At 41.4% G+C, this 118,542-nt stretch overlaps 6 protein-coding genes across 7 annotated transcripts; 2 read left to right on the plus strand and 4 right to left on the minus strand.

Moving 5' to 3' along the window:
- Nucleotides 1-2,775: 2,775 nt before the first annotated feature.
- On the plus strand, nt 2,776-52,450 carry LOC106563108 (corticotropin-releasing factor-binding protein). The gene is made up of 7 exons (XM_014128333.3): nt 2,776-2,985; nt 3,303-3,396; nt 4,010-4,167; nt 6,364-6,574; nt 8,122-8,270; nt 8,662-8,779; nt 51,704-52,450. Exons 1-7 carry the CDS (start codon nt 2,905-2,907, stop codon nt 51,856-51,858), a joined length of 966 nt encoding a protein of 321 aa, XP_013983808.2. The 5' UTR covers nt 2,776-2,904; the 3' UTR covers nt 51,859-52,450.
- Nucleotides 52,451-78,005: 25,555 nt separating this feature from the next.
- LOC106563094 (protein S100-Z-like) lies at nt 78,006-83,311 on the minus strand. The gene is made up of 4 exons (XM_045688883.1): nt 83,249-83,311; nt 83,063-83,093; nt 81,192-81,346; nt 78,006-78,164 (listed from the first exon to the last, which is right to left on the minus strand). Exons 1-4 carry the CDS (start codon nt 83,309-83,311, stop codon nt 78,006-78,008), a joined length of 408 nt encoding a protein of 135 aa, XP_045544839.1.
- A 1,151-nt stretch (nt 83,312-84,462) lies between these two features.
- LOC106563107 (cholesterol 25-hydroxylase-like protein 2) lies at nt 84,463-85,636 on the plus strand. The gene has a single exon (XM_014128331.3). It carries the CDS (start codon nt 84,580-84,582, stop codon nt 85,537-85,539), a length of 960 nt encoding a protein of 319 aa, XP_013983806.2. The 5' UTR covers nt 84,463-84,579; the 3' UTR covers nt 85,540-85,636.
- Nucleotides 85,637-94,680: 9,044 nt separating this feature from the next.
- Nucleotides 94,681-97,301, minus strand: par2 (Proteinase-activated receptor 2). The gene is given in 2 exon segments (NM_001140517.1): nt 94,681-96,740; nt 97,200-97,301. Coding segments are annotated over 2 exon segments (1,155 nt in total). The 5' UTR covers nt 97,270-97,301; the 3' UTR covers nt 94,681-95,655.
- A 2,937-nt stretch (nt 97,302-100,238) lies between these two features.
- On the minus strand, nt 100,239-103,566 carry par-2 (proteinase-activated receptor-2a). Its single transcript, NM_001142721.1, is given in 2 exon segments — nt 100,239-101,940; nt 103,386-103,566. Coding segments are annotated over 2 exon segments (1,155 nt in total). The 5' UTR covers nt 103,462-103,566; the 3' UTR covers nt 100,239-100,861.
- A 1,343-nt stretch (nt 103,567-104,909) lies between these two features.
- On the minus strand, nt 104,910-110,156 carry LOC106563034 (proteinase-activated receptor 1). 2 transcript variants are annotated; one of them, XM_014128241.3, is made up of 3 exons: nt 109,877-110,156; nt 108,246-109,139; nt 104,910-108,030 (listed from the first exon to the last, which is right to left on the minus strand). In XM_014128241.3, exons 1-3 carry the CDS (start codon nt 109,965-109,967, stop codon nt 107,639-107,641), a joined length of 1,377 nt encoding a protein of 458 aa, XP_013983716.1. In that variant the 5' UTR covers nt 109,968-110,156; the 3' UTR covers nt 104,910-107,638. The 2 variants fall into 2 exon arrangements, with proteins under 2 accessions (XP_013983716.1, XP_045545867.1); XM_045689911.2 differs by having other exon boundaries at nt 108,246-109,304; nt 109,877-110,132.
- Nucleotides 110,157-118,542: the final 8,386 nt, after the last annotated feature.

Genomic DNA, 118,542 nt, shown 5'->3' on the forward strand with positions numbered 1-118,542 from the left:
GATTACTGCTGTAAATAAATGGGACAAATTACTGTCAAAGAAGAGTGATTTACTCCAAATGCTCCAAAGAGGTTCATTACCTTTTCAGTTGAAAAGGCCTAATATTCAATGGAAATAGACCTTGGTCCCTTTGACCCTTAATGTTTCATATTCAGAAATGTTATATATAGAATGCAGATTATTCAAAATCCCATATTTATTTTACGGGGCTGTGAATGTACAGAACAAGAAGGCCCGCACACTGTTAAAGCTCCCAATTCATAGCTTTATTGACGACGTTTCCGAAAAGGATCTTCGTCAGGTCAAACACGTGGAGTGTTCACATCCCAAAATACACAAGGAGTTGTGTAAGTCCACCGTCGAACACATGACCTCATAAGCAATTACAGTATTTTACCTCTCTGTGGACATGCTAGGCAGACAGAGAGGAAACAATTATGGCTAATAGATCCTAACAACATCATTTACCTTGAAATGGCCATTCAGTGACTATGGAGAGCAATTGTTTACTCTACCATCAACTCCCCTTAGGCCCCACTTGACATTTCTCAATGAAAGGCCACCAAGGACCATGCCTGTTATGTCGTGTAGGCCAGTGCCAGAGCACCATATTTTTTGAGATAGAGAGAGGCGGTGGATGCAGTGTTTACATGGGACTAGATGTAATCAGCTCGATTGCATTTTGGCAGGGGTGGCGGGTTTTAAAGAGCACTAGTGTGAGCGCACACACACGGACACACGCATTTGTGTACCTTTTTAAAAAGAAATTCCATTTCATCATCGGGAAACCAACTCCACTTGGGATTAATCCTTTTGTTTTCCCAAGTGTGTCCACTTACGCTCAGCAAACACCAAATCAAAGCCAACCAAACCAAACCAAACTGAGCCTGTGTTGCAATTAAACGACAAACCCAACAAGACATAGCACTCTTTCCATTTTCAAAGCTCCATAAGGATTACATTTACATTTGGACCGAGGCCAGTCTTTGTTTACAGAGCATCCCAATCCAATACTCTGCCTGACACTCCCGCTGTATGGCAGAGAGACAGGAGACCACAGGGAGCGGAGTGATTTATGCTAAGACAACACCCAGGACCCGCAAAGTGCGTCAGTGCTCCAAGAAATCTGCTTAAACAACAATAGAGGGAAGAATTAAACCAGCCAGACATCAGCTAGAATGATTTACCACGGCAACGGTGTGTTGGAACCCGGTGAGGTTCAAGCTTCTCGAAAATCAGTCACTATGAGTCACAGAGGTCAACTCATGGTGCAAGGCTAAGCTAGCTGATGTAGGCTAAGGCCTCCAGCCATTGTTAACCCCCTGGCACTGTTTTGATGGAGAGTGACAAAGGACAGGAGGACAGGAGGGACAGGTACAGAAAGGTCTAAATGCCATGCTGGGATGGAGCTGACCTTTCTTAACGTCTGGAGGACCTGGTGGCTTGAGGGTCGGGAAGGAAGGAGGGAGGGAGGGAGGTGATGAGAGGGAGAACTGTGAAGGAGGTGAATGGTATGGCAAAATATACATCTGTGGAGGTTTCCGGTAAAAGTGGAAAGGCTAAGTTGCAAAATTTGACTCAATCGTTCACTTTGTGAAAAGATTTTGATTGTGGAGACACCCTAGACATGGGCCTTAGGGGCCGTAGTGGCCATCTTACAAAATGACTGCCAACTGTAACACTATTTTACAGTTCAGAAGGACTATTTTTAGATAAACACTGGTATTGAACTGGTATTGTTCTGTACCTTACACCTTGTGATGACAGCTTAAAACACAGGACAGTTGAGCTAAAGGATGGGCAAAGTGCTCTCTCTTTCTTTCTCTCTGAATTCAATTTAATTTAAAGGGATTTATTGGCATGGAACCCTTTGTTCACATTGCCAAAGCAAGTGAAATAGATAATAAACACAAGTGAAATAAACAATCAGAAATTGTAAGCACTACACACACCATTTTTTTAATAATAGAGACATTTGAAATGTACAGTGTTGTAACAATGTGCAAATTGTGTAGTATAAAAGGGAAAATAAATAAAACAGATAAATATAGGTTGTATTTACAATGGTGTTTGTGCTTCACTGGTTGCCCTTTTCTTGTGGCTGTAACGATCTCGTAAGGAGTAGACCAAGGTGCAGCGTGTTCAGTGCTCATGAAAAAATATTTAATTCAACTCAGAACACTAAAGCAAACAATAAACAAAGAAACCACGACCGTCACGTTCTGCAGGCTTTACAGAGCTGTGCAAAAACAAGATCCCACACAGAAGGAGGGAAAAGGGCTGCCTAAGTATGATTCCCAATCAGAGACAACGATAGACAGCTGCCTCTGATTAGGAACCATACTCGGCTCAACACAAAGAAATAGAACACATAGACTGGCATAGAATGCCCACCCTACATCACACCCTGACCTAACCCCCAAAAAAGGGAAAATAAACAGCAATCTAAGGTCAGGGCGTGACAGTGGCAACAGGTCACACATCTTGCTGTTGTGATGACACACTGGTATTTAACCTAATAGATAGGAGAGTTTATCAAAATTGGATCTCAAATTCTTTGTTGGTCGTGTAATCTGAGAGAATATGTGTCTCTAGCAGGAGGTTAGGAAGTGAAGCCCCCCCCCCCTCTCTCCCTCTGCTCATCTCTCTCTCTCTGCTCATCTGACACAGAGTCACAGGCACACGGTGATTCCTGATTTGCTCTCGTCACAAACACGCAGTCTGGTTGGTAGAGCCTATATGAGGGACAGTGTATCCATTGATCTTTACCGGGTACGTTTTTATTGAGACGCGCGCGGTGTGTCGACCTATAAAAGAGGAGTGCGGCTTGGAGCGCGGGACCAGACTTTCCCCTGTTCTGTTCTTGAGGTGCGATAGAGACTCAATACAAAGATACTGAGCAATATGGAGGGGACTTTCCGAGAGCAGCTTTTCTTCCTTGTGTTATGTCTGTCGTTTCTGAAGGGAGACACCAGATACATCGAGGTAAGCCTCTGAAGTCACTTTGCCCATTAATTTACCTTTTTCGTTCCCATGTGTTTAATGTACTAGACTTTGTCATACGAGCTTACTTAATGCAATAATGTTTTCTGTATGAGAAAAGTTGTTACAACTTTTTGTACTCAAGTCAAATAATGTTATCATTGTAATAACTGTCATTGTGCACTTGATTTATGCATTATGTGAGCTACTAACTTTACTAAAACACTTGAGTTATCTTGCTTGACGGTATATTGTTGTCCACATTAAATCTTGACTTAAATTTTTTTTTTTTATCTAAATGTCGTTGTTTTTGTGCGCAGGAAAATGACATTACACCAGAGGGATTATTTGCACTTCTTAATTCAGAGCTCAAAAGAGAAATACCCGAGACATTCATTTACAGGCGACCCCTCCGTAAGTAACTAACTTAAATAATTTTTTAAAAACCGTAACTGACTGAAGTACTTTCTTAAAAGCCTTTATTATGCATACGGTCGATCTGTGAAGCAATCATTCTTTTTTGCCGACATGATCAAATCTTCAAAAATGCTTTTATTTAGCATGAAAGGTAAATAAAAATGTAAATCTGAATTTCAGTCACAATTGTGTATGGATTTGTGTGAATACTATATAATCGAAAATAATAAATGTGTGATTTAGGCCTCTTGTAATTTATATAATTATAATCTGTATATAACTTTATTGACTAAATTTACAAATTGATGTATACTACTTGAGGAATTGGAAATGTATATTAGATTGCATTTTTGTCAGAAAAAAATGATTAACAGCCAATGTGCACACAATTTAATGTTAACCCTGTCTCTGTCTCCATTTCTCTCTCCCTCTCCATGTCATCTCTCTTTCTGTCTCTATCTCCCACTCTCCCCCTCTCTGTTACTCCCACACCCATCTCCCTCCTTCTTCCCCTCTTCCCTATCTCTCCCCTCTATCTCTCCTCCTTCTCCCTATCCTTCTCTACCACCTTCCCTTTCTTCCTCCCGTCCTCATCCTCTCCCGCTCTCAGGTTGTCTGGACATGGTGGCAGTAGAGGGTCAGTTCACCTTCACAGCAGACCGGCCTCAGCTCAGCTGTGCTGCTTTCTTCATCGCTGAGCCCGACCAGGTCATCAGTGTGGAGTATAACAGCGTCGACATCGACTGCAGGGGAGGAGACTTCATCAAGGTAACCGCGCGCGCACATGTGGCATGCACGCACACATGAAAAGTACACACGCACAGCAAACACACATACACACACACCACCTCTTTCACACCCACATACATCCCAAATACTATTCCCTCCCACCTTCACCTTGACTGACGTCAGCACCACCAGGTCCAGGGGTAGATTCACTTTTCCAGACAGTTGGTGGGATGAAATTCCCGGCAGATTATTTTGTTGTTATTCGTGCCCAGGTCTGAGTAGTGCTCTTCCTCCGAGGCTAGGCGTAATCCCTCACCTTACCCCCTGGCCTGGGAACACTCGTTCTCAGTAGAAGATAATTACAGACTCCTAAATACCACAAAATGATATAGTCACTTAGCCGATGCTGTCATCAAGGGTAACATAGGTTATTTTCCGGTGTCGTTTTCTTACTTGACTTTTGTGAATTTGTGCTAAGGCTTCAGTTGAGTCCCACCCTTGATTTACAGCCAGGTCATACCAGATCGACTTCAGTATTCAACGTTTGTCCAAGTCCCCAGGACATCGGGAGATGCCTCCAATACCTTCCACTAGGGGCAATCTGAGCACCTATTACCATCTAGTACGCTCCAAGGATGGCGGGTTCAATCCCAGTGCTAGGCACTCTTTTGTATTTTTTTCTGTTTTAACCCTATCCCAAACCTTAACCCTTACCATAGCCCTTTATACTCATACGCGTATGTGGGTTGAAAATGGCATCTTTGGGCACTAATAAGCACCTAATCGGAAAGCAGTATTTTGAAAGATGAGACGTTGAGGATTATAATAAATACTGATTTGATGTCGTACAAGCAAGCCAAACACCCGTGAGTCCAAATGTACACTTCACATTTCTATATTATACAACTCATGTCATATACAGTGTCAACGTTCTTTTCATCGCTGTGTTTGATGTACAGTTACAAGATGACACGGGGTCGTACCCTGGGTTGTTCATTGTGAAGAACACCCGCCTGAAAGCACACATGACTCCTTTCTATGCGCCCCAAAATGACGATCGGTTTCTCTGAATTGCCTTGTGGAAAGCCTTACACTGTAAGATCCTATTTTATAACTTGGCTAGTCATGTTGGCAACAGAACAAGCTTGCAAGTAACGCCCACCTGACCCAGATTGCGATTAATAATGTACGTTTTTTTTTTTTAACAGTAATTGTGTTTGGATGCAGGGTTGTGTTCCAAACAAAACAACTACAAGTGTGCTCGTTCTAGTTCCTTAACGGCACATGGGAGAGCTAAAGCACCATATAGTTGAAGACTCTTCTTTGAGTCATAAAAGTGTATTGGAATTACTTTGGACCTGTAAATGCTTTGGAGAGGTGTTTGGCCACTTGGAGTTAGTCCTCTCACTCAAATCCTTGTTATTCTTTTGTCTTACGTTGCACCCACCTCAAATTTTCCAGGAATATTCTTATCATCTTACTAAATGTCCAGAATCCAGAATATTTTCAGATTTCGTTATCAACAAATGCGGTGAAAAGTACAGTAAATATAAAATCAACAGTGTAATGTTTGGATTCAGTCTTGTGTCAGGTGAACTGTTGTTTCATCAACTTTGGTCAGATAATTTCCCCATGATCTCAAAACTGTTTCTTTCAATTGCTACCATGCTTATGCATTTGCTTTTCATATTTTTTCTGTAAGAAACATTTCAATTTAGCCATATTCATATCGGCCAATTCCCACGAGTGTAAAGGGTTAACCAGTCGGAATTAATGGCTAAACTTAACTGTAGAAATTTGACGTTTAAAAAAATTGCATTGTTTAGAAGGAGTGCGAGGGCAAATTGAGTCACAGAGTACGCATTTCCTAACGGAAATATGCAAATACATGCTACAACGCGCCAATAGGATCTTGCTAGCTTGTGCTTGGCTCTGCCCACTGTCTTGCTTGTTCTGCCCACTATGCTTAACTTGCTCCCATTGGAAACGATACCCTGTGGTCTATCTTGGGTTAGTTCTTTGGTGATATCGTGTTTGGAATTAACCACACAGACACATGGTCACTTCCTGATTTGAACACTGGCTCAAACGGAAGTCACCTTTAAAAGTCAATTACAGTGAACAGGTTGTTCATCTGCATTTTTTGGAACCCTCGTTTTGCTTACAGAGAGAACTTCTGGAAGTTGGATTTGATTGAATGCTTTTGATTAAGTCCACATCTCTCTCCTCTCCCAGGTGTTTGATGGCTGGGTGATGAAGGGAGAGAAGTTCCCTAGTTCCCAGGACCACGCCCTGCCGTTGATGGAACGCTATGTGGACTACTGCGACTCTGGGACGGTCAGGAGAACCATGCGGTCGTCTCAGAACGTTGCCATGCTGTTCTTCCGCATTCACACTGCCGGGAGCTCCTTCACGCTGACAGTCAGGAAACCCATCAACCCTTTCCGTGAGTAGAGACGTGCACTAGCTTGATGGCCAGTCTTAGTGTTACTTTGAGTGCATGAACTGAAGCCCTGTTTATACCTGGTTCTAACATGCATCAGTTGTCCTGATCTTCTCCACATTCTGATTGTCCCCACATTTGTCGACAGGTGTAGACAGACAAAAGTCGCATTGTGATCTGATTGTGATTAGATCTTCCTGACCACATCCAGAGGTAGTCGAAGACGCATCTTGTACGGATTTCCTTGAAGTGTAAACAGATCCGGACAACTAAAGCTTAAAGCCAATTTATGCTTGCTCTGGGAAGCACCGTAGAGAAGGTTTGAAGCAATTGCAGAGTCTCCGGAGGCTTGCCAAATCGAGCTCCGTACCGCATCGCCGCGTGCCTCCCAAATGTTGTAACAATGCGTAGGGCTCTGTATAGCTCCTCATTGACATGATTAGTTGATGGTAGGTGGGAGCAAGAGGTCCTGTATAAACACAAACTAATTTCCTTGACAACAGCTCTGATCTGCTCCACGAGCGGCAAGAAGTAGGCCTATGAATGATCTGACTTCTGCGGAGGCCTCAGTGCAGTAAATGCTGTACGGCCACTGCAACTGAAAGGCTGCTAGATCGAATCCCCGAGCCGACAAGGTAAAAATCCGTCGTTCTGCCCCTGAGCAAGGCAGTTAACCCACTGTCCCTAGGCCGTCATTGTAAATAAGAATTTGTTCTTAACTGACTTACCTAGTTAAATAAAGGTTAAGAAAAAATAAATAAAAAGATGTCGGATTGACCATGTAGAGCCTTTTATTCCTTTTGGCCAAGTTCCCGCTTGTCCCGCTCTCTAAAAATAAATCACACTGGCCAGTTGAAATAGTAATTATGGACAATGATACCTCTACAATTCCTCCAGAATTAACATCATGGTCTTCATTAGAAACGAAGTGCCTATACTGGCACTGTGGTCGGATGCCACAGGCCAATCGAAATTAGATAACGCATATAGAAGTAAGGATATTTATGAGGAGATATCATCCCGAATGAGAGAAAAAGGGTTCTCCCGTTCCCACGTCCAATGCCAGTGAAAAATAGAAATAAAATACTGGAAAACATTGTACAGAAAGGCCAAGGACTGTAATAACAGGCGTGCCATTAGGTGCGCCAACATGGGGCAGGATGCCAATGTAATGCTATAATAGTACTTTATACCACGTTGTAATGCCAGGGTTGTGTGCTAATGCTTTAGGTGACCCTTTAGGTTGTTCAAGCTGCTCACGTCTAAGCCGTACTTGTGTGTGTGTTTGCATTTGTACTAAGAAATTTTGCCCACTTAAATGGATGCATTTTTGCTATAAGGTGAACACGTCTAGAGACACTGATACATCCCCCAACCCGCGCGCCAATGACGTGGACGTCGATAAAGGCAGCCCCCCCGCACCTCTCTGATCCATAGGGGTTGGGTTAAATACGGAAGATACATTTCTGTTGAATGCATTCAGTTGTGCAACTGATGAGTTATCCCCCTTCCTTTCTCATGCCACCCCCCTTCCACCTCTCCCCCTACAGCCTGTAATATCATCTCCCAGACACCAGAGGGCAGCTTCACCATGGTGATACCCCAGCAACACAGGAACTGCAGCTTCTCCATCATCTACCCCGTAGAGATCAAGATTGCTGAGCTCAGCCTGGGACACCTCAACGACTTCCCCATCAAGGTGAGCCCCGAGCAGGGAAACCTCTGAGCCTAGAGGTCTGAAGCACTGCTCATTTTCTTTTCGCCCCGGGAAATGTTTTGGTTGATTAATGTCACTCACTAATTAGCCAGAGATTCCACTCACCATGTGTCACAGGTCTGAATCAAAAATCCTGATTAGAAGGGAAGAATAGAAAAAACATCAACGATTCTGGCTTTTGGCTGGAGGTGGTTTAGTGAACTACCCTGCCAAAGACCTAGACACCTGTGTTAGCTCCCAGTGATGATGAGTGGATGCTTGGAGTCGGTGGAGATGAGTGTGAGAGTGTAGAAGGAAAGATGGAAGGAAGAAAGAAAGGGAGGGAGGGAAGTAAAAATACTTGTTAATCCATTGAGCTGGTCTTTCTCTACAGAGGTCCATCCCAGGCTGTGCGGGAGCAGGGGACTTTGTGGAGCTGCTGGGAGGGAACGGAATGGACCCGTCTAAAATGTTCCCTGTAGCTGACCTTTGCTACAACTTTAACGGTCCCGGTGAGTGGCACCCACGCCATCAACATCCTAACTACAATATATCTTTATTAACCCCCATCAACATCCTATCTACAGTATATCTTTATTACCCACCATCACCATACTAACTAGAATATATCTTTATTACCCACCATCACTATCCTAACTAGAATATATCTTTATTCCCCACCATCACAACTACAATATATCTTTAATTAACCCCACCATCACCATCCTAACTAGAATATATCATTATTACCCACCATCCTAAGTAGAATATATCTTTATTACCCACCATCACCATCCTAACTACAATATTTCTTTATTAACTCCACCATACCATCCTAACTAGAATATATCTTTATTCCCCACCATCACCATCCTAACTAGAATATATCTTTATTACCCACCATCACCATCCTCACTACAGTAGATCTTTATTACCCACCATCACCATCCTAACTAGAATATCTTTACTAACTCCACCATCACCATCCTAACTAGAATATATGTTTATTACCCACCATCCTAACTACAATATCTTTATTCCCCACCATCACCATCCTAACTAGAATATACCTTTATTCCCCACCATCACCATCCTAACTAGAATATATCTTTATTCCCCACCATCACCATCCTAACTAGAATATATCTTTATTACCCACCATCACCATCCTAACTAGAATATCTTTACTAACCCCACCATCACCATCCTAACTAGAATATATCTTTATTCCCCACCATCACCATCCTAACTAGAATATATGTTTATTACCCACCATCCTAACTACAATATCTTTATTCCCCACCATCACCATCCTAACTAGAATATACCTTTATTCCCCACCATCACCATCCTAACTAGAATATATCTTTATTCCCCACCATCACCATCCTAACTAGAATATATCTTTATTACCCACCATCACCATCCTAACTAGAATATATATTTTTAACCCCACCATCACCATCCTAACTACAATATATCTTTACTAACCCCACCATCTCCATCCTAACTAGAATATATCTTTATTACCCACCATCTCCATCCAAACTACAGTATATCTTTATATACCCCACCATCACCAACCTAACTAGAATATATTTGTAACGGCCGTCGTACGTAGTAGACCAAGGCGCAGTGGGTGAGAGTGCTCATCTTAACTTTATTTCAACACGTAACAAACAAAACGATCGAACGAACATTATTGCAGGCTAACACACAGCAGTGCAACAACAACTTCCCACAAAGGGACAGGTGAAACAGGGTTACCTAAGTATGACTCTCAATCAGCAACAACGATGTACAGGTGTTCCTGATTGAAAGCCATACCAGGCCAACACAAAGAAATACAAAACATAGAAATACAAAACAAGAACATTACCCAAAAACCCCGGAACACGTAAATCAAACACCCCTCTTACATAAATACACCCCATTAAACCCCGAACCACATAAAACAAATACCCCCTGCCACGTCCTGACCAAACTACAATAACCAAATAACCCCTTATACTGGTCAGGACGTGACAGTACTCCCCCCCCCCCCCCCCCCCCCTCCCCAAAGGTGCAGACCCCGGATGCACCTCACACAAAATTAAACACAAAATAAACCCCACAAACTAAAGGGAGGGAAGGGAGGGTGGCTTCCCGTGCTACACCCCCCCTCCCCAATCCTCCTACTGTGGAGGTGACTCAGGCTCTGGCCTTAGTCCACCACCTAACCTGTCCACCCCCGCTGAATACCTTTGGCTGAGACACATCGCTGTGGACCTCGGGCTGAAGCACTTCGCTGTAGACCTCAGGCAGAAGGACGATTCTGGGAGCTCTAGGCAGAAGGACGACTCTGGGAGCTCCGGACTGTGGGCCGTCTCACTCGGTTCCGGACTGTGGGCCGTCTCACTCGGTTCCGGACTGTGGGCCTGTGAATGCTCGGCCTCGCCGCCGTGCGCATCACCCAAAGCACGGGACCTGACCATTAATAGGCTGCTTCCGATAAGCACGGGGAGTTGGCCTGGGGCTTAACCCTGGCCCAGCCAAACTACCCTTGTGCCCCCCCATTTTTTTTTATTGGGGCTGCCCCTCAGGCTTAAATGTCAACCGTGTGTATAGAGCCTCATACCGGCGTCGCTCCACCTTGGCTGCCTCTATCTCCTCCGGTGGGCGACGATATTCCCCAGCCTGGTGCCATGGTCCCACCCCGTCCAGGATCTCCTCCCATGTCCAAGTTTCCGAATAGTCCACATAATTCCTCTGTTGCTCCTTACCCTGCTGCTTGGTCCATTTGTGGTGGGAAGTTCTGTAATGGCCGTCGTACGTAGTAGACCAAGGCGCAGCGGGTTGAGTGCTCATCTTAACTTTATTTGAACACGTAACAAACAAAACAAGAAAACGATCGAACGAACAGTATTGCAGGCTAACACACAAGAGTGCAACAACAACTTCCCACAAAGGGACAGGTGAAAACAGGGCTACCTAAGTATGACTCTCAATCAGCAACAACGATGTACAGCTGTTCCTGATTGAGAGCCATACCAGGCCAAGACAAAGAAATACACAACATAGAAAACCATAGAAATACAAAACAAGAACATTACCCAAAGACCCCGGAACACATAAATCAAACACCCCTCTTACATAAATACACATCCCATTAAACCCCAAACCACATAAAACAAATACTCCCTGCAACGTCCTGACCAAACTACAATAACCAAATAACCCCTTATACTGGTCAGGACGTTACAATATCTTTACTATCCCCACCATCACCATCCTTACCAGAATAGATCTTTATTAACTCCACCATCACCATCCTAACTAGAATATATCTTTATGAACTCCACCATCACCATCCTAACTAGAATATATATTTATTACCCACCATCACCATCCTAACTAGAATATATCTTTATTAACTCCACCATCCTAACTAGAATGTATATTTATTACCCACCATCACCATCCTAACTAGAATATATATTTTTTACCCACCATCACCATCCTAACTAGAATATATCTTTATTCCCCACCATCACCATCCTAACTAGAATATATCTTTACTAACCCCACCATCACCATCCTAACTACAGTATATCTTTATTAACCACCATCACCATCCTAACTACAATATATTTACATTTACATTTACGTCATTTAGCAGACGCTCTTATCCAGAGCAACTTACAAATTGGTGCATTCACCTTATGATATCCAGTGGAACAACCACTTTACAATAGTACATCTATATCTTTTTTTTGGGGGGGGGGGGGGGTCAGAAGGATTACTATATCCTATCCCAGGTATTCCTTAAAGAGGTGGGGTTTCAGGTGTCTGCGGAAGGTGGTGATTGACTCCGCTGTCCTGGCGTCGTGAGGGAGCTTGTTCCACCATTGGGGTGCCAGAGCAGCGAACAGTTTTGACTGGGCTGAGCGGGAACTGTGCTTCCGCAGAGGTAGGGGGGCCAGCAGGCCAGAGGTGGATGAACGCAGTGCCCTTGTTTGGGTGTAGGGCCTGATCAGAGCCTGAAGGTACGGAGGTGCCGTTCCCCTCACAGCTCCGTAGGCAAGCACCATGGTCTTGTAGCAGATGCGAGCTTCAACTGGAAGCCAGTGGAGTGTGCGGAGGAGCGGGGTGACGTGAGAGAACTTGAGAAGGTTGAACACCAGACGGGCTGCGGCGTTCTGGATGAGTTGTAGGGGTTTAATGGCACAGGCAGGGAGCCCCGCCAACAGGGAGTTGCAGTAATCCAGACGGGAGATGACAAGTGCCTGGATTAGGACCTGCGCCGCTTCCTGTGTAAGGCAGGGTCGTACTCTGCGAATGTTGTATAGCATGAACCTACAGGATCAGGTCACCGCCTTGATGTTAGCGGAGAACGACAGGGTGTTGTCCAGGGTCACGCCGAGGCTCTTAGCACTCTGGGAGGAGGACACAATGGAGTTGTCCACCGTGATGGCGAGATCATGGAAAGGGCAGTCCTTCCCCGGGAGGAAGAGCAGCTCCGTCTTGCCGAGGTTCAGCTTGAGGTGGTGATCCGTCATCCACACTGATATGTCTGCCAGACATGCAGAGATGCGATTCGCCACCTGGTTATCAGAAGGGGGAAAGGAGAAGATGAATTGTGTGTCGTCTGCGTAGCAATGATAGGAGAGACCATGTGAGGATATGACAGAGCCAAGTGACTTGGTGTATAGCGAGAATAGGAGAGGGCCTAGAACAGAGCCCTGGGGGACACCAGTGGTGAGAGCACGTGGTGCGGAGACAGATTCTCGCCATGCCACCTGGTAGGAGCGACATGTCAGGTAGGACGCAATCCAAGAGTGAGCCGCGCCGGAGATGCCCAACTCGGAGAGGGTGGAGAGGAGGATCTGATGGTTCACAGTATCAAAGGCTGCAGATAGGTCTAGAAGGATGAGAGCAGAGGAGAGAGAGTTAGCTTTAGCAGTGCGGAGAGCCTCCGTGACACAGAGAAGAGCAGTCTCAGTTGAATGACCAGCCTTGAAACCTGACTGATTTGGATCGAGAAGGTCATTCTGAGAGAGATAGCAGGAGAGCTGGCCAAGGACGGCACGTTCAAGAGTTTTGGAGAGAAAAGAAAGAAGGGATACTGGTCTGTAGTTGTTGACATCGGAGGGATCGTGTGTAGGTTTTTTGAGAAGGGGTGCAACTCTCACTCTCTTGAAGACTGAAGGGACGTAGCCAGCTGTCAAGGATGAGTTGATGAGCGAGGTGAGGTAAGGGAGAAGGTCTCCGGAAATGGTCTGGAGAAGAGAGGAGGGGATAGGGTCAAGCGGGCAGGTTGTTGGGCGGCCGGCCGTCACAAGACGCAAGATTTCATCTGGAGAGAGGGGAGAAAGAGGTCAAAGCATAGGGTAGGGCAATGTGAGCAGGACCAGCGGTGTCGTTTGACTTAACAAACGAGGATCGGATGTCGTCGACCTTCTTTTCAAAATGGTTGACGAAGTCATCCGCAGAGAGGGAGGAGGGGGGGAGGAGGTTTCAGGAGGGAGGAGAAGGTGGCAAAGAGCTTCCTAGGGTTAGAGGCAGATGCTTGGAAGTTAGAGTGGTAGAAAGTGGCTTTAGCAGCAGAAACGGAGGAGGAAATGTAGAGAGGAGGGAGTGAAAAGATGCCAGGTCCGCAGGGAGGCTAGTTTTCCTCAATTTCCGCTCGGCTGCCCGGAGCCCTGTTCTGTGAGCTCGCAATGAGTCGTCGAGCCACGGAGCAGGAGGGGAGGACCGAGCCGGGTCGGGAGGATAGGTGACATAGAGAGTCGAAGGATGCAGAAAGGGAGGAGAGGAGGGTTGAGGAGGCAGAATCAGGAGATTGGTTGGAGAAGGCTTGAGCAGAGGGAAGAGATGATAGGATGGAACAGGAGAGAGTAGCAGGAGAGAGAGAGCGAAGGTTGCGACGGCGCAATACCATCTGAGTAGGGGCAGAGTGAGTGGTGTTGGAGGGGAGCGAGAGGGAAAAGGATACAAGGTAGTGATCACAGACTTGGAGGGGAGTTGCAGTGAGATTAGTAGAAGAACAGCATCTAGTGAAGATCCGGTCAAGCGTATTGCCTGCCTTGTGAGTAGGGCGGACGGTGAGAGGGTGAGGTCAAGAGAGGAGTGGAAAGAAGGAGGCAGAGAGAAAGGAGTCAAAGGTAGACGTAGGGAGGTTAAAGTCACCCAGAACTGTGAGGGGTGAGCCATCCTCAGGAAAGGAACTAATCAAGGCGTCAAGCTCATTGATGAACTCTCCAAGGGAACCTGGAGGGCAATAAATGGTAAGGATGTTAAGCTTGAATGGGCTAGTGATTGTGACAGCATGGAATTCAAATGAGGAGATAGACAGATGGGTCAGGGGAGAAAGAGAGAATGTCCACTTGGGAGAGATGAGGATTCCAGTGCCACCACCCCGCTGACCAGATGCTCTCTGGGTGTGCGAGAACACGTGGTCAGACGAGGAGAGAGCAGTAGGAGTAGCAGTGTTTTCTGTGGTAATCCATGTTTCCGTCAGCGCCAAGAAGTCGAGGGACTGGAGGGTAGCATAGGCTGAGATGAACTCAGCCTTGTTGGCCGCAGACCGGCAGTTCCAGAGGCTGCCGGAGACCTGGAACTCCACGTGGGTCGTGCGCGCTGGGACCACCAGGTTAGAGTGGCAGCGGCCACGCGATGTGAAGCGTTTGTATGGCCTGTGCAGAGAGGAGAGAACAGGGATAGACCGACACATAGTTGATAGGCTACAGGAGAGGCTACGCTAATGCAAAGGAGATTGGCATGAAAAATTAACTAAACAACTGGGGAAGCGAGAGAGTAGGGCCTCCCTCACTAACAATTCACTGAAACACTAAAACGCTAAAATATAACTTTTCTAGCTTCCACTAGAAATTAAAATTGATGTAAACTACAGTGGTTCAATGTTTCCAGGAATAGGCCCAAACTTAGTTTATTCCGCTAGATAACTTGGTACAGTATTCTTCCGTGAAAACCCACCTAGTGCACCGTGTCCTATGACTAGCTAACTAGCATGCTAGCATCCTATAAACACACGGTTAGCACCAATACTTGGTAACAACAAGCTACCAATGGATCATTCGTGTCCGTGTCTACTTCATAACGCAGAAGTAATTAAACGTTGGCTAGCTAACACAAAGTCAGTCCTGCTAGCTACACAAGTGGCCTACACATCTCGAATGTTCAGAAAGTTAAGCTTACGTTGCAAAAATCTTATTGACTAAAAATGATACAGCTAGCTGGTAGAGTTAGCTAGCTAGCAGTGGGCGCGTTGTAGACTATGTTAGAAAATGTAGCTGGCTAGCTAACCTCGATAGTTACTCTGTACTACGCCTTTATCTTGATACAAAGACAACTATGTAGCTAGCTAACATTACACTAGTCAAATTGTTCCGTTGTAATGAATATAGTTTCTACAGTACTGCTAATTGGTAAAGTTGGCTAGCTAGCAGTGGCTGTGGTGTTATGGTGTTGACGCCGTTTCGAAAACGGTGAGAACGAATGAACGAATACAGCTGGCTAGCTAACCTTGTTAGTTCCTCAGAGCTACACCTTTATCCTTGATACAAAGACAGCAGATACAACTATGTAGCTAGCTAACAATACACTAATCATATATACACATCAGGACATGTGCATAGTGAACTCCACCACATATAAATATGAAAATAGAATACAGTATTTCAGAACGTGACCTACCACTTGAATGTCAATATCAAAGAAGAATGTAGTTAGGATATATCTTTATTCCCCACCATCACCATCCTAACTACAATATATCTTTATTCCCCACCATCAAATCCTTACGAGAATATATCTTTATTACCCACCATCACCATCCTCACTACAGTAGATCTTTATTACCCACCATCACCATCCTAACTAGAATATATCTGTAATAACCCCACATTCACCATCCTAACTAGAATATATCTTTATTAACTCCACCATCACCATCCTAACTAGAATATATCTTTATTACCCACCATCACCATCCTAACTATAATATATCTTTATTACCTACCATCACCATCCTAACTAGAATATATCTTTATTACCCACCATCACCATCCTAACTAGAATATATCTTTATTACCCACCATCACCATCCTAACTATAATATATCTTTATTACCCACCATCACCATCCTAACTATAATATTTCTTTATTACCCACCATCACCATCCTAACTATAATATTTCTTTATTACCCACCATCACCATCCTAACTACAGTAGATCTTTATTACCCACCATCACCATCCTAACTAGAATATATATTTATTAACCCCACCATCACCATACTTACTAGAATATATCTTTATTACCCACCATCACCATCCTAACTGGAATATACCTTTACTAACCCCACCATAACCATCCTAACTAGAATATATCTTTAATACCCACCATCACCATACTTACTAGAATATATCTTTATTACCTACCATCCCCATCCTAACTGCAGTATATCTTTATTAACTCCACCATCACCATCCTAACTACAATATATCTTTATTACCCACTATCACCATCCTAACTAGAATATATCTTTATTACCCACCATCACCATCCTAACTGGAATATATCTTTATTACCTACCATCACCATCCTAACTAGAATATATCTTTATTACCCACCATCACCATCCTAACTAGAATATATCTTTAATACCCACCATCACCATCCTAACTGGAATATATCTTTATTACCTACCATCACCATCCTAACTAGAATATATCGTTATTCCCCACCATCACCATCCTAACTAGAATATATCTTTAATACCCACCATCACCATCCTAACTAGAATATATCTTTATTCCCCACCATAACCATCCTAACTAGAATATATCTTTATTACCCACCATCACCATCCAAACTGGAATATATCTTTATTACCTACCATCACCATCCTAACTAGAATATATCTTTATTCCACACATCACCATCCTAACTAGAATATATCTTTATTACCCACCATCACCATCCTAACTAGAATATATATTTATTCCCCACCATCACCATCCTAACTAGAATATATTTTTATTGCCCACCATCACCATCCTATCTGCAATATATCTTTATTACCCACCATCACCATCCTAACTACAATATATTTTTATTGCCCACCATCACCATCCTATCTGCAATATATCTTTATTACCCACCATCACCATCCTAAATAGAATATATTTTTATTGCCCACCATCACCATCCTAACTGGAATATACCTTTATTACCCACCATCACCATCCTAACTGGAATATACCTTTATTACCCACCATCACCATCCTAACTAGAATATATCTTTAATACCCACCATCACCATCCTTACTATAATATATCTTTATTCCCCTCCATCACCATCCTAACTGGAATATACCTTTACTAACCTCACCATTCTAACTAGAATATATCTTTAATACCCACCATCACCATCCTTACTAGAATATATATTTATTCCCCACCATCACCATTCTAACTACAATATATCTTTATTAACCCCACCATCACCATCCTAACTACAATATATCTTTATTCCACACATCACCATCCTAACTAGAATATATCTTTATTACCCACCATCACCATCCTAACTAGAATATATCTTTATTCCCCACCATCACCATCCTAACTAGAATATATGTTTATTGCCCACCATCACCATCCTATCTGCAATATATCTTTATTACCCACCATCACCATCCTAACTAGAATATATTTTTATTGCCCACCATCACCATCCTATCTGCAATATATCTTTATTACCCACCATCACCATCCTAAATAGAATATATCTTTATTACCCACATCACCATCCTTACTAGAATATATCTTTATTACCTACCATCACCATCCTAACTAGAATTTATCTTTATTCTCCACCATCACCATCCTAACTAGAATATATCTTTATTACCCACCATCACCATCCTAACAACAGTATATCTTTATTACCCACCATCACCATCCTAACTAGAATATATTTTTATTGCCCACCATCACCATCCTAACTGGAATATACCTTTATTACCCACCATCACCATCCTAACTGGAATATACCTTTATTACCCACCATCACCATCCTAAGTAGAATATATCTTTAATACCCACCATCACCATCCTTACTATAATATATCTTTATTCCCCTCCATCACCATCCTAACTGGAATATACCTTTACTAACCTCACCATTCTAACTAGAATATATCTTTAATACCCACCATCACCATCCTTACTAGAATATATCTTTATTACCTACCATCACCATGGTAACTGCAGTATATCTTTATTCCTCACCATCCTAACTAGAATATATCTTTATTAACTCCACCATCCTAACTAGAATATATCTTTAATACCCACCATCACCATCCTTACTAGAATATATATTTATTCCCCACCATCACCATTCTAACTACAATATATCTTTATTAACCCCACCATCACCATCCTAACTAGAATATATCTTTATTCCCCACCATCACCATCCTAACTAGAATATATGTTTATTGCCCACCATCACCATCCTATCTGCAATATATCTTTATTACCCACCATCACCATCCTAACTAGAATATATTTTTATTGCCCACCATCACCATCCTATCTGCAATATATCTTTATTACCCACCATCACCATCCTAAATAGAATATATCTTTATTACCCACCATCACCATCCTAAATAGAATATATCTTTATTACCCACCATCACCATCCTTACTAGAATATATCTTTATTACCTACCATCACCATCCTAACTAGAATATATCTTTATTCCCCACCATCACCATCCTAACTAGAATATATCTTTATTACCCACCATCACCATCCTAACTACAATATATCTTTATTACCCACCATCAACAATCTAACTAGAATATATATTTACTAACCCCACCATCACCATCCTAACTACAATATATCTTTATTCCCCACCATCACCGTCCTAACTAGAATATATTTTTATTGCCCACCATCACCATCCTAACTGGAATATACCTTTATTACCCACCATCACCATCCTAACTGGAATATACCTTTATTACCCACCATCACCATCCTAACTAGAATATATCTTTATTCCCCTCCATCACCATCCTAACTGGAATATACCTTTACTAACCTCACCATTCTAACTAGAATATATCTTTAATACCCACCATCACCATCCTATCTGCAATATATCTTTATTACCCACCATCACCATCCTAAATAGAATATATCTTTATTACCCACCATCACCATCCTTACTAGAATATATCTTTATTACCTACCATCACCATCCTAACTAGAATATATCTTTATTCCCCAACATCACCATCCTAACTAGAATATATCTTTATTACCCACCATCACCATCCTAACAACAGTATATCTTTATTACCCACCATCACCATCCTAACTAGAATATATTTTTATTGCCCACCATCACCATCCTATCTGCAATATATCTTTATTACCCACCATCACCATCCTAAATAGAATATATCTTTATTACCCACCATCACCATCCTTACTAGAATATATCTTTATTACCTACCATCACCATCCTAACTAGAATTTATCTTTATTACCTACCATCACCATCCTAACTAGAATTTATCTTTATTCTCCACCATCACCATCCTAACTAGAATATATCTTTATTACCCACCATCACCATCCTAACAACAGTATATCTTTATTACCCACCATCACCATCCTAACTAGAATATATTTTTATTGCCCACCATCACCATCCTAACTGGAATATACCTTTATTACCCACCATCACCATCCTAACTGGAATATACCTTTATTACCCACCATCACCATCCTAAGTAGAATATATCTTTAATACCCACCATCACCATCCTTACTATAATATATCTTTATTCCCCTCCATCACCATCCTAACTGGAATATACCTTTACTAACCTCACCATTCTAACTAGAATATATCTTTAATACCCACCATCACCATCCTTACTAGAATATATCTTTATTACCTACCATCACCATGGTAACTGCAGTATATCTTTATTCCTCACCATCCTAACTAGAATATATCTTTATTAACTCCACCATCCTAACTAGAATATATCTTTAATACCCACCATCACCATCCTTACTAGAATATATATTTATTCCCCACCATCACCATTCTAACTACAATATATCTTTATTAACCCCACCATCACCATCCTAACTAGAATATATCTTTATTCCCCACCATCACCATCCTAACTAGAATATATGTTTATTGCCCACCATCACCATCCTATCTGCAATATATCTTTATTACCCACCATCACCATCCTAACTAGAATATATTTTTATTGCCCACCATCACCATCCTATCTGCAATATATCTTTATTACCCACCATCACCATCCTAAATAGAATATATCTTTATTACCCACCATCACCATCCTTACTAGAATATATCTTTATTACCTACCATCACCATCCTAACTAGAATATATCTTTATTCCCCACCATCACCATCCTAACTAGAATATATCTTTATTACCCACCATCACCATCCTAACTACAATATATCTTTATTACCCACCATCAACAATCTAACTAGAATATATATTTACTAACCCCACCATCACCATCCTAACTACAATATATCTTTATTCCCCACCATCACCGTCCTAACTAGAATATATTTTTATTGCCCACCATCACCATCCTAACTGGAATATACCTTTATTACCCACCATCACCATCCTAACTGGAATATACCTTTATTACCCACCATCACCATCCTAACTAGAATATATCTTTAATACCCACCATCACCATCCTTACTATAATATATCTTTATTCCCCTCCATCACCATCCTAACTGGAATATACCTTTACTAACCTCACCATTCTAACTAGAATATATCTTTAATACCCACCATCACCATCCTATCTGCAATATATCTTTATTACCCACCATCACCATCCTAAATAGAATATATCTTTATTACCCACCATCACCATCCTTACTAGAATATATCTTTATTACCTACCATCACCATCCTAACTAGAATATATCTTTATTCCCCAACATCACCATCCTAACTAGAATATATCTTTATTACCCACCATCACCATCCTAACAACAGTATATCTTTATTACCCACCATCACCATCCTAACTAGAATATATTTTTATTGCCCACCATCACCATCCTATCTGCAATATATCTTTATTACCCACCATCACCATCCTAAATAGAATATATCTTTATTACCCACCATCACCATCCTTACTAGAATATATCTTTATTACCTACCATCACCATCCTAACTAGAATTTATCTTTATTCTCCACCATCACCATCCTAACTAGAATATATCTTTATTACCCACCATCACCATCCTAACAACAGTATATCTTTATTACCCACCATCACCATCCTAACTAGAATATATTTTTATTGCCCACCATCACCATCCTAACTGGAATATACCTTTATTACCCACCATCACCATCCTAACTGGAATATACCTTTATTACCCACCATCACCATCCTAAGTAGAATATATCTTTAATACCCACTATCACCATCCTTACTAGAATATATCTTTATTACCTACCATCACCATCCTAACTGCAGTATATCTTTATTCCTCACCATCCTAACTAGAATATATCTTTATTAACTCCACCATCCTAACTAGAATATATCTTTAATACCCACCATCACCATCCTTACTAGAATATATATTTATTCCCCACCATCACCATTCTAACTACAATATATCTTTATTAACCCCACCATCACCATCCTAACTAGAATATATCTTTATTCCCCACCATCACCATCCTAACTAGAATATATGTTTATTGCCCACCATCACCATCCTATCTGCAATATATCTTTATTACCCACCATCACCATCCTAACTAGAATATATTTTTATTGCCCACCATCACCATCCTATCTGCAATATATCTTTATTACCCACCATCACCATCCTAAATAGAATATATCTTTATTACCCACCATCACCATCCTTACTAGAATATATCTTTATTACCTACCATCACCATCCTAACTAGAATATATCTTTATTCCCCACCATCACCATCCTAACTAGAATATATCTTTATTACCCACCATCACCATCCTAACAACAGTTGATCTTTATTACCCACCATCACCATCCTAACTAGAATATATCTTTATTACCCACCATCACCATCCTAACTACAATATATCTTTATTACCCACCATCAACAATCTAACTAGAATATATATTTACTAACCCCACCATCACCATCCTAACTACAATATATCTTTATAAACCACCATCACCGTCCTAACTAGAATATATTTTTATTGCCCACCATCACCATCCTAACTGGAATATACCTTTATTACCCACCATCACCATCCTAACTGGAATATACCTTTATTACCCACCATCACCATCCTAACTAGAATATATCTTTAATACCCACCATCACCATCCTTACTATAATATATCTTTATTCCCCTCCATCACCATCCTAACTGGAATATACCTTTACTAACCTCACCATTCTAACTAGAATATATCTTTAATACCCACCATCACCATCCTTACTAGAATATATCTTTATTACCTACCATCACCATCCTAACTGCAGTATATCTTTATTCCTCACCATCCTAACTAGAATATATCTTTATTAACTCCACCATCCTAACTAGAATATATCTTTAATACCCACCATCACCATCCTTACTAGAATATATATTTATTCCCCACCATCACCATTCTAACTACAATATATCTTTATTAACCCCACCATCACCATCCTAACTAGAATATATCTTTATTCCCCACCATCACCATCCTAACTAGAATATATGTTTATTGCCCACCATCACCATCCTATCTGCAATATATCTTTATTACCCACCATCACCATCCTAACTAGAATATATTTTTATTGCCCACCATCACCATCCTATCTGCAATATATCTTTATTACCCACCATCACCATCCTAACTGGAATATACCTTTATTACCCACCATCACCATCCTAACTAGAATATATCTTTATTACCCACCATCACCATCCTAACTACAATATATCTTTATTACCCACCATCAACAATCTAACTAGAATATATATTTACTAACCCCACCATCACCATCCTAACTACAATATATCTTTATTCCCCACCATCACCGTCCTAACTAGAATATATTTTTATTGCCCACCATCACCATCCTAACTGGAATATACCTTTATTACCCACCATCACCATCCTAACTGGAATAAACCTTTATTACCCACCATCACCATCCTAACTAGAATATATCTTTAATACCCACCATCACCATCCTTACTATAATATATCTTTATTCCCCTCCATCACCATCCTAACTGGAATATACCTTTACTAACCTCACCATTCTAACTAGAATATATCTTTAATACCCACCATCACCATCCTTACTAGAATATATCTTTATTACCTACCATCACCATCCTAACTGCAGTATATCTTTATTCCTCACCATCCTAACTAGAATATATCTTTATTAACTCCACCATCCTAACTAGAATATATCTTTAATACCCACCATCACCATCCTTACTAGAATATATATTTATTCCCCACCATCACCATTCTAACTACAATATATCTTTATTAACCCCACCATCACCATCCTAACTAGAATATATCTTTATTCCCCACCATCACCATCCTAACTAGAATATATGTTTATTGCCCACCATCACCATCCTATCTGCAATATATCTTTATTACCCACCATCACCATCCTAACTAGAATATATTTTTATTGCCCACCATCACCATCCTATCTGCAATATATCTTTATTACCCACCATCACCATCCTAAATAGAATATATCTTTATTACCCACCATCACCATCCTAACTAGAATATATCTTTATTCCCCAACATCACCATCCTAACTAGAATATATCTTTATTCTCCACCATCACCATCCTAACTAGAATATATCTTTATTACCCACCATCACCATCCTAACAACAGTATATCTTTATTACCCACCATCACCATCCTAACTAGAATATATTTTTATTGCCCACCATCACCATCCTAACTGGAATATACCTTTATTACCCACCATCACCATCCTAACTGGAATATACCTTTATTACCCACCATCACCATCCTAAGTAGAATATATCTTTAATACCCACCATCACCATCCTTACTATAATATATCTTTATTCCCCTCCATCACCATCCTAACTGGAATATACCTTTACTAACCTCACCATTCTAACTAGAATATATCTTTAATACCCACTATCACCATCCTTACTAGAATATATCTTTATTACCCACCATCACCATCCTAAATAGAATATATCTTTATTACCCACCATCACCATCCTTACTAGAATATATCTTTATTACCTACCATCACCATCCTAACTAGAATATATCTTTATTCTCCACCATCACCATCCTAACTAGAATATATCTTTATTACCCACCATCACCATCCTTACTAGAATATATCTTTATTACCTACCATCACCATCCTAACTAGAATATATCTTTATTCCCCAACATCACCATCCTAACTAGAATATATCTTTATTACCCACCATCACCATCCTAACAACAGTATATCTTTATTACCCACCATCACCATCCTAACTAGAATATATTTTTATTGCCCACCATCACCATCCTATCTGCAATATATCTTTATTACCCACCATCACCATCCTAAATAGAATATATCTTTATTACCCACCATCACCATCCTTACTAGAATATATCTTTATTACCTACCATCACCATCCTAACTAGAATTTGTCTTTATTCTCCACCATCACCATCCTAACTAGAATATATCTTTATTACCCACCATCACCATCCTAACAACAGTATATCTTTATTACCCACCATCACCATCCTAACTAGAATATATCTTTATTACCCACCATCACCATCCTAACTAGAATATATTTTTATTGCCCACCATCACCATCCTAACTGGAATATACCTTTGTTACCCACCATCACCATCCTAACTGGAATATACCTTTATTACCCACCATCACCATCCTAAGTAGAATATATCTTTAATACCCACCATCACCATCCTTACTAGAATATATCTTTATTACCTACCATCACCATCCTAACTGCAGTATATCTTTATTCCTCACCATCCTAACTAGAATATATCTTTATTAACTCCACCATCCTAACTAGAATATATCTTTAATACCCACCATCACCATCCTTACTAGAATATATATTTATTCCCCACCATCACCATTCTAACTACAATATATCTTTATTAACCCCACCATCACCATCCTAACTAGAATATATCTTTATTCCCCACCATCACCATCCTAACTAGAATATATGTTTATTGCCCACCATCACCATCCTATCTGCAATATATCTTTATTACCCACCATCACCATCCTAACTAGAATATATTTTTATTGCCCACCATCACCATCCTATCTGCAATATATCTTTATTACCCACCATCACCATCCTAAATAGAATATATCTTTATTACCCACCATCACCATCCTTACTAGAATATATCTTTATTACCTACCATCACCATCCTAACTAGAATATATCTTTATTCCCCACCATCACCATCCTAACTAGAATATATCTTTATTACCCACCATCACCATCCTAACAACAGTTGATCTTTATTACCCACCATCACCATCCTAACTAGAATATATCTTTATTACCCACCATCACCATCCTAACTACAATATATCTTTATTACCCACCATCAACAATCTAACTAGAATATATATTTACTAACCCCACCATCACCATCCTAACTACAATATATCTTTATTCCCCACCATCACCGTCCTAACTACAATATATTTTTATTGCCAACCATCACCATCCTAACTGGAATATACCTTTATTACCCACCATCACCATCCTAACTAGAATATATCTTTAATACCCACCATCACCATCCTTACTATAATATATCTTTATTCCCCTCCATCACCATCCTAACTGGAATATACCTTTACTAACCTCACCATTCTAACTAGAATATATCTTTAATACCCACCATCACCATCCTATCTGCAATATATCTTTATTACCCACCATCACCATCCTAAATAGAATATATCTTTATTACCCACCATCACCATCCTTACAAGAATATATCTTTATTACCTACCATCACCATCCTAACTAGAATATATCTTTATTCCCCACCATCACCATCCTAACTGGAATATACCTTTATTACCCACCATCACCATCCTATCTGCAATATATCTTTATTACCCACCATCACCATCCTAAATAGAATATATCTTTATTACCCACCATCACCATCCTTACTAGAATATATCTTTATTACCTACCATCACCATCCTAACTAGAATATATCTTTACTCCCCACCATCACCATCCTAACTAGAATATATCTTTATTACCCACCATCACCATCCTAACTAGAATATATCTTTATTACCCACCATCACCATCCTAACTACAATATATCTTTATTACCCACCATCAACAATCTAACTAGAATATATATTTACTAACCCCACCATCACCATCCTAACTACAATATATCTTTATTCCCCACCATCACCGTCCTAACTAGAATATATTTTTATTGCCCACCATCACCATCCTAACTGGAATATACCTTTATTACCCACCATCACCATCCTAACTGGAATATACCTTTATTACCCACCATCACCATCCTAAGTAGAATATATCTTTAATACCCACCATCACCATCCTTACTATAATATATCTTTATTCCCCTCCATCACCATCCTAACTGGAATATACCTTTACTAACCTCACCATTCTAACTAGAATATATCTTTAATACCCACTATCACCATCCTTACTAGAATATATCTTTATTACCTACCATCACCATCCTAACTGCAGTATATCTTTATTCCTCACCATCCTAACTAGAATATATCTTTATTAACTCCACCATCCTAACTAGAATATATCTTTAATACCCACCATCACCATCCTTACTAGAATATATATTTATTCCCCACCATCACCATTCTAACTACAATATATCTTTATTAACCCCACCATCACCATCCTAACTAGAATATATCTTTATTCCCCACCATCACCATCCTAACTAGAATATATGTTTATTGCCCACCATCACCATCCTATCTGCAATATATCTTTATTACCCACCATCACCATCCTAACTAGAATATATTTTTATTGCCCACCATCACCATCCTATCTGCAATATATCTTTATTACCCACCATCACCATCCTAAATAGAATATATCTTTATTACCCACCATCACCATCCTTACTAGAATATATCTTTATTCCCCACCATCACCATCCTAACTAGAATATATCTTTATTACCCACCATCACCATCCTAACAACAGTTGATCTTTATTACCCACCATCACCATCCTAACTAGAATATATCTTTATTACCCACCATCACCATCCTAACTACAATATATCTTTATTACCCACCATCAACAATCTAACTAGAATATATATTTACTAACCCCACCATCACCATCCTAACTACAATATATCTTTATTCCCCACCATCACCGTCCTAACTACAATATATTTTTATTGCCCACCATCACCATCCTAACTGGAATATACCTTTATTACCCACCATCACCATCCTAACTGGAATATACCTTTATTACCCACCATCACCATCCTAACTAGAATATATCTTTAATACCCACCATCACCATCCTTACTATAATATATCTTTATTCCCCTCCATCACCATCCTAACTGGAATATACCTTTACTAACCTCACCATTCTAACTAGAATATATCTTTAATACCCACCATCACCATCCTATCTGCAATATATCTTTATTACCCACCATCACCATCCTAAATAGAATATATCTTTATTACCCACCATCACCATCCTTACAAGAATATATCTTTATTACCTACCATCACCATCCTAACTAGAATATATCTTTATTCCCCACCATCACCATCCTAACTGGAATATACCTTTATTACCCACCATCACCATCCTATCTGCAATATATCTTTATTACCCACCATCACCATCCTAAATAGAATATATCTTTATTACCCACCATCACCATCCTTACTAGAATATATCTTTATTACCTACCATCACCATCCTAACTAGAATATATCTTTACTCCCCACCATCACCATCCTAACTAGAATATATCTTTATTACCCACCATCACCATCCTATCTAGAATATATCTTTATTACCCACCATCACCATCCTAACTACAATATATCTTTATTACCCACCATCAACAATCTAACTAGAATATATATTTACTAACCCCACCATCACCATCCTAACTACAATATATCTTTATTCCCCACCATCACCGTCCTAACTAGAATATATTTTTATTGCCCACCATCACCATCCTAACTGGAATATACCTTTATTACCCACCATCACCATCCTAACTGGAATATACCTTTATTACCCACCATCACCATCCTAAGTAGAATATATCTTTAATACCCACCATCACCATCCTTACTATAATATATCTTTATTCCCCTCCATCACCATCCTAACTGGAATATACCTTTACTAACCTCACCATTCTAACTAGAATATATCTTTAATACCCACTATCACCATCCTTACTAGAATATATCTTTATTACCTACCATCACCATCCTAACTGCAGTATATCTTTATTCCTCACCATCCTAACTAGAATATATCTTTATTAACTCCACCATCCTAACTAGAATATATCTTTAATACCCACCATCACCATCCTTACTAGAATATATATTTATTCCCCACCATCACCATTCTAACTACAATATATCTTTATTAACCCCACCATCACCATCCTAACTAGAATATATCTTTATTCCCCACCATCACCATCCTAACTAGAATATATGTTTATTGCCCACCATCACCATCCTATCTGCAATATATCTTTATTACCCACCATCACCATCCTAACTAGAATATATTTTTATTGCCCACCATCACCATCCTATCTGCAATATATCTTTATTACCCACCATCACCATCCTAAATAGAATATATCTTTATTACCCACCATCACCATCCTTACTAGAATATATCTTTATTAACTCCACCATCCTAACTAGAATATATCTTTATTAACTCCACCATCCTAACTAGAATATATCTTTATTACCCACCATCACCATCCTAACTACAATATATCTTTATTACCCACCATTAACATTCTAACTAGAATATATATTTACTAACCCCACCATCACCATCCTAACTAGAATATATCTATATTACCCAACATCATCATCCGAACAAGAATATATCTTTAATACCTACCATCACCATCCTAACTGCAGTATATCTTTATTCCCCACCATCACCATCCTAACTAGAATATACCTTTATTACCCACCATCACCATCCTAACTGGAATATATCTTTAATACCCACCATCACCATCCTAACTGGAATATATCTTTAATACCCACCATCACCATCCTAACTAGAATATACCTTTATTACCCACCATCACCATCCTAACTGGAATATACCTTTATTACCCATCATCACCATCCTTACTATAATATATCTTTATTCCCCTCCATCACCATCCTAACTGGAATATACCTTTACTAACCTCACCATTCTAACTAGAATATATCTTTAATACCCACCATCACCATCCTTACTAGAATATATCTTTATTACCTACCATCACCATCCTAACTGCAGTATATCTTTATTCCTCACCATCCTAACTAGAATATATCTTTATTAACTCCACCATCCTAACTAGAATATATATTTATTCCCCACCATCACCATCCTAACTGGAATATACCTTTACTAACCCCACCATCACCATTCTAACTAGAATATATCTTTATTGCCCAACATCACCATCCTAACTGCAGTATATCTTTATTCCCCACCATCACCATCCTAACTAGAATATATCTTTATTACCCACCATCCGAAATAGAATATATCTTTATTCCTCACCATCACCATCCTAACTAGAATATATCTTTATTACCCACAATCACCATCCTAACTAGAATATATCTTTGTTACCCACCATCACCATCCTAACTACAGTATATCTTTATTAACCCCACCATCACCATCCTGACTAAAATATATCTTTATTCCCCACCATCACCATCCTAACTAGAATATATATTTACTAACCCCACCATCACCATCCTTACTAGAATATATCTTTATTACCTACCATCACCATCCTAACTAGAATATATCTTTACTAACCCCACCATCACCACCCTAACTAGAATATATATTTACTAACCCCACCATCACCATCCTAACTACAATATATCGTTATTCCCCACCATCACCATCCTAACTAGAATATATATTTATTACCCACCATCACCATCCTAACTAGACTATATCTTTATTCCCCACCATCACCATCCTAACTAGAATATATCTTTATTCCCCACCATCACCATCCTAACTAGAATATATCTTTATTACCCACCATCACCATCCTCACTACAGTAGATCTTTATTCCCCACCATCACCATCCTAAATAGAATATATCTTTATTACCCACCATCCTAACTAGAATATATCTTTATTACCTACCATCACCATCCTAAGTTGAATATATCTTTATTCCCCACCATCACCATCCTCACTACAGTAGATCTTTATTCCCCACCATCACCATCCTAACTAGAATATATATTTATTACCCACCATCACCATCCTAACTAGAATATATCTTTATTAACCTCACCATCACCATGCTAACTAGAATATATCTTTATTCCCCACCATCCCCATCCTAACTATAATATATAATTATTACCCACCATCACCATCCTAACTAGAATATATCTTTACTACCCACCATCACCATCCTAACTAGAATATATCTTTATTCCCCACCATCACCATCCTAACTTCAATATATCTTTATTCCCCACCATCACCATCCTAACTACAGTAGATCTTTACTACCCACCATCAACATCCTAACAAGAATATATCATTATTAACTCCACCATCACCATCCTAACTAGAATATATATCTTTATTACCCTTCATCACCATCCTAACTACAATATATCTTCATTCCACACCATCACCATCCTAACTAGAATATATCTTTATTCCCCACCATCACCATCCTAAATAGAATATATCTTTATTACCCACCATCCTAACTAGAATATATCTTTATTACCTACCATCACCATCCTAAGTTGAATATATCTTTATTCCCCACCATCACCATCCTCACTACAGTAGATCTTTATTCCCCACCATCACCATCCTAACTAGAATATATATTTATTGCCCACCATCACCATCCTAACTAGAATATATCTTTATTAACCTCACCATCACCATGCTAACTAGAATATATCTTTATTACCCTTCATCACCATCCTAACTACAATATATCTTCATTCCACACCATCACCATCCTAACTAGAATATATCTTTATTACCCACCATCGCCATCCTAACTATAATATATATTTATTACCAACCATCACCATCCTAACTAGAATATATCTTTATTACCCACCATCACCATCCTAACTAGAATATATCTTTATTACCCACCATCCTAACTAGAATATATCTTTATTACCCTTCATCACCATCCTAACTAGAATATATCTTTATTACCCACCATCTCCATCCTAACTAGAATATATCTTTATTACCCACCATCGCCATCCTAACTAGAATATATCTTTATTACCCACCATCTCCATCCTAACTAGAATATATATTTATTACCAACCATCACCATCCTAACTAGAATATATCTTTATTACCCACCATCACCATCCTAACTAGAATATATCTTTATTACCCACCATCCTAACTAGAATATATCTTTATTACCCTTCATCACCATCCTAACTAGAATATATCTTTATTACCCACCATCTCCATCCTAACTAGAATATATCTTTATTACCCACCATCGCGATCCTAACTAGAATATATCTTTATTACCCACCATCTCCATCCTAACTAGAATATATATTTATTACCAACCATCACCATCCTAACTAGAATATATCTTTATTACCCACCATCACCATCCTAACTAGAATATATCTTTATTACCCACCATCACCATCCTAACTAGAATATATCTTCATTCCACACCATCACCATCCTAACTAGAATATATCTTTATTCCCCACCATCCCCATCCTAACTAGAATATATCTTTATTCCCCACCATCACCATCCTAACTACAGTATGTCTTTATTAACCCTACCATCACCATCCTAACTAGAATATATATTTATTACCCACCATTATCATCCTCACTACAGTAGATCTTTATTAACCCCACCATCACCATCCTAACTAGAATATATCTTTATTACCCACCATCACCATCCTAACTAGAATATATCTTTATTACCCACCATCCTAACTAGAATATATCTTTATTACCCACCATCCTAACTAGAATATATCTTTATTACCCACCATCTCCATCCTAACTAGAATGTATCTTTATTACCCACAATCACCATCCTAACGACAGTATGTCTTTATTAACCCTACCATCACCATCCTAACTAGAATATATATTTATTACCCACCATTACCATCCTCACTACAGTAGATCTTTATTAACCCCACCATCACCATCCTAACTACAATATATCTTTATTAACTCCACCATCCTAACTAGAATATATATTTTTAACCCCACCATCACCATCCTAACTAGAATATATCTTTATTCCCTACCATCACCATCCTAACTAGGATATATCTTTATTCCCCACCATCACCATCCTAACTAGAATATATCTTTATTCCCCACCATCACCATCCTAACTAGAATATATCTTTATTCCCCACCATCACCATCCTAACTAGAATATATCTTTATTAACCCCACCATCACCATCCTAACTACAATATATCTTTATTAACTCCACCATCCTAACTAGAATATATCGTCATTCCACACCATCACCATCCTAACTAGAATATGTCTTTACTAACCCTTCCATCACCATCCTAACTAGAATATATCTTTATTCCTCACCATCACCATCCTAACTACAGTATGTCTTTATTAACCACCATCACCATCCAAACTAGAATATATCTTTAATACCCACCTTCACCATACTAACTACAATATATCTTTATTCCCCACCATCACCATCCTAACTAGAATATATATTTATTACCAACCATCACCATCCTAACTAGAATATATCTTTATTACCCACCATCGCCATCCTAACTATAATATATATTTATTACCATCCATCACCATCCTCACTACAGTAGATCTTTATTCCCCACCATCACCATCCTAACTAGAATATATCTTTATTACCCACCATCCTAACTAAAATATATCTTTATTAACTCCACCATCACCAGCCTAACTACAATATATCTTCATTCCACACCATCCTAACTAGAATATATATTTATTGCCCACCATCACCATCCTAACTAGAATATATCTTTATTAACCTCACCATCACCATGCTAACTAGAATATATCTTTATTCCCCACCATCCCCATCCTAACTATAATATATAATTATTACCCACCATCACCATCCTAACTAGAATATATCTTTATTACCCAACATCGCCATCCTAACTATAATATATATTTATTACCAACCATCACCATCCTAACTAGAATATATCTTTATTACCCACCATCACCATCCTAACTAGAATATATCTTTATTCCCAACCATCACCATCCTAACTAGAATATATATTTATTAACTCCACCATCACCATGCTAACTAGAATATATCTTTATTCCCCACCATCACCATCCTAACTTCAATATATCTTTATTCCCCACCATCACCATCCTAACTACAGTAGATCTTTACTACCCACCATCAACATCCTAACTAGAATATATCATTATTAACTCCACCATCACCATCCTAACTAGAATATATCTTTATTACCCTTCATCACCATCCTAACTAGAATATATCTTCATTCCACACCATCACCATCCTAACTAGAATATATCTTTATTACCCACCATCGCCATCCTAACTATAATATATATTTATTACCAACCATCACCATCCTAACTAGAATATATCTTTATTACCCACCATCGCCATCCTAACTATAATATATATTTATTACCAACCATCACCATCCTAACTAGAATATATCTTTATTACCCACCATCACCATCCTAACTAGAATATATCTTTATTACCCACCATCCTAACTAGAATATATCTTTATTACCCTTCATCACCATCCTAACTAGAATATATCTTTATTACCCACCATCTCCATCCTAACTAGAATATATATTTATTACCAACCATCACCATCCTAACTAGAATATATCTTTATTACCCACCATCACCATCCTAACTAGAATATATCTTCATTCCACACCATCACCATCCTAACTAGAATATATCTTTATTCCCCACCATCCCCATCCTAACTAGAATATATCTTTATTCCCCACCATCACCATCCTAACTACAGTATGTCTTTATTAACCCTACCATCACCATCCTAACTAGAATATATATTTATTACCCACCATTACCATCCTCACTACAGTAGATCTTTATTAACCCCACCATCACCATCCTAACTAGAATATATCTTTATTACCCACCATCGCCATCCTAACTATAATATATATTTATTACCAACCATCACCATCCTAACTAGAATATATCTTTATTACCCACCATCACCATCCTAACTAGAATATATCTTTATTACCCACCAACCTAACTAGAATATATCTTTATTACCCTTCATCACCATCCTAACTAGAATATATCTTTATTACCCACCATCTCCATCCTAACTAGAATATATCTTTATTACCCACAATCACCATCCTAACGACAGTATGTCTTTATTAACCCTACCATCACCATCCTAACTAGAATATATATTTATTACCCACCATTACCATCCTCACTACAGTAGATCTTTATTAACCGCACCATCACCATCCTAACTACAATATATCTTTATTAACTCCACCATCCTAACTAGAATATATATTTTTAACCCCACCATCACCATCCTAACTAGAATATATCTTTATTCCCCACCATCACCATCCTAACTAGGATATATCTTTATTCCCCACCATCACCATCCTAACTAGAATATATCTTTATTCCCCACCATCACCATCCTAACTAGAATATATCTTTATTCCCCACCATCACCATCCTAACTAGAATATATCTTTATTAACCCCACCATCACCATCCTAACTACAATATATCTTTATTAACTCCACCATCCTAACTAGAATATATCGTCATTCCACACCATCACCATCCTAACTAGAATATGTGTTTACTAACCCTTCCATCACCATCCTAACTAGAATATATCTTTATTCCTCACCATCACCATCCTAACTACAGTATGTCTTTATTAACCACCATCACCATCCAAACTAGAATATATCTTTAATACCCACCTTCACCATACTAACTACAAAATATCTTTATTCCCCACCATCACCATCCTAACTAGAATATATCTTTATTCCCCACCATCACCATCCTCACTACAGTAGATCTTTATTCCCCACCATCACCAGCCTAACTACAATATATCTTCATTCCACACCATCCTAACTAGAATATATATTTATTGCCCACCATCACATCCTAACTAGAATATATCTTTATTACCCTTCATCACCATCCTAACTAGAATATATCTTTATTACCCACCATCTCCATCCTAACTAGAATATATCTTTATTACCCACCATCGCCATCCTAACTAGAATATATCTTTATTACCCACCATCTCCATCCTAACTAGAATATATATTTATTACCAACCATCACCATCCTAACTAGAATATATCTTTATTACCCACCATCACCATCCTAACTAGAATATATCTTTATTACCCACCATCACCATCCTAACTAGAATATATGTTTATTCCCCACCATCACCATCCTAACTACATTATGTCTTTATTAACCCTACCATAACCATCCTAACTAGAATATATATTTATTAACCACCATTACCATCGTCACTACAGTAGATCTTTATTAGCCGCACCTTCACCATCCTAACTACAATATATCTTTATTAACTCCACCATCCTAACTAGAATATATATTTTTAACCCCACCATCACCATCCTAACTAGAATATATCTTTATTCCCCACCATCACCATCCTAACTAGAATATATCTTTATTCCCCGCCATCACCATCCTAACTAGAATATATCTTTATTCCCCACCATCACCATCCTAACTAGAATATATCTTTATTAACCCCCCCATCACCATCCTAACTACAATATATCTTTATTAACTCCACCATCCTAACTAGAATATATCGTCATTCCACACCATCACCATCCTAACTAGAATATGTCTTTACTAACCCTTCCATCACTATCCTAACTAGAATATATCTTTATTCCTCACCATCACCATCCTAACTACAGTATGTCTTTATTAACCACCATCACCATCCAAACTAGAATATATCTTTAATACCCACCTTCACCATACTAACTACAATATATCTTTATTCCCCACCATCACCATCCTAACTAGAATATATCTTTATTCCCCACCATCACCATCCTCACTACAGTAGATCTTTATTCCCCACCATCACCATCCTAACTAGAATATATCTTTATTACCCACCATCCTAACTAAAATATATCTTTATTAACTCCACCATCACCAGCCTAACTACAATATATCTTCATTCCACACCATCCTAACTAGAATATATATTTATTGCCCACCATCACCATCCTAACTAGAATATATCTTTATTAACCTCACCATCACCATGCTAACTAGTATATATCTTTATTCCCCACCATCCCCATCCTAACTATAATATATAATTATTACCCACCATCACCATCCTAACTAGAATATATCTTTACTACCCACCATCACCATCCTAACTAGAATATATCTTTATTCCCAACCATCACCATCCTAACTAGAATATATATTTATTAACTCCACCATCACCATGCTAACTAGAATATATCTTTATTCCCCACCATCACCATCCTAACTTCAATATATCTTTATTCCCCACCATCACCATCCTAACTACAGTAGATCTTTACTACCCACCATCAACATCCTAACTAGAATATATCATTATTAACTCCACCATCACCATCCTAACTACAATATATCTTCATTCCACACCATCACCATCCTAACTAGAACATATCTTTATTACCCACCATCACCATCCTAACTATAATATATATTTATTACCAACCATCACCATCCTAACTAGAATATATATTTATTACCAATCATCACCATCCTAACTAGAATATATCTTCATTCCACACCATCACCATCCTAACTAGAATATATATTTATTACCAACCATCACCATCCTAACTACAATATATCTTTATTTCCCACCATCTCCATCCTAACTACAATATATCTTCATTCCACACCATCACCATCCTAACTAGAATATATCTTTATTACCCACCATCACCATCCTAACTAGAATATATCTTTATTCCCCACCATCCCCATCCTAACTAGAATATATCTTTATTCCCCACCATCACCATCCTAACTACAGTATGTCTTTATTAACCCTACCATCACCATCCTAACTAGAATATATATTTATTCCCCACCATTACCATCCTCACTACAGTAGATCTTTATTAACCCCACCATCACCATCCTAACTACAATATATCTTTATTAACTCCACCATCCTAACTAGAATATATATTTTTAACCCCACCATCACCATCCTAACTAGAATATATCTTTATTCCCCACCATCACCATCCTAACTAGAATATATGTTTATTCCCCACCATCACCATCCTAACTAGAATATATCTTTATTAACTCCACCATCACCAGCCTAACTACAATATATCTTCATTCCACACCATCCTAACTAGAATATATCTTTATTACCCACCATCACCATCCTAACTAGAATATATCTTTATTCCCCACCATCCCCATCCTCACCACAGTAGATCTTTATTCCCCACCATCACCATCCTAACTAGAATATATCTTTATTACCCACCATCCTAACTAGAATATATCTTTATTACCCACCATTACCATCCAACTAGAATATATCTTTATTACCCACCATCCTAACTAAAATATATCTTTATTAACTCCACCATCACCAGCCTAACTACAATATATCTTTATTCCCCACCATCACCAGCCTAACTAGAATATATATTTATTAACTCCACCATCACCATCTTGTCTAGAATATATATTTATTACCCACCATCACCATCCTAACTAGAATATATCTTTATTACCCACCATCACCATCCGAACTACAGTAGATTTTTATTACCCACCATCACCATCCTAACTAGAATATAACTTTATTCCCCACCATCACCATCCTAACTACCGTGTATCTTTATTAACCCCACCATCACCATCCTAACTAGAATATATCTTTATTCCCCACCATCACCATCCTAACTAGAATATATCTTTATTACCCACCATCACCATCCTAACTAGAATATATCTTCATTCCACACCATCACCATCCTAACTAGAATATATCTTTATTAACCCCACCATCACCATGCTAACTAGAATATATCTTTATTCCCCACCATCACCATACTAACTAGAATATATCTTTATTCCCCACCATCACCATCCTAACTACAATATATCTTTATTACTCACCATCACCATCCTAACTAGAATATATCTTTATTACCCTTCATCACCATCCTAACCACAATATATCTTTATTCCCCACCCTCACCATCCTAACTAGAATATATCTTTAATACCCACCATCACCATCATAACTACAATATATCTTTATTAACCCCACCATCACCATCCTAACTAGAATATATCTTTATTCCCCACCATCACCATCCTAACTAGAATATATCTTTATTACCCACCATCGCCATTCCTAACTAGAATATGTCTTTACTAACCCTACCATCACCATCCTAACTAGAATATATCTTTATTACCCACCATTACCATCCTAACTACAATATATCTTTATTACCCACCATCACCATCCTAACTAGAATATATCATTATTACCCACCATCACCATCGTAAATATAATATATCTTTATTAACCCCACCATCACCATCCTAACTTGAATATATCTTTATTAACTCCACCATCACCATCCTAACTAGAATATATCTTTGTTAACCCTACCATCACCATCCTAACTACAATATATCTTGATTACCCACCATCACCATCCTAACTACCGTATATCTGTATTAACCTCACCATCACCATCCTAACTACTGTATATCTTTATTACCCACCATCACCATCCTAACTACAATATATCTTGATTACCCATCATCACCATCCTAACTACAATATATCTTGATTACCCACCATCACCATCCTAACTACCGTATATCTGTATTAACCTCACCATCACCATCCTAACTACCGTATATCTGTATTAACCTCACCATCACCATCCTAACTACTGTATATCTTTATTACCCACCATCACCATCCTAACTACAATATATCTTTATTCCACACCATCACCATCCTAACTACTGTATATCTTTATTACCCAACATCACCATCCTCACTACAGTATATCTTTATTACCTACCATCACCATCCTAACTTCAGTATATCTTTATTAACTCCACCATCACCATCCTAACTAGAATATATCTTTATTACCCACCGTCACCATCCTAACTAGAATATATCTTTATTACCCACCATCACAACTAGAATATATCTTTATTACCCACCTTCACCTTCCTAACTACAGTAGATCTTTATTACCTTTCATCACCATCCTAACTAGAATATATCTTCATTACCCACCATCACATCCTAACTACATTAGATCTTTATTACCCACCATCACCATCCTAACTAGAATATATCTTTATTAACTCCACCACCACCATCCTAACTAGAATATATCTTTATTACCCACCATATATCTTTATTACCCACATCACCATCCTAACTAGAATTTATCTTCATTACCCACCATCACATCCTAACTACAGTATATCTTTATTACCCACAATCACCATCCTAACTATAATTATTTTTATTACCCACCATCACCATCCTAACTAGAATATATCTGTCACGGTTGTCGAAAGAAGGAGTGGACCAAAGTGCAGTTTGTGTGTCGTTCCACATTTTATTTACACTGTGAAACTATGCAATACATATAAATAAACTGAATGACAAAAACAACAAACCGTGACGCAGAGGTGAAACATACACTGACGCAAAGATAATCTCCCACAAACCCAGGTGGGAAAAACACCTACTTAAGTATGATCTCCAATTAGAGACAACGATGACCAGCTGCCTCTAATTGGAGATCATCCCAAACAAAACCCAATATAGAAATACAAAACTAGAACATGACAACATAGAAAAACTAAAGTAGAAAACCCCCCTGTCACGCCCTGACCTACTCTACCATAGAAAATAACAGCTTTCTATGCTCAGGACATGACAGTACCCTCCCCCCCAAAGGTGCGGACTCCAAACACACCTAAACGACAAAAGAACCCCCCAAAAAAGGGAGGGTTAGGGAGGGTGACAAATGTCTATGGCGGCTCTGGTACAGTAAGCAGAACCTTATCATCCCGATGATCCTCCAACAGAGGAGGCGGCTCCTGTTCGGGGCTTAACCCTCGCTCCGCCCGCTGATCCCTCTGCTTTTGTGCCACCGGACCGTGGATTGTCGTCAGAGGAACCAGACCGTAGATCATCACCGGAGGCTCTGTACTGCAGACCACCGCTGAAGGTTCTGGACTGCAGACCACCGCTGGAGGTGCTGGACTGCGGGCCGCCGCTGAAGACTCTGGACTGCGGGCCACTGCTGAAGACTCTGGACTGCGGGCCGTCACTGAAGGTTCCGGACTGCGGGCCGTCACTGAAGGTTCCGGACTGCGGGCCGTCTCAGGAGGTTCCGGACTGCGGGCCGTCTCAGGAGGTTCCGGACTGCGGGCCGTCTCAGGAGGTTCCGGACTGCGGGCCGTCTCAGGAGGTTCCGGACTGGGGGCCGTCTCAGGAGGTTCCTGACTGCGGGCCGTCTCAGGAGGTTCCTGACTGCGGGCCGTCTCAGGAGGTTCCTGACTGCGGGCCGTCTCAGGAGGTTCCTGACTGCGAGCCGTCTCAGGAGGTTCCTGACTGCGGGCCGTCTCAGGAGGTTCCGGACTGCGGGCCGTCTCAGGAGGTTCCGGACTGCGGGCCGTCTCAGGAGGTTCCGGACTGCGGGCCGTCTCAGGAGGTTCCGGACTGCGGGCCGTCTCAGGAGGTTCCGGACTGCGGGCCGTCTCAGGAGGTTCCTGACTGCGGGCCGTCTCAGGAGGTTCCGGACTGCGGGCCGTCTCAGGAGGTTCCGGACTGCAAAACGTCACCGGAGTCTCCGGACTGGGAACTGTCGCCGGAAGCTCTGGACAGGGAATGCGCACAGGAGGCCTGATGCGTGGGGCTGGCACAGGTGGCGCCAGACTTGTAACACGCACCTCAGGGCGAGTGCGGGAAGCAGGAACAGGACACCCCGGACTGGGCAGGCGCACTGGAGGCCTGATGTGTGGTGCTGGCACAGGTGGCGCCAGACTGGTTACACGCACCTCAGGGCGAGTGCGGGAAGCAGGAACAGGACACCCCGGACTGGGCAGGCGCACTGGAGGCCTGATGTGTGGTGCTGGCACAGGTGGCGCCAGACTGGTTACACGCACCTCAGGGCGAGTGCGGGGAGCAGGAACAGGACACCCCGGACTGGGCAGGCGCACTGGCGGCCTGATGCGTGGGACTGGCACAGGTGGCGCCAGACTGGTGACACGCACCTCAGGACGGGTGTGGGGAGCAAGAACAGGGCGTACCAGGCTGGATAGACTCACTGGAGGCCGGGTACGTGGGGCAGGCACAGGATATACTGGGCCGTGGAGGTGTACTGGAGGTCTCGCGCATAGAGCTGGCACAACCCGTCCTGGCTGGATGCTCAACCTAGCTCGTCAAATGTGGGGCGCGGGCACAGATCGCACCGGGCTGTGAATGCGCACTGGCGACACAGTGCGCATCACCGCATAACACGATGCTTGCTTCTTCACTCACTCCCCACGGTAAGCACTGGGAGTTGGCTCAGGTCTCCACCCTGACTCTGCCAATCTCCCCGTGTGCCCCCCCCCCCCCCCCATTTTTTTGGGGGGGGGGGGTGCCTCTCGTGCTTCCGTTGTTGTCGTGCTAGTTCCTCGTAACGTTGCCGTTCCTCCCTCGCTGTCTCCACCTGCTTCCACGGCAGGGTCTTGTCCCCTGCCATCACCTCCTCCCAGGTCCATGACGTCCTCCACTCTATCCTCTCCCGGGCCCAGGATCCCTGCTCCTCTTGGGCACGTTCTTTGGTCCTTTTATGGTGGGAGATTCTGTCACGGTTGTCGAAAGGAGGAGCGGACCAAAGTGCAGCGTGTGTTGTTCCACATTTTATTTACACTGTGAAACTATGCAATACATATAAATAAACTGAATGACAAAAACAACAAACCGTGACGCAGAGGTGAAACATACACTGACGCAAAGATAATCTCCCACAAACCCAGGTGGGAAAAACACCTACTTAAGTATGATCTCCAATTAGAGACAACGATGAACAGCTGCCTCTAATTGGAGATCATCCCAAACAAAACCCAACATAGAAATACAAAACTAGAACATGACAACATGGAAAAACTAAACTAGAAAACCCCCCTGTCACGCCCTGACCTACTCTACCATAGAAAATAACAGCTTTCTATGGTCAGGACTTGACAATATCTTTTTTACCCACGATCACCATCCTAACTAGAATATATCTTTATTAACCCCAGAATCACCATCCTAACTACAGTAGATCTTTATTAAATCAAATGTATTTATATAGCCCTTCGTACATCAGCTGATATCTCAAAGTGCTGTACAGAAACCCAGCCTAAAGCCCCAAACAGCAAGCAATGCATGTGAAAGAAGCACGGTGGCTAGGAAAAACTCCCTAGGAAAAACTCCCTGGTTCCTCTCTAGGAAGAAACCTAGAGAGGAACCAGGCTATGAGTGGTGGCCAGTCCTCTTCTGGCTGTGCTGGGTGGATATTATAACAGAACATGGTCAAGATGTTAAAATGTTCATAAATGACCAGCATGGTCAAATAATAATAATCATAGTAGTTGTCGAGGGTGCAACAAGCACGTCCGGTGAACAGGTCAGGGTTCCATAGCCGCAGGCAGAACAGTTGAAACTGGAGCAGCAGCACGGCCACAGCAGGCAGGATATAACCCCACCCACTTTGCCAAAGCACAGCCCCCACACCACTAGAGGGATGTCTCCAACCACCAACTTACCGTCCTAAGACAAGGCCGAGTATAGCCCACAAAGATCTCCGCCACGGCACAACCCAAGGGGGGGGGGGGGCAACCCAGACAGGAAGACCACGTCAGTGACTCAACCCACTCAGGTGACGCACCCCTCCCATGGACGGCATGGAAGAACACCAGTAAGCCAGTGACTCAGCCCCTGTAATAGGGTTAGAGGCAGAGAATCCCAGTGGAGAGAGGGGAACCGGCAAGGCAGAGACAGCAAGGGCGGTTCGTTGCTCCAGCCTTTCCGTTCACCTTCACACTCCTGGGCCAGACTATACTTAATCATAGGACCTACTGAAGAGATAAGTCTTCAGTAAAGACTTAAAGGTTGAGACTGAGTCTGCGTCTCTCACATGGGTAGGCAGACCATTCCATAAAAATTGAGCTCTATAGGAGAAAGTCCTACCTCCAGCCGTTTGCTTAGAAATTCTAGGGACAATTAGGAGGCCTGCGTCTTGTGACCGTAGCGTACGTGTAGGTATGTACGGCAGGACCAAATCGGAAAGATAGGTTGGAGCAAGCCCATGTAATGCTTTGTAGGTTAGCAGTAAAACCTTGAAATCAGCACTTGCCTTAACAGGAAGCCAGTGGAGGGAGGCTAGCACTGGAGTAATATCATCAATTTTTTGGGTTCTAGTCAGGATTCTAGCAGCCGTATTTAGCACTAACTGAAGTTTGTTTAGTGCTTTATCCGGGTAGCCGGAAAGTAGAGCATTGCAGTAGTCCAGCCTAGAAGTAACAAAAGCATGGATTAATTTTTCTGCATCATTTTTGGACAGAAAGTTTCTGATTTTTGCAATGTTACGTAGATGGAAAAAAGCTGTCCTTGAAACAGCCTTGATATGTTCTTCAAAAGAGAGATCAGGGTCCAGAGTAACGCCGAGGTCCTTCACAGTTTTATTTGATACGACTGTACAACCATCCAGATGAATTGTCATATTCAACAGAAGATCTCTTTGTTTCTTGGGACCTAGAACAAGCATCTCTGTTTTGTCCGAGTTTAAAAGTAGAACATTTGCAGCCATCCACTTCTTTATGTCTGAAACACAGGCTTCTAGCGAGGGCAGTTTTGGGGCTTCACCATGTTTCATTGAAATGTACAGCTGTGTGTCGTCCGCATAGCAGTGAAATGTAACATTATGTTTTCGAATGACATCCCCAAGAGGTAAAATATATAGTGAAAACAATAGTGGTCCTAAAACGGAACCTTGAGGAACACCAAAATTTACAATTGATTTGTCAGAGGACAAACCATTCACAGAGACAAACTGATATCTTTCCGACAGATAAGATCTAAACCAGGCCAGAACTTGTCCATGTAGACCAATTTGGGTTTCCACCATCACCATCCTAACTAGAATATATCTTTACTAACCCCACCACCACCATCTTAACTAGAATATATATTTATTAACCCCACCATCACCATCCAACTACAATATATCTTTATTCCCCCCCGTCACCATCCTAACTACAATATATCTTTATTACCTAAAATCACCATCCAAACTAGAATATATCTTTATTACCCACCATAACCATCCTAACTAGAATATATCTTTATTAACTCCACCATCACCATCCTAACTAGAATATATCTTGATTCCCCACCATCACCATCCTAACTAGAATATATCTTTATTCCCCACCATCACCATCCTAACTTCAGTAGATCTTTATTAACTCCACCATCACCATCCTAACTAGAATATATCTTGATTTCCCCACCATCCTAACTAGAATATATCTTTATTACCCACCATCACCATCCTAACTACAATATATCTTTATTAACTCCACCATCACCATCCTAAAAAGAATATATATTTAATACCAACATCACCATCCTAACTACAATATATCTTTACTCCCCACCATCACCATCCTAACTACAATATATCTTTATTCCCCACCATCACCATCCTAACTACAATATATCTTTATTACCCACCATCACCAGCCTAACTAGAATATATCTTTATTACTCACCATCCTAACTAGAATATATCTTTATTAACTCCACCATCACCATCCTAACTAGAATATATATTTATTCCCCACCATCACCATCCTAACTACAATATATCTTTATTACCCACCATCACCAGCCTAACTAGAATATATCTTTATTACCCACCATCACCATCCTAACTAGAATATATCTTTATTAACTCCACCATCACCATCCTAACTACAATATATCTTGATTTCCCCACCATCCTAACTAGAATATATCTTTATTACCCACCATCACCATCCTAACTACAATATATCTTTATTAACTCCACCATCACCATCCTAACTAGAATATATCTTTATTACCCACCATCACCAGCCTAACTAGAATATATCTTTATTACCCACCATCACCATCCTAACTACAGTACATCTTTATTACCCACCATCACCATCCATACTAGAATATATCTTTATTCCCCACCATCACCATCCATACTATAATATATCTTTATTACCCACCATCACCATCCATACTAGAATATTTCTTTATTACCCACCATCACCATCCATACTAGAATATTTCTTTATTACCCACCATCACCATCCATACTAGAATATTTCTTTATTAGCCACCATCACCATCCATACTAGAATATATCTTTATTAGCCACCATCACCATCCATACTAGAATATATCTTTATTCACCACCATCACCATCCATACTATAATATATCTTTATTACCCACCATCACCATCCATACTAGAATATTTCTTTATTAGCCACCATCACCATCCATACTAGAATATTTCTTTATTACCCACCATCACCATCCTAACTAGAATATATATATATTACTCACCATCCTAAATAGAATATATCTTTATTACCCACCATCTCCATCCTAACTAGAATATATCTTTATTACCCACCATCACCATCCATACTAGAATATATCTTTATTACCCACCATCACCATCCTAACTAGAATATATATTTATTACTCACCATCCTAACTAGAATATATCTTTATTACCCACCATCTCCATCCTAACTAGAATATATCGTTATTACCCACCATCACCATCCTAACTAGAATATATCTTTATTCCCCACCATCACCATCCATACTAGAATATATCTTTATTACCCACCATCACCATCCATACTAGAATATATCTTTATTACCCACCATCACCATCCATACTAGAATATATCTTTATTACCCACCATCACCATCCATACTAGAATATTTCTTTATTCCCCACCATCACCATCCATACTAGAATATATCTTTATTACCCACCATCACCATCCTAACTAGAATATATATTTATTACTCACCATCCTAACTAGAATATATCTTTATTACCCACCATCTCCATCCTAACTAGAATATATCTTTATTCCCCACCATCACCATCCTAACTAGAATATATCTTTATTCCCCACCATCACCATCCATACTAGAATATATCTTTATTACCCACCATCACCATCCTAACTAGAATATATATTTATTACTCACCATCCTAACTAGAATATATCTTTATTACCCACCATCTCCATCCTAACTAGAATATATCTTTATTCCCCACCATCACCATCCATACTAGAATATATCTTTATTACCCACCAACACCATCCATACTAGAATATATCTTTATTACCCACCATCACCATCCATACTAGAATATATCTTTATTAGCCACCATCACCATCCATACTAGAATATATCTTTATTCCCCACCATCACCATCCATACTAGAATATATCTTTATTAGCCACCATCACCATCCATACTAGAATATATCTTTATTAGCCACCATCACCATCCATACTAGAATATATCTTTATTAGCCACCATCACCATCCATACTAGAATATATCTTTATTACCCACCATCACCATCCATACTAGAATATATCTTTATTAACCACCATCACCATCCATACTAGAATATATCTTTATTACCCACCATCACCATCCATACTAGAATATATCTTTATTACCCACCATCACCATCCATACTAGAATATATCTTTATTACCCACCATCACCATCCATACTAGAATATATCTTTATTACCCACCATCACCATCCATACTAGAATATATCTTTATTACCCACCGTCACCATCCATGCTAGAATATATCTTTATTACCCACCATCACCATCCATACTAGAATATATCTTTATTACCCACCATCACCATCCATACTAGAATATATCTTTATTACCCACCATCACCATCCATACTAGAATATATCTTTATTACCCACCATCACCATCCATACTAGAATATATCTTTATTAGCCACCATCACCATCCATACTAGAATATATCTTTATTAGCCACCATCACCATCCATACTAGAATATATCTTTATTAGCCACCATCACCATCCATACTAGAATATATCTTTATTACCCACCATCACCATCCATACTAGAATATATCTTTATTACCCACCATCACCATCCATACTAGAATATATCTTTATTACCCACCATCACCATCCATACTAGAATATATCTTTATTACCCACCATCACCATCCATACTAGAATATATCTTTATTACCCACCATCACCATCCTAACTAGAATATATCTTTATTACCCACCATCACCATCCTTACTACAATATATCTTTATTACCCACCATCACCATCCTATCTAGAATATATCTTTATTAACCACCATCACCATCCATACTAGAATATATCTTTATTACCCACCATCTCCATCCTAACTAGAATATATCTTTATTACCCACCATCACCATCCATACTAGAATATATCTTTATTAGCCACCATCACCATCCATACTAGAATATATCTTTATTACCCACCATCACCATCCATACTAGAATATATCTTTATTACCCACCATCACCATCCATACTAGAATATATCTTTATTAGCCACCATCACCATCCATACTAGAATATATCTTTATTACCCACCATCACCATCCATACTAGAATATATCTTTATTAACCACCATCCATACTAGAATATATCTTTATTAGCCACCATCACCATCCATACTAGAATATATCTTTATTATCCACCATCACCATCCATACTAGAATATATCTTTATTAACCACCATCCATACTAGAATATATCTTTATTATCCACCATCACCATCCATACTAGAATATATCTTTATTAGCCACCATCACCATCCATACTAGAATATATCTTTATTAGCCACCATCCATACTAGAATATATCTTTATTACCCACCATCACCATCCATACTAGAATATATCTTTATTACCCACCATCACCATCCATACTAGAATATATCTTTATTACCCACCATCACCATCCATACTAGAATATATCTTTATTACCCACCATCACCATCCATACTAGAATATATCTTTATTACCCACCATCACCATCCATACTAGAATATATCTTTATTAACCCCACCATCACCATCCATACTAGAATATATCTTTATTAACCACCATCACCATCCATACTAGAATATATCTTTATTCCCCACCATCACCATCCATACTAGAATATATCTTTATTAGCCACCATCACCATCCATACTAGAATATATCTTTATTAGCCACCATCACCATCCATACTAGAATATATCTTTATTACCCACCATCACCATCCATACTAGAATATATCTTTATTACCCACCATCACCATCCATACTAGAATATATCTTTATTCCCCACCATCACCATCCATACTAGAATATATCTTTATTACCCACCATCACCATCCATACTAGAATATATCTTTATTACCCACCATCACCATCCATACTAGAATATATCTTTATTAGCCACCATCACCATCCATACTAGAATATATCTTCATTACCCACCATCACCATCCATACTAGAATATATCTTTATTACCCACCATCACCATCCATACTAGAATATATCTTTATTACCCACCGTCACCATCCATACTAGAATATATCTTTATTAACCACCATCACCATCCATACTAGAATATATCTTTATTACCCACCATCACCATCCATACTAGAATATATCTTTATTACCCACCATCACCATCCATACTAGAATATATCTTTATTACCCACCATCACCATCCATACTAGAATATATCTTTATTAGCCACCGTCACCATCCATACTAGAATATATCTTTATTAGCCACCGTCACCATCCATACTAGAATATATCTTTATTACCCACCGTCACCATCCATACTAGAATATATCTTTATTACCCACCATCACCATCCATACTAGAATATATCTTTATTAGCCACCATCACCATCCATACTAGAATATATCTTTATTACCCACCATCACCATCCATACTAGAATATATCTTTATTACCCACCATCACCATCCATACTAGAATATATCTTTATTCCCCACCATCACCATCCATACTAGAATATATCTTTATTACCCACCATCACCATCCATACTAGAATATATCTTTATTACCCACCATCACCATCCATACTAGAATATATCTTTATTACCCACCATCACCATCCATACTAGAATATATCTTTATTACCCACCATCACCATCCATACTAGAATATATCTTTATTACCCACCATCACCATCCATACTAGAATATATCTTTATTACCCACTATCACCATCCATACTAGAATATATCTTTATTACCCACCATCACCATCCATACTAGAATATATCTTTATTACCCACCATCACCATCCATACTAGAATATATCTTTATTACCCACCATCACCATCCATACTAGAATATATCTTTATTACCCACCATCACCATCCATACTAGAATATATCTTTATTACCCACCATCACCATCCATACTAGAATATATCTTTATTACCCACCATCACCATCCATACTAGAATATATCTTTATTACCCACCATCACCATCCATACTAGAATATATCTTTATTACCCACCATCACCATCCATACTAGAATATATCTTTATTCCCCACCATCACCATCCATACTAGAATATATCTTTATTACCCACCATCACCATCCATACTAGAATATATCTTTATTACCCACCATCACCATCCATACTAGAATATATCTTTATTACCCACCATCACCATCCATACTAGAATATATCTTTATTACCCACCATCACCATCCATACTAGAATATATCTTTATTACCCACCATCACCATCCATACTAGAATATATCTTTATTCCCCACCATCACCATCCATACTAGAATATATCTTTATTAGCCACCATCACCATCCATACTAGAATATATCTTTATTAGCCACCATCACCATCCATACTAGAATATATCTTTATTAGCCACCATCCATACTAGAATATATCTTTATTAACCACCATCCATACTAGAATATATCTTTATTACCCACCATCACCATCCATACTAGAATATATCTTTATTACCCACCATCACCATCCATACTAGAATATATCTTTATTACCCACCGTCACCATCCATACTAGAATATATCTTTATTCCCCACCATCACCATCCATACTAGAATATATCTTTATTACCCACCATCACCATCCATACTAGAATATATCTTTATTACCCACCATCACCATCCATACTAGAATATATCTTTATTATCCACCATCACCATCCATACTAGAATATATCTTTATTAGCCACCATCACCATCCATACTAGAATATATCTTTATTACCCACCATCACCATCCATACTAGAATATATCTTTATTCCCCACCATCACCATCCATACTAGAATATATCTTTATTACCCACCATCACCATCCATACTAGAATATATCTTTATTACCCACCATCACCATCCATACTAGAATATATCTTTATTATCCACCATCACCATCCATACTAGAATATATCTTTATTATCCACCATCACCATCCATACTAGAATATATCTTTATTAGCCACCATCACCATCCATACTAGAATATATCTTTATTAGCCATTTTTGAATGGAATGTTTTTGTTTATGTTGCTTTGCTTACCGTGTGCAATATAATGTCTGACTGTTTTTGACTTTCTCTCTTTTTTCTGTCTCTTTTCCTTGTCCTACAGCCCAGATGAAGATCGGTTGCGATAACACGGTGGTTAGGATGGTGTCCAGCGGGAAGTTTGTCAACCGGGTGGCGTTCCAGTACCGCCTGCTGGACCGGCAGGAGCTGCAGAGGATCAAGGTGAACAGTGTGGAGGATTTCTGCTTCACTGGCTGAGCTCTGTCTCTTTATCTATCTCCCCCGCCAACATGTTGTCTATCTGCCACCTAGCTAACGGGGACCACCCATCACCGGCTGCCAAATCTACTATGAGACTGATTACAGAAAAAAAGCCTGAAGATTGCCATAAAATTCTGTTCTGTACTACATTTTGAATTTAAAGAGATTTATTAACTTTGTACCTCATTCGTTTTTTTATTTTTTATTTGTTGCTCACTATATGTTCAATGAATTGTGGCTGGCGCTCAAGCTTAATAAAGTGTTATTTTGTGTTTGTGGGCGTTTCTAATATTGGTTTTGATTCTGTATTTAGATTGTTTAACCTGTGTGATTATATGCAGTACATGACTGTACAAATGGGCCAGTGAGGGTGTTAAGCAGGGCGTTTTTGGTTCACATTCTGTACAGGAAAGGGTTCTGAAAAACGGAATGTTTCTATTTATTTTGCGAGACGATGTGTGCGGTTACAGGACTGTGGATGGAGACGAGTGTTCAATGGAGCATGTCAAATACATGTTCATTGCTGTGATCTATATTCATTTGTATCAAACAATTTTTTTGTAATAAAACTGAATCGCATGAGAAAGCACTCATTGGAGATGATAATTCCTTTCATTTTTTGAATCAGTAAAATGATGCAGAACTAACAGGGTTGGCTGTCAGGGGAAGGATGCTGGGTGGAGGGGGGTCTCGTGGGGTCACTATGAAGAGGAATGGAAGATGTCAACATCAGTCGCATGTCTCAACCTAACAAGAAAACCCTCTCCAGTTCCCGATTACACAGAATTTAAGCACTCTTAAAATAGTCAATAGTTAAATACATGTTAATCATATTTGATTAGTTGAGTTTACTTCAATAGAACCAGAAAGAACACTGTGATATTTTGGTATCCAAGTCATTCCATATCCTGAAGCTCAATCCCTCTAGTTCATGATTACATTTAGATTAGAATGTATTAATACAGTCAATTATTCATATATTGCTTTGCAGCATTATCCCACATCGCACATGAAACAAACCAATAACAAATTATCTTGATGAGACACTTTTAGAAATGGGCTACTTTTGATACCAAGGGTTGATGGTTTAAAGCTTTATGGTTAATTTAGTGTCAAACAGTACTTCATATTTGGTTTCCTGTACACAGAATTAATCACAAACAGATATTCAGTGATATTACCCAAATACAAATATCGGAGCCTCAATAAGCCCACTGTCTTCTACCTGTTTGTTGAAGAAGAAAAAACCCTGAACACAATCAACCTTTCTGCCACCTTTTATATGGCATGGCATTACTTATGAATTACTTCTGATTTCCTTTATAAAGGGTTCATGAAGGATTCATTAAGCCGCATTTCAAGTTCTCCTTCATTAAAAGTGCCGTATGTCTGACGTATGTATGAGTAATACTCTACTCCCCCCCCCTCCGCAGGGAGGACAGTGTGTGTGTGTGTGTGTGTGTGTGTGTGTGTGTGTGTGTGTGTGTGTGTGTGTGTGTGTGTGTGTGTGTGTGTGTGTGTGTGTGTGTGTGTGTGTGTGTGTGTGTGTGTAGCAGTGGAGGGTACGCAGCTTTGTGAAGAGTCCTGCAGTGATGTCACGACTCTAAGTCATCTTCAATTGGAAATTAGTCTCACACTGACTCACATCAATGCCTAAACTAGTGGAAAATAAGTGTGTGTAGGGGGGGGGGGGGGGGGGGAATCTATGATGGAAGCTCTGAGGCAATTGTGGCGTATGTATTGATTTCTGATTACATGTTGGCTAAACTCATTCTGAGCCTATGGCTGCGTTTACACAGGCAGCCTAATTTTGATCTTTGGCAAAAAGATCAGGCAGCCTTTGTGACCTGAGAAATGTATGACCTGTATCTGCAGGAGTTTCTGGTTCAAGGCCTGCTCTAGCTGTTACACTTAAGCGCTACACTACTGCCAGACTCCAGAACAGAGGACACTACTGCCAGACTTCAGAACTGGGGACACTACTGCCAGACTCCAGAACAGAGGACACTACTGCCAGACTCCAGAACAGAGGACACTACTGCCAGACTCCAGAACAGAGGACACTACTGCCAGACTCCAGAACAGAGGACACTACTGCCAGACTCCAGAACAGAGGACACTACTGCCAGGTGTTTTGTTACATTACATAAATGTCCATCATCATAGCAGGACAAAATGCACACGATTTACAATGTTTTCCAAGCATGTTAAATCTAAACATAGACAAAGGCGATATGCACTTTGATAGAAGGGAAATGCCAAAGAGGATGAATCAGGCATGAGGTCCTTTTAAACCAAACCGTGCTAATGGTCCTGTTGAGTAATTATTATTTTACATAGGACTTGATGGTGACCTAAGCATTGTTTGTACCTTCAACCCAGCCATAAAGAGTCAGGGTGATAAAAGTACTTTTTGTCTAATGGATGACAGTCCATTACAGATCCGAAAATAAATCTATATTGTGTGTGTTTTTATGGAGGTATTTCTTGCCCTCATTACCATATTACATGGTCATTTTCTACTTAGGCAGTCGAGTCTCTAATGGGGCTAAATATTGAAGAATAAATTAGACACACTTTTCTTTTCCCCATTATGTAACACTAAACACTATAAACTGGTGTTTAGAGAGATAGAAAGAAAGAGAGAGAGAGAAAGAGAGAAAATGTGAAAAAAGAGAGAGAGAAAAGAGACAGAGGAAAGAGAGAGGGAGAGAAAACGAGAGAGAAAGAGATAAATAGAGAGAGAGAGAGAGAGAGACTGACAAATCAACCAAATGGAAATAATGCCCTGAAGCTCTGAAGAAATATTAATAATAAAACAAAAATGTTTTTAGGGGTTCAGAAAATCATCCAGCGCCCAGGGTTATACAGCTCTGCAGAACTGAACCGATGTGCACTCATCAGGAGCCGACCATATCCCATTTCTCTTCATCCATTTTCTCCCTGCCTGTTTAAGACCTACACTATCGATCTGAGTGTATTTCTCCTGTATGACTGGACTTTAATCTCTCTTCCTCCACTGGGTTGTGCTTCTCCTCCTCCTCCTCCTCCTCTCTTCCTCTCAGGTATCGCCTGGTATCAGCAGGAGCCATTACAGCTTTTCTCATCTCCTCTCTTCTCTGACGTATTTTATTTGTTCCCCTCCCCTCCCCTCTCCTTTGCCGTTTCGCTAACTCTCCTCCCTCCTGACAGTGAGCCCTTGTCTTATCTCCACCCCCCACATACCAGTGTCCCACCACCCGACAGAGTGACTCTGATCGGCAGGGAGATTGACACGGAAGGGGCCTCCTGGAGCTTTGTCTCCAGATAACAGTGTAACCTTACATGTCCTTACCCTGGGCTATGCTTCCATGGTGCTTTCTTCCTCACCGATCCCCTCTTAGGACAGGAATGATTCCCGTTGACATTGTTGAAGAGCGATAACGTTCTTCTGATTCTTTCTATTTGACTATTTTTCTTTTGGATATATACAGTATACTGCCTAATATACATTTCCTCTCTATAGTTCTTTATGTCCCTTGATTTTCTCATGATGACATTGACCTTTTAGTGCAGCTGGAAAAACTGCAGCAATCATGTCAGTCACCACATTCCCTCTCAATGGAAACTGTCCCATTTCTCCTGCAGCAAGCAAGTCTGTCACGTCCTGGCCAGTATAAGGGTTAATTGTCATTGTAGTTTGGTCAGGACGTGGCAGAGGGTATTTGGTTTATGTGGTTCGGGGTGGTGTTTTTGTAGTAAGGGCATTTGATTTAAGTATTCCGGGGTTTTTTGGGCACTGTCTGAGATTCATGTATTCTATGTTTAGTCTAGGTAGTCTGGTTCTATGTTTAGTTAATTAGGGTGGGGACTCTCAATTGAAGGCAGGTGTGGTCTATTTGCCTTTGATTGAGAGTCCCATATATTAGGGTGTGTTTGTGTTTGTCATTTGTGGGGGATTGTTCTTGCACTGTGTTTTTGTATGCCTGTAAGACCAATCCTGTCGTGTGTATTGTTTTTTTTCCAGTGGATGCTTTACTCCTTTTTTTAAAATTAAAATATGAGTATCCATATTCCCGCTGCAGTTTGGTCTATTCAACACGGCTCTTTTCGTGACAGAATCTCCCACCAAACCAGGACCAAGCAGCGGAAGAAGGAGCAGAACACTAATTATTTTGACAGGGACACTCGTGAGAAATGGACTTGGGACCAGATTGTGGCCGGAGAGGGCCCATGGAGAAAGGCTGGTAAGGACCGGGAACGTTACCGAGGAACACGACTGGCGTTGAAGCATGAGAGGCACCCCCAATAATTTTTTTTGGGGGGGGCACACGGGTAGTTTGGCTAGGCCAAGGAAGAGCCAGAAGCCAGCTACCCGTGATTATATGGAGGAGCGTATGAGGTGGAGGGCGCCATGTTTTGCGGAAGAGCGCACAATTTCACCCATACGCACGCACAGTCCGGTGCGAGTTATTCCAGCCCCTCGCAGGTGCCGTGCTAGAGTGGGCATCCAGCCTGGTAGGAGGATGCCTGCGCAGCGCATCTGGTCGCCGGTACGCCTCCTAGGACCAGGCTACCCAACTCCCGCTCTACGCACGGCAACCATCAGGCCCCTGCACAGCCCAGTCCGCCCTGTACGAGCACCCCGCTCGGACAGGGCTACTAGTTCCATCCAGCCAGGACGGGTTGTGCAGGAGGTAAGATCAAGGCGGCCTGTGCGCCTCCATAGCCCGGTGTTTCCAGTTCCTGTCTCTCGTGCGGACCCGGAAGTGCGTCAGCCCTGTCCGACTCGTCCTGTTCCCGCTCCCCGCACTAGCCTGGAGGTGCATGTTCCCAGTCTGGCACGTCCAGTACCAGCACCACGCACCAGGTTTCAAGTGCGTCAGCCCAGCCCGACTCGTCCTGTTCCCGCTCCCCGCACTAGCCTGGAGATGCGTGTTCACAGTCTGGCACGTCCAGTCCCAGCACCACGCACCAGGTTTCAAGTGCGTCGGCTCAGTCAAGAGTCGCCAGAGCTGCCCGTCAGTCAAGAGTCGCCTGAGCTGCCCGTCAGTCAAGAGTCGCCAGAGCTGCCCGTCAGTCAAGAGTCGCCAGAGCTGCCCGTCAGTCAAGAGTCGCCAGAGCTGCCCGTCAGTCAAGAGTCGCCAGAGCTGCCCGACTGCCCTCCGGGTCTGCCAGAGCGGCCCGACTGCCCTCCGGGTCTGCCAGAGCGGCCCGACTGCCCTCCGGGTCTGCCAGAGCGGCCCGACTGCCCTCCGGGTCTGCCCGAGTGGCCCGACTGTCCTCCGGCCCAGCCCGAGTGGCCCGACTGTCCTCCGGCCCAGCCCGAGTGGCCCGTCTGCCCGGAGCTGCCGGGGTGGCCCGTCTGCCCGGAACTGCCAGAACCGGAGCCACCTCCAGATATAGGTGGGTTGGGGAGGGGGGGTGTAGCACAGTGCCATCGTTGACGGCAGCCACCCTCCCTTCCCTCCCTTTAGTTTAGGGGGATTTTTTGTGGTTGTTTTATTTTTTTTTTTCTTGAGGTGCTTCCGGGGTTAGCACCTTTAGGGGGGGGGGGGGGGGGGGTACTGTCACGTCCTGGCCAGTATAAGGGTTAACTGGCATTGTAGTTTGGTCAGGACGTGGCAGAGGGTATTTGGTTTATGTGGTTCGGGGTGGTGTTTTTGTAGTAAGGGCATTTGATTTAAGTATTCCGGGGTTTTTTGGGCACTGTTTGAGATTCATGTATTCTATGTTTAGTCTAGGTAGTCTGGTTCTATGTTTAGTTAATTAGGGTGGGGACTCTCAATTGAAGGCAGGTGTGGTCTATTTGCCTTTGATTGAGAGTCCCATATATTAGGGTGTGTTTTGTGTTTGTCATTTGTGGGGGATTGTTCTTGCACTGCGTTTTTGTATGCCTGTAAGACTGTTCCTGTCGTGTGTATTGTTTTTTTTTCCAGTGGATGCTTTACTCCTTTTTTTTAAAATTAAAATATGAGTATCCATATTCCCGCTGCAGTTTGGTCTATTCAACACGGCTCTTTTCGTGACAAAGTCATAAGAAGTGAAAGTCTTACAGTAAAACAGGAATCACAAGGGACGTCATAACTAGGGTTGCAAAGGGTTGGAAACTTTCCGGTAAATTCCCAGAATTTTCCCATGTTAAGTTAAGCCCTGGAATTTGGGGAATTCTTCTTAAATTCATCAAAAAACCTTTTTTTTGTGGGATACACATAAGGAAATAGGTATTCTGGCATATTTTGGTTAAACTAACCCCAATTCAATGGAATTGCAAGCCTCTGCATGCGCAGTGCATTCTTCCATCACATGTACATCTGATCCTCAAGATCTTGTACACTAATGAGATGCTATTGAGCCCACACTACTACACTGTCTGAGCAGGGGACTACATGCTTTCTGGTAAGTTTTGATTACAATACTGGGTGGGGTGAATATATTTTATATGACACATTATTTTTTTTTGTTAACTAGTAAATAGTAGCCTACAGCAAAGTGTGTTGAAATCATTTCTAACTTGTTAACAATTTCTGCTAGTTAGTTTTTGCTGCTGTACCATGTGGGTTTTAACTTTCTTGAGCCTGCTAACTGAGGAGTGTAAATTCACCTGTTTCCATACATGTTTCATTTTAAAACATTTATCTTACAAAGGAGTTGTTTAATCTAACTGCTTAACTATTTATCTGTACATAGAATTGTATTTTATTTTTTACTCTTTGTTCTAATCTTTACAGGAAAATGCTGCGGGCACTATCTGATGTGTGGTAACATTTCACTGCAGCTAATGTAGAAGGAAAAGCTGTGTACATTTGCAAACACTGTGCCAAATCATTTGTGAAGAATGCAACAAAGATGCAAAATCATCTGGCCAAGTGCATAAAGTTCCCTCAGCACTCACAACAAGCAACCTCTGACAAAAGTCCCTCTACTTCTATTCGAGGTGAAAATGATGAATAAGACACCTTATCAATAGCAACAACTCATGGTCCTCCTGGAGTCAGAAGTTTTTGACTCAATGGAGGAACGTAGTCAGAGAAATGCTGATGAATGTCTTGCTCGAGCTGTGTATGCAACTGGTTCACCTCTGATGCTCACAGGCAATGTGTATTGGAAGAGATTTCTGAATGTTCTTCACCCAGCATACACCCCTCCAACCAGACATGCTTTATCTACTCATTTGCTGGATGCAGAGTTCAACAGAGTTCAAGTGAAGGTCAAGCAAATCATAGAGAAAGCAGACTGTATTGCAATCATCTCTGATGGGTGGTCAAATATTTGTGGGCAAGGAATAATTAACTGCATCATCTCCATCCCTCAACCAGTATTCTACAAGAGCACAGACACACCAGTCTTTACATTGCAGATGAGCTGAAGGCAGTCATCAATGACCTTGGACCACAGAAGGTATTTGCGCTGGTGACAGACAATGCTGCGAACATGAAGGTTGCTTGGTCTAAAGTGGAGGAGTCCTACCCTCACATCACACCCATTGGCTGTGCTGCTCATGCATTGAATCTGCTCCTCAAGGACATCATGGCACTGAAAACAAAGGATACACTCTACAAGAGAGCCAAGGGCATGGTTAGGTATGTGAAGGGTCATCAAGTTATAGCAACAATCTACCTCACCAAGCAAAGTGAGAAGAATAAGAGCACCACATTGAAGCTGGCCAGCAACACCAATCGGGTGGATAAGGGATAACGGATTGAGAGAGACAATACCATCCTGTCTGATGTTCAGACTCTGCTTGCAGATGTAAGAGAAGACATCCCTGCCCACTTCACTGTTGCTCCAAGCAGAGGAAACTGCAGTTCTGAAATACATCAAAAAGCGTGAAGAATTCTGCCTGATGCCCATACACACCGCAGCGTACATGTTGGACCCCAAGTATGCTGGCAAGAGCATCCTGTCTGGTGCAGAGATCAACAAGGCCTATGGTGTAATCACTACCGTGTCTCGCCATCTTGGCCTGGATGAGGGCAAGGTTCTTGGCAGTCTGGTGAAGTACTCTTCCAAGCAAGGGCTTTGAGATGGAGATGCAATATGGCAGTTGTGCCAACATATCTCATCAGCCACCTGGTGGAAGGGACTTTGTGGATCTGAGGTTCTTTCCCCTGTTGCCTCCATCATCCTCCAAATCCCACCAACATCAGCCGCCTCAGAGCGCAACTGGTCCTTGTTTGGTAACACACACTAAAGCACGCAACACGCTGACCAATACATGGGTTGAAAAATTGATGGCCATCCGGGCAAATTTGAGGCTTTTTGAGTCTGACAACGAGCCTTCCTCAACAAGGTTGGAAAGTGACAGTGAAGAGGAGGTCTCAGAGTCTGATGTTCAAGAGGTGGACATTGAGGAGGTCCAGGGAGAAGACATGGAAGCCTGAGAGGAAGACAACCAAAGCTTTAGTTTCTAGACTATCATTTTACAGATGTATGTTGAAGAACAATTTGAGATGCGATGGATCATTGGGGATCATTCAATATTCCCTTTTGTTTTTCAGTGAAATCATCCCATGTGAAGAGTCAACTAATTTCATTTAAATTCAATTCATAACTAAATTGTGGTTTTTATTTCTATTGGAAGGATTTAATCATTTGCAATTATGTCTACTTATGATAAGGTAAAAGGTTTATGTTTCTGTCTCCATATGATATGATAAATATATCCAATGCAAAAAACATCTAGTTTTAAATGGTATTAATATTAATTTGCTAATATTTTCATTAATTCCCATATATTCCCATTAATTCCCATATATTCCCGTTAATTCCCACGGACAGTTTCCACCTCTGAATATTCCCCAAAATGTGCAACCCTAGTCATAACTGACGCAAAGACCATGCAAACCCTTCAGTTACACTGAAACAGGAAAATGATCCCACTCAATACTGAAACCCATAGGATAGGGGGGCATACTGTGTGTAGTGTGTGTGTGTGTGTGTGTGTGTGTGTGTGTGTGTGTGTGTGTGCGCGTGTGTACGTGCGTTACATAGAATGGTTAGATAGTGATGACCACAGAGCATACATTTGAATGGGATTCTCTTTCTAGTAATCTAGTTCATTGTACTTCTATGATGGCAACTCTCTCCATCTCTCGTTCACTCTGTCTGTCATTAGGCCCCAGGGGATGACCAATGCTGTTTGGCAGAACAAACTGACCTGTCCTGGAGGCTGGGCCTCACGTGTTGTTTGTTAGCATGAGTTTCCATCTGTCGCTGAAGGAGAGCACCACGGTGTGAAAACGTCTGAACGATCCGTTTCTCTGTCTCTTTACATCTAGCCCCCCGGAGGTGATAAATCTCACACTTATTCTTTCTCTTTCTCCCTCTATCCCTTTCCTTCTCTCGTTTCTCACTCTCATCCCTCTCTTTCTTTCTCTTGCTCTCTCTCTCTCTTAACCTCTCTCTTTCCCTCTTTACGTTATTTTGGGGGCATACAGAGAGAAACTGTAAAGGACAACCTTGGATGTAATGGTTTGAGTGTCTTTTTCTAATAGGCTGATATGCCTCCTTTGAACAATACAGTCCTACGTCCCCAGTGGAGGAAACATTTCCCTGTATTAGCCTACTGATGGCTGATCCCTGGCCATTGGAGTGTAGATAGACCCTGGTTGTGGCTATCGCTGACATACAGTCAGTCAGTCAGTCCTGTCAGGCTTTGTTGACTTCCTGTTGCATTCAGGAAATGGATTAGAGAGAGAAGGACCACAGATCTACTACAGATAACAGGCACCAGCGAGAGCCGATCCTTTCAATATGAAGCCCCATTGTTAGGTGAAAGACACGGAGACAGACACAGAGACCGACACCAAGGGACCATCTGAAGATATTCTAGTGTTAAAAAATGGGCTGTTGCTGTGAAAATAAAAATCTACCATCACAACCCTCCATCTCCCTATCCCAAACATAGCATGACGTGAGGGGGAGTGATCGATGGTAGCAGTTTACGCTCAAATGGCAAAACAAGCCCTTCATCATCAGTTCTGTAGACGTCAGAGGCTGATGGGGACCGCTCAGGGTTTGGCAAGAGGAGGAGATAAATGTTGCCACCAAAGAAATAAATGAGGCTTTCTGACAGAGAGAGGGAGGGCTGTGTCTGTGTGATGGGGAGAGACAGCGGTCAAAAGGAATGGTGTGTGTGTGTGTGTGTTTGTGTGCTGCAGGGCAGCCATATAAGGAAACCATCTTAAGGGACAGGTAATAGTTGTTCTGAGTTATATTCATAGTGTCCATCAGAGGAGTCTGCTGAGGTGAGGACGGCTCATAATAATGGCTGGAAAGGAGCGAACGGAAGGGAAACAAACACATGGAAACCATGTGTTTGATGAGTTCGATGACCATTCCATGTATTCCATTCCAGCCATTACCATGAGCCGCCCTCCCCAATTAAGGTGCCACCAACCTCCTATTGTGTCTATAGAGCGTGCTCTGGTACCTGTCCTGCTGTCTGGAGGGTGGCAGCCCCCAATAACTTTCTACTGTAACACACTCACGCACACCCTGCTGACTTTTCTTTCAGCTGGATATAATTGCGCAACTTGATCCACCACAGATACTGTGTTCAGATATACTTGGAGGGACATGGAAGTTCAATAGAAGGGGTTTCTTTGACGGACCAGTTTAAAGTCAACTCGACGGGGGACTCTTCATGATTCTCTACTGTAACAACGTGCTTCTAGTACTGAAGACTAGTAGGTTTGGAATACACAGCTCTTTTGGTGTTCTAACTTGTATTCACTAGGTACAGACCACACCTTCAACATATAGCTATGCACGTTTGATATAGCTTAATGCAGGAAAGGTTGCAAGGTATGAATAGAGAATGATGTCATACTGAAATGAGCTTGAGCTTGGAGTGAAGTTTGATGATAGGTGGTTGTAGAATGGAAACGTCTTTGTAGGCGGGATTTGAGAGGAAGACACTGGATGATTGAAGGGAGAGTGACTGTTCATGATGCTTGAAGGAGCGGGATGGTTGGAGGAGCTTGATGGTTCAGGATGGTTGGTGGAGCTTGATGGTTCGGGATGGTTGGAGGAGCTTGATGGTTCTTATGGTTGGTGGACCTTGATGGTTCGGGAGGATAGTTGCTTGGTCGTCACAGGATAGGGAAGGGGAGTTTTTGGGTGGGAGTACTGGTGGTCTCTGCTTCTCGGCGCAGAGTTAATCCTCAAAAAGGAAGGGCCAGGACTCCCGAGACGTCTGTGAACAAAGCAGCGAGAACATGTCAGAGGGTTTGGTGGTTTGAATGGAAAGATCATAGTTCTGATGGCTTGAGAGTCCAGGGACCAGGGGACAGATGATGTGGATGGGAAACGTCTGAGTTGAGATGGGAACTGAGGTGATGAGGAAGGAGGTAGTGCAGTCCTCTTATTGCATTTGGTGGTGAAGATGGGGCAATCTTGAGCTTGGATCTTGTAGTTTGAAGAATTACTTAGGAAGAATGGTTCTTGTATAGCATTGTTCACATGTGGAAAAGGAAGTCTGTAGTGGTTGTATGATAGCTTCTAGTCATGATCTTGAATTCACAGGCAGCCATAACTTCATGTGTAGAGGGTCTTATGGTTGATTGCGGACAGGATCAGATTGAAGTTTGTTAAGAAGCAATTCTGTTGACACTGAAAGCTAGCATAAGAAAGGAAAACTCCCTAGAAGGAAGAAACCTTGAGGAACTAGACTCGATGGGGAAGATGCCGGATAGCTTGCATAGACAAGGAATCCTGTATGATCTGCCGGTGGAGTGCAGGCAAGCCTGAAAATGGTCAGGATAGTGAAGGGGGATGTTGCACGTTGCGCTCGGGGCGGGGAGGGATGGGATTGTGGCCTGTGGCATGAGGACAAGATGGCTGCAACCTCCGGGCCTGCAGGGGGAGCAGCGCTGGAAGACGCAGTAGGAATGGGCACCGCTGGGCCTGCAGAGGGTGCTGTTGAGGCTATGTCAAATGCTGGGTCGTCATCTTTGTTCAGGTGCGTAAGAGAAAGGGGGGAGATAGTGGAGAGGGAAGAGTACCTGTGTTCAGGTAAAAAGAGAGAGCGGGTAGAGGGAGAGAGTGTGGACTGCTGGCAGGGGGAGCCATCCTGCTGGAAGCTTCTGGGCCGTCAGGGGGAGCTGTAGCCGCAGCGACGTGAAAGCAGAAGGCTGCGTTGGATGCCAGGTCGTAGTCTGTGGAAGCTGTCTGAGAATCCAGGTCTGGAGCTGGTTTGGGCCTAGTTGATGGTGGTGGAATACGGCAATGGAGGCCGCAGGGGATGTCATCATGGTGGACCTTGGGAGCATGGTATTATCAGTTGGTGGGCAACATGGGTGGAGGTGGATGTGGTTGAGCCCCAGGGAGGAGTGGCAGCATTAGGCGACCAACCCGGAGAGCCTGAGAAGTACACTACATGACCAAAAGTATGTGGACACTTGCTCCTCAATCATCTCATTCCAAAGTCATGGGCATTAATATGGAGTTGGTCCCCCATTTTCTGCTATAACAGCCTCCACTCTTCTGGGAAGGATTTCCAATAGATGTTGGAACATTGCTGCGGTGACTTGCTTCCATTCAGACACAAGAGGATTAGTGAGGTCGGGCACTGATGTTGGTAGATTAGTCCTGGCTCGCAGTTGGCGTTCCCAATTCATCCCAAAGGTGTTCGATGGAGTCGCAGTCAGGGTTCTGTGCAGGCCAGTCAAGTTCTTCCACGCCGATCTCGACAAACCATTTCTGTATGGACCTCGCTTTGTGCACGGGGGTGATGTCATGCTGAAACAGGAAAGGGCCTTCCCCTTCACTGCAACTAAGTGGCCTAGCCCGAACTATGAAAAACAGCCCCTGACCATTATTGGGAGCATGGTATTATCAGGAGGCGGGCAAAATGGGTGGAGGTGGATATGGTTGTAGCCCCAGGGAAGAGTGGCAGCTTTAGGTGACCAACCGGAGAGAGGGAGAAGTACTGTAGTTTAGTGGAAGAAAAGTGAGAAGGGAGCAAGATAAGAGAGAAATGAATCATGGCAGGATGGATCTCCACACCATTACATAGCGATAGGCATTCCTAGATTGTGTGAGTTTAAATAGTATGGTGGCCAATAAAAGGTTAACATTAGCATGATGCAACATCTGTGTTTACACAGGCAGCCCAATTATGATTATTTTGCCACAAATTGTTTTTTGACCAATCAGATCCGGTCTTTTGCCGCTAATTTGGCAGAAATCAGAAGTGGGCTGCCTGCCTATGTGTGACCTGAATGGAAGCAAGTCACCGCAAGTCACCGCAGCAATGTTCCAACATCTATTGGAAATCCTTCCCAGAAGAGTGGAGGCTGTTATAGCAGAAAATGGGGGACCAACTCCATATTAATGCCCATGACTTTGGAATGAGATGATTGAGGAGCAAGAGGAAGAGGAGAGGAGCCATTGGTTAGGTAGGTAGCTTGCTGGTCCGTGATACGAGAGGAATGAGGTATAAACAACCCGAAGGCAGCAACGGACTGAATATAAAACTAAAGCAGGGCTCTCCAACCCAGTTCCTGGAGAGCTACCGTCCTTGTAAGTCTTCGCACCAACCCTAATCTAGCACACCTGATTCTAAGAATTAGCTGGTTGATAAACTGAATCAGGTTAGTTACAACTGGGGTTGGATTGAAAATCTACAGGAGGGTAGCGCTCCAGGAACAGGGTTCGAGAGCCCTGCTCTAAAGCATGAAACACCAAGAACCAACTGATTTCAACAGCGAGGTTAAGAGGCGAACGGCGTAGTAGAGGTTTGTGAGCAAGACATGACGGGAGCAGGTGTTTTGACAGAAAATATTCAAATAACAGGGACTGGATTGGGTGAGTACATACACAGCCAATGATTGGCGAAGGGAGGAATAGAAAATAGTTTGATAAGCAGGAGGGGAGGTGTTGTAAATGGTTTGATTGTTGAAAGGGTAAGAGACGTAGATTGCTCCAGGTGTGGTCTTTCCTCCAGATCGTTAGTTACGTTACACATAACAACATTTCGTTCATGTTCAGTAAAGTACATAGCTGTGTGTGCGTCTATTAAACATTTTGTTTCTTGGGGACTGCAGAATAAGCATTCCATATATTTCCTCCAGTAGGCTCTATGTCGTGTGGTTTTCTCAGTTTCTTTCCAGGCCGTTGTGTGTGTGTGCGTGACGCGGAGCATGGATAATGGCGTTCACAGTTCCGTAAACCAATTGGACATGACGTGTATGGGAATAGACTCTGTGTCTCTCGATGTTTCTTTGTGTTTCCAACTCGGACATGGCTTCAGCTACATCTCAGTATCTCAGGGGGACAAGGAGAGGGATCGGACTTCAGATGGGGCTGTGATAGGGAAGGTGCGTGCATGCGTGTGCTTTGTACACACATCTGTGTGTGTGTGTGTGTGTGTGTGTGTGTGTGTTACAAACGAGGCCAACTGAGACACACTGCCAACACTAGGCTCGTTCATGGAAGCCATGATGTAAAAATGACTGTTCTTATCATGTCACCTACAGTACACCAATATTAAGTGAAGAGACTGACAAGCTACACAATGCATTCGTGTAGTATGCTTCCATTGGAACAAAATGACACAACAGCCAACTTGAGCTGTAAGAAACGACATCACTCCAAGGGAGAGGGATAGCAAAAGATAAGAGGGTCACGCCAAGTACAAGTTCTCTAACAAAGGGAGAATCTATAATTCTAGGAAAAATAAGTACTATTTCTAAATCGATGAGAGGTCCTCTATGATTACAGCTATTGTGAAATGTCACAAAAAAAGATAATCATCACATAATTTCCCACCAGACAGACTCATTATCTTGCTCAATTACAACCAATCACACCGAACTGAGAATTGACCTTTGTGTGTGTGTGTGTGTGTGTGTGTGTGTGTGTGTGTGTGTGTGTGTGTGTGTGTGTGTGTGTGTGTGTGTGTGTGTGTGTGTGTGTGTGGTGTGTGTGTGTGTGTGTGTGTGTGTGTGTGTGTGTGTGTGCGCGTGTGTGCGTGTGTGAATTAGTGCTAACATAGATGATCGCTCGTTAATCTTTTTGCTTCAGGATCCTCACAAAGATGTGTCAGAGTAGAGAGAGGTGGATGTGGGTTTGCAAAAAGGAAATTAAGACAACTACTTCTAAATGTTATGGTTTCAGACAACATTGGTGATATTGTTTGAACTGCTGAGAATTCATGAGATACTGTATATATTGTTGTTGTTAACAAAACAGTTCTTATATGGCACTTTTCTAAAACCCAAAGATGCTTTGTTGGTTGTAATGGGTCAGTGGATGGATGTGAGGTTAGCGTAAAAGTTAGGGTTCCCCTTACAGAAAACCCCCCCAGCAATTTCAGGTGATCACATGTGAAGTAAATGTGATAACATGTGACATGTAAAACCAGGGGAGCAACTTTGGTTTTAGAAGGGGGGGGTGCATAATTATGATTAGACATTTTTTGTCAGTCGGATAAACATTCCAAACAGCCTACCCAACCGCTCGTAGGCTTCTGCATGGTCCTAAATCACAACGTTGCCTCGTTTGTTTCACATTCCAATGATAAAACTGGGGGGTGGGGGACAAAAATGCAATTTCAGAATGTGGGGGGACCATGTAACCACTGTAAATTCAACATGTGAATCTGCAATTCACATGCAATGTAAAAACATGTTATTTTCTTCACATGTGAAAAGGTGGATTTATGATGTGAATTCTATATTGAATTCATGTGAACATATGGTTTCACATGTGAACAACTGACCTCACATGGCTCTTGTTTTCACATGTGAAAATGTTAGCTCAACATGTGAAAACTGTTATACATTTCACATGTTTTTTCTTGTTGTAAGGGAAGTAATGAAATGGTATGGGGGTTTTACAGTTTTTCTCAGTCGCTTTGGTGCATTTTTCACATTATCCCTAACATGTGCAAAATTATAAGTGCATTTCTCAGAACAATTTGTACAAACTGCAATATACAATAGATGTGTTTCTAAAGCTAGTCAGTCACTAAAAATCCTTAGTACATCTCTCAAAAGTAAATATTCATGCCAATGATCATGTCAGTGTCATCAGAATGATAAGTCATTGAGTCATTGTTCACGAACAAGGTCGTCAAAATGTTTAGGCATGTTGTCAATGGAACTGTGTACTTTGACAGTATTACCTGATGTAAACTTAGGCTACAGTTTGGATGACAGTTACTGTATTGAAAATGCACAAGGCTGCACTTCTATGGCATATATCAATTTCAATAGTACTATTTACATATTACTGTATGTGGGTTATTGATTGAAAGAGACTGGACAACTCAAGGGACACAAAGGAAAAAAAACTAAATTAGAAAGAAACACAGGAAACCTCCCCTAAGGCACAACTTTGCCCGCAGCACTGTTCTAGTGCTGTCTCCTCACATCCAGACGTTCCTGTCTGTCGGCCCACATATTCTCATCCACATCACATATTTTCCCTTCCAATGCAACGTGGAAAGAATCTTTTGGAATGCCTTATCCATCCTCTGCAGGCGTCTACTGTGATGTCCTCACATGCTGCATCCATTGCAGCCAGCAGGGTCATCCGTGTGTGTGGCTGACGATCGTACACCTTCCACCACCATGCTGAAAAGAACTCCTCAATTGGGTTAAGGAATGGTGAATAAGGTGGGAGGAATTCTATGAGCATCCTCGGGTGGGTCACAAACCATTGCCTTATGATGTTTGATCGATGGAAACTCACATTATCACAAATGACCACATACTTTGGCAAATCCTCTTTAAAAAGACCCCTCTCATCATCAGGGATGAGAGCCCTGTAGAGAGTCTCTAAAAAGTTTGAGTAGATGCTGGGTGTTGTATGGCCCTATAAGGGGGATATGGGTTAGGACACCATGCTCCGAAATAGCAGCACACATGGTGATATTTCCTCCCCGTTGGCCTGGCAAATCCACAGTAGCTCTGTGACCGATGATATTCCGACCCCGCCTTCTGCATTTGGTCAGGTTGAAGCCAGCCTCATCCACGTATACAAAGTTGTGAGAGGGTTCACTTGATTCCAACTCCATTATACGCTATATCCCAGAACACACAGTTAAATTTGTTTTGGTAAGGAAGAGTGACATAAAATGTACATATATTGCATGTTCCTTCCACAGCAATGGAAATGTGTGTAGTTTATGCTTACTGTACTATATATCACTATAAAATGTTGCTGTAAAGTAGTTACATAGATATATGTTTTACCTGTACATACTGGTACCGTAGCTCCTTAACTCTGTCCTCATTCCTTTGGAATGGTACACGGTACAGCTGTTTCATACTCATCTGGTTTCTATGCAGCACCCTGTCGATGGTTGAGATGCTAACCGTATGGATGTTTTCAAAGACATCGTTGTCTTCTATAATGGTCCTTTGTATTTCCCTGAGTCTCATGGCATTGTTTGCTCGGACCATGGTGCAAATAGCCTCCTCCTGTTGAGGTGTGAAAAGGCGTCCTCTGCCACCGGTTTGAGGTAATCTTGCAGTCCTATGTGGGGAAAAATGCAGTGATGCATCGCACACTTTCACATAGACAAAAACTATGCGAACACACATTTTACTGTAAAACATACAGGTGGGTGCATGTAAGGAGCAGTATGTATCTGTATAGAGTATATTTCTGTATGCTGTGAAATACAAGTGGACTACTGTAATATGAAGCATTGTAGGAAGTATACAGTATACCGCTTATATACAGTAACTGTGCACTGTACATTGATGGACATACCTGTTCTCTCTTCGAAACGTTTGAACTATTGAGGACACGGTTGATCTCCCAATATTCGGCTGCACCCTTCGACCCGCCTCAGCCATTGTAAGGCCATGATTGACAACATGGTCTACAATAGTGGCCCTTATGTCATCAGATATGCGCCTATGTCCTCTTCTGCCTCTTCCTCTGTTTTGCCTTCCACCACGCATCCTTGCTCCTCTTCTTCCTCCTCTTGGCTGTTGACCCTGTTTGTTTCCTGGTCCATCCATTATTGGAAAATTGCAACTCTGTGTTGTGGTCTGTCTATATATGCTTGCCCAATTGATTCTTCATGAGATGCACCTTTGAGCAATTTAGACAACTGGTTAATTGTTGGTTGAACTAACACTTTACATTCCTTCATGAGTGAGGGTCAATTTCACCTGCACCATTCATCAATTCACGTTTTTGTACAAAAGGTCTAATAGAAATGTGTAAAACTATGCTTGACACTTTATGACAAATAGTTCAACAATTTTGCATGTAATGGCTTATGCAAGGAACTAATGCCTAGATGTTTTGAGGGGTAAGACTATTCAACAGAGAACCATTACTATATTTTGATCAACATGACATGAGCAATTGAAAATGTGGAAAAAAGCTGACACTTGTACATTATCAATTGCAATATGTACAAAAGCAATTGCAATTTGTTCAAAGGAATAAGAAATTGCTTTAATGATGTGCACAAGTGACTAGATGATTTGGAATTTGTACAAGTAGTTTCAAGAATGGCACTTTTGATCTAAGAAATGCACCAAAGCGACTGAGAAAAACTGTAAGGTAAGTGGTACGCTGTTCAGAAAAAGTTATGTACAAATAGTTAATCAATGACAATATGATTACATTTGGCATGTTCATTTAGTACAGACTTTTCAATATGACCCCGCCTGGGTTTTGAACTCATAACCAGCGCCATTTTAGTTATCAGTTAATCATTGATTGTATTCACTTATTTCAGCAGTTTGGAGGTTTTCTGTGACATCCTAATGACTCATTTTTGTTTGCGGGGCATCATGTAAAAATGTGAATGCACATGTGAAACTTTATGTGAAATATCATCACATGGGAAGTGTTCCAAAACCACATGATTTCACCTTGGAAAGGTTATGTGATCACTTGTAAAGGTCCATGTGAAGTGTTCAGAAAATGTAGCAAAATGTGTGAAGATTTCACATGTGAAATCATGGCCATTTTTTCTGTAAGGGTTAGGGGTTAAAAATCACATTTGTAAATGAAACATTTTATTCTTCTGCCCTTTCTAGCATGGGCGTACTTTGTGAATCGCAAGGAGAAACTGCCACTGATTGCTGCTGAAGGAGGGATGTCATGTGTCACTTTGATTGACCAGGTGGTGGAGGGGCCAGCTGGTTAATGTGGATCGTCATCATCATGCATCATCGAATGCATCACCAGGCGCGTTATATAGAGACCTCCCAAAAGCACAGCGCAACCTCTCCTTGAGAAATGTTCTGAACCCTCCAAGAGGAGTAATGGGGAAGGACACACAGGACAGGCACACACAGACGCTGTAGAAAAAATATGTTGATTCAACGTACAATTGCAAGGTAACCAGCTGCAATTGGATTGTGAGTTGCTCAACATTTGGGCATATAGCTGAACCCAGTGGTGTAAAGTAATTACGTATAAATACTTGAAAGTACTACTTAAGTCGTTTTTTTGTGGTATCTGTACTTTACTATTTATATTTTTTACAACTTTTACTTCAATACTTTCCTAAAGAAAATTCTGTTCTTTTATACCATACATTTTCCCTGACACCCAAAAGTACTCGTTACATTTTGAATGCTTAGCAGGACAGGAAAATGGTCTAATTCACACACTTATTAAAACCTGTTAGGGCTAGGGGGCAGTATTGACACGGCTGGATAAAAAACATACCCGATTTAATCTGGTTACCACTCCTACCCAGTAACTAGAATATGCATATACTTATTACATATGGATAGAAAACACCCTAAATTTTCTAAAACTGTTTGAATGGTGTCTGTGAGTATAACAGAACTCAAATGGCAGGTCAAAACCTGAGAGATTCCTTTACAGGAAGTGGCCTGTCTGACCATTTCTTGAACTTCTTTTCCATCTCTATCATTTACTAAGGATCTCTGCTCTAACGTGACACTTCCCACGTCGTCCATAGGCGCTCAGAGCCCGGGAAAAAACAGAATGTCGTCATTCCAGCCCCAGGCTGAAACACATTATCGCCTTTCTCAAGTGGCCGATCAAGGGACACTGGGCTTATGCGCGTGACCCGACCGCCCCCGCCTTTGGGATTTTTTCCTCTGTTTGCCGAAAAGGAGATTCCCTGTCGGAATATTATCGCTTTTCTACGAGAAAAATGTCGTAAAAATTGATTTTAAACAGCGGTTGACATGCTTCGAAGTACGGTAATGGAATATTTAGAATTTTATTGTCACGAATTGCGCCATGCGCGCGACACTTCTTTACTATTTCGGATAGTGTCTGGAACGCACGAACAAAACGCCGCTATTCGGATATAACGATGGATTATTTTGGACCAAACCAACATTTGTTATTGAAGTAGCAGTCCTGGGTGTGCATTCTGACGAAGACAACAAAAGGTAATCAAACTTTTATAATAGTAAATATGATTATGGTGAGTGCTAAACTTGCCGGGTGTCTAAATAGCGAGCCCGTGATGCCTGGGCTATGTACTTAGAATATTGCAAAATGTGCTTTCACCAAAAAGCTATTTTAAAATCGGACATATCGAGTGCATAGAGGAGGTCTGTATCTATAATTCTTAAAATAATTGTTATGCTTTTTGTGAACGTTTATCGTGAGTAATTTAGTAAAATGTTAGCGAATTCCCCGGAAGTTTGCGGGGGGTATGCTAGTTCTGAACGTCACATGCTAATGTAAAAAGCTGGTTTTTGATATAAATATGAACTTGATTGAACAAAACATGCATGTATTGTATAACATAATGTCCTAGGGTTGTCATCTGATGAAGATCATCAAAGGTGAGTGCTGCATTTAGCTGTCTTCTGGGTTTTGGTGACATTATATGCTGGCTTGAAAAATGGGTGTCTGATTATTTCTGGCTTGGTACTCTGCTGACATAATCTAATGTTTTGCTTTCGTTGTAAAGCCTTTTTGAAATCGGACAGTGTGGTTAGATTAACGAGAGTCTTGTCTTTAAATAGCTGTAAAATAGTCATATGTTTGAGAAATTGAAGTAATAGGATTTTTAACGTTTTGAAAATCGCGCCACAGGCTGCCAGTGGCTGTTACGTAGGTGGGACGCAAGCGTCCCACCTAGCCCATAGAGGTTTTAAGAGAACATCCCTGGTCATCCCTACTGCCTCTGATCCGGCGGACTCACTAAACACATGCTTTGTTTGTTAATGATGTCTGAGTGTTGGAGCATGCCCCTGGCTATCCGTAAATACAAAAAAACAAGAAAATTATGCCATCTGGTTTGCTTTATATAAGAAATGTGAAATGATTTATACTTTGATACTTAAGTATATTTAACACCAAATACTTTTACTCAAGTAGAATTTTACTGGGTGACTTTACTTTTACTCAAGTTTTTTTATATATTTAAAAAATATATATATATATATATTATTTATTACAAAAAAACACAAGGAAGGGGTAACATTAAAGTATTAGAACATGAAGGACAAACAATACAGCATCAAGACACTATCAAACATGTATCAGTCTTTCCGCAACAGAGCCATCCTTATGTGTGAGGGTGCGTGTGCATGATAGTGATATAAAATATATGTCAAAGTTTCCTTTTTCATGATCACAATCTTGTGAAACCCGAACCCTCCAAGATCCCCCCACAGATCCCCAATAGCTGTCCCTCAACCATTCCAGACCCCTCCTGCAGCCCCCCCCCCCCCCAGAAAAATAAAGAAATAAAAAATCCATTCCCCACCCCCAAAAATGCCCCAATGCACCAACAACCAAGAGAATGAACTAAAGAGAAAAAAGGAAAAGACAGAAGAAAACAGCAGACAACAATTCAAAAAAATACAAGATAAATTTAAAACAAGGGTCATCAAGGACAACTGAAATCATAACAGCAATGCCAACTGTATATGTTTGTGTGCATGTCTGGCACTATTACATGTATATGTGTGTTCTTGTATGTGTTTATTTGAATGAGAGTGTGTGTATATGCATGTGTACAAACCCCTGCATGGCATCAGCCTCAGGCAAACCGGCATTAGTTGTAAAAACACTGCCACTTAGTGTCATTCAAATGTACTTTTATTATGTTTCATTTTGACTTTTTTTCCCCTTTATCTTTTGACCATCATTCTCTCTCACACACAGCAACTCCACTCCCACTTACATTTACTAAGAGTATTAGTATATTAGTAATTGACTGACCGGGTCTCTCCAGATCTCCCAATAGTACTATTTCTACGGTCAATTTTAGATCAATGCTATGCATTTTCAGCCATTCCTGAACATGAGACCAGAAACAGGCTACCTGAGGGCAATACCAAAATAAATGGTCTATTGATTCTGTATCCTCACAACAAAATCTACAGAGCTTCGATGATTTTATGCCCCAAATATTCAACATTTTGTTGGTGGCAAGAATTCTATATAATAATTTTAGCTGAAAAGCACAAAGTCTTGAATCTTGCGTTGTTTTATATATCAACTCATACAACCTGTACCATGGAATCGGTACATCAAAAATCTCTTCCCAACTATTTTGCAATCTGTATGGCACAGTTGTCAACATCCTGGTCCTCAAATAAAACGGGTATACTTTCCTATTTATGCTGTTTTTATTCCTCCGCCAGTTTTGATCCTTTATATTGGGCAGACAGACTAGTCCCTACCTCCTCCCGCTGCCACCCGCCTCCTCCATTTTTGGGGCAATGTCACATCCTGACCATAGAGAGCTCGTATTTTTCTATGGTAGAGTAGGTCAGGGCGTGACTGGGGGGTTTTGTCTAGTTTATTTATTTCTATGTTTGGTTCTAGTTTGTTTTTTCTATGTTGGGTTTTTTGTCTAGTTTACATTTTCTATGTTGTGTTCTAGGTTCTTTTTTCTAGGTTGGGGTTTTCGTATGATTCCCAATTAGAGGCAGCTGGTCATCGTTGTCTCTAATTGGGGATCATATTTAAGTTGTTGTTTTTCCCACTAGTGTTTGTGGGAGATTATTTTGAGTTTATGCATGTAGCACCTCTTCGTCACGGTTTGTTGTTTTTGTTTATTGTCTGTCTTGCATAGTTTCACATAGAAATAAAGATGTGGAACGATACGCATGCTGCGCCTTGGTCTCTTTCATACGACAGCCGTGACAGGCAATGCTGTAATCAATTGGTTGTACTCTTGGATTGAGCAGACCCTCCCGTACAATTCTGATAACTCCATGAAGGACATAACTCTACCTTTACAATAACATTTAAGAACAAAATACCCTTTTCTAACATCTTTCCCATAAGTACAGGTATTTTATCAACCAGCACATTTGAGTTCAGCCATAATATTTGTTGTAATATTTGTTCTATCTTTTCAGGGGGATGAAATTGAAATTGTAGCCAGCTCTGCAATGCTTGTTTGAAAAAGACAGATACTTTGAAAAAAAGTGTCATTTTCAATTAAGTCGAAAATGAGACATGGCAATCTGCACAAAGGCAGAAAGGCCATTTTTAAACAATGGATGAGCTTTTCTTATTAATCTACTTAACCATGTAGGGTTCAAATAAAACTTCTGAATGAGTGAAGCTTTTAGAGAGAGGTTTAGTGCTTTTATATTTAATAATCTCAACCCACCCTATTCATTATATAGATAGGCTCGTTTTATTTTGTCTGGTTTAGCATCCCAGATAAAGCAAAATATTGTTTGCTCATATGATTTGAAAAACGAATCATCAGGAGTAGGCAGCACCATAAGTAAGTGAGTAAACTGAGATATGACTAAGGAGTCAATCAGGGCAATTTTGCCATAAATAGACAGGTATTTACCTCTCCATGGTTGCAGGATCTTGTTTATTTTTACAAGTTTTCTATTGAAATTCATTGTGGAGAGCTTATTTATATCTTTTGTGATATGAATACCGAGTATGCGTACTTCACCATCAGCCCATTTTATAGGTAAGCTGCATGGTAATGTAAAAGTTGTATTTTTTAAGGATCCAATACGTAATATTGTACACTTATCATAATCAGGTTTTAGTCCAGAGAGTATAGAAAAGTTATCTAGATCTTTAATGAGACATTGCAGGGATCTAGCTTGCGGACTTAACATAAAACTTGAGTCATCGGCATACCTGGACACCGTTGTTTTTAAGCCTTGGATTTCTAATCCTCTAATGTTCTTATTGGATCTGATTTTAATAGCTAGCATTTCGATGGCCATAATGAATAGATATGGTGACAGCAGACACCCTTGTTTAACTCTTCTTGACAATTCAAAACTCTCTGAGAAGTAGCCGTTATTTACTATTTTACACCTGGGGTTGCTATACATTATTTTTACCCATTTTATAAAATAATTACCAAAATTGAAAAAATCTATTTATAAATCAAATCCAGTCTTACTTTATCAAATGCCTTTTCAAAATCCGCTTACTCAAGTATTACAATTGGGTACCTTTTCCACCACTGGCTGAACCAACATACAATTCAACCTTAGAACGTATGTTCACTCAACTTTTTGAGGTTGAGGGAACATACAATTCAATTTGAGAATGTATTCTACCTTATTTGCATATTTCCCAGTGTGCCTTTTGTGTGAAGTGCAGTTACCACCAATGGCTGTATTTGTTAGTGACAGAGACATGGTTGTTGTATTCAATGGCTTTCAGTCCTGTAGCCTTCACCAAGTAAGTGTCCAAGTGAATATTCTATCTTCAATTAAACTCTTTAAACAATACATTACAAATACACAATAACACAGTGGTCTGAAACTCCTTGGTTACAGGTCACATCAGGCCTGCAAATCACATAATGCTGGCTTGCAAAGTGATATGTAATTCCTATTGGAATCCAGACAGAATGAGGAGATCCAACAATTGGACCCACAACCTACATTGAGAATGACTGCCAGGATAGGGAAAAATGTATATTGAGCCGACCTTAATCATATAAACTGGAACAGCCATCTCAATAATGGGTGCAATAAGTCTAACTACTAACATATTGGATTAGTTTAGAAACATGTATATTATTTTTGTTAGTGTAGCATCAGATTAATCAACCAATCAATTTACATGCATAAACACAGGTATTGCAACAAACAATTCTGAAAAGCAACCTGCAATAATGAATGCTGGGAAATATGATAATGATGGGCGTGTTCTGAGTGATTTTTGAGCAAACATGAATCTGAAATTTTACTCAACAAGCTTATTCAAATTCGTCTCACTTTGAGCAGAGTATGTTGGGTAACAGAATGTAAAACAGTAGCTGAAATTATTGTCCTTTTCAAGTCCATTCAACTCACAGAATAACGCTGATTAAGCAATTGCTTAAATTGGCTATTTAAAAAAACATTTTTTTTTACAGTGCACACACGCACGCACATTAACATAAACTCTAAAACACAGACACTCAAGGTCTTGGGTAACAGCACTTTATTATGCTGTGTTACTGTCACAATACAATAACATTATTGTCAAGCTAATCACTTTGCTTGACAATATCATGCTGTCAAAATCAAAATGAATAATTTCATCACGATTAAGAAACACGCTCATGCAACTGTGACATTTGATTTAAATGTCTCATTACGTGACACAAGTTAATTGCCAATGACAGGAACATTCTCAAGTACATTTCTGATGGACATTTCTGACAAACTCATAGTTACATTACAAAAATCTATGAACCAACCGGCGGATGAATGACAGAATCAATCAATCAACTGACCAAGCGTCAGAGGAAAATTATTGTTTGGGTGCCGGTCTGTTTTGGTCTAGCCAGATCTTTTATGGTTATCTTCTCTGGCAAGAAGTGTTGTTGAGAACAGAAACAGTCTGGCACTTAGGCTAGTGTGACAACATGTTAACATCTGTTTGAAGTAATCTGTTTTTGACGCGTCGGAGGCACAGAAGGATCCTATCTCTAGCAAGAGTATGTCAATGGATGCTTTCTACTTTAGTCTAGTGCACTTCTGCTGTTGACATTCTTGATGCAAAAAACAACAACATATTTAGTGTAAGGCTTTTAGTAGCACTGAAACCATAATGTAAATCAATGTTCAGCGTGATGGGTGTGGTTGGTTTCTAATTCTACTTTGATCCACAGGCCAATCTGAAATGGCTCCCTATTCCCTATGCAATGCACTACTTTTAGCCAGAACCATTCATAGACCGGTCATAGCACTATGAGGGTTTGGCCAATAATAGTGCATGTATAAGCAATAGGAAGCCATTTTGGACTCAACCCGTTAGTTGACTTTCTTCTTCTGCTGCTCCTGGAAGAAGTCATTGCAGGCTACGGTCAGGGTCGCCACCAGAACCACAAACTCATTGAAGTCCACCTCGTTCTCTTTGTGGGAGTCCAGAGCATTCATGATCTTCTCCAGCAGCATGGGGTCTTTCTGAGACTGGAAATTAAAAGAATGAACAATTAATCAATCTATCAAAGATCTATCCACCAATCAATATTTTCAAACCCTGATTAAGTAAATTTGATAATTTAAGGGATGGGGCTGAGAGAATGTAACCACGCTCAAATTCATAGGCACAGCTATTATGCAAGGACTGAAAGTCAATAAGATCTACATCGTTTTGAGTCTATAAAACCTTTACAAATATATAGGCATATCTCATGAATGAAATAACCATTGAACAGCTGCAAATCTTCCAGACTTTAACTCTAGTGTTCTGTTCCCCTGGGCTTATTCCAGTTGACGTCAGGACACGCACAAGTCTCTGACTTACTCTACTACTCCACACAGCACTACCAGGAAATGGACCGTCCTGAATCCTGATAGGTCTTATGTCTGGATTCAGCTGCCTGGCCAATAAATACGTTCCCTTCGGACAACAGACTGCAATTAGGCCCTGTGTCAATCTCCCAGCCTGAGATCTGAGATGGAGATCTGAGGAGAGATGCCTCAGGCTCTGAGTCATTGGATTCATGGTGCTGAAGCCCCATCCAGGATATTAGACCCCCTAAGGTACTGACTGGGCACAGCACCGCACCTCACCACACAGCCAATGTCCACTGGAAGCTAGTGTGACAGTGGCAATAATCAATGACACATGAGCTGAGACCGATCAGAGGGGTGTGTGTGTGTGTGTGTGTGTGTGTGTGTGTGTGTGTGTGTGTGTGTGTGTGTGTGTGTGTGTGTGTGTGTGTGTGTGTGTGTGTGTGTGTGTGTGTGTGTGTGTGTGTGTGTGTGTGTGTGAGATGGTGACCGTTGGATGGCTTCTTTCAGTCAAGCCAAGCCAGTCTGGGATACAGAGCCCTGTGGTGACTTCAGGCTGTGGTGATATGGAGCTAATGGAGGTATGTAACACACACACACACACACACACACACACACACACACACACACACACACACACACACACACACACAGCTCAGGGGGCCATATCCTGATTTGATAGTTTGACTGGATATGTGCAAATCTTCATTGACATTTACGTGAAAGGTTACTATTTGGCCCAAGGTAACAACGGTGGATCTAATTCAACAGTAAGCAGTATCTATCGCCTCAGCATACAGTGTGATTGATCAATGACAGAATTACTCAGTGATAGATTATGAATTTTTAAATGTTTTAATCACTAATTAGCTCAATGTTGACCCTAGGATATGAAGCTACAGTATGAGTCTGCATCCCACATGGCCACATATTCACTACATAGTGCATTACTTGTGACAAGTAGTTTATAGGGAACAGGATTACTTTTGACAAGTAGTTTATAGGGAACAGGATTACTTTTGACAAGTAGTTTATAGGGACTAGAAATACTTTTGACAAGTAGTTTATAGGGAATAGGATTACTTTTGTGACGCGTCCTAAATGTGTGCAAGACTGGTACCAGGACACCGTCTCTATACTTGTCAGAGGTACGTCAGTGGGTGGAGACTAGTGACATCAGAAGGGAGTAGTCTAAGTCTATATTTGGAGGTGATGTGGGCCACTGCTGATGATGCACAGACACCTGAGGCTTCCTTCCATCAGAGTGAGGGAGGAGAGGTAGTGAGAAAACACCAGGGAATAGAGGGGGAAAGGAAAAGGGAAGGAGGAGAGATTTGTCTCTTCAACCCCTCACTCACAGAGGGCAGTGGAGAGTAACAAAATAATGAAGTTATACTCAACTTAACCAGAACTCAAAACTTCACAGCAAGGAAACTAATCCAGCATAATGTAGAAGGAGAATATCAAATAATTACCCTTTGCATTAGTGTTTCTTTCTTGCTTTCCTTTTTGGACAAGTGGATAACTCTACCATTCTCTTAATCAACCGTGTTCTAGCTGTATACTTTCTGTAGATGTAAGACTAGGATCTTAATACAAGGCAGTTTTCTACAGCAGGAAAATATTCCTGCAGCAACAGAAAATGTGAATTATTATGTGGATTATAATTCATGGATACATTTTGTAGGGGTTGATACATTTTTCGTTAGGACAACTCAAGTCTGACATTTTAAAGTGGAAATGACAAACTTTAGAAGCCTTTTTTAAACCTTGAATACACTACAAGTTTGCATTTCCTGCTGTGCAGGAAAATTCTCTGCAACAAAAGAGCGATGAAATTGTAGCCACTGAGGTATATCGAAGAACAGAAAAACGAAATTGCCACTCTTCACATCTTTGAGAATCATGTAAATTGTGTGTTGTAGGCCTAGGTCTATAATTAGAACAAAATGAACATAACAGACGACATGAATTTGTACCGCAACGAGTTGAGCGAGTGTGTTTTTTTTAAACGCTGGACATTTGCAAATTCAATACGCACTTAGTTGTCTTGTTCATCTTTCAAGTCTCAATGGGTAATCAAGTAGGATTAAGAAGCCCCCGAACACATCCATGAGTACTGCATAATCCTCACTGTTGATCACCATGAAATCAACGGAAGGAAAGAAAACAAGTTGAAAAGGTCACGCTCCGCTAAACCAAAAACATTTCCAATAATGAACACGTCGTTGACGTAACGACAGCTGGATGTGATGTGCTGTTAATATTTCATCTAAATACGTGGGTTCCACTACTCCAACTGTCACAAGGATGGCTCTAATTCACGACAACATATTACTTGAGGTTCAGCACACAGCTAATGTGCTACATCTATTCAAAAACATGTCACTGTTTGAGGAGGAGAGGGCAATAACTTGTGACACTTCTTACTACGTGGTGCCAAGTAAAAAGAGCTTGACACGAATAGAACTTATACAGTCTTCTTTTTCCTGTTCACGTTTTACGGTTTCACAAAAACAACAGTGAAATAGTGCCATAAGAGGTCAAATATTTCTTCCTAGGCCCATTCATGCAAGGTCCTCAGAAATAGACCGATTTTCAGCCTTTCAACTGTTAAACCTGGTCAAGTGAAGAGAATACCAAAATAACGTAAAACTATATTGAACATGAGAAATGATGGATACTAGACATCTTCTTCACCGTGAGGAAGACAGTGAGTTCACTGTTCAAGAGTTGTTTCAGCTCTCCCTTGTTGAGCTTGTGTTTGTCTCCATCGCTCCCGGAGTAGTTGTAGAAAACTGTTCTACTGTCCACAGCACCTTGAAGTCGGCTTGGCAGGATGGTGATAAGTAGTACTTAAAAGTATTTTACTTAAGTTCTTTACACCACTGTATATACTGTATATATGATGGTGTATATAGACAGTATAGACAGTATATGAATAGAAAATGTGTGTACAGCATTCGTTATATAGGATGAGCCTGGACTAGAATACAGTATTTACACTGAGTGTACAAACATTAGGAACACCTTCATAATATTGTGTTGCAACCCCTTTTGCCTTCAGAACATCCTCAATTTGTCAGGGCATGGACTCTACAAGGTGTCCAACTCGTTCCACAGGGATATTGGCCCATGTTGACTCTAATGCTTCCCACAGTTGTGTCAAGTTGGCTGGATGTCCTTTGGGTGGCAGACCATTCTTGATACACGCTGGAAAACTGCTGAGCGTGAAAAACCCAGCTGCGGTGCAGTTCTTGACACAATCAAACCAGTGCACTTGGCACCTACTACCATACCAACCTTTTTTCAAAGGCACTTCAATATCTTGTCTGGCCCATTCACCCTCTGAATGGCACACATACTGTATATAATCCATGTCTGAATTGTCTCAAGGCTTAAACATCCTTCTTTAACCGGTCTCCTCCCCTTCATCTACACTGATTGAAGTTAATTCAACAAGTGACATCAATAAGGGATCATAGCTTTCACCTGAAGTCACCTGGCCAGTCTATGTCATGGAAAGAGTTTTGTACACTCAGTGTACATATGAAGTGGGTAAGACAGTATGTAAACATTATTAAAGTGACCAGTGTTCAATGACTATGTACATAGGGCAGCTGTCTCTAAGGTGCAGGGTAGAGTACCGGCTAGTAACAGTGACTAAGTTCAGGGCAGGGTACTGGGTGGAGGCTGGCTGGTGGTGACTATTTAACAGTCTCTCTGTCCCAGCTTGGATGCACCTGTACTGTCTCCACCTTCTAGAAGGCAGCGGGGTGAACAGGCCATGACTCGGGTGGCTGAGGTCCTTGATGGTCTTGTTGGCCTTTCTGTGACACCGGCTGCTATAGATGTCCAGTGTGCTCCTCTTTTTTTCCCAGAGTACCCAGTTGTCTTGAACGCACTGAAGTCGGAAGTCTGAGATTTCCGAGTCCCGAGTTTCCAGTTGTTTTGAACACGGCATTTGTCTCAGCGGAGGGAGGGAGAGAGCAGCAGAGGGTCCGCCTCTCACAGTCCCTGCTCTCTCCTTCCTTTCCTGAGGCTAAGAGCGAGGGGACACCGTCTTCCAACTGATGACGAAACTCGAGTCCCACCGCATGTGCCTCATGCACAAATTCATGTTGTTCCTGTGACCAGAGTAAGTGAAATGTTCCTCGATTGTCAAATAGATACGACGAGCTGCTAATAATAATAAAAACACAGGGCTATCGACACACTAGGCTACTCACTGATTGCAGCTGCAGCGCGAGTGGAAGTAGGGAGAAGCACGTTTTATGTTTTGTAATAGTGTTGAATAAAAACAGTGCTGACAATGCTGAATAAAAACGTAGACATGAACTCACTCATAAAACAGTAGCTCTTTGCTGTATTCTTTGACAATCCCTGGTCAAGGTTTTAAAAGTTATGAAATCTCACGTAGGTTAATATCAAACTTTGCTGTGGTCGGGGTCGTGGAAGCTGTAGGCACGGTTATTTGAGCTATCCGATTGGCCAGCGTAGTAGGCGCACTCGATTTAGCCGCAGATCTCCCAGTCCGCCGAAGAGGTTCAAAACGGGAACACTTTGCCTACCCCGAGCGCAGGGCTTCTGAATCAAGTGTACCTACCGCCAACAGCACCAAAAAGGGCTAAGCACACACCCTTGTGGGGCCCCCATGTTGAGGATCAGCGTAGCGGAGGTGTTATTGGATACCTTCACCACCTGGGGTCGGCCCGTCAGGAAGTCCAGGACCCAGTTGCACAGGGCGGGGATCAGACCCAGGGCTCCGAGCTAAGGATGAGCTTGGAGGTGAAGGCTGAGCTGAAGTCGATGAGTAGCATTCTTACATAGGTATTCCTCTTGTCCAGGTGGGATAGGGCAGTGTGCAGTGCGATGGCGATCGCGCTTTCAGTTTTGTGCAAATGCTTCCATCTATCCACGAATTTTGGTTTGGAGAAGTTTTAATCGTCACAGTGGGAACAACATCCTCTATGCACTTCCTGATGTACTTCCTGATGCACCTAGACAGTGCATACATCAATACTCTATGTCATAATTAAAGGATATATGTAAACCTAACCGAAGGGAGTTTGTGTCCACAAAATGAAAAGTTTTAGAATTAACATTCCAATAAAGTAAGTGTAAAACTTCAGAAACTACCATCTCTGTTCCAGAGCAGAACCGTCTTTCTTCCAATGATACTTGACTGCCCTCTAGCGGTCTCAGAGAGCCTGTGCAGTCAACATGTGTTTCATGATGCTATAATGTTCTATGATGATCGCAAAACATTGGATCAGAATTCATTACCTTATTTGGTTAATTTAGATAATATAATAATATAAAGCCTCCTTTGAGTTAGAAAGTGATTACTTGAGCTCCACCATAGAAACCATCTCTGTGGTCAGCTCCACTTGCCTCTTTTCACTCCTAACCATCAGACCTTATTCTAACCAGCATGATGCTAGACGAACCACACAAAAACACAAATGTAATTCAACATGAATAATGTGGAGCCTTTGAACTCAAAGTCACTTTTGACAGCTTTCTATGATTTATTACTGTTGACCTCCAACAACAAGTCCATAAGAGAAAGAGAGGAGAGAGAGAGAGGAGAGGGAGAGAGGAAGAGAGAGAGAGGGAGGGAAGAGAGGTAGAGGAAGAGAGGAGAGGGAGAGAGAAAGAAAAAAGAAAAATAGGAAAACATATATTTTTTTAAAGTTGTTTTTAATTAATAATCAACTGATTTAACCAAAATTATCAAATTTGACAGTTCACAAGTTTCTGCATTAATACATGAGTACCAACGTTTGGCTTTGAACACAGTGTATTGTTTCTCCTCAATGCCAGTAAAGAAAACACTTGACTTTGTCTTTGTCACTTCTGAACAGCGGGAGGCAGCTCTCTCAGATCTGGGTCAGAAATGTGGGAGGGGGAGGGGGGGAGGAGGAGGTGGCGCCTCGATCTACATAAGAGGCTAAGATCGACCGCCAACCTAATTTGGCACTACGGCACCAGATTATTTGCCTTTTGCAGAAAAACAAACATTACATTACAGCTGGAAGTATCTTTGCCATTCTTGTGGAGTCTGTTTCAACCAACCCAGATATAAATGAATCCTCTGAGACTATTAGACTTTAGTTGGGACACAATGAGTGCAGGCGGTTTGTTCAGCGGTGTGTCTCTCCCCTGGATGTCTCACCTGACCGTGGCTAACCTTACCCTGACCCTGGGTCTGGGGCTCCCGGAGCAGTCCGTCCTCCAGCCGGCGTGGGACTACCTTCTGCAGCACCACCAGGCTGAGCTGCGGAGCCCTCTGTTCCCTGTGGTCATCTCTGTCTCTACCTACCTTCTCCTGGTGACCCTCTACACTCTGCTAGACCTCCTGGCCCCCAGCTGGCCAGCCCTCAACAGCTACAAGCTCCACCCAGACAGACCTGTCACCTGGGACAACATCTGGACCACCCTGTATCTCACGGCCTACAACCACCTGGTCTATATCTTTCCTGCTGCTGTGGGCCAGTGGCTGTGGAGGCCTCCTATCCCGCTCCCCCGTGACGCACCCACTCTAATGAGCTTCCTCCTGGGCATCCTGGGGTGCATGGTGGTCTTTGACTTCCAGTTCTACCTTTGGCATCTTCTACACCACAGAGTCCCATGGCTGTACCGTACCTTCCACGCCATGCACCACCAGTACCTTCAGCCCTTCAGCCTGGTTACCCAGTACGTGTCCGCCTGGGAGCTGATTAGCTCGGGCTTCTGGACCACTGTGGACCCCCTCCTGCTGCAGTGCCACTGCCTGACCGCTTGGGGCTTCATGGTGTTCACCATCTGTGTGTCCACTGAGGACCACTGTGGCTACGACTTCCCCTGGTCGCTGCACCGCCTGGTGCCCTTCGGCCTGTGGGGCGGACCCCCCAAACACGACGCTCACCACCGGATGCCCGGGACAAACTTCGCCCCGTTCTTCTCCCACTGGGACTGGCTGGGGGGGACTAACATGGTGCCCACCCCCTCCAAAGATAAATATGTTGAGGAAGGTCTGAAAGGGAGGAAGGATAAAGGAGCTTGAGTGTTGCTTTTTTTCTCCTCCCTCTCTCCCTTGACTGCTTTTTGTGTGTATTTCATCCAATCTCTCTCCCCTCCTTACTCTATCTCTCCTGTCTTTCTCTCTGTCCACCTCTCTCTCTCTCTCTCTCTCTCTCTCTCTCTCTCTCGCTCTCTCGCTCTTCCCCTTTTCCATCTTTCTTTGTCTTCATGAAATGTAATGACTTTACACTAACTGCGCTCTGTAGCTCTCTGTCAGATCTCTGGTTTTGTATGATATTGATTTGTTTGGGATTACTCTGTGGTTTTTTTCATTGGTTTCCATGGCATTCTCAGGTCAGACTTCCCTGCATTTGAAATGTGTGTGTTTTACTAATACCGCTAAAAATCCATGCTGAATGGAGTTTTATATTTTTGCTAAGCTGTTTGCTATTGACATTTTCCTATGTTTCTCTGTTTTGAACTCTTTTTTAATGCTTTTTTTGGGGGTAAATCCTATGACACACTGTATGGATAACCTGATATAGCATAACTGTCTGTTTGTAGATGAGAGAGATGTAAACATAAGACTGCACAAATGTTTTATAGGTATTTTAATAACTCATGTAGTATTTTTGGAAAATGTGTGTTTTGTTGAAATAACACAGTTGAAGGATTGCAGCACAGCAATTCAAGCAGGGTAACACAAAGGAAATGCGCACACACACACACACACACACACATACACACACACACACACACACACACACACACACACACACACACACACACACACACACACACACACACACACACACACACACACACATACACAAAAACCAGAAAGCTGAATGGCAGTCTTTTAGCGGTGTCCAGTGTGCCGCCAGAGCGATGCGTGGGGCCAATACTAATTTATCATCCTCTCTTTCAGACGCTGTCAATAATCTCTTTGGCAGAGACCTCTACACTGCCCCTCCCACGACAAAACACCTTCTTTGTGATCCATGATCTTCAGCCTGGGGCCTAAACAAAAACCAAACACAACTATTTCTCTTTTCAAGCATGTCATTGGCAGAGCATCAAGAATACTTGGTATTCCTAGAGAATTCGCTTGTGTTCTAATAGATTATTAATATGGGAAACTGCCGAATATTTGTACTGTGGATGATGATTGGAGCAGAGGGCCGTTGAAGAGTTAGAGAGCAGGGTGAAATGTCAGCTGTGTTTTAATCAGATTGTCAAACTACTGTTGGGAAAGGGTCTATAATTTTGGAAATATTAAAGAAATATGAATGTTGATTGTCATTTAAAAGTCATCGTCCCGCTGTGAGATGGAATCCTTATAGTGCTGTAAATGTGCCGACGTTTACAATTTTCATTCATTCTGTGTGCACTAACTATTGTTCACCCAAAAGGGCCCCCTCTTGGATTTTCATTCCATTAATTGACGACGGCACAGCCGATGTGTGCTCTTTCTACACGTTAATAATCCTCGCTTGTGTCACAGTTTTGAAACCCTTTGAACTTAACTTTCATGTCGTCGAGAAATTATTTTCTAAACACAAAAGGTACAATTACTATAAACCTTTTTGACACGATTCCAACAAGGCCATATGTTACAGCTTGTTTACAGAAGACAGAGAAGCCAACCTGTTTTAATTAGCAATCTAGTGTCTCCGAACACCTGTGTGTAACAGAAAAAGAATTCCAGTAAAGTGTTGTGACTAAAAAATACTGTTGGCTGCAACTGTGTAAAAACCAGGGGCGCAACTTTGGTTTTAGTGGGGGGGACATAACTTTTTTATAAATGTTTTTATATATTTTTTATCCAGTCGGATCCAACACTCCAAACCATCTACCCGACCGCTCTGAGGCATCCGCATGGTCCTAAAGCACACCGTTGCCTCGTTTTGTATCACATTCCAATGATAAAAATGCAATTTCAGAATGTGGGGGGGGGGGGCATGTCCCCAGTGAAAGTTGCGCCCCTGGTAAAAACAGAGTACAGTAGGCTAAGTGTATCTTTGCATTTCCATCCATGATATCAAAATTATAGTTTTAACCATGTTTACATTAGTTACAAACAAGCTTATATTTGGGGTTCTGGTGGGGTATGACAGTTGAACTAAGCTCATGATGAGGCATTTATACATTATATTCTTCAAGAATCAATGGGTACATATCATTAATTTATGAGTCCAAAGATGGATGTAGCAACTGCTGATTGACCCTAAAAGAGTAGGCTAGCTAGCCTACACTCCTTCAGTACATCTTGGGCTAAGTGTCCACACGCAGTATCTCTCTTCACTAATACAAGCAGTTTCACAAACAGTCCGCCAGAGGTCCTGCTAAGCATGAAGTACTATTTGAGACGTCGTACCCTGGTTAAGAAATGAGAAGTACAGTATGAATTAGACACAGACATACCTGGACTTCCATAAATAGGAAAAGGTCAGACCATAATTCATTTTATAACATGTATAGTTTATTCCTGTAACCTAAAGCAGACCACAGTTACTTCCCCTCATTGGAACATCTGCCATTTGGAGTTTCAGTCATGAAGTTCAATATTCAACAACTATTTATGTCATGTAATGTAATAGACACTGTTGAATAATTCAACACACACCCACACACTTGACATTACATTCAATCACTATGAATGAACCTATAGGGCTACTATAGAATCTCTGTTGTTGTAGGCAAAGAGGTCATACTGTAATTCTGGTTAAAACCTATGGCATGTCATGACACACTGTGCCTTTGCTTGTTGTTATTCATAGAGTGACGGTACTTGCCGAACAAGTTTGGTGTGTCGAGGCATGGAGCGGAACTCAAGCGTTGCAACACAAAGTGCCTATTTTTGAATGCGGCCCTTGAGGGACTGGCTGAAACAGAGACTCAGTGTGCGATCGGGTTTAGCGAAACCGCATATGTGAGTCATAAGTGTTATTGATAGAACTATGTGGTAGTTTCTCCCCTGGCCACCTTCAGGACAGGACGGCCCCTTCCTGCCCTCATCCACAACGTTTACGATATCAGCGCGATCTGGAAGACGCAAAAACCCGTCAGTCACCATTTTACTGCCCCCCCCCCCTCTCTCTCTCTCTCTCTCTCTCTCTTTCTTTCTTTCTTTCTTTCTTTCTTGTTCCCTAACCTCCCCCTCCCCTCTGTTAAACCATCTGTCATAATCGATCCCTATCTTCTTGTCCCAAACTGTTCCATAACCTGCCAATAAATGGAAATTAATCATTTTATGATCATTGGGAGGATACTGTGTGACTTGTAAACAATCCTCCCTCTCTCCCCCTCAGGTTGATGCAAATCCAGTGGTCTACCCTGTAAACACGAAGGGTTTCAGCACACTGATCATTTGACTGATACACAGAATAACACCCAACAGTCTCCCTGGAGATCTACTGAAGAGGCAGGATTTTCCTGCAGCCCTACCATAACAAACCTGATTTAACAAATCAACGTCCTTAGAGTAATTATATCACAACAGTGGTCAAAATGCTGCTACAACAGAACTGGCTGTATGGGTATGGGTACTCTCTTTTTTCATGGTATTTTATGGATGTGTAGAATCTGCTGGTTGTACAAACTGTATACTAACCCAGTGGTGTAAAGTACTTAAGTTCAAATACTTTAAAGTACTACATAAGTCGTTTTTGGGGGGTATCTGTACTTTACTTTACTTTTACTTCACTACATTCCTAAAGAAAATAAAGTACTTTTTACTCCATACATTTTCTCTGACACCCAAAAGTACTTGTTACGTTTTGAATGCTTAGCAGGACAGCAAAAATGGTACAATTCACACACTTATCAAGAGGACATTCCTGGTCATCTCTACTGCCTCTGATCTGACTCACTAAACACAAATGCTGTTGGAGTCTGCCCCTGGCTAGCCGTAAATGTGCTGTCTGGGTTGCTTAATATAAGGAATTTGAAATGATTTATACTTTTACTTTTGATACTTAAGCATATTTTAGCAATTACATTTAATTGTGATACTTAAGTATCTTTAAACCAAATACTTTGTTTCTCAAGCAGTATTTTACTGTGTGACTTTTTTTCTATTAAGGTATCTTTCCTTTTACTCAAGTATGACAATTGGATACTTTTTCTACCACTGTGCTAACATCCTCTCCCATTCCTGTCATACCTAGCATGTCTCATTGCCATGCTACCTTTGTAGAGAGTTGTCTACACATAATGTTCACTGAGAGTTGTACCTGAGTTAGTCTTCCGCCATATTGAAATCATGCTCTACAATGGACAACCTGGGCTAATCAGTCATCGGCGGACGCGGAACTACATAAAAGCTACCTTGTATTTTAAAGGAAATGTCTCATTTAAAGTAATAGTTTGTGTACTGTACTCCTATGTTACCTCTGTACTAGCCACCCTCACTACTCTCTTCAATCAGGTTTCGTAGGGGCCCTCTGTGACTATACTATGTGCATATAATGACTTTTTAAAAGGGCCCTGCCTGTATGTGTGAAGGAAATGTAGTCAGGAAGTGAAGTGGTCCTGTCTGTGGCAGCCTAGTTGCGTGAAGCAGATATTTTACTTACAGAGAATAGTGGCAATAGGCTGGGGGATGGTGACACCCCGCAGCAATATATAATCTCTGAAAGAACCTGGAGTAATCTATCCTCCCTGAAAACACAATGCTCTGCTCAGACTTTGCTCTTTTATCAAAAGTTGCTGTGTACAGCCTTTCTCTTAACCAAACAATGAATACATCAGAAATGAAATCAATGTTTATTGGTTGGTGCAGCGAAACGCTTATGTTACTAGCTCATAACAACGCAGTTTAATGTCAAATAGCACACAAATAATACCCCAAAAAATGAACAAATACATTTTTAAAAAACGAATCACGAAATGTCGGAACGAATCCGATTAACAACCGAAATAACACTGTTCCTGGTATATTGAATATGCACTGAACAAAAATATAAAGTCACCTTGTCAGAGAGATTTACATGGTTATCAAAACGTCACGCCAGGGTAAGCCTACACGAAACACAGCCCTTATTTTAAGCGTTTCTAAAATCCCCTATAGGAAAAATGAATGGTGTAAAAAAAAAAAAAAATGTAGCCATTTCCCTGTTTGACCGCTAGGTTTTATGACACCTCCACTGTGGGGCTCTATAGCACAATGGTAACACTTGGGTCATTGTGTTGGACTACAGGAGATGACTGGGTTCACCTTGTCTAATCATTATCTACAGATGAAAGACAGGATCCAGTCTCGCCACCAAACAATCCTCCTTATCTATCATTCTCCATTGTAACATTTTAACTTTAATTTGACAATTGAAATATCAGCAGGAAATAGCACTTTTCAATGGTCATAAATGTAAGATGCAGAATAGTATTATGCAAGACGGTGGATTGTTAAGGGAGGGCAGCATTCTAAGAAAAACAGAAAGGAAAATGCTGCACACTGCTGCTCATACTCCCAGGTGATATTTATTTATAACAATGTTTCGACCCTTAGGTCTGCATCAGGCATCCATATCCCAGGTGGAAGGTCATATATATATATATATACACACACACACAGTACTCAGTGACATCACTTCCTGAAACAGGAAGTAAAAAATATATAACATAGGTTCACACTATTAACATTCAATGTATTTAAATATATGATCATACACAAGGAATGTGATCAATATCTACAGTAACATATACACGTACAATATTCAAATTAGTATGATAAAAAAAACTATAATTTTGACATTTTGAAACTATAAAAACGGTTTCAAGTCAAACTCCTCGTTAAGGCCAAGAGGAGACAGTGTGTTGAGCCTGTGGATCCAGAAAGATTCCCTTTGAAGACGTTTCCTCTCAATGTCTCCTCCCCTGCGTGACATCTTGACTATTTCTATTCCAATGTATCTCAGAGAACTAATAGGAAGTCCAGCTTGTACAAAATGAGCAGCAACCAGATTTTTTTGTCTCACCTGTCCATATATTGCTGCGGTGCTCACTGATCCGTGTCTTAAGGCTTCTACGGGTTTTCCCTATGTGAGACAGACCACAAGGACATTAACATGTAAATAACGTTGGTGGACGTGCAGGTAATCAGATCTTAAATCTTTATCCTGTGTGGGGGTGGGTAAATGAGTTACATTTGTATGTGAAGCTGCATTGAGCCACATTTGTAATTAACCTCCAGAACCTTGTCTATGAAAGTTCCCCTTTTCTCTGTGGATAATCAGATTTAACCGCAATGTCTCTCATGTTTGGGGGTCTTTTAAAGACCATACGTCGGGGATATTTAAAGATGGGTTTCAACTGTGGGTCAGTATCAATACTGTACCAGTGCTTTCTGATCGTGTCCTTAAATGCCTTCCCCATCGGGGGGACATGCTCTGCTTTTTCTTTAACATTCGACTGTGTTTGTCCTTCAAAAAGATAATTGGCATGTTTTACCCAATTGTCTTTGTACCCCCTTAAACCTTTGTGTGAGGTCCGTGGTCCGTTTCTGGTAAGAGGCATCAGAGCTGCATATTCTTCTGATGTAACTGAATTGACTTATTGGAAGACTTTTAATAAGTGGACGTGGATGAAAGCTGTCACCTCTAAGGAGGGTATTCCTGTCCGTAGGTTTCCTGTAGAGATCTGTAGAGGGGGAGGTGTTGTGCTTAATAACCATCACATCAAGAAAACAGATTTGTGATAGGTCATAGTTAATGGTGAAACGTGTTCGTTCATAGAGTTAAGATAAGCATGGAATTCCAAAAGTTCTTCCTGGGTTCCTGCATAGATCACGAAAATGGCATCCAAATATCTCAGAATTAGGAGAATATTGGAGAGAAAAGGGTCTGGATTCAGCACCACATGTTTTTCAAACATTCCTAGATATAGGTTAGCATAATTAGGAGCCATAGTGCTCCCCATCGCTGTCCCTTTGGTCTGGAGGAAGTCTCCTCTGAAGAGAAAATAGTTGGGAGGTCAGTACCAGTTCAGCCAAGTCCACAATACAATTGATGCAGGGAAGAGCATTAAGGGGAGTTTCAATGAGGTAGAACATAATGGCCTCTAGGCCGACCTGATGGGCGATGTTTGTATATAGACCGGTAACATCAAAAGTACACAGAATATAATTTTCAGCTATACAGTCCACAGATTTCAAAAGATGAATAAAATCAAGTCTCTCTAGTATACGTGGGGAGGGAGATGGCCCCAGGGTTTCACAAGGTGGTCTACAAAAGGTAGAGATATTCTCTGTCAGAGATCCGTTACTACTGCCTAGTATAGCTGGTGTCATGCTGTTGTGAATTTTGGAGAGAGCGTATATGACAGGTGTGGTTTGGCAGTCAACTTTCATATACTCATTCTTCCATTGTCATTTCCACTTCAAGACAATTTATCATGGATCAGAGACGAATTGATTAGTCGGGTGCTTAGAGTCTTTTGTAAAAATTCATCATCACCGAGTTGTCTCAGAATGACCTTTTCATAGGCTGCTGCATTTTGTATCCCCACCGCACCGCCTTCGTCGGCAGGTTTGATAATGATACTGGAGTCATTTTTGAGTTCCATAAGAGATTCTTTCTCTGCTTTGGACATATTGTGGAATACCTTGTTCGTTTTGGTAAAAATCTGGTAAAAATCTGCTTTTCCTCTTAAAATGAGCCTTTCCCTTGCCATGTCCTCAGGGCGAGAGTCAAGTTTTGTCCTTCAGGTTATCAATGGGAAAAACATTAGCACTATATTCTGTCTGGCTACTATTATAGTGCAATGGATTAACATTGGCAGGTGCATAGGGAGAAACCCCATTACAAAAAATTAAATAAATAAAAAAAATACAAAAAATTTGTGTCAATCTCAAAAACTATGGAAAAACTTAAGTCTTCAACTGTATCAAAGTCATTGGCCTGTGATGTTCGGACAAATGATAGTCCCTTACCTAGGGCAGATGAACATGTAGCAGTGGACAAGTTAATTACTGTTTCTTGCGCCGTGTATGTTGCAGGGACTTTGGGTGTTGCCGTCTTCCTACGTAGTCCTCTCCTGCATTTCTTCGGGGAAGCAGGGTGGGCGGTGGTCGTGATGACAACCCATTCAATGACGTCTTCCATCGGGATTCCACGAAGAAAAAAAAACAAGACGCTCCGGCTCTGGATTGGTCACTGGAGTCAGATGTGATGGAGTTGGTTGATCGCCACACTAACAGCCCTTTAGGATTACGGCTGGGCTGGTGTTCACCCTTCCAGCACGCTCGTGGGTGAGTGCCAATTGGCTGTCTCCGGTCATCCCTGCAGAAACATACCTTCTGCTCCTTGGAGTCCGCAATATCACGCAGCAATCTAACACACAGATCCCTAAAGAATTTAAGCTATGAAGAGTTTATATTGTAGTGTCTAGTTCTACCAGGACAGATTAGGGTGTCTGTATAAACACAGAGCTAGGGAGTGAGCTGAACATGGTCATCTCTCTAGATCCTTATATTTTCCAGTAGACTACATTTAGTTTTACACAAACTCTACAGAACAAACCTGTTCCCACAGCGCAACGTTGCACGGCTTACTCTATATTGAAATATCCTCCATCAAAATACTCCTCTCTCCAAAATACTCATAAAATATATATACCTATTAAGGGGCAGTGAGGGGTGTATCGCAGCCAACCAGTAATCAGAGGTTGTTCCTGCCTGCTCTCAAGAGGCTCCTCGAGACCAGTTATCTGTGTGAAAAATAAAATAAGTAAAATAGCTGACACCATGGAAACATGTCCCATCTCGCTCTGAAACACTCCCCAGCCTAGACTACCTCTGAATGACTGAGACAGAAAGTCTTTGTAATAGAAGAGAACCTGAAAAATCCCTGTAGTTTTTCCACAGTTGTGCTGATACATTGACCTTCATGGAGAAAAAAAACAAACCAAGCTGTTAACTGATCCACAGAAACATCTGTCCTCAGATTGTCACACAAAGTCATCAGGACACGTTTCACAGAATCCAACCTGTGAATGAAGAAGACTATAATTACAGACAATGACTCTTGTTGTAACGTCATTTTCCACCATGTGAGTGGAGTGAGTCAGTCTACCCACCTCCATGAGCACCAGGGCATTGGAATGTGATAAGGATTACGCAACCGAGACAAAGTTACACATTAAAAGAACAATATTAACTATAGAAACTAGCTAACACCATTAGCTTATTGTATGTCATACGTTTATTTAAGAAACAAACAAACTTAAAAACAACAAATATTTGAATGGCTTAAAACAAACTTTTAATGGCTTAAAACAATGGCACAAAAGTAAAAATGCACAGTGTTAATATGTCTGGCCTACAGCCTATATGATCTCACTGAGGCAAATATATAGTATAAAAGGCATAAAACAGTGAAGACATGTAGACTATAGACTTACAGCCAGTTTGGCCCCAACACTGCCGCTCTAAAATATGGCTAACTCATCACCATAATACTCAATACTTTACACCTAACTGCATGACATTTGACAGCACGTTCCTTTAAATTTAGCACAATGTAAAAGTCTAACAGGGGGATTTCATAAGACATGTTGTTTCCCCCATGTGCTAGGCAATAACACGTCCGATATGCATTGCTGTTTGACCTCTTAATCTTCACATTAAGACAATATCTAACTAGATATTTACATCTTTCACATTTGCCCTCTAACGTCATTCATGTGAAAATCACAAAAGGAGTAACAAGTCCAGGCTATCTATCTATCTAAATCTATATCTATATATCTATATACACATATATACACAGCCATTTTCACTAGTCGTCTGTATAAGGTGACTCGGCGGTGGCGGAGTCCTAATTTAAAAAACTTACTAAAACTCCTACTGACACACTGTTAGACAGATAACTAATAAAGTTCCTCTTTTGGGTGGTTCGCTTACTGTGCCGAGACCCATTTTCTCCTCTTCCGGACTCGATGTCCTGGTCCTGTGAGAAGTCAGGTTGTGCGTCTGTCCCACACAATAACACACCATCATGATCCCTTTCTTGTCAATTATTCTATTTCACAACGGTTAATAGGAGAGACCCTTTTAGGTCTCTACATTTTCACAAGGCGCGCACAGCCAGTTCCAGCGCATCACAGTCCTTTTTTCCCCCCGACGACCCTCTGCCAGCGTCTTTCCCCAAGTCATCCACTGCTAGCAGGTACTGCTCTGTGTGTTCCCAGACTCAGACACGTAGGCCTTGCTCTTCCTGGAGTACTTCATGGAGCTGAAGGAGACCCTCATCCTCTCCACCGTCCTGCTGCTCCTACACAGCAGTGTGTTCTTCACATGGTCCCTGAAGTCCTCAGACACAAAGTAGTAGATAAAGGGATCCAGACAGCTGTTGAGGCTGGCCAGACACAGAGTGGTGATGTAGAAGCCGTAGCCGTTGTTGACCACCCCGTCTTTGAGGAGGGAGTAGTGGACGACCAACATGATGTTACTGGGGATGAAACACACCAGGAAGGTGACCAGCACGGTCACAATCAGCACCACGGCTTTCCGACGGTTCTTCCCGGCGCTCCCGTCCTGCATGGCATTCCCGAGAGCTTTGAGGAGGAGGATGTAGGCCAGGATGATGACCAGCGAGGGGACCAGGAACACGATGCCGGCCATGAGGACGAAGTAGAAGTAGGGGAGCGCTACGTCAGGGAACGGGTCCTCCAGGTCATGGATGATGTTGACGTCATGGCAGGTGGTGATGTTAGGGTCCTTGAGCTTGGCCGTGTGGTTGTACAGGTACAGAGGGGTGGTGGTGAGCCAGATGAAGGCCCAGATAGAGACAGAGACAGCAACCGCCACTTTGTTGTTCTTCCTCTGCTGAGATAGAGGATGGGCCACACCCCAGTAGCGTTGCACACTCAGACAGGTGATGAAGAGGATTGAGCAGTACATGTTTCCGTAGAAGAAGCCCACCAGGACTTTACACAACCCCTCACCATAGATCCAGTCGTTGCCGTTGAGGTGGTAGGCGATCTTCAGGGGAGTCCAGATGACAAAGAGCAGGTCGGACAGAGCCAGGTTGGCCATGTAGATGGCGGAAGGGTGCTTCTTCTTGGTCCTGAACAGGAAGACCCAGATGGCCATGGCGTTGGTGGGGAGCCCCACAGCAAACACCACTATGTAGACGATGGGGAGGAACACCGTGGTCAGACTGCTCCGCAGCGTGTCCGCGGTCGCCTTGGACACTGTAACACGGTCGGCATCCTGAGGGTCAACCACCCCGATGAACCCTCGTCCTTTTGATAAACACAGGAGAGAAACGTCACTGACAAAGACCTATAATGTTTTGGTGAGCACCAACATACAATACGTTACTGTAAGAAAAAACAACATGGCTAAACATACACAAATCATTCAATTAAGCAATGATTTGAAATACAGGTTCTACATTGTTAAAAAAAATGTACTTAAAAAAAAAGGTCAAACATGATAAGGTATTAACTCGATTTTCACAGTCTTCTTAATATCTCAAATATATAGGGTCGTTCCATCTCTAGGCGATCCATACTAAATGGGTAAACACAAACAATATATATTCCTGACACACGAAAAAGCATTTTCAATAAAGAACTGATGATACTATGAAAAAGTAGGTTAACCACAGGTTGGAACCGACGAGTACGCTAAGCACAACACACGGTCTTTACAGGTCTACTGAAAAAGACATGAGATACTTTACAAAAGGTAAATCTTACCTTGAAACGGATTTGCTGCACACGCACAACCGAGCAACAATAAGCAGGAAAGTATCCGAGATGAGGCCATTGTCCGTGAACTTTGGACAGAATGAATGGTCTGTGTATCTAGTCCTACCGAGTTCGAAATGGTTGTTAGCTTCACTCCGATTGTCCAATATACCTTTCTCTCTCTCTCTCTCTCTGCCCTAAACAGGACACACCCTAACAACTACCAGAGACTGACGGAATCAAACACCGTGCGCCCTCTCTCTGCACGCACGTTACATGGTTTCGAGTGTCTGTGAGTTTCCACCTGCCTGTAGCATAGTGCTTTGGTTAACAGGAATCACTAAACCAATAGGAGAGATGACAATGTATGAAACACCATATTTGTATGCTGCTTACAAATCTACAGTCCTTCACTAAGCATACAAGTAGTTTCCTTTGGCTTTTACAACATCTCGAGTCTAAACAGGGAAGGTAATCGCGTAGCTGAGTAGAGCGATACTGCTCTTACCTGTTTGGTCATATCTAAGGATCGCAGACAAATCGCAGTTAATTCAATGTAAATCTTATAGGGATGTGTAGGGGAGACCGGGGATGGTTGTAACGCTTGCAATTACTCCAATCGGGAGCGAGGTAGAATCATTTGATTCACTGTGCACATGCTCAGTTTAGTATTGAACTCTCATGTGAAAAAGCAAGTCTCTGTGATGAACTGCAGATTCCATTGACAGAAATCTGATTTCTAGGTCAATTTGTTTTTGTGATGGCATATACATGGCTTTGTAGTTCTGTTCACCAAACTTATATCAGGGTTATATCTGATTTCAACCCAGTTGATCTACGCCTTCTCAAAAGCAGGGCCCAGGAAAATTGCAACAAGGGGTCGGAAGAGGAGAAAAACTGATTTTGATGGATACACCCATCAAGCAGGCACCGGAAGAAGAGCATAAAAAGTCAAGCACTCAGAAGGCAAAAATGTTCATTGCCCTGCCTAAAAAAACTGCTGGAAAGAAGCAAGCCAAGACAAACCACACTGAACAACATCAAAAAACGGTCCTACCTAAGAAAAAAGCCAAAACAAAGCAGATTGAACCAGAAGATCCAGATTCCTTGAAGAAAACTTCTGCATTGTGTGCATGAGTGTGTTGCTGGGAAAGCAAATTATGGGCCCACCAAGCCTGTACCCCAGGACAGCCATACCACTGTCACAACTGTGACTCTGATTAAGTGAACATGTCCAACATTGTCACACACAGCCACGCACGCAAACACACGTTCAGGTGTTTAGTTTAGCCTAGTTGTTTGGTTGAGAACCATTTAGGAGGGTAAAATAAGTGTATTATTTCTGCCAAACAAAAGGTAAACTTGGCAATGTTGCTCTCATGGTCTCAAAAGCATTCAATAATTAGTTGCATGTCATGATTTATGCACTTTTTCATTCTGTTACAATACACCCCAAGCACTGTTACAACTAAACCAGAACATGGGGTAAATTGTAACACTTCACTCCTGACTTATATAGAAATGGGTAAGGGAGACCAGGGATGGTTGTAACACTTCACCTTTTCATCAGTTTCTCAGAGATTGTTTATGGTAGTGTATTCAAAACTTGATACAAACAACCTACATCTGTCCTTTACAAATTGGTGTGGTTATATCGTCGGATGGGGCCACAGTGTCTCCTGACCCCTCCTGTCTCAGCCTCCAGTATTTATGCTGCAGTAGTTTATGTGTCGGGGGGCTAGGGCCAGTCTGCTATATCTGGAGTATTTCTCCTGTCTTATCCAGTGTCCTGGGTGAATTTAAGTATGCTCTCTCTAATTCTTTCTTTCTTTCTTTCTTTCTTTCTTTCTTTCTTTCGTTCTCTCGGAGGACCTGAGCCCTAGGACCATGCCTCAGGACTACCTGACATGATGACTCCTTGCTGTCCCCAGTCCACCTGGCTGTGCTGCTGCTCCAGTTTCAACTGTTCTGCCTGCGGCTATGGAACCCTGACCTGTTCACCGGACGTGCTACCTGTCCCAGACCTTCTGTTTTCAACTCTCTAGAGACAGCAGGAGCGGTAGAGATACTCTCAATGATCGGCTATGAAAAGCCAACTGACATTTACTCTTGAGGTGCTGACTTGTTGCACCCTCGACAACTGTGATTATTATTATTTGACCATGCTGGTCATATATGAACATTTGAACATCTTGGCCATGTTCTGTCATAATCTCCACCCGGCACAGCCAGAAGAGGACTGGCCACCCCTCATAGCCTGGTTCCTCTCTAGGTTTCTTCCTAGGGAGTTTTTCCTAGCCACCGTGCTTCTACACCTGCATTGCTTGCTGTTTGGGGTTTTCAGCTGGGTTTCTGTACAGCACTTTGAGGTATCAGCTGATGTAAGAAGGGCTATATAAATACATTTGATTTGATTATATGTAAATCAAACTGCAAATGCATGGTGTTGTCTTAAATACAAGAACTATGCCAATCTGGTATTGGTTCTCTTGGGCATTGCTGCAATAAACAAAGTATTTACCATTTCATGTATGCCTGGACTATGGTCACTTGAGGCAATGCTTTTTAGATATGTGCTTTTTCCACTTTGAAATAGACCCATTCCACCATTTCTTTATTCTGATGAAATAGATTTGTCAACCAAGTTGAAGAGTGCCATTTCAGCAACATCTCTCAGGGTTTAGGCTAAAGTCACTGACAGAACTATACATACTGTGCATCATAGCCGCAGGAAGTAGGGGTATGAGGGTTCTGCAGCAACCCATGAAAAAAAAAAGCACTAGATTTTGAAGTCCTTTATTCACAGATCAATAGAGCTGTCGGCAGCGCAGACAATATCGTTCCCAACCCCAAACTACTCCCTTCGAAGACAATTTAAAATCGCAGCACCCCCACCCCCACTTCTCACAGCTATGCTGTGCATTCAAGATAATGATCCGAATTTCCCCTTTCTATTTGTTCATGCAAGCAATCTCACAACAGAAGGAACCAATGCTGAATGCCACTCGACTGACTGAAAACCAAGGCCAAAGATTTGTTTTATTTTTTATTAAAAATAAAATAAAGACATGACATACTTCCATGCAGAAAAAGAAAATGTATACACAATTTAAAAAAAAAACATTAAATAAACATTTTATACATGTCACCTGAGTCAATCAGATGTGCATTTACAAGGATGCATAGGTGCTACAAAGATCAGCGATTCATGATTTAGGTCAAGTATGGCTCATTTGATAAAGAACAGTGCGCATTACCAGAAGTGAAGGGTCAGTGCTATAGGGCACTGAGAACTAAGTTTACAGTTTCAGAGAGCTGCAGTGCTGGAACAAACTTAATGGACGTCGGACTGTCTAAATGTGGATCAGAAACACAGAATAAAAACAATGCCTCTTCACGCTTATCAATATTGTCCTCTACATAAAACCAACAAAATCTGCACAAAAACTAAAAATGTATGAGAGAGAAGGCAAAGTAATAAGCACATAATATGAAGTAGTCTGGGGTTGCATCTCCATTTAAAATGGCTTAGTCTCCATTGTTACTGATGAAAACAGATGTCAGGTGAAAGAAACATGGTAAATCGACACCAACCCGGTATTCCCTTTCACTCATCCAGTTCTTTGAAAAACATCAGTACAGCCAACTATTTCCACATGACAACCCCACCCTTAACAGGAGCTGCTCTGTGTTTTCCCAGAGTCGGAAGTGTAGGTGCTACTCTTTTTGGAGTACTTCAGAGCGTTGAACGAGACTCTCATTCTCTCCACCGTCCTCTCACTGCGGCATCTCAGTGTGTTCTTCACATGCTGTCTGAACTCCTCTGAGATGAAGTAGTAAATGAATGGATCCACGCAGCTGTTGAGGGCGGCCAGACACAGGGTGGAGATGTAGAAGCCGTAGCCGTTGTTCACTCCTCCGGCCAGCAGGAGGGAGTAGTGCACCAGCAGCATGATGTTACTGGGGGTGAAACAGACCAGGAACATGACCAACACGGTGATGATTAGCACCACCGCCTTGCGCCGATTCTTGGTGATGCTGGCATCTGTCATGGAGTTCTTCAGGGACTTGAGCATCAGAATGTAGGCCACCACGCACACCACAGTGGGAACTACAAATCCCAGGATTCCCATGGTCAGGAAGTAACCTGCGGCCATGCTATTCTGGCTGGGTCGGGTGACGTCGTGGCATGTGATGATGTTGAGGTTGGTCACTGTGACCGTCTGGTCATAGAGGTAGAGAGGGGTGGTCATCAGCCAGACCCCCACCCAGACTGCGACAGAGACGCCGATGGCTACCTCGTTGTTTCTCCTATTCTGGGAGAGTGGTTTGACGATGGCACAGTAGCGCTGCACACTAATACAGGTGATGAAGAGGATGGAGCAGTACATGTTCCCGTAGAAGAAGCCCACCAGGACTTTACACAACCCCTCACCATAGATCCAGTTGTTGCCGTTGAAGTGGTAGGCAATCTTCAGGGGAGTCCAGATGACAAAGAGCAGGTCGGACAGAGCCAGGTTGGCCATGTAGATGGCGGAAGGGTGCTTCTTCTTGGTCCTGAACAGGAAGACCCAGATGGCCATGGCGTTGGTGGGGAGCCCCACAGCAAACACCACTATGTAGACGATGGGGAGGAACACCGTGGTCAGACGGCTGTCCAGGACCATGTGGGCCGTCTGGGAGACCCACACTCCTTCCGGTGACTCGGTCCCCGTGAAGCCTCGGTTTTCAACATCAGCATTGCTCTGCTCTGAGAAAGAGAAGAGGAACAAGGCGAGTAGGAACAGGGCTATTAAGGAATTCTGACAATGGGGTTAAAAAGTATGCCATTTGAATACAATAGACATGTGATTTAATTCTCTGTCAGGTTCACTCTTCAACTCTTACATAGAGCCAACATAAAGACAAATTATATGAAGTCAACTAATAAGACTCCAGGTGGTCATTCTCTCTTAAATCTTGACTTTGGAAAGTCTGTCATTAGTATGTGGGATGACATTTTGGCCGCGTTCCTCTGCCCAGGTGTTGCTCACCTTTGCCAGATCTTACAAAGCCTGGATAAGTATTTTTACGCATCAGCTAACCACATACAGATTGCGATAATGTCAGTCGATGATGTGGCACGCAACCATTGGTTGATGCATGCAACGTCTGAGCAGGGGAACACCGCCACCTTCAAAATAACTGGGAAATGAGTGGAAACGCTAATCAGATGTGTTACATTTATACATCCAGTGAAATATATGTCTCATTGTTCTGTGATAGAACATCTCTTCTCCATTCAATAAAATGTTAGAATTTTCTAATTCGTTTTCATTGGGAAAGCAGATAAAGCATTCACTTTTGCATAGGGAAACAATCTTACAAATTAGGTTACTACACCTCCTTAATTAGGCCCTAACTAGTTGAGACTTCTGCTCTGCACTCCGTTGTCAGCCTAGCCTACATTTCACTGATCTTAGTAGCATAAAGCATTTTTGTCAGCAGTTTTCAGTTTGGCTGTTGGTTTCAAGTGTATGTGGCTGTTCTAGTTTGTATGGCACACGGGGCAAACCCCTACCGCAAGATGCCGCCCGTACTTAAATCCGCTACTGACTTTGTATTAGTCTATAAATACATCTCATCGCCAAAATTCATCTTCTCTCCCATGTCTTATTCGACTAGTATTTTTGAAAGTGTAAGGATAATAATTCAGCCATAGTTGTTCTGAAATGTTTATTGCTTTCCAACATTTTACTCCCTCCTCCATGTTTAATATAACACACCTACATGTATTATTTATTTCGGTTGCCTGACCTGAAGTTTGTGCCACAGAAAGTATTTGACTCTAGCCACAAAATTAAGGACTTTTTTTTTTTTTAAGGGGGGGGGGGGGGGGGGGGGGATTCTGGCAGGTGGGGAGATTTTCGGCACAACACCGGTTCCAAAACGAATGCAGTCAACTTTCAGAAGGTGCAAGTGAAACCCCTACACGGGCGCCGGGCTACATTAATCGAACCTTTTGATGTCTTAAGGTTTGTAAGAACAACGACATCACATGACAAGCAGGAGTATTTCACAAACTTGGTATTAATTTAGGAATCAGAGAGGGGATCCGACTCAATACTTTTACCATAAATACATTTAAGAATATCACAACGAACAAAAACACACACCAATAATAAGAACTAGACGAGGGGAAAGGCTAGCTCTTACCAGTTTCCTGAGACAGACAGTGTTCGGCACAGGCCAATAAAGACATAAGTTTCAAACAATGTGTCTTAAAACTCATGTTAACTTCCACAAAAGGATCCAACAACAATCTATCTGCGATGTATGAAGAGTGTTGAGTGCCGACGGCGCGTTTGTTTGCGGATTCCTTCTGTCTGCACGACGTGAAAGTGACCTAAAGAGGAAGTACAACATCCCGCCCTCACGTAACAGGAGGGAAGAAAAAATACCTGTGTGATGTCATGTGGCCGTACGCGTCTGTGTCCTCAGGCTGACTGGCTCTAGTAGGATCTCGCCCGCAGACACTGATCTAAGGTCAGTTTTGTGTTTTTACACAAAGTTAGAATTTAGGGAAGGTATAAGACAGGGATCATCAACTAGATTCAGCAGCGCTCGGGACGATTTTTTTCTTGAGCGGATGGTCGGGGGCTGGAAAATAATTACAACTAATTTGTAGACTGCAAATTGACCACGGGAAACCCAAACAGATTTGACTAAAACATCATTTCAAACCTTGCTGACGTTTGTATAAGACCACATGTCTCTCAATTATGCGTGGAAATAGTTGGTAACAGATTTCCCAAATTAAAATAACTTGTAGCTGATTTTCTGGTGTTTGTATAAAAACAATATGTCAGACAATTAATATTTATTTATTTTTTGCTCAGAAAACATGGGGGCCAAATAAAACCACCTGTGTGGCCAAATTTGTCCAGTTGGAGAACCCTGGTATAAGCTGATCCTAGAGCTGTGCCAAGGGGCAACTTCAACACCACCTGCATAGGTCTAAAGAAAATTACAGCTCAGCACTGCACAGCAGTAGATCAGTAGGTAGGCTTTTAGTAAATAGTGGGTTAACCTTTTAGTGGAAAAGAAAAGTGCATCAAGAATATTTCCTCACGTTTAAAGAATAACAAATAGATTATCCTCTGCCATTTTCTTCTCCTTCTTTATGGTCCCAGTTGCAACACATAACAAAGGTTTATGAGATGAATGAGAGAGTGTGTTGCATAAGGTTCAGTGTCCTCAGGGCAGGCTCAGTGGACGTTCCAAAGGTTTGGTCTTTTTGTTTGACTTAGTCACTAGCATCTCTGTTTGGCCAATAAAATGTGTCCTTTAATGCAGAAGGCTAGTTGCTTGAGGACTCTCAGGTGCTTTTCTCATGCTCTGTTTGTCTTTCTTCAGGTGGAAAGGAGGAATGGAATGGATAGGATTGGTGGTGATGGGGGATGGTATGGGAGGACGGGAAGTAACAATGTTATCTGACCTTTTGTCTTAAGATCATAATAGGGAAAAAAAGTATTGTTTATTGTAGAACTCATTTGGTCAACTACCTGAAATTATCAACATGTATGAGTGTGTGTATATGTGTGTGTGTGTGTGTGTGTGTGTGTGTGTGTGTGTGTGTGCGTTAAAATGTATTACTCAATATTTCAGCAAATCGCAATGCCTTCTCCATTATTTGAAATCCTTCCTCCTAATAAACATTTTTTTTAAATGAAAGGATACTAAAAATGAAAGAATGCTTTATTATAAACACTTACCATTGCTTTTTTGTAATTTACATTTTAGTCATTTAGCAGACACTCTTATCCAGAGCGACTTACAGTAGTGAATGCATACATTTCATACCATGCATTTTTTTTTTGTACTGGCCCTCCGTGGGAATCAAACCCACAACACTGGCGTTGCACACACCATGCTGGTGTTGCAAACACCATGCTCTACCAACTGAGCCACAGGAAAGACTTGTAATGGCTTTATGGCACCTAAGACCATTAAAATTCAGCATATGTTTAATTTATTCAAACCAAATATGTTCTATTAGCAAGCTGAGTACTTGTTTGAACTATATACTGAACACAAATATGCAACATGCAACAATTTCAAAAATGTTACTAAGTTGAGGTTCATATAAGGAAATCAGTCAATTGAAATAAATACATTAGGTCCTAATCTATGGATTTCGCATGAACGGGCAGGGATGCAGCCGTGGGTGGGCCTGGGAGGGCATAGGCCCAGCCAATCAGAATGAGTTTTTCCCCGAAAAAAGGGCTTTATTACAGACAGAAATACTCCTCAGTTTCATCAGCTGTCCGGGTGGCTGGTCTCAGACAATCTCTCAGGTGAAGAAGCCGGATGTGGAGATCCTGGGCTGGTGTGATTATACGTGGTCTGTGGTTGTGAGATGACATTGAAGGCGGCATATGGTAGAGAAATGAACATTCAATTCTCTGGCAATAGCTCTGGTGGACATTCCTGCAGTCAGCACGCCAACTGCATGCTCCCACAAAACTTCTGACATCTGTGACAAAACGGCACATTTTAGAGTGGCCTTTTATTGTCCCCAGCACAAGGTGCACCTGTGTAATGATCATGCTGTTTAATCAGCTTCTTGATATGCCACACCTGGCAGATGGATGGATTATCTTGGTGAAGGAGAAATGCTCACTAACAGGGATTTGTGCACAACATTTTAGGAAAATAACCTTTTTGTGCGTATGGAAAATTTCTGGGATCTTATTTCAGCTCATGAAACTTGGGACCAAAACTTGACATGTTGCATTTATATTTTTGTTCAGTATAAGTAGCTACGAAGCACCACCCGCTGGATGTAATGTGAAATAAAATTGACTTGAAGTAAGTATGATTTACACCAATAGGGGGCATCACAGCACTACTTACGCTACCTTAGCACCCCTAGGCTGAGTATTGGAGTTGTCTGAAAGCTTTTCCATTACTGCAAACACACTATCTATTCACACAATTGGAAATTTACTGCAATAATGAGTCTGAGCCTTTTTGAAATCGGACAGTGTGGTTAGATAAAGGAGAGTCTTGTAGCGATATAATATATAGTGCATGGTATTTCTATGCAACATCGACAACATAGGCTATATATTTCACATTGCCGAGTAAATATTTGTACATAGAAAAAAATTGTAAATGTTAACAAAATGAACAGAAACAGATCCTACATTACAGGCATGGACGTGAGCTCACTAAAACCGGCGTATAAAAGCATTTCCTTGTATTGTCAACAGTGTTCTTTTAAGAAACAGTACAATACATGATTGAACAAAGACCCCTTTGTTATTCCCTTAACACAAACCATCAAACTTCATAGACACTGCTTTTGGGACCATAAACCTGCTTCAAGAATAGCAACTTCAACTTCCATGGGAAATATATTTAAGATACAAATTTAAGATGTTATACATTATCATGCATTACACTTTTATAAATGGAAATGTTCCTTTTCTCACACCCTAATGTACCTTCTTGGTGGTTGGGTTCAGGTCAGAAACAGCTTTGATCCATTTCAATCAGACCAGCAGCTTCTTGCACTGGTTTGGCCGGGGTAGGCCGTCCTTGTAAATAAGAATTTGTTCTTAACTGACTTGCCTAGTTAAATAAAAGGTCAAATTATTGTTTTTATTTAAAAAACATTTTTTTTTAAAAATGGATCTTCTTCATATAGTTGGGCATAGCCAAACCAGGCCCAGGAGTCACAGGCTACAGATGTATGTCTGACTGAATTCAATGTATGAGCGAAATCCATTCCGTCTCCTCAGAAAAAACCTAGCTTTGGTCCATGGCTATCTTTAAGACCATATATACACTTTCTGCACTGTCTGAAAAGGGGGAAATACACTGAGTATACAAAACATTAAGAACCTCTTTCCATGACATAGACTGACCAGGTGAATCCAGGTGAAAGCTATGATCCCTTATTAATGTCAGTTGTTAAATCAACTTCAATCAGTGTAGTTGAAGGGGAGGAGTCAGGTAAAGCCTTGAGACAATTAAAACATGGATTGTGTATGTGTGCCTTTCAGAGGAATGGGCAAGACAAAAGATTGAAGTGCCTTTGAACAGGGTATGGTAGTAGGTGCCAGGCGCACTGGTTTGTGTTAGGAACTGCAATGCTGCTGGATTTTTCATACTCAACAGTTTCCTGTGTGTATCAAGAATGGTCCACCACCCAAAAGACATCCAGCCAACTTGACACAACTGTAGGAAGCATTGGAGTCGACACCTTGTAGAGTCCATGCCCAGAAGAATTAAGGCTGTTCTAAATGCAAAAGAGTGGGGTGCAACTCAATATTAGGAAGGTGTTCCAAATGTTTGGTATACTCAGTGTACATACTAAATATATATTCCTCACTTCAGTCAATTAAATATATATTCTTCACTTTAGTAAATGAATCAGAAACAGCTCTCTGTATCTTCATCCATCAGACCAGGAGTTTATTGTACTGGCTGCTGAGGCTGGCCTGGAAGGTATCCACCTTACTTATCCTGGTGCTGGTCCTGGAAGAACCAGAGGATGAGGCCAGGTTCTTCCCTCCCTCTGCAGCCGCCCGGCACCCCAAAGCCCCCGCAAGCTGCCTCTGGCACCGGGACGAGCCAAAGTAGTAGACCAGGGGGTCCAGGCAGCAGCTTATGCTCCCCACACACAGAGACACCAGGTAGGCCACGTGAGTGGCGTCCGGCTCCCCTGCCACCCGCCCACCAATCTGGAGGTAGTGAGCCAGGAGGATGGCGTTGGTGGGCGTGAAACAGAACACAAACACCACCAGCACGATTACCACCATCACCACTGCTCGTGCCTTCTGCCTTGAACGACCTAGATCAAATGCCAATAAAAAAACGTTGTTATCCTCTTATGGGGAAGGTTGTTGTGCAGAAGACATGGAAAAGAGAATCAATACAAAGAGCCAACTTTTTAGACCAAAAACTTGGTCTGGAAAACCGCTCCTATTAGTAAAACTGCATGATGACAGTGGGTGGTCACTGTGCTGCATATCATTTGTGAAGTGCATGAGTCTGGTTTCTATTTACCTATGACGCCGCGTGGAGCCCTGTTGAGCACCTGCACCACCCGGGAGTAGCAGGTCACCATGACGAACAGCGGCAGGAAGTAGAGGGTGCAGGAGAGAATGGGGAAGAAGAAGAGGTAGCGCCCCTCTAACAGCTTCAGGTCCTGGATGTCATGGCAGGTGGTTATGCCCAGTGGGTCGTAGTAGACCGTCTGCTGAGAGAGGACCAGGGGCAGCGAGCCGCCCACAGCCAGGACCCACATGGAGCTGCAGGCCAGGGCTGCGTTACATGGACTCCTCCAGGCCAGGGAGTTGATGGGGTAGGCCACGGCCAGCAGGCGGTCCACGCTGATACAGGTCATAAGGAGAACGGAGGAGTACATGTTGCAGTAGAAGGCGGCGGTGACCAGGCGGCACATCCCCTCGCCGAAGCCCCAATCGTTGCCACTGTAGTGGTAGACGATCTTGAAGGGCAGCAGTAGGGTGAACAGGAGGTCAGCGGCCGCCAGGTTCAGCATGTAGATCACCGCCGGCTTCATGGGCCGGATCCGTCGGGCAAAGGACAACATGGCAACAGTGTTGAGGGGCACGCTGATGAGGAAGACGACGGTGTAAAGCGTCGGGATGAAGATGGTGGACAGACGGCCTGTGAGGAAGTTGTTGGCCGTAACAGAGATAGCGTAAGACCAGACTCCTGTAACATTCCTGACCGAGCCCAGTTCTACCTGTCCCAGTCTGGACCCGTTAATAAACCCAACTCTCTGTCCTGGTGCGGATCCATTGTTGAGTCTGCCTCGGGGCCCATTTCTGTCTTCGTTTGGGTAGTAGTCCAGCAGGTCCAGATCTATATGCTCGTCTGTGACCAGGGGCCGTTCCGTGACTAATCTCCTGGCAAAGGTCCTAACGATGGAGCTGCCTGAGCAGAAAAACATAGAGACGTGAGTCAGCCACACATGAGGATAGGTGTGGAGCACTGCAGTCTACATTGTAATACAGTCATAGAGCTCAGTGGTGTGGAGAGCCTCAAACAGACTGTTTGGTTTTCTTTATAGGATTTCCTTGAAATGGGATGAGGCATGTCCTGATATGAGAGGATACAATGTTAATAAAATGCTTATCCTGTCAATAAAATGGCCAACTACTTAAATGTGTTCAAAAAGAACACTTCTGGGGTCATGACCATGGCAATTCATTTCAATGTGTTTTGATCCATCACAGCCTATGAATGAAAGGTATATCAGTAAAGTACACAATGTGAGAGAATGAATATAAACCATTATTTCTGGTTACAATAGTCTATAGGCCTATTGAAAATATACCATGACTTGGTCATTTATATTCAGGAATATGTATGCCTGATTGTCTATAAATGTTTGGCGACAATTTACAACAACAAAAAACGTGCATGATTTTGTTGGCTACATTTAGGCCTATGTTGTGATAATTCAGTGCTTAAAAATGAAGTCACCTTCCACACCGACCTATTATAGCCTAGAAGAATGAGTTAACATTTGGAAAATCATTTGTGTGGCTATGTATCAAGAGGGTCTACTAAGTGTCGCCTACACGTTGTTTGTATGTAATACTTTAAGTAAAAGTGACACAGTTTATGAGGAAACAAACATTTCATCACACATGGGGAATTCTACTCACCGTTATAAACCGCGGACGACGCCGCATGCACGGCTGCCAGGAGAAGAAAAGTTCTATACAACATCCTACCAGAACCGCAATGAAGTCCCATCAAGATGAACAGGTTTACTAATAAAGCCTACAGCGCTCCTGCTAGATCTGGAAACGTTTTTTTAACCTGTAGGTTTGGTCTGTCTCCTCTATGTTGCTGTACTAAACTGTCGCTTTCAGACAGTTCACAGGCGCCTGTCCCACCATGACGCATATCATAGCATTTTTTTTCAGCAGGGCGCGCATTCATTTCTTCTGATGTCATCAGATAGGATCAAAGATCGGAACGGAAGAATAATGAAGCTGCATGTCAAAGATTTCACGTTGGCAATATTTCATGTTGAATTACATTTTTGACTGAATGGAGATCGATGTTGTTTTCTTGTTAGGATAATTGTTATTAAATAGACCTAGCCTACGGATTTTTGGAAAACAAAAGTTACTTTTCTGACACTGATAGTCCCAGTTATTTCTTCCTAGACCCACAACATAAAGTTTGACAAGAGCAGACAATAATATTTTTCAACAATTTCATTTATTTCAAACACTGAGGTCATATGTGAAGATTGCTATTTTGCCAGTTTGATGTGTTTTAGTTCAGTGTGTATGTTCTTGTTTTTGATAATAAAAAGCTGCAGGGGCTCAACTTTGGATTTAGAAGTCGGGGACATATACAGTACCAGTCAAAAGTTTGGACACAGTTACTCATTCAAGGGTTTTTCTTTATTTTTACTATTTTCTACATTGTAGAATAATAATGAAGACATCAAAACTATGAAATAACACATGTGGAATCATGTAGTAACCAAAAAAGTGTTAAACAAATCAAAATATATTTTATCTTAAAAGTAGCCACCCTTTGCCTTGATGACAGCTTTGCATTCTCTCAACCAGCTTCATGAGGTAGTCACCTGGAATGCTTTTCCAACCGTCTTGAATGATTTCCCACATATGCTGAGCACTTGTTGACTGCTTTTCTTTCACTCTGCAGTCCAACTTATCCCAAACCATCTCAATTGGTTTGAGGTTGGGTGATTGTGGAGGCCAGGTCATCTGATGCAGCACTCCGTCACTCTTCTTCTTGGTCAAATAGCCCTTACACAGCCTGGGGGTGTGTTTTGAAAAACAAATGATAGTCCCACTAAGCACAAAACAGATGGGATGGCGTATTGCTGTAGAATGCTGTGGTAGCCATGCTGGTTAAGTGTGCCTTGAATTCTAAATAAATCACTGACAGTGTCACCAGCAAAGCACCCCCACACCGTCACACCTCCTCCTCCATACTTCAAGGTGGGAACCACACATGCGGAGATCATCTGTTCACCTACTCTGCATCTCACAAAGACATGCTGGTTGGAACCAAAAATCTAACATTTGGACTCATCAGACCAAAGGACAGATTTCCACCGGTCTAATGTCCATTGCTCTTGTTTCTTGGCCCAAGCAAGTCTCTTCTTAATATTGGTGTCCATTAGTAGTGGTTTCTTTACAGCAATTTAACCTCTTACATCTAGACGTTCCGCTAGCGGAACACCTGCTCCAATATCCAATGATGGGCGTGGCGCGAAATACAATGTCCTCGAAAATCCGAAAACTTCCATTTTTCAAACATATGACTATTTTACACCATTTTAAAGACAAGACTCTCCTTTATCTAACCACACTGTCCGATTTCAAAAAGGCTTTACAGCGAAAGCAAAACACTAGATTATGTCAGCAGAGTACCCAGCCAGAAATAATCAGACACCCATTTTTCAAGCTAGCATATAATGTCACAAAAAACAAAACCACAGCTAAATGCAGCACTAACCTTTGATGATCTTCATCAGATGACACTCCTAGGACATTATGTTATACAATACATGCATGTTTTGTTCAATCAAGTTCATATTTATATCAAAAACCAGCTTTTTACATTAGCATGTGATGTTCAGAACTAGCATTCCCACCGAACACTTCTGGTGAATTTACTAAATTACTCATGATAAACGTTCACAAAAAACATAACAATTATTTTAAGAATTATAGATACAGAACTCCTTTATGCAATCGCGGTGTCAGATTTTAAAATAGCTTTTCGGTGAAAGCACATTTTGCAATATTCTGAGTAGATAGCCCAGCCATCACGGGCTAGCTATTTTGACACCCACCAAGTTTGGCCCTCACCAAACTCAGATTTACTATAGGAAAGATTGGATTACCTTTGCTGTTCTTCGTCAGAATGCACTCCCAGGACTTCTACTTCAATAACAAATGTTGGTTTGGTTCCAAATAATCCATAGTTATATCCAAATAGCGGCGTTTTGTTCGTGCGTTCAAGACACTATCCGAAGGGTAAAGAAGGGTGACACGCCCAGCGCGTTTCGTGACAAAAAAATTCAAAATATTCCATTACCGTACTTCGAAGCATGTCAAACGCTGTTTAAAATCAATTTTTATGCGATTTTTCTCGTAAAAAAAGCGATAATATTCCGACCGGGAGTCGTTGTTTTCGTTCAAAGACTGAAAATGAAAACATGGAGTCTTCTCGTGCACGCGCCCCCAGTCTCATTGTTCTCAGATCGACCACTATCCAAATGCGCTATTGTTTTTCAGCCATGGCCTGCAAAGTCATCATTCAACGTTCTGGCCATAATATGGACTTCTGAGAGCCTATGGGAGCGTTAGAAAATGTCACGTTACAGCAGAGATCCCCTGTTTTGGATAGAGATGATCAAGAAGGCCAAGAAATGGTCAAAGAGGGCGCTTCCTGTTTGGAATCTTCTCAGGTTTTGGCCTGCCAAATGAGTTCTGTTATACTCACAGACACCATTCAAACAGTTTTAGAAACTTTGGAGTGTTTTCTATCCAAAGCTAATAATTATATGCATATTCTAGTTTCTGGGCAGGAGTAATAATCAGATTAAATCGGGTACGTTTTTTATCCGGCCGTGAAAATACTGCCCCCTATCCATAAAAAGTTAACCATGAATGCCTGATTCACGCACTCTCCTCTAAACAGTTGATGTTGAGATGTGTCTGTTACTTGAACTCTGCGAAGCACAATCTGAGGTGCAGTTAATTTCTGAGGCTGGTAACTCTAATGCACTTATCCTCTGCAGCAGAGGTAACTCTGGGTCTTCCTTTCCTGTGGCGGTCCTCATGAGAGCCAGTTTCATTATAGCGCTTAATGATTTTTGGGACTGCACTTGAAGAAACTTGAAAAGTTCTTGAAATTTTCCAGATTGACTGACCTTCATGTCTTAAAGTAATGATCGACTGTTATTTCTCTTTGCTTATTTGAGCTGTTCTTGCCATAATATGGACTTGGTCTTTTACCAAATAGGGCTATCTTCTGTATACATTGTCACAACACAAATGATTGGCTCAAAAGCATTAAGAATGAAAGACATTCAACAAAACAAGGCACACCTGTGAACAGCTTTGCACACTCTTGGCATTCTTTCAACCAGCTTCATGAGGTATTCACCTGGAATGCATTACAAATGGCAAATGGTGGCTACTTTGAAGAATCTCAAATATAAAGTATATTTTGATTTGCTTAACACTTTTTTGGTTACTATATGATTCCATATGTGTTATTTAATATTTTTGATGTCTTCACTATTATTCTACAATGCAGAAAATAGCAAAATAAAAACTCTTGAATGAGTAGGTGTTTCCAAAATTTTGACTGGTACTATATATATATACACTGCTCAAAAAAATAAAGGGAACACTTAAACAACACAATGTAACTCCAAGTCAATCACACTTCTGTGAAATCAAACTGTCCACTTAGGAAGCAACACTGGTTGACAATACATTTCACATGCTGTTGTGCAAATGGAATAGACAACAGGTGGAAATTATAGGCAATTAGCAAGACACCCCCAATAAAGGAGTGGTTCTGCAGGTGGGGACCACAGACCACTTCTCAGTTCCTATGCTTCCTGGCTGATGTTTTGGTCACTTTTGAATGCTGGCAGTGCTTTCACTCTAGTGGTAGCATGAGACGGAGTCTACAACCCACACAAGTGGCTCAGGTAGTGCAGCTCATCCAGGATGGCACATGAATGCGAGCTGTGGCAAGAAGGTTTGCTGTGTCTGTCAGCGTAGTGTCCAGAGCATGGAGGCGCTACCAGGAGACAGGCCAGTACATCAGGAGACGTGGAGGAGGCCGTAGGAGGGCAACAACCCAGCAGCAGGACCGCTACCTCCGCCTTTGTGCAAGGAGGAGCAGGAGAAGCACTGCTAGAGCCCTGCAAAATGACCTCCAGCAGGCCACAAATGTGCATGTGTCTGCTCAAACGGTCAGAAACAGACTCCATGAGGGTGGTATGAGGGCCCGACGTCCACAGGTGAGGGTTGTGCTTACGGCCCAACACCGTGCAGGACGTTTAGCATTTGCCAGAGAACACAAAGATTGGCAAATTCGCCACTGGCGCCCTGTGCTCTTCACAGATGAAAGCAGGTTCACACTGAGCACGTGACAGACGTGACAGAGTCTGGAGACGCCGTGGAGAACGTTCTGCTGCCTGCAACATCCTCCAGCATGACCGGTTTGGCGGTGGGTCAGTCATGGTGTGGGGTGGCATTTCTTTGGGGGGCCGCACAGCCCTCCATGTGCTCGCCAGAGGTAGCCTGACTGCCATTAGGTACCGAGATGAGATCCTCAGACCCCTTGTGAGACCATATGCTGGTGCGGTTGGCCCTGGGTTCCTCCTAATGCAAGACAATGCTAGACCTCATGTGGCTGGAGTGTGTCAGCAGTTCCTGCAAGAGGAAGGCATTGATGCAATGGACTGGCCCGCCCGTTCCCCAGACCTGAATCCAATTGAGCACATCTGGGACATCATGTCTCGCTCCATCCACCAACGCTACGTTGCACCACAGACTTTCCAGGAGTTGGCGGATGCTTTAGTCCAGGTCTGGGAGTAGATCCCTGAGGAGACTATCCGCCACCTCATCAGGAGCATGCCCAGGCGTTGTAGGGAGGTCATACAGGCACGTGGAGGCCACACACACTACTGAGCCTCATTTTGACTTGTTTTAAGGACATTACATCAAAGTTGGATCAGCCTGTAGTGTGGTTTTCCACTTTAATTTTGAGTGTGACTCCAAATCCAGACCTCCATGGGTTGATAAATTGGATTTCCATTGATTATTTTTGTGTGATTTTGTTGTCAGCACATTCAACTATGTAAAGAAAAAAATATTTAATAAGATTATTTCTTTCAATCAGATCTAGGATGTGTTGTTTAAGTGTTCCCTTTATTTTTTTGAGCAGTATATATTATTATTATTATTTTTGTCAGATAAACACTCCAAACAGTCTACCTGACCGCTTGGAGGCATCCGCATGGTCTTGAAGCACACCGTTTCCTTGTTTGTATCACATTCCAATGATAAAACTGGTGGGGACAAAATGCAATTTCCCCCAGTGAAAGTTGTGCCCCTGTAAGATGCATTTCCTCTATTTTGTGCAGATCTGCTTTTGATAATGGTCAGCATCAGAATTTCCTGGAATTGCCCATTTTTTCAAGAGGGAGAGAGTGAGCAAGAGGATGTGTAAGAATGGCAAGGAATTTCTTTCTGTAAGAGCAGAGACAACATTTGCAGCTGCGTCTCTGTGGTACAGCAGAGCACATTTATAATTAAGTGATAATGCCAGAGAAGCCGGTGTTTGGAGGATATATTGGCATGGGTGTTGTTGGGCCCCAAACACTGGCTTCGAGGGCATTACCACTTTTATACTATGGGTTACCAACATACTCAAATAATGATTGACATTTCAATTAAAAACATTGATTCATTTATTCATACTATCACAAGATATAGTCCCAACACAAATCTAGGGTTGCTACCCAAGCCGGTTGGTCGTTCATTCTATCGGTTCGGTTGCCAAAGCCGTAACCCAGTTGTTCAGTCTTTTTGTTCTCTGTCTATCTATGGACGCGACCCAGTCGTTCGTTCTAAATGTTCCATTGCCATACCGGCTGGCATCTTACTTATTCCTTGCTTGCTAGCTAGCCAACTACGGCTAACTTACAGTCACATCAAAAATTGCAGCCAGAAAAACAGCAAAGTAGCTGCATTTCCGTTAATTTATGCTGTTTTCTAGTGACATTTAGATCCATAACAACGAGCTAATGATGCACGATTTCAACTGGCCTAGAAAATGTGCTCTTGTAATGAACACGATGGGAGACAGAGAGCTCATTTGAAGCTCAGCGCATATCAGGTGTTTATTGTAAAGGACCACAGGAGGAGGCAGGTAGCTGGGTCCAGGGGTAAATTACGGGAAACCCAGCACTCCGAATAGAAGTGTGTCACAAAACAAACAATATCTCACAATGATGGGGTGCAAAGAACTGAACTAAATAGTGTGTGATAATGACATACAGGTGTGTGAACAGGTGATCAGAATTCAGGTGATTAGGATCTGGAGCGTGAGCTTTGTTCAGGGGATCTACGTGTTTGAGAGTGTGAGTTGGAACGTGAGCTGCGTTCAGGGGATCTACGTGTTTGAGAGTGTGAGTTGGAAGCAGACGCTACAGCTCTCTCGTCAGGACACTGTTATTCAGAGGAGCTAGCCAACAACACAACTAACACAATCACTTCCAACTGAAGCTAGAAAGACAGCAAACTGGCTGTACTTCGTTTCATTTTATCTGTTTTCTATTGATAGTTCTTTGTATATATCCCCAAAATTATGTTGACTCATGATTTCGACTGGCTGAGAAAAGTTGACTGCCTGTCTGTCTCATTCCGACTCCCGACATGTTCATTACGATAGGACAGCTGGAGATCGAATTTGAATATTGAAACAATGTTGCAAATGTCGGAGATACAGACAGCAAGGTTTAGACAAATCTCAACTGTTGAAAACTACATGTAAGTCTAAAAGAAATGTTACATAATGTCTAGATGCTTTTTATAGTGGAGATCAAGTTTATAAATTGCCTGGCTGGGCTGATGAGACAGTGGATTGCACAGTCAGATGGAACAGAATAAATAGGCATTTTAACGTCAAAGATTTAGCCAATGGTAACTTGTGGAATAAACCCGGACTGGAATGTGGTTTTAAGCAATCAGCATTCACCCACCCGTTGTATAACACTGAATAAATCACTGTGGGATGACACATTATTATATAATGTACTTCATAATGGAATTTATAATTGGCTATACTTTTTACCAATCAAAATGTCTCGGCTGTCACACCCTGATCTGTTTCACCTGTCTTGTGCTTCTCTCCACCCCCCTCCAGGTGTTGCCCATTTTCCCCATTATCTCCTGTGCATTTATACCTGTGTTTTATGTTTGTCTGTTGCCAGTTTGTCTTGTCAAGCTTACCAGCATTTTTCTCTGTACTCCTGTTTCTTTGCTCTAATCTTGAAGGTTTTGACCATTCTGCCTGGCCTGACCCTGGCTGCTGTTCTGTACCTTTTGGACTCTGTTCTGGGTTGCTGACTCTGTTCTGACTCTGTTCTGGGATGCAGGTCCTTGACCTGTCATCTGCCTGCCCCCTGTTTTTGTAATAGACTTTTCTTACTTTGAACTGTCTACATCTGGGTCTTATCCTGAGGTCTGATACCGGCTTGGTGTGAATCCTGTAAGAGGAATGTGTTTGTACTGATGTTGACCTCGCTCAAGCATTTAAACACTTCTCTGTTTTCCTGTCTATTCCCAGAGGCTGCTTTTCCCTGGGAAAGTAAACTGACCTTGCTGTTTAGAAACAGTCCCCCGAATGTTGTCTACATGTACATGTTCAGATTCAATCAATCATGAACACTATTTCTAGATGATTGAACTAGTGAAAAACATGGTGTAAAATTGAACGACAAAACAAAATTGGGATTTTCTGCACTTTTGATCTGTGATTTAATGTGTAAAACTCCTCCTTAGCTACAATGACCAAAACAGATGGCGAGGGTAAGCAAAAACACCTCTGCCACCCTGATCCTCAACACAGGGGCCACCCAGGGGTGCGTGCTCAGCTTCCTCCAACAGGATCCGAGACAGCGAATACCGCCCATGTGATCAGACTGCTGAACAGCTAACCCTAGCTGTCTCCCTGCACAGACCTGCACCTTAGAGGGTCTTTACACTTACTACACTTCAGAGAAGGCCTAAACATGTATATTTTTTATTTAATACTGTTTTAATTTCTATTTCATCTTTACAGTAATTTTCTGATTTCCTCTCTTCAGTTTGTTGAGAAGGGTTAATACTGAAGAAAAATATCCAATCAGGGTTTTTGTTGGTCTCTGGGTAGAGAAATCTAGCTCAGCCAGCCATTGGCTAGGACTTAAGAAGCTGGAAAGAAGGCCTCTGCCGTTCAACGGCATTAGAGCAGAATTTGAGTGACAGTGGAATGAACCAATCACATTTTGACTTGCAATGGGTGGGACCATTCCGATTACGTATCAGACCTCAGGACAAGACCCAGATCCAGACAGTTCAAAATAAATGTTTATTTTGCGAAACGGGGCAGGCAAACGACAGGTCAAGGCCAGAGGTCAGTAATCCAGGGCAGTGTCAAGAGGTACAGAACGGCAGGCAGGGTCAGGGCAGGCAGGGGTCAGTAATCCAGGGCAGTGTCAAGAGGTACAGAACGGCAGGCAGGGTCAGGGCAGGCAGGGTCAGTAATC

The sequence above is a fragment of the Salmo salar genome, chromosome 11 (genome assembly GCF_965601325.2).
Source record: "Salmo salar chromosome 11, fSalSal1, whole genome shotgun sequence".
Lineage (NCBI taxonomy): Eukaryota > Metazoa > Chordata > Actinopteri > Salmoniformes > Salmonidae > Salmo > Salmo salar.

What these genes read in the sequence shown, in the direction of transcription:
- LOC106563094 (XM_045688883.1), bottom strand. Translation starts at nt 83,311, where the DNA reads ATGCTACTCATCGACTTCAGCTCAGCCTTCACCTCCAAGCTCATCCTT. An exon ending in TCCTTAGCTCGGAGCCCTGG is followed by an intron (nt 83,094 to 83,248) that starts GTCTGATCCCCG and finishes TGTTGGCGGTAG; the next exon opens with GTACACTTGATTCAGAAGCC. An exon ending in AACTCACTGTCTTCCTCACG is followed by an intron (nt 78,165 to 81,191) that starts GTGAAGAAGATG and finishes TTTAATTTCCAG; the next exon opens with TCTCAGAAAGACCCCATGCT.
- LOC106563034 (XM_014128241.3), bottom strand. Translation starts at nt 109,967, where the DNA reads ATGGGACTTCATTGCGGTTCTGGTAGGATGTTGTATAGAACTTTTCTT. An exon ending in GTCGTCCGCGGTTTATAACG is followed by an intron (nt 109,140 to 109,876) that starts GTGAGTAGAATT and finishes TTTTCTGCTCAG; the next exon opens with GCAGCTCCATCGTTAGGACC. An exon ending in GGCTCCACGCGGCGTCATAG is followed by an intron (nt 108,031 to 108,245) that starts GTAAATAGAAAC and finishes CATTTGATCTAG; the next exon opens with GTCGTTCAAGGCAGAAGGCA.
- LOC106563107 (XM_014128331.3), top strand. Translation starts at nt 84,580, where the DNA reads ATGAATCCTCTGAGACTATTAGACTTTAGTTGGGACACAATGAGTGCA.
- LOC106563108 (XM_014128333.3), top strand. Translation starts at nt 2,905, where the DNA reads ATGGAGGGGACTTTCCGAGAGCAGCTTTTCTTCCTTGTGTTATGTCTG. An exon ending in GAGACACCAGATACATCGAG is followed by an intron (nt 2,986 to 3,302) that starts GTAAGCCTCTGA and finishes TTTTGTGCGCAG; the next exon opens with GAAAATGACATTACACCAGA. An exon ending in TCAACGACTTCCCCATCAAG is followed by an intron (nt 8,271 to 8,661) that starts GTGAGCCCCGAG and finishes CTTTCTCTACAG; the next exon opens with AGGTCCATCCCAGGCTGTGC.